The sequence below is a fragment of the Scomber japonicus genome, chromosome 16 (assembly GCF_027409825.1).
Source record: "Scomber japonicus isolate fScoJap1 chromosome 16, fScoJap1.pri, whole genome shotgun sequence".
Taxonomy (NCBI): domain Eukaryota; kingdom Metazoa; phylum Chordata; class Actinopteri; order Scombriformes; family Scombridae; genus Scomber; species Scomber japonicus.
Genome location: NC_070593.1, coordinates 6,645,207 through 6,777,413, shown reverse-complemented (window position 1 = coordinate 6,777,413; position 132,207 = coordinate 6,645,207). Strand labels below are relative to the sequence as shown.

The window sequence follows — 132,207 nt, the reverse complement described above, 5'->3', positions numbered from 1 at the left end:
AGGTAGATTACTTATGTGTTAGATTGCATTAAACAGTATTTTATATGTTTCAAGTCATAAAACTAGTCGAACTTGGATAATCACTTCTGCTTTCTTTGTTTAAGAGCTGAAATTTGGATTTTTATGGTTTGTTTGGAACATTTATGAGCCAGTAAAATTTCCTTTGTGTGCTTTGTGGCTGTGTTGCTGTGTCATCACCATTCATGCCTATATACTAAAGCACAAAGTCTTATATAGATATAAGCTCTTCATTTTGCTCTCAGAGTGCATTTGACTTAAAAATGTACTTGTTTTACATCTGCAACAGTTCAGTCACTTCTCACATCTCCCTGAATGTGTTTTTATCTGATAGTGCACCTAATAATGTTCCATACAGCTGTATATTATACTCAACACACGAGTAGAGAGGTGTAATATATATGTTAAGAGCAAGAGAAAAGGAGAAAATCATTGTACAGAGATGGTGGTGTTCACCCACAGTAGCAGGAAATCAACTCAAATGTGTGTCAAGGGTTACGCCTCTCATTTTCACTGTTGAATAACGATGCAAAATAGCGGTTTATGAAAGAAGCTTTTGGATTTTAACTCTGTTAGGCGTTTACTGTTATAACGCTATCTACTGTAGATTCCTGTTTGCTGGAAATTCCCTTTTAAAAGACAAAATAAGTTATCTTGAAAATACTGCCTACAGTGTTCCTTTTTTTATTACTGTTATGTGTCATTTTATAAGAGTTGGTGTAGTTCCCCAAAAGAACAATCAGTTAGTCATCCATTCAATTAAAGGGGAGGGGGGGGACAAAATCTAATGTCTGGGGACGTTGTATAAAGACTCTTGATCAGCTCATTGTTGCACATTCCTCCAAGGAGAAGCCACAATCACTCTGTCTATTGATTAACATTTTAGATATGAGCAAAGACGAGAAATCAATGTGGGGCTGTTCTATTAGCAAAATATGCCCTTAGCTCTTTGTTGTTTGTAATTTGAATGAAGATAAACTCAAGAGCTTAAAGGCAGCAGCCGCAAAATGAGACACTGTTGGTCTGGTCGACCTTCTTCAAGGAGAACAAAAGCGAGCTTAGACGAACTCAAACAAGACCGTGCTGTTGTTTGCTTTCCTTGATAAAAAAAAAACAAAAAACCTCTCGAGATCGTAATGATGGCAGAGTACGCTGAAGACATTTGGGTCTCGTCTGTTGGAAAAGAGAAATGAGTGAGGGCAGCAGCCTGTTATCTGATGTCACACAAAGAGATGAAAGCTCTTCTCAGGTTTGTTTCGCACCTGTTGGGTTGTGCACTGTTTACAAAGGAGGAGGGAGCGGAAAACAAAGATGTCCCGACAGTGTCGTCATCCAGTGGTGCAGAAACATTTGTGCATGCACAGTGAAAAATCTCTTTCTTTCTTTCTTTCTTTCTTCCAAGCAAGGATATGTGCAAAAGATATCGGAGTCATTTTTCTGTGGAGGTCACCAAAAGGTCTGTTTGAACATTATTTGGTCCTCAATCAGAAAACACAAAAAGACCACAGACAAGATCATTAAGGGATAGGTTTGTTGATATTCTGTAGTTCCTCATTGACAGCTAGAGGGGAAGAAAATGTTGTCAACTATTTTGATGATCAAAGAATTATTTTTTGCTGGTTCCAGCTACTCAAATGTGAGAATGAGACACTTTTCTTTGTCATTTATTATAGTAAACTTTGGGTTTTGAACTGTTAATTGGACAAAAAAAGAAAGAAGTTAACTTGGTCTGTCGGAAATTATGACACATTTTCAATATTTACTGACATGTTCAGACAAAACAATTAATTGACAAAATATTTGAAAATCTATAATGAAAACAATCCTCAGTTGTCAATAAATGAGTACTGAGGTAGAAATGACAAAGAGCCCATTTGGACTCTAAACATTGTACTATTTGCTAATGAAATAATGTACAACTTTTAAATTGAGCTTTATCAGTGTTGTTAAATTACTGTCATCAAATCCCACAAAAAGACCAAAACCAGCACTAAGTTTTGTCTGTGTATTCAAAGCCTGATATGTTGTATGCTGTCTGAAAGTGAAACCATGTCAACGAGCTTCAGTGTTCCTTTGTTACAATAAACATGGCCACTGTGGTTAATTCACTATTTTTGGTGAAAAGCTACTTTGACCAGCAATTTAACCTTTTTTTAGACCAAGTATGTATTCATTATCTAGCTTTCAACAATGTACATCTTCAGTAGAAATGAAAGTGCTTGGGTCTGAGAGCCACTGAAAGGCTGAAGAAATCTGAAAGTACCAACAGAAGGACGAACACACTGTTGGTTTTGGCCTTTTCATGGGAAGGAAAGTTATAAAATATTGCCAGCCTTATCCTTGAACATTTTTTTAGAAATACTAAATCGTGTTTTTTTCATTATTTTGATGATTACATCACACAGAAACAAGTGATTTCTGACTTGAACGTCACAGGTTAAGGTTACCAAGTTAAGCAGAACACCTTTCTCAATGAGGCTTTGCAGACTGATTGCTTTTACCTTTTTCAGTCCTCCTCCTCACCAGTGACACCTTAGACCTCACGACACCTGTCCCATTGTGTGGCACTTTTCCATACACGCACACACACACACACACACACACACACACACATTGAAAACCTCTGGGGGTTTCTGCCCAGTCATTTGGCACATTTTTGATGTTGAATCCAGAAAAAAAAAAGACTAAATGAGAGGAGCGAGGAGGGAGCGAGAGGAGGGAGTGGGAGCATTCTAGGCTTTCCACTCCAGTGAAAGACACTCTTTGTTGAGCACTGTGCAACCCCCCCCCCCCTCCAGCACCACCACCTCCCTCCATATCCACCCTTCACCCCCCCCCCCCCCCCCCCCCCCCCCCCACCCCCCTCTTTCCTCCCCTCCACCTCCAAAGCCCGGGCGGATTTTTCATTAAATGCTATCAGAAATGTGACTGGTCCTATTCATGGGCAGATGGAGGGCTGGCTGTGCGGCTGGAGACCAATACCTTCACTGGAGAATGACAGGAATCTGGACTGTAGGTGAAGGTCTGTGCGGATGAAGCAGGCTGTAGGGCTGTAGAGGACCTGAAAGGAAAAGATGAGGGGAAGGGGGTGGGGGGGAGAGAAGGTGCATCACTTATTTGTTTTTTATTACCTCCTCACATTCCTATTTCTAAGGGTATCTTTTATGTCCCAAAACCTGAATATGTTTGATATATTCCTCTGCACCACTTTGTTCTCGCTTCAATTTTCTCCGGTTAGACTTCCTTTGTTTGCAGTGAAAAGAAAAACAACCTCACATTTGTTATGTTCAATGGCAGCTCAGTATTTTCTCTCTTTGTCCTGACGCTCCTCCAAGTAAGAGCTCCTTGTTCTCTCTGTGTCTCTCTTCTTTTTTTTTTTTTTTTTAAAGCTACTTAAAGAGTTAAGAGCACTCTGCCTAAACAAAACAACATATTGTGCCACTGTTTCCTCAGACAAACAAGGTGACCAGATCCATCCGCTGTTCATTTCTCTCTAAAAGGAAGAGATGAACCTCTCATATTGTCAGAGAGCGGTCGATTATGTCACGGGACAATGGGAGGCAGCAGGTTGGAAGAAAACACAAACAATGATTTCCGCAACAGCAATTTAATCCTCTGGCGTTAAAACCTGACACAAAGTGGACAAAGGCGAGGAGGCTGGCACGAATAAACCCCAGAATCTGAAGATTAAGCAAAAAAAAAAAGAGCCAGAGAGAGAGAGAGAGAGAGAGAGAGAAGAAAAAAAAAGAGGATCCTTTGTGTAAAAAGGTCCTTTATCTGCTTTTGAAGTCGGTGAGACCTGCCAGCCGTCCTCAGCCTCTCTTTGTAAGCGGCCCCCATGTCCCACAGCAAAAACCACCACCTCACTTTCATCTGCCCGTCATCTTAGGGGGCAATTAATGCCATTCAGGTCTACCCACTACAGAGAAAGAGAGAGAAAGAGCAAGAGCAAGAGAGAGAGAGAGAGAGAGAGATGGTGGGAAGGCTCATCTACTTGTTGAAGAGGGGGCTTGACAACAGTTTAGTGTAGCCTAATTTGGTGCATATAAGGCAAATGACATTTCTAGATCTGAAATCGACGCTGCTCTGCTCCGCTCTGCTCTCCTGTTATTATTTATATTTGATTGGGTTTCTGTTTACAGGCAGGCACTGTGGAAACCAGCCAGGCTGTTGCTTAATGAATATTTCCCTGCCTCCACCACAATAAACCTCTCATCATGATAGCCTCTTGCAAATTCTGCCGTTATACAGCGGCGTGCAATAACTCCAACTCATACTTGATAAAGCTGCATGTGAGGAGAAGCCCTGGGTTTTATCATTGACCTTTTCGCTCTCTGCTGTAGTTCCTTTACTCTGGGGACTCCCACTGTTTCTCCTTTGCTGTTCTAATACAGTGGGCCCGGGCCCCGGTGTCTGCGAGTGGCAGGGGAAATAAAGCCTCCATTTGCATTACGTAATTTCATGCATTATTCAGAGCTTCGGAGAATCATTTCACCTAGACAACTCCTCAGAGGGCAGCGAGGAGATAACTGTTAGTGACAGGACTGGCTCATGAAATGCAGAGTGACTTAACCACCCAATCTGCAGATATTACCCCAGACTGAATTGGAAATAGACACCGGCACGCTCCCACAGATGCGCTTACAGAGAGAACACACTTGCTGTTATTTTCACTTCACTTACTCGTTTTTTTGTATTATTATTATCATCACTGAGGGGGAACAAGTGATATCAGATGCACATTTTTACGGTATATCTGTTTCATGATGCACTTGATACTTCAAAGGATTTTTTTTTAAAAAGACACGGAAAACTACAGCACAGATGAAGAGTGCTGTATGGGTAGAAGTCGATGTGGCTTTTTCTTTCTCACATAGGCAAAGGCTTACATTTTCAGATACTGTTAGATAATGATGTTCTATTTCTGCTTTCGCTTTGCTTTTGCTTTTCTCAGCTCGATTCTTTTCGCAGCCTGTTATGTTGTCAAAACAGTGTGCAAGTAAAGATTTTATTGTCATAATCTGTCTGTTTTTTTTAATGGGTTGCATTAGCTCGGAAAGGAAAACTCGCAGGAGCAGTGAGTCCATCATGAGGCAAAGAGAGAGCAGACAGGCCAATTAGTGCAATCAAATAGACACTGTAGCACAGACGCTGCATAGCAAGGCTGCTCACAGCAACTGGACAGAGTTTCTTTATTGTCCAAGGCTCACAACAGAAAAGACCTCACAGCTCCAACGGTGGTACATTTGTTTATCGCAGCCAGGGAACATTGGAACACGAGGCTACTGAGAAATAAAGCTTTCTCCTTCTAATCATAGACAATAGAGTGTATTTCATTAAGCCAGATAATGGTGTGTGCATTTCATTACCATAGATAACTAGGAATATTTAGATGAGGGATGAGGTGCTCATAAAGCGCCAGTTGGTAGTCATGGTAACGTGGATCTTGGCAAACAAAAGAGTCGGGGAGAAATGTTTGCTAGGGGATGGAAAGAAATGGGGGAAACAGAGAAAAGAGGGATGGAGGAGGCAGACTGAGAGGAACCGCAGAGCTAAACACAGTCCCAGGCCAAAGCAACTAGCTCGACTGCTTCTGTGTTGTTTTTCTTCTCGCATTCAAGAAAAAAAAGAGAGAGAGAGAGAGAGAGAGAGAGAGAGAGAGAGACTCAGGTGATGGCTGGGATCCTCCTTTGTTCTCACAAGTTAAATATGCTTCCCTCAGTAGGATAACCAGGATAATCACATGCTAATGTAGCTGCAGGCCAAATAATAAACTTAATCACCCAAATGTGGAAATCAATGTGCGGTAAGGAAACCTATCCGTCCATCCTGCTCTGCTCTTATGAATATTACAACCCCCACGTGTCCCGCTCGAGCTGCCAGTCAAACCTTACTTTATGTTATGTGAATTTCAAATGAAGACGCTGCTGACAATAAGAAAGGAGCCTAAATCAGCCCAAACCCTAACCTTGACCTTGGGAGATGGCTCTCATTCATCGTATTTCAGAGCTGTCAGTTTGAGGATATAAACCAGGTCAGGTTGTATTAGTGTGGATGACACCAAGGCAATGAAGATCCATTTCTTTTTGGCAGCAGTGCAGCGTTAAGCCCCCCTTGCTCCTCAGATATAATTCTGTCATTATTAATGTTGAATCATTATTTTGTGGCTGCAAAAATGAAGGGTTGGTTTGAATGACAGCTCAATACGGTTGATTTGGCAGTGGCAAAATATAACATCGACTATGACTGCTCCCATTTCTCATCGTAATTAGCCAGTCAAGTAACAGCGGCGTCATTTAATTCAACTTATTAAAACACAACGCTAAAGACTCAAATTAATGTTTCTCTTCAGATGACAATTTTTTGTTATTGCAGTACTTCACTGTAGAGCTGCAAGGCGAAGTTGATTAATCGATTAGTTGACAGCTATCAAATTAATCTTGATGGCCATTTTGAATCCTTTTTAAAGAAATAAAGTCAAAATTATTTGATTCCAGCCTCTCAAATGTAAATTTTTATGACAGTAAACTGAATATTTTTGGGTTGTGGACTGTTGGTCGGGACAAAAAAAGACATTTGAGGACATCATAGACTTTTTTTCACCATTTTCTGACATTTATAGGACAAACAAATAATCGATGAATCAAGATAAGCCAAAGTTTCATGTCTCTATTGTGTACATTTATTCTTTTCATGCATCATGAGCTTCTATCCTTCTCTTCTCTTTTCTTGGTTGTGAAAACGAACAGAGCATATGATGCAGAAAACAAAAAATAATTGCACATGACCTACAAATGGAGTTCAGCCATTAGGTGAAAGCAGATAGCAGAACATATGGGCGACTGTGTTCTTGTTACGCCTGATACTCCACTTTCACAGGAATGCAGCACTGCTGTCAAGACCTTTGATCTAAATAAAATTCGGCTTTGTAGACTTTTAATTACCTTGGGAACTGTTTTACTGAGCAAACTGACTCGCTGACTTCCAGCCTCACATTTAACAGCGCTTGTTTGTATTTGGGAATCTCAGACTCTTCAATTATAACCTCGATATGAGACGCTCCAGCAGCAACTTTATTTATAGAGCTTTGTTCATTAACATTTTAGGATATGAGGTTGAAACGCTGACTTACATGAACCAGTATTTTGTTCCTTTTTTTTTAATGGATATGAAACAGTTAAGTGGGAATATGACTGATATATTATTGTGATTTTTATTAAATATTAAATATTGGCCAGTGGTGGTCCACAGTTAACAAGATGCAAGGTTCAAACACACCCAAAAACAACATTAAACAAGTCTCAGTACCAAGAGAAAAACAAAATCTCAGTATTGGCCTTCAAAGACCCTGTTGGAAATATGAACTGTACAACTACTCCAGCATTCCCCCGCCCTACGAAACATGAGAGTGCACCATTTCCCTGGGATTAGAATTAAGTTTTTTGTTATCTAAACATGGAAAACCCACATGGAACCTGATTTTTCCAGTCTGAACAGCAATGAAAACATTTGACAGGCCACACAAACCACACAGGTGAAACACACACACACACACACACACACACACACACACACACACACACACACACACACACACACACACACACACAGCAGGGTGAATGCAGCCTGCGACAGTCAGGCATGATAATGTGGATTCCCCTGATGATGTGTGGAACCAGACTCCAGTCTTGGCCCAGAGTAATAAGATCAGCCTGTTTGGGCCTGACAGGCTGAGCCTCTCTCAGGGTGGCCCATCTGGCCACTGCCCAGGCTGGAGCGCCAGCCACCGGCTCCACTGTGCAGGGACCCATCTGTGGTCTTGTGTGGTATCGACCATTACACCGCCAGGCCTGTCCTGACACATGGGTCCACTGGTCTGTGTGTGTTCTGCAGATGGGATAGTGGGTCAACAAATAGCAGCAAATCACTCTTAGCGATGATTTTAACCCGCCCGAGGTGTACAGATGGGCGGGATTTAGAGCAGCAAGATGCTTCAGATGGCGTCAGGTAAAACATCTGATGCAAGAACGAATGCAGATTTCACTTTTTTGTTATTTTCCTAAAGGTAAAATCTTATGAGCCAGTTTTAATTTCATGATTCATGACCAAACACAACTAGGAGCTGCAGCTCTAATAGTCTGTCACTTATCTCCTTGATTAATCGATTAATTGTTTGGTCAATACAATTTCTGAAAAATGTCAATCAGTGTTTCCCAGACCAAGTCCTCTCCCTCTCAAATGTCTTCTTTTGTCCTGATCAACAGTCCTTCACACAAAGATATTCAGTTTTCTGTCAAACAAGACTAAAGAAACCAGGGCATGATTTGGCATCAATGGTCAGTGATCACAAAGGCAGCAAACACATTTCAACACTTATATGGCGTCATATAGGCCAGTTAATAGGTAATGATAATCTTTCCTTTGACTTTTTCAATACTACATTATAGCTACAACACCTGAAGGTAATTTTGGATCAATAATATTCATAATTAAACAGGATATTTATACAAACAGAGGCTTGCTTGGCTGTTGAGCTTTTAGTAATGTTATGTCTGAAAGATAAATCTGTTGCACTGTCAAATCCATCAGGTCCCAAACCTCTACGTCAGCCCTGTGACACCAAACAAAAACAGATGGAACAAACACAATACTGGATTTTGGGGTGAATACACAAAACAATAGAAAAAGGAGAATGGGATTGCAATTCAGACTCGTAAACAACTCACTCTAATATGTTTTATCTCTTGCCTCAAAGTGTGGATTTTCTTTGTAATTTAGTTTTCTGAAACCGAATGGGAAATGCGAGATTGCAGACATGACAATGCCTTTGCAGCTGAAAGATCTTAAGAGACAGCCAAGCATGAGCTGATGTGAGTGAGGACACATCTGCCTGAGAGGTAATGGTCTGTGTGCTACAAGAGCATTGAGTTTATTGCATAGAGCAGAAACAGGGATGTACCAGGTGACGTTAAGTGTTGTACAGAGATGCATGGTTCCCAGAAGATAAAGCCTAGTAACCATCAAGTTACAATTTGAATTAGCCTTATACTTTCATTTATGACCAAATACCTGCAATACCTCTGAGATTGTGAACATGGTAATAAACAATGCCTCAGTAAAGCCTCGCGGAGCCATTAGTGTGACTGGAGACTTCTTTGTTTTGTCTTTTTCATCTCAAACATTTCACAGAGGCAGAAATATTATTAATTTAACTGTCATGGGTTGATTTACACATCAGTAGGCACAGCTAAAGTGTCAGAAGTTAGTCTTTTTTTTTTTTTTTGAGGCTAAGCTAAACTGATATTTGTACTGACGCCTAAAGAGAAAAAGTTATAGCAGGAGAGAAAGCAAAGTATTCCTGAGGGTAGAGTACTCTTGCTGCTGAATTGAAAACATTTACATTATGAATAAGTTGGGTTGCTAATTAGTCAAGCTGGCCTTAATTTATTTTACCACATGGAGAAAAAAAAGAGGGATTCTGTTAAATGCAACATGCTCAATTTATGCAGGCATTTAAAGGCTAAACAAACACAATACAAGACTTGGATTTGCAGCTACTCAGGTTGCAACGCTGTAATTGTTTGGAGCCACTTTGTTTGAGGCTTCATCGAGACGTTCATGCTGACATGTCTTTGTTTGAGAAGCCTACTTTTCTCCAAGTATCTGGGAGGATTCCTGGAGACGAGTACACTACCACACAGCCATCTGTAAGCTGACTAGTATCAAAAAAAAAAAGAAGAATAATAGAGTATATTTGGTGGGTTAGGGTTATTTCCTTTTTACCGAGGTTTGCTGGATAGCCATGCTTCTTTGGCTCGACCCCCTGAGGTTTAGATTAACCAAAAAGATTATTCCCCCAAATGTATTTTTAAGTGAGGGGGGATTTTTCAGCAGACTTCAATCTGCAGCTTACCTAATGTAAAGCTCCAGATCTCACAAGGGGGACTGTGTGTTTGATAATGTGGACAGCCACTAATAAACCTTTTACCTTTCATATACACTTAATAGCACTAATGTCACAACCCATTACCTCCATACTGCATATATTTTAAGCATGGGTGGCCACAGTGGCAATTAAATCCCTTTGTGGTGCTAGTGTTAGCATTACGCTTCAACCATAAAGAAAAAAGCACATATCAGCATTGTTTTAGTAGGGGTTATTTCTACCGGGCTTAAATACTACAAGACTTCAAACGCCTCGCAGTCCACTCGCCTGGCTGCACAGTTTAAAAGCTCAACATGGTGTGTGGGACAATGGCGGCTCTCGAAGGCATTGTGGTAATCAGGGCCGATGGAATTTTCCCTGCATCATTAAAAAGGGATTGGTCTGTTCACTGCGTTCATGGGAAGTGCCGTTAGTTAACCCAACAAAGGTGCTCTGGCTGTGGACCCCCAGAGATGAAGGGCATCGCAGGGGCTCGGTGAATCCACCTCTAATCCTCTCTGCCCCATTGTACCGATACACTCTAAGCCCTTTGACCACTTCCCGCTCTAATCTCCGCAGATTTGGGTGAGTTAAACAAGTTTCTGATCCGTGGGCCCGTAACTTCCCTTCTCCTCCACCTCCTCCTCCTTCTCCTTCCTCGTCTCCTTCCTCCTTCTTCTCTGAACTTCTTGTGGAGACATGTTGAGTTACAGCGACTGGATTCAACAAAAAGTTTTTAATTCCTCTAACAGTAAAGATGAATGTTATTTATGAAGCACTTTTTAAAGGAGTATTACAAAGTACTTTTGCAAGCAGAATAGTGAGAATAGGTAAGAACAAATTAAATAAAAGCTGATGTAATATCTGTAAAAATGTGCGTATATATGGGGATAATTAGTATATAAGCCAAAAAAAGTTTGTCTCTACATTTTTTGCACATCTTACACTCTTATTTAGTTGTAACAGGGCAGCAAATGATTCTTCTATCACTGATTAATCTGTGGATTATCTTCTCAAATAAACAATTATTCACTATCTATATCTATAAAATGTTCACCATCTACCCAAAAATGAAGGTTATGTCTTCAAATTGCTTGCTTTGTCCAGCCAAAAGCCCAAAGCACCTGAATACATCCCATTTACGATGATATAAAACTAAGAAAAGCACTGAATCTTCACATTGGAGATTCTGGATCCAGAGGAGAAATGATTGAAATGATTAATCATTCAAATTGTTCCTTATTAACACTCTATCAACTAACCTAATCAACTCATCACTTCAGCTCTGATTTCCAAAGGCTTTTAAAATATTTTTTAGTAGGAAACTGACTAAAAAAAAATTTAAAAAAGTGTCAAAATAGTCAAGAAGATATTGAATATATTAATATTTAAGTGCAGGTTTAGGTTTATGGGGGTCTCTGGATGTTGATTCACATTCCTTTCAGAGCCACAACTTCCACCTTCCACCATGTCAAGAGGATATTGTGTTTACGTGTGTGAATACATGAGTGCCTAGCAGCCAGTTGTTGTGGGTGGAGTTTTGGGGCAAGTCATCGTGGGCCTCATTCAGAGAGCTGGTGGTTGTGACAAAGCACTTGACAGGCCGTAAGACACCCCCTAATTTCAGGTTGACCTTGGCTTGTTTAGCATTCCCTATTGCTGCTGGTGACAGTGACACGTGTCTGGGGCTGGGGCCGGGGCCGACTCTAGTAGCTGCTGGGGTCTGGGGGTAGCAGAGGGTGTGTGTGTATGAGTGTGTGTATGAGTGTGTGTATGTGCAGATGGACGGACCGTTAGGGATGCAGCCCTCTATTCCCAAGAGAGGAGGCAGAGGTCAGGGATCAAAGCCCCAACTGACTCCCCACCTAGCTCTGTGTCTGGGGACGTTCGGGGATCCAGAATGAATTCCTGCTCTGGTCCACTACATTATGCAGTTTATGCAATTAATGCAGCGACAGGAATGGCAGGGGTCTGTAGGAGTGGTGGGCTGTTTATGTATGTGTTTGTGTGTGTGTGTGTGTGTGTACCAGGTATTCGTCATCTTGTGGGGACTTCAATCTGTTCACGCAGTTATGTTGTGGGGTCTCGCTTCTAATATGGGGACAAAAAGCAAGTCCTCTTAATGTAAATGATTCATTTTAAGGTGAAGACTTGATTTAAAGTTCATGTAAGGTTAGGGTCATGTTAAATTTAGGGTAAGCGGTTAAGATTAGGCATGCGGTGGTTATGGTTCAGGTTAGGTTTAAGTCTCCAGTAAATTAATGTAAGTCAATGTAATGTCCCCGGAAGTGATGGAAACATGATTTTGTGTGTCTGTGTATGTGTGTGTTTGTGTGTTTGCTTGGATAAGAGTGTTGTGTTGTGTTGTGTTGTGTTGTGTGTGTGTGTGTGTGTGTGTGTGTGTGTGTGTTTGCTTGGATAGGAGTGTTGTGTTGTGTTGTGTGTGTGTGTGTGTTCTGCCAGGCCTCTGTGATTTGCACAATGTAGCAGTGCAGCTGGCACGTGCAACACACACACACACACACACACACACACACACACACACACACACACACACACACACACACACACACACACACACACACACACACACACACCAGAGTCTAGAGGGGTCTTTTAATTAAGGGATTTGTTAATTTTCTATTCAACTTGACAGTGATGAATGGGGGAGCGGTGCATGCCCATCTCAGCCTCGGCTGTTCGGCAGGCAGATCCGCCTAGGAGGCCTCTGGGTGCGATCATCACACTCTGAAACCGTATTTACACATGAAAATTTTTAACCCTTTGGAAGCCAGACTCGTTGTATTAACTACAGCTGGTGAAAAAAAAAAAGCCCTACTAGATGTGGCGCTCAGTCTGTTGCAGCATGTGTGAAAGGCTGATAGAGCTGAGAAGTAAACACACATCGTATGAACAAAGAAGGATTTGTGACTGCTGTTTGGCGACGACGGAAATAACACTTGGACTCTTTATTGTTGTGTTGGCCAACTGGAGGTTTTGAGCTCAGCATGCAGTCGTTTTGGGTGTCTGAGCTTGAAACATCAGCTAAATGCCTGAAATGTAAATTATTGCATGTATTCTTTGGAGAAAGAAAAATCAAACATTTCTCAAACATTGATAATTATATTGTAAAATACAAACCATGTATCTTTCATATACTGCTAATCTGCAACACTATGTAAATATGCCTGAGTTCATTTTATTTACATTATAATTAAGAAACATTCTTGATGAAGCTACAATACAATACCAACTCACAGGAAATAATGTGCAATATGTGTTTCTATAATTAGATTTAGCACTTGTTAAGGTTCGAAATGGATCATTGTGCTTAAATATTGAAAAGTCAAAAGTGACTTTAAGCACGAGGCAAGTTTCCTTTTTAAAATGTTACTATTAATATATAACTTGAACCACAATTTTCTTCTTATGTCCTACATCTGTACACAAATTACAACTATTTGCAAGAAATGTAATGTTTGTTTTGTTATGTTTGTGTTACAGCTTTTACTTTTGATCTGACACTGCAGTAAAACTTAAAATATGAACACGTATGTATTATAAAGACAATAAGACAACTGATGAGGGCACATTACTGCTCTTATTACAGCTTAATACTGACTTTTAATTAGTTATATAGTAGATTTTAAAGTACTGCTGCTAAATCACTTAACAACTTATGATCTAAATACTACTTGATATACCTAAAATACACATATATATATATATATATATCGAGTATTGCAGGTCTCTTTGATCTTTAGGAAGCTATCAGCTAATAGTACCTTGAGTCATACTTTCAAATGTACTGTAGTGCCAGCATGGTCTCATTTCCCAGTTTCTATTGTTTCTTTGATGTATTTATTTCTCTACTGCACTTTGGTTTCCTTTATTAAATTAATATGATTCATGACTTCACTGCGACTGAAACAGTACTCCCTGTTTATTTAATTTTTGGGTGATTTTTATTCTATTAAAACACACTTTTAAAACACTTATAATAGTCTATATAAAACAAACTGCTACTTTCATGCCAGAAATCCTTCTGTTATATCAGCTGCCACCTTCTTTTTTTTTCAGTGGGACTCTAAATCAAGCTCTTCAAATGTGAACAGTGAATGTATTTCATATTCATTACCAATACTTTCTTTGTTGCTGCCAAATACGTTTTGCATTAAGGGCAATATAGGCACCCTGAAGCAGCAGAGCCACATGTCATATTGGACCCCATGCAATTTATCTATTGTGATATGGCAACCATTCATCTTTTAAATGCTCTCTCATGATTTCCTTTGTGCACGCAGAGGCGGAGGTGACCTTGAAAATGGACCATGTGGTGTATTCTGATGATAATTTATTCTCGCATGCAAGAAACTATCTCACTAACATGATTTTCTTCATGCTTTGTGCCGTCTACACTCGCAGGAAACTTTTATAGCTGCAGCCAAATGTATTCTCTTCACAAAGAATCCATTTTGGGATTTATAGGCCGTGCATGCAAATTTTGAGACACATATGTTTTCGTGAGGATTTTAGCATGATTCAAAGTGAGGCTTTTTCAACTTCAGGCCCTTTGTGTCACTAAATACAGAGCTGGAAGTGGCTCAAAACGCACTCACAAAGAAAACAACACTGAATCCAGAAGAACATCAAGAGTCATGCTTTAATTATAGATTGAAGTCTTTATAAATGTCTCTGTGACACCAAATCACAGGGTCATTTTTCAGAGACTCACTCAAAGTCTGCAGCGGACCCGATATTGATTATTTCATGAATGAAAACCCCCCCACAATGGCAGTAAACGGGATCTTGGCTCCAATTTCTAAAATATTAGACGTGCAAATGACTTTTGTCTCAACTTTGAGTGCCTTTAATATTTCACTTGAGTGGGTGACAAAAATAGTAACATAGTCATTGTCCCAGCAGTCAAGTCAGTTATCAAGCTCTTTTTGTGTGTGTGTGTGTGTGTGTGAGCCTGCTTTACTGGGCTTTGACTGACACACACACATATGCGGCACACTCCGGTTTAATGCATATTAATGAAGTTAAACGGCCTGCTGTAGAGAGGAGACAATGGAGCAGAGGAGGGCTGGTTGTGAGCACAAAGCCGTGGACTCAGGGGAAGCAGAACAGGTGCATGGAGGACATTACAGCTCCATGTGGAACGACTCTCTATAGGTTCATCAGTGCAGGAAGGGATCTGTTAAAGTAGTCATACGTACAATGCTGATTTTTCTGTCTTCATCTTTAGTGCCGCAAGGTCATTTTTGTGGTTTTACTGCACCATGTGTCCAAGATATATCTCCTACAAATGAAACAGAGAAGGAGCAGTACCATATATAACATCTATTTCCCTTAACTTTTTTGTTGATGCTTCTGTAGGTGGCAGTCTTTTCTTTGTCTCTGCAGAAATGGATGTTGTTATGAAGCATTTACTTGGTGCAGGATACAGGATATTACTGTAGTATAGTCCATTTTTTTAATAATGAAAAAAGCATGATAAAAAACTATTGTTCCCTTACTGATGTGTTTTTGTGATTCATGCACTCTGATCTATGAGCAGCAGGCAGCACATGCTTGTTTATTGTCTGTAATGTGAATAAAAATGCACTTTAGTCATAAATTCTGCCTCTCGCGTTATTTTGCCAAGTTATCAAAGATCTTTTAAAGAGAAACTCCAATGATTTTACATGTGATGATCAGTTTACCGATTATGAAAAGAGTTGCATAAGGTCTTCTGTGGCCTTAGAGGAGCTTTATCTAATCTGAGAAAATAACCCTAATGATGTAACCAGGGATATTTAATTCCAGCTTGGCCTGGACCAACATCTGACCCTAGACCATATTCAGACCCTATGGGAAGTGATTTTAGAGAGTGACCCCATGAGGAACAAAAGGTCAAGGTGTCTGGACTTCTGCTGAATTGATTTTTAGCAATAAAAAAAAACAAAAAAGAACACAAATCTGTCTCCTTCTTTTGCATAAAGCCTCTCAACTTTATACAAAATCAGTGAAGTTTCCCTTTAACCAAACTGATGGGAGCAAACAAAGCATCACACATACTGAGAGTTTAGAAACGGTAAATTAAAAAGCATTTATTATCCTGGCTGTAAATGTAATAAATGCTACAAAAAAACAAGATATTTTTGCTCCTTCCTCAAGCTCTCTCTCCAACCTAACACATAATTATGAGAACAAATAGAGCAGTCACTCTCTTGTTGCCCAAAAAGATACTCTTTCAATGATAAAAAGAAATCATATGCTTTGAGGGGAAATGATTTTCCCAGCTCAATAACTCCCTGCCCTGACTGTGTAGACCCTCCAATGGGGCCAGCTAGATAATCAACTTGAACCAAACCACGCCCCCCTGTTTTATTCCGGGGGAACTTATCAGCGCCTACATGTTGAGTGCTCAGCATACGAGACCCAGCAAGAAGAGAGACAAGATCACCTCCACAGGCTCCCCATGCTGACAGACACGCCGTCCGAAACACCTATTCACTTGTGTGGAAATTAGAGTCTCCAGCTCTGACAGGATGGATTTTTTGGACCGCGGCTACTTGGAGGCGCGGTCTCCTTATGATTACACCTTTAATTTCTGGAACGACTACCTCGGCCTGTCGACACTTGTCGCCAAAAACAAGATCAACAGCCCGTCCTGTAGTCCCAACTCTATCACCGAGTCTCTTAAAGCGACCCTGGGCTTGGATGATTCTCCGGTTTGCTCCTGCGTAATTGGGCAGGGCAGGGACAGCGATGGACACTTGGACTGCTGCTGCGCGGCCCCGGGCTCCCCGCCGATCTCCATCTATGATCTCAAGGAGCGCATCTCACTTCTCAGGCCGTATGAGCAGCTCGCAGGTGATTCGCCTCTCGCAGACAGAGATTCACCCTCCTACAGAGGAAGTTTCCCCGGCCTGGACCTGCTCTCTATGGACAGAAGGCGTAAACAGACTCAGAGGTGCAAGCCGGAGCCGAAGGTGTGCGTCTTCTGTAGGAATAACGGCGCACCGGAGGAGGTTTACGGCACACACATCCTGAAGACAGCGGATGGCAGAGTCCTGTGCCCCATCCTGCGGGCATACACCTGTCCCCTCTGCAGTGCCAACGGCGACAATGCGCACACCATCAAGTACTGCCCGCTTTCTAAAGATCAGCCGAGCCAGAGATTGGCAAAGGGGGGCAGAGTGATTGGCAAGAGGCTGAAAATCTTCTAAAAAAAAGAAGAAAAGAAAAGAAAAAACTAAAAAAAACGGAGGATATGAATGAAGTTTGAGCTGCACTGTCTGAAATGATTTGTTTGTATGACAGTATTTGCCCCATTTAATGCACAAGACAAGTCTGAAGAGAAAGATTTTTAAGAAAATTAGATTTTTATTGATTTTCTGTATTTGTCACAGCTTCATTTGTAATGTTTTCGTCTATCTTGTAACTCTATGGGCACATAGTTTACCCTCCCCTCACACACACACACACACACACACACACACACACACACACACACACACACACACCTCCCCTCCCTCCCCCAGCACTCTTTAAGACTTGGTGATCAAAAAATGAACCAAAGTACTGTACAGATCGACCTGTGAATGACCACCTTCATGCTGTAATGAGGAGTTACTGTGTTTGATGAAGCGCAGTGCCAGTGAAAACAGCCCTGTGCATGTCAGCGGGCTTGCTTTGGGCTTATGAGATGTCAACGTGAATGAATATGCAGCACTCCTGATATGAGATGAATGTTTAGTCCCATAATTCATTGGCCCCTTGGATGTATGAGGTCTGACAGGCCAAGCAAGATGCAAGATATACTACTACTTTACATCGAGCACACTTTTTTCCTGAGATAAATGTTTTGTACCAAAGGAATACACTTTTTGTATTTAGCCTAAAGGTAACTTCGGTATTGTTTATATGTTGGATGTCTTATATTCTTTATGTGATTTTATGTGAATAGTATTTTACATATTTCGACTGAATGTAAAAACAGTGGAAGGTAGATCTGACATGAAGTTCACCTAAATGCTTCTTAAGTAGCTCCAGGCTCTATTAATTTCAGTTTCCTGTCACAAGTTCAATAACAAAGATGCTGAACTGATTTTTATTTTTATTTTTTAGGGGAGGAAATGTTCCTGAAATTCTTGTAAATGTATAAAAAAAAAGGGTGAACAACTTGAGCAATGAAAAGCCTGACATTCCAAAGTCTTTATCTGTCAATAGAAATGTTTTATGTACTTATTTTTACCTTATGTATCATTGGGAAATATATTCACTGTAAATGAATAAACATGTACTTTGCATTTTTGCTTTGACTATATTAGACTACAACTGACTTTTAATGTCATGTCATGAATCACACACACACGAAAACAGAACCGAAATATGACATTTTGGATTGAGATTATAAGTGAATAAGCATTTTTACACAACTGTATTGCATCTGAAAACATCTCTGCAATAGTCACACTGACAGGCAACGCAAATACGCCATCTAGTGATCAAATCTGTCAATGACCATATCCCTCAGCAGAATCTGCTTCAGGGTTTCTATACTGCACAGATAAGCACTGGATTGTTTAATGAATCTACTGTAATGGAGTTTTAATGATTTATAATTTGTCTTTTCCATGTGAGACTAAATCAGGAACATATTTTCAAGTCAGCTGTAATTAGAAACAATTAGAAACTACTTGAAACTTTTTAAATTGTTCAGGTGTATTGAACTTCACCTATTTGGGACTGACAACAAATATTTAAAACTGCTCAGATGTCTTGTGCTTCAAAACCTGAATGTTTGCTTGCAGATAAGCTTTCATCTTCTTCTTCTTATTATTATTAATGTAGTTTATACATATAAATCTATTCATTTTAATTATTATACATTGCTTGCACAGTGAAATCCAGTTGTAGACCCCTGAATGCTACATTTACAATTTATTTACAAATGTACCATATTTCTAATTAGAATAAAATAAAATGATCAATTTGGCCATTAAATGTCAAGTATATAAAAGTTGTACTAAATAAATGAACAAAAATACACTATTATATACAAGGAATATACTGTCACATAAACAAATAGTATACCCATAGGTTTTTACTACATAAATTGCAAAATAAATGTAATATTTACACCTCAACAGTATATATAACACATTTGAGTCCAGCCCAAAACATTATAAAACCTTTTCCCTTTTATGTTTATAGGATTCATTGCAGAGTTTAATCTTTAAATGCAGTGATCATATTTTGGTAGGAAGTTGTTCTAGTTTAAGCATCACTGGCACTGTGGTTTGAGTCTTTAGACACAATTGTTTTGGCTCAGTGAGACCACAAATTAAATGCCTCAGGGACAAAGTGCATGCGAGTGAAATACAGCTGATAACTCAGATAATCAGGAAATGACACTAAAACTATTGGATAGAAAGATCACACTCCAGCCAAAATAAGTGGAAAAGTTTATGTCCCTTTAAAAATATGAAGCAAACAATGAGCTTCATTGACCCCTATTGGCAACTGCTGAAAATTGCAACAGTTTAAATATAACTTGGAGCATCCCACTCTGCAAAATCCTCTGGATATAACTGACATACATAAAGTCACATCCTTGTCACCTAAAATAGAAAACGAGCTAATTAGAGCAGAGACCTAATAAAACTTTAAATCTGACACATATAAAGAATTATATTTGTGGACGAAAACTAAGTGATGGTAATAATCGGTCTCTGTACCTGAAAGGTGGTTTGTAATTGCTGCAACTTGGATGAAACTCCACTAGATGACAAGGTTTTGCTTCAAAGACTCTTCTCTAACATACCATGAATAAATCATTGGGGTTCAATCCCCCAAACATTTGACTATCTTTCCTACATCAGAGTGGTGATTTAATGAGCTTGTATTGAAGCTCTGTGCACTGGTACCTTACTGTGTGTCAGAGTTAGAAAAGGTTATGTTGGTTGTGCTAAAATCAGATTTAATGTCCTATTACATTGTTTTTAATCCCTCTGAGGTTGATATCTGCAGGTGCATATGAGTGTTAAGGGTCAAGTGCTAGGTGCTTGTAGTGCAGAAGGTTATCAGATGTTGGAAGCTCGAGCAGAATAATGCTCTACATCTTTAAAGCAACTTACAACTGCACCAGTCTGAACGTGTCTGTCATGAGTCTGTGTCCTGGAGCAGGAATATGAATCGCTTCTTGTATAAGAGCATCAGCTTGATGCCACAATTTCTTTTAAATCAAATAGTGAGAATTATTTGTAGCGACCCTCTGACTCATCCTTGGATGTTACACAGCAGGAGTGTTTCTCTGTGTCAGCAGATACAGATAGCGCTTCCCTCCTCAGTGGTGTCTCCCACACATATTGTCAGGGCGGCTCAAGAACATCAGTGACTCATCAATTTGAAATAGATGAACATCTAAAGATACTCTGGGAACAATTGTAATATGCAGGACTCTGTAAAGGGATATCGACCAGCTAAAGGATGATCATAGCAGCAAAGACATCAATGAAAAGAGGAGATGATCAAAAGTAAAAGTACATAAAACATTTTATGTGATTAAATAAATTGTGTTCAGTTCACATTTACCTGTGGTATGTGGGTTAATGAAGAATGCCCAGTCATCTTTCACATTATTCAAGATAGTGGGCCTGTATTAACAGCATTAATGTATTTCCATGCTTTATGTATGGTAATTAATTCATTATTTTGTAGAGCATTAAAACAGTTAAGTGCCTGGCTGTTAAAGTATATTCCCCCTCACTCTTTCTTCATGCAGTATGTATTGATTCTCTCACAGATTTGTGGAAAAGACTTTGTTTCCAGTCATTTTTCCCAAAGATTGCTCCAGTTTTTCTCAGTTTATCAACGTGGTTGTGTTCATTGCTTCAGAAATCCACCTTATCCTGTATTGAGGGTTTTAAGTGGAGTAAAATATGCTCATACTATTGCATAGAGTAATTGCTTCCAATGGTATTTTCAGGGCAGATTAAATAAATCTGCTCTACCGCATCTACTCTGCTGGGCATGGCTGAGAGAGAGTCAGAAAACCAACCTCCCCTCTCTTCACTGCAGCAGTCTGCTATTGGCCTGCTGGATGCTGACAGCACTGATGTTACTCTGTGGTGGAGGGGGGGCAGCCTCACTCTATAAAAGCCGGGGATCTGCAGCATCACTGAGCTGGTGCAGTGCAAAAACGCTTGCTCATCCTCACCGATGGTGTGCAGAACAAGGGGGACATAAAAAAAACCTTCTGAAACTGAAACATCCATATCCTTTTCTTAAACAAACAAAAAATCCACAACAAAAAATTCATCATGACCTCCGAATCCTACTTCTCCTACCGCCGCCCTTGGGACAGCTACAGAGGCTCCCGATCCATCACTAAATCATCCATGTCTTCCTCCCTCTACTCTACTCCTCGAGCTCCTCCGTCCGGGAAGAGGATCCTGAGGCTGGCCTCCTCTTCCCTGCCAGATGGGTCTGAGAGGATGGACCTGGCTCAGGCCAGCTCCGTCAACACAGAGTTGCTGGGTCTGCGTTCCCAGGAGAGGGAGCAACTTGTGGACCTCAACGACCGCTTTGCCACCTACATCGAGAAGGTGAGGCACCTGGAGCTGCAGAACCGAGCCCTACTGGCAGAGTTGGACGCGCTGAGGAGACGACAGAATGATCCATCCCGTCTGCAGAGTCTCTATGAGGGGGAGGCGCGGAGTTTGAGGGCCATGATTGACTCGGAAAACGGGGACAAGATGCGGATGGAGGCGGAAAGGGAGCACCTGCGTGATGTCTATGAGCAGATGAAGGAGCGCTATGAAGAGGAGGCGAGGCGGCGTATGGATGCAGAGGAGGCCTTGCAGAGGGCCAAGGAGGAGGCCAGCAGGGCCGTGCTCTACAACTGTGATGCTGAGGCCAATGTGGTCTCTCTGTGTGACGAGATGGCGTTCCTGAAGAAAGTCTTTGCAGAGGAGCAAGCTGAGCTTCAAGCCCAGCTGCAGGTGGCTAACATCAGCGTGGATGTGGAGGTGTCCCGGCCTGACCTCTCCATCGCCCTGCGAGACATCCGGGCGCAGTACGAGCGGCTGGCAAACAAGAACATGCAAGCTGCCGAGGACTGGTATAAGAACAAGTTTGCGAGCGTGGCAGAGATGGCCAGCAAAAACAACGAGGCCGTGCACGCCATCCGGGAGGAGACCTTGGAGTACCGGAGACTGCTTCAGTCCCGCTCCTCGGAGATTGAGGCTCTCCGAAACGTCATCGACTCCCTAAATAAGCAGCTGGAAGAGTTGGAGGAGACACAGGCAAAAGAGGTGGCAAAGTACCAGGTGAATGAGGGACATTTGATTCCCAGTCGGAGTGAATATTCAGCCAATAGGAGAATTTGTACTAATATATGGCACACAAACTTCTTTTGATGCCTATTGTAGAGGCCTTTTCTAGAATAGTGGAAAGTGAAAGTCTCAAGAGGGACAGATAAATGAAAAGATGGTGTAAAAAACTGTCTTTGCCTAAAGGTTTAAAACGGACAGCTGAGAATTGATTTCAGTGAAGGCATGAGGAAATGTGAGCAGTTACCACACAGAACACAATCTACATGAATAAAGTAGAGAAAAAGCAGCTGGAAATTGTCTCTGAAGCCAACATGGATCTTTTGGCTAAAAAAATGACATGTAAATATATTCTGTGCTGCAGCTACACCCTCCCCGTGCTGTAGTACTCAGCAGGAAATGATGGCAGACTCACAGCAGAGGTGAAAATCTGCAAGGTTACGGTCTGACTAAACCAGAGGAGCACATTACAGCGACACACCAAAAAAAGATCAGGGGTTTTAAACTTCTTGTGTCCAGCATCAGTAAGTGTGATATATTCTTCTTCTTTTTTTACATTTATAGGTGAGGATAAGTGAACTGGAGCAGGATATCACTGAAGCCAAGCAGGAGATGGCGCGTTACCTGAGAGAGTACCAAGACCTTCTCAATGTGAAGATGGCTCTTGACATTGAAATAGCTGCGTACAGGTGAGACCTCCACCGACACAATACATAAAATATATACTAATATACACTTTTATTGTGAAAATATGTAAGCTCAAGCTCTATTTTTTTCTTTTTAGGAAACTTCTGGAGGGGGAGGAGATTCGAATGTCCTACCCTGCCCTTCCTGCAATAAATTAAATCCTAAATGCCACCAGCCTGGCATCAACCTGAATTCTTCATGTCCCTTCTCTCCTGTCCTGACCTTAACATCTCCCCCCACCCCTCCATTTTTTTACATTACTCCCTCTATCATCTTGCCCCGCCCCTTCTAACATCCCCCTTTCTTTACTCCTCCCAAGACCAAACCGCAAACCAAAAGCTCATTTCTTCTCAAGACAGATGCGCCCTTGTATTAAACAAGAGGTCCACCAGAAGTCCCCCTTCTTCTACACACGTTCTGACACCACACATCAAGAAGATGGCAAACTGTAAAATGCAGAGTGGCTGTACTGCAGTAGTTACATAGCTATGTCGGACGGCAATATCGTTTTGGTTGAGCTCCTCTTTGTCGTACGTGCTAAGGTCCAAGCAGCAGAGTTACCATTTGACTCCACAAGCGCCTCATTGTGCAAACATTTGACCAATTGTTTGTGAAGGAGGACAGAAATTCCTTTTACCATCTTGATGCTTGGACTTTATCTCTGTTTGAAACTGATGCATGATAACTGCAGCGTTATTGACCGGGAACTCTACCAATCGATTATGCAATGTCCTGCACCCCTGGTTCTATAGTAGTAGTCAGTGAACCAGTAACCTTAACATTTATTTTCAATATATTAGAGACCCATGTTTGTTCGTTTTTAGTTCTTCTTCCTTTGCATTTACATCTGCACACAAATACTGCAAGCTTTGGTTGGTTTAAAATCAAGACTGAGTTTGGGGTCTTTCTATTTGGCCGGATATTTAAACTTCTAATTTCCAATAAAACTGTGTCTTGTCTTGCATAAATCTTTTGGACATGTAAATGCTGTGGAAGACTAATTGTTACTGGTTTCTCCTTAGAATCATGCAGTGTGTCTCTCAGCCGTTCTGCATTAGACCTTTTTTTTTTTGTTGGTGTTTTTTTTTTTTATGTTCTGTTAGTTCATTTTAAGCTAAACAATGAAACTGAAGATAACTGCAGGAACTCCTTGTTGTTTGTCTGCTTATCTTATATCTAATTGGTGCTTTACATCTGTGAAACTAATACAAAGTCCGCACCATTACGCTTGGTGTACCTGTAAGAGCCGGCAACAAGCTGAATAAACATATAACTGACCTGCAAACTGGTTCACATCTTGTGTTTTCATTTGACACTTTTCAGGATTTTCAGGACAAATTACAAACTGGTTAAACATCTTGTGTCTCCATGCTATGTATTGCCTAGTTTTAGACCAAGCAGCAGATTATTGATTACATATTTAAAGCATGTAAACTGTTGCAAACATTAAAAATAAGCAGAGATGTCTGTATGCACAACACAATCACACAACATGTATCCTGAGAGAAGACAGAGACATCTACTGCAGCCTAATTTTAGTCGTGAGTGCCTCAAACTAATAATTACGGCCCAGACGGCAGCTCAGCGAGATACAAAACAGACACTGATTTCAGGCTCTTTGTTAAACCTGCTGTGTGTTTTGAACGCATTTTCATAAGATCTTACACTTTGAGCTTTTGTTCTAATTGCAGCCAAGGCAAACTTACCTTAAATCTAATTACAAGGCTCTTCATGTCACACTAATTATCTACATACCTGCACATTTGTTAATAAAGACCTATTGTCATATAAATGAATCAGCGATGCAAACTGCAGGCTGATGAGCATAAAAGTAATAATGGTGCAATGGAAATATATGAATTATTGTGGTAATTATTCATCGTAAGGGATGAAAAGGAATATATATAGTGTCAATTTGTGAGCGGACTGGTGTAAATTAATATTTTTATGTGTGATTTGAGAATTAGCTATAAATTCAAGGACGGCTATTAACATTTTCCATCTGAAATACAACGTTAAGAAGGAAGGCATCTTGTAATTTCATAAGATATAGATAGATATATTGCTTAAATTTCTCCTTACTCAAAGTCACGGCTCTCAATGTGACATGGACACACAGCAGCACTGCACCATTTCCCATCATTCCAAGTTCCTGGCAAGCGGGCTGTAGCTGTAAGTTGTTGGTGGTGCATTTCCTCAGCAGGATCATCAATCAGCAGGCTGACACCAGGCGTCCCACTGAACCCTGAAAATAATACAACCGGCCTACAATATTAGGACCCAACCCGAAAGAGGGATCACTTGTTTGAGAGTGCAAAAAAATACTTAAAATCGGAGGCTGAAAGTTAATTTAATTTTCTGGATCATTTAATCACATCAAACAAACATGATGGATGGAGTTAGTCAAGTTGTCATGCAATTGTAGATATTCACATTTCTAATTTTATGAGCACTTTAAAGTGAATTTAAAGTTATTTCATGACCTCTAAAGCAAAAGTTCAGGATACAATCAAAACCGATTGTGCATCTTTCTCAAATGACTGCAAAGACAAGGACCCTGTTTCTCATACAATGGGTTTGTCTCTTCTACATGCAGTACTTCAACCTTTAACCTGCTGCTACCTACTTTTGTAAATTAAAACTGTATATTCTCCAATAGAGCTTGACTAATACATACTGAACAGGCTGATATTAGCTCACTGCAGGTATATTGGTATTCATGTTATTCAATAAAGTACAAGAAATTGAAGTACAGAAATGTGACAGGTTAACCTACTGTACTACTACTCTGCAGCTCACCTCGACTTTACAGAGGTTTAAAGAAAGTTTTAGCTAATTATTTAACTGCAACTTTTCTGTCCTGGTTCACTCTCAGTGCTTTCATAGTGTGGTTTTTGGCGACAACAGGCAGCAGTTTTCGTACAAATATCTGTAAAAAGCCACTTTATTGTACATGCTCAGCACCAAACAGCAAACACACCCAGCTAGCTGCTGACTAGCAGGTTAACATGGTGGAGCTTTTAACAGCTGATTAGCCATTTATTTCTCTTAGGAGTTGGTAGAAAGCAAAAACAGAGATAAAAGAGTGTGAATATTGGATTTACATTCAGCAGGTGGACCAAAACACAGCTCCAAACTGAATTAATGTTGCTCCTTTATTGCTGGATGTGGAAATAACTTAATCAAATGTTTGCTAACAAGCTAAAGAGCCAGATTTTCCTTCAGAGGTTGATAGAGAGCAAAAGATAAAAGAGTGAATATTGGACTTACATTCAGCAGGTGGACAGAAATGAATGAATGTTGCCCCTTTATTGCTGGGTGTAGAAATAACTTAATCACCAGCACCAACTTAAAAGGTAAAACTATGTCAGTGCCGTGTTAGCTTGTTTCTGCTGCCTCCAAGTGGCCTAAAAAACAAATGTAATGCTTGATTCTTCAGTATTAATCTAATGATGACACATATACCAGTCAAAAAGGAAACAAACCACCAACCTATTACTTACATTTTACTGCTAATTATGTACTTTTAATTAAGTATGAGCTTTGATACAGGGTTTTTTACTTGTAATAAAGTAGTGCTTTATTGGTACTTTTTACTTCTGCTGACTGTTCCGAATTTGTCAAATGTTACGCTTAGTAACTGTTGCTATGTTACTCCTGCTAGTTAACGATTTCTACAGGGAGGACTCCAACTATCCAAAGTATAAAGTTGTTAAAATAAAACCATTTGAACATGTAGCATTAAGTGTCTGTCCCATCTCTAACAGACAGGCTCACAAAAACAATTAAAGTTGTATAAAATATTTTTTAGGCCGCGGCAGGGAGGGAATCAAATTTGAGTTTTAGCTTATTATTTAACTGTTAAACTCGCCACTGCCCTTGAAGAGCACAAACCTCTTTTAAAAACGTGTTTCCTACCACCTACAGATGGCGATAAAGGCTAAACATCATCTTATTTAACTATTACTTCCTTCGGTCAGAGGACACCAACATGGCTGCTGCCTGACAACCATCATTCCCAATGTTACACTGCTAAACCCTCATGTGTTTCCAGTAACTATCTATTTTACCTACTTGATCATCACAGTCTTTTTCCGATGCAGACCATGTTGCAGGTGATCAACGCGAGGACCGTCCCAGCTGCCCGGCTCCTTGCACCCAGGGGCGCCGTGCTCGTGGAGGCGGTGCGCGGCCGTAAGTCTCGCACTGACCCGGTGGCCAAATCCAAGCAGGGTCGCATCAAAATGCCTCCTCCGATCGACCCGGTGGAGATGGTCGCCCTCAAGGAGAGATACACCGAGTACCAGATGATGATGAGGGCGCTTCGGTGGGTTAACATCTATCTAATGTTGTATGGGCAATCAGTGACAGTGACATAAGTTAAAGTTAAATAATCAATTGAGCTTCAAGTATTTAGTTTTTTTACTGCAAACATATCCAAAACCCCAAGTTCCAGCTTCTCAGATGGGCATGTTTCTGTTCTAAACTGAGTATTTTGTACCACTAACTAATAAAAGTATTTCATCTTCAGCTCAGGGAATTATAATGGGAGTTTTGGACTATTTTCTGACATGATTGTAGACCAAATTATGAATTAGAAAATGATCAACAGACTGAATGATAATGAAAAGAAACCATTACACTCAAACTCAAACAGAAGAATAAAAAACAACAATAAAATACTTCAATATTGTGTATTTTATTGTGACAGAGCATTAGCTACTCATGATAAAATATAGCTTCAAATTTTCTACTTGCTTGAAGGTAAAATACAAAGGTCTGGACTCCAGATAAAATTTTATGGGCAGGTGTGTCAGATCAGAAACTGTGAAAGCACCAAAAAAATCCTGCACATTGTCAATCACTTGTACTCTTATTAGCACATTTAAGTCCTCAGACCTTAACACTGATTTTTTAAAAAAAAAAAAAAGCAATGTATGTAGTTTCTTTGTAAAGATCAAGAAGCGCACAGTTGTCCTTATGAAACAACAAGTATCCACTGATTTTACAGGAAAATATAATTTCATGTTGAAGTGTATTTACATTCTGGAGTAACTTAGTTGAAATGAGTGAATTGACCGAGATCTTTCTTCCATGTGTCAGTATGGAGTTTAAGGAGGAGGTGCTCCGGAGGAAGTATGAGGAGGAGACGGGCTCCATGGCGGAGGAGAAGGCGCAGCAGGAGGCGGAGGAGCATCGTGCCCTCATGGCCTGGAACAAGGAGGAGAATCTGCGTCTGCTCGCACTCCGGTGAGAAGAAATACGAAACTACAGCATGATGAAGAATATGAAACACATTTAAAGATATGGAGTGAATGTCTTTTTTAAAATTTGCAGTCTCTTGATGGCTCTTGCACTTGGTAGAAACTCACTCAGCTTCTCTTTTGTGTCTGTCAGAGTTGAGAGGGTCCAGAAGGAAACGGAAGAAGCTGAACGCAAGAAAGTAGAAGCTGTTCTTCAGCGTGAGCAAAAACAGCAAGAACTCCTCAAGGAAAAAGAGAGGGAAATTTTGCAGTTGCAGGTATGATTTCATTCGATCCTTTTTTTTAACCTTCTTTTGTCCCATTTGCCTGAAAACTGAAATTTGAAATTAAACATGTGCTATACAAGATTTTACAGCTCTGTTTTTTTTCTACTCATACAGGAGGATGCAAAACACTTCATCACCTTGGAGAATTTGGATCAGCGTATCGAGGAGGCTCTGGACAATCCAAAGAATTACAACTTTGCCATTGACAAAGAAGGGAGAGTTGTTAAACAGACGGTGCTGCAGTGAAAACGGCAGACGGACCCGTGTGTATCTGTCTCTGAAGATAAACAAAGACTGATGACAAATGAACATTTTTTTCTAACTCACACTGGAGGCGGATTTTCTTCAAACTCTGAAAAACATTCGGCGTGAGAGAGGCTTACATACCTGTAAACTGAGCGATATTAGAGATCCTGCAAGTGATTTAAAGGAATTGTTATTGATGGAAGCCACCATGTCACATTTAGTAGCAGCTCAGTGTTTAATGGAAACCTACATCCTCATATTATCAGTTTAGTATGAGCTTGAAGTTTGGCTTTTGACAGAAAGGCCATTTTTCTGTCTGTACGCTAGACAACCTGCCTTTTATTTTTCATGTTTGTGCATCATAATGTTTTGATCATTACTGTCTTCTCATGATGTGTAATGTATGTAAATTAAACTACCGGTAATGTATATCAACGTTTCCACTACATTAGTCTGAATCTTTTCTTTAACCATATTTTAAGTGTGAGTTTTTAAAATGTGGTGTGCAGCACAGTTCCTTATTTCCACAGGTAGAGTATTACAAAGATTCAATTTTCTCACTGAAAGAGCTGATCGTCCAAGTTTGCTTCATCTGTCGCCTCTGTCCATTGCTCTGCTTTTCCTTGAGATGCTCTTCATATATAGCATTCATACTCAGCAAAGAGGAGGCGCTGATCCATGCAGAATCTTAAATATAAGACACAAGACTTCCATACTGAATACATTTGATCTCTTAGAGACAGCGGTGATAATATTTAGTCGTGGAGTTCTTTAAGTGTTTGTTCATAAATTGAGTTTATCAGCTCTGATGTGGAAACTCACCACTTGTGTGTGTGTGTGTGTGATAAACTAAATGAATGCATTTACAATTTTGCAGCATCTAGTGAGTGATAAGCTCCAATAGGTCTGAAGTTTGTCATGGAGAACTTAACCATTTTATCAACTTTTAAAAACTTCTTAAGTCAAATTTTGATCAACAATTTACTGTAGATACACTCGGGCTGAGAGGAGTCACTCTTAGAGGTCATTTAATTAAACTGCTATGTTTAGTTTTAGGTGTGCACTGTATCTGTGTGCTTTAAGTATACATGTGCACAAGATACAGATGGAAATTTAACACTAAGCATGGTCCCAATAAACAAATTACTACTACTACTACTACATGCGCAGAGAATGAGGAATGTGGGGTCAAGTTTTTGTTTTTGTGTATCATTTCCAAAACTCTAGCAAAGGAGCTAAAAAATTTAGTTAAATTTTAAAGGAACATTTTATGTGGAAGTCTAATGAGTTTACACAGGAGAAAAAAAAGTTGTCACATCCCAGCTGCAGTATAAATCCTTGGTTGCTGCCCTCTAGGAGGCGCTGTGCACAACCCTTCACATTGTTGTGTGTTTACTGTTTAACAGGTATTAACTAGCTCGTGCATGCCAACATGCTGCTGAACAAGTGTAATCCTCTTCTGTCAGGTGAGGCGTGCAGGATGATGATGATGATGATGATGATCAGAGGTGAAGATCTTTAGAGCAACTCACAGGCGACCTGCAGCAGCATTAGTGAGGAGGAGGTGAGGAAACGGCAGGTGATGCTGTGTTTATGCTGACTTTGTGAAATACTAGGTTTTTGTTCCTTGATAGAGAATAATATCTGCTGTTTAGTCGGTAAGGATAAAATAACAAACATTTTTCTTTTGGATTGACTTGCATTTAAATCTTTCACCTCCACATGAGCAGGGATGGTGCAAAACATTATATAAAACATTAGGAGTAACAGTCAGTTAACAACATACACTGTATCTCAATTGTTTCTTCTTTATAATCCTTCAATCCTAAAATGTCACCTGCATCTCTTCCTAAATATAATCATAAATATATATTTAAATTGAGGTTTAAAAAAAGGAGACAATAGTTTTCATTTGTCCAAATAATAGTATAAAAGTTTGTGTCCTGGTAGATGAACTTATTCTTAATGGTTAATAAGAAGTAAAGTGATCAAATGAATTAAAATAATATTAAATAGTAATAGGTTTATACTTTGCAATCATCACTGTCTGATTTTATTACAAAATATAGGACATTAACTCTGCTGCTGCTTTAGTGATGTGCATCCTGATGTTAGCTGGTGTAATGCAGTGCACACGGTTAATGTGATTGGAAACTGGGGTTAATGGGATTGTTCGACCGTGGCAGGAAAGACTGAGATTAGCAGTAAAACGCCTGAGTAGATTGACACGACCCTGCAAGCTCATCACCAGCACACAAAACTGGCATCTGTTCTCACAACTCAGTGTCACAGTCAGTAAATCAGATTTTCTCATTTAAGCTAAACTCAAAAATTGGCTGTTTCTCAACCATATATTTAAAAGAAGTCATCCCGAAACTAGAATCCAGTCACTTTATATTTACCTGGTAAATACTGTTCAGTGAGTCAGTGAAGACACATAAAGGCTACAATAAGGTCAGTGTTGGACTAATGCTGACAACAAGTGACACAGTTTCAGAAATAAGGACAACAGTAAGAAGAAAAATGCATTATTCCAGTTCTGTTATTAGAGCAGTGGGGGCCCTTAATCAAATCCATAAAGTAGGGTAGCTGGATTATTAACTGGACAGGAAAGCAGAAAGTTTATGAGAGATTTGCCCTAATTTTTGTTTTTTTGTCTTGTGAATAACAGGATAATTTTAGACACTGTTCAGGCCTTTTGAAACTTATTTAAAGGTGCATTTAGTGACATCTAGTGGAACGGACTTGGCAGAAATGGGATATAGTAGCAGGGTAAAGTATGTTTTAATTAGTAAATAATCACCTGAAAATACTTATTGTTGTGTTGTCATTACTTTAGAACGAGCCCTTTATATCTACAGTACATGAGGAGTGGGTCCTCTTCCACGGAGCCTGCCATGTTTCTACAGTAGCCAGGAATGGACAAACCAAACACCGCCTACAGAGTTAACGTTTTAATATTTTTCATGAGTTTTGCAGCCCTGCACGTTCTCCTACATCAGGGGTGTCAAACTCATTTTCATTCAAGGGCCACATACAGCCCAATTTGATCTCATGCGGGCCAGATCACTAAAAAGATGGAAGGACGGAAGGAAAAGAGGGATGAGAAGGAGGAGAATACAGGAAGGAAAGGAAAGATGGAAGGACAGATGGAAGGAAGAGAAGAGAAGACAGATGGAAGGAAAGAAGGGAAGATAGATGGAAGGGAAGGAAGGAATGAAAAGAAGGGAGGAAGAAAGGTAGGAAGGACAGGCGGAAGGAAGGAAAAAAGGAAGAAGGAAACTGGGCCGGATTGGACCTCTTGGCCCACGGGCCGCATGTTTGACACCCCTGTCCTACATGCTTGGAGGTGCAGGGAAGGGAAGGTTAGGTGTATTCAGTTGGTTGCAATCTGAAGCCTCACCACTAGATGCCACTAAATCCTACACACATGACCTGAAAGCACAACAAGAAGGAAAAAATCAGATTTGGCCACATGTGGTAGATTTAAGCAACTTTACTTTTAGCCTAACTTTACATTTAATGTTAACAAACGATGAGAAATGTCCATGCTTTGTTCTAGTTTCAATATGGGAGGATGTTCTTGTTTTATAATGAAGCCGAACACAAGTTGAAGCAGCTGCTGTGTCTGTGTTTGACCAACTAGTGACAGTCATCTCTGTAAAATCACACCCCTAAAGTTCCTGTATCTTTGGAAAGTTAAGCATCATCTGGATCTGGGACTTTTTTAGCCCATCAGACTTTCCTACAGGAACTAAATCTAGTCCCATAGTTGCAGTGGAAATCCCCTCTTAGCTTTTTTGTGACAGAGGGAAACACTGCTTTAGACCTTCAAGAATATGACTTAATACAGTACAAGTGTTTCCAATCAAATAAGTCACAGAAAAGTTAATATTCCTCTCATCTTTATTTGGTGCAGCGAGTGTGATTACATCAGCAGACATACAGTACAGCAATTCTTGAGGGTGACTGTAGTTTGTTTGTCTTTGCCCAATATTATCTATGTCTTGACCCTAAAAGACTATTAAAATACATACAGACTAAAGCTACAGGTGGCTTCCAACTGGTTCTGACAATTATACTAATGAACAATCATTCTGACAGTTATTGTTCTGGAGCACCTTGGTATTGGTAATAAATACATTCACAAAATAAGTGTGGAGGCAGGCACGTAAAGACTTGACCAAGTGGTCCGAAACCATTTCTGTGAACGAGGCAGAAAACTGAACAGGAATTGATTTTTTTTGTTTTTTAACAACCTTCCTGAAACGTTTCTTGTGAGCAACATCCAACTTCAGCAAACACTCGTTATCCAGTTAAGGGTTTAATGTTCCTTTTTATCTTTCTTTTTTTTTGCCCACAATACCTTCAAAGACCAGTAATACTTTCACAGAGCTGCATCAGTTTCCATTCATGAATCTGACTTTTTCTTTCTAGTTTTTAAAAAAATGTGTTACCAAACTTCGGACACACACTTCAGGTAGTTTTGAACCTGCTTGCTCCAAGAAAAATAAAAACTATTTATAAAAAATAATAAAAAATAACACCTCATTCATGTCTAAGAACAATAACATTCAGTACTGTACATCTGTCGTACACTGTACTGTACGACTGACTTTATAAAATCCTATTTTATGATTTTTTTAAAAAGTAGCATAAGCTCACATTAGACTTCGGTAACAAATAAAAAAAACATTAGCACTTGAATATTCAAGTATAATAACTCAGGCATACAACACATTCACCAGAGGAAAATACTGTTGGCTCCTTCTGTGACCAATGCAGAATATATGTGGGGATCCAGTTCGGTACCTGAAGAAAAGGGGTATGTGTCTTACTTTTTGAGCAGATGATGCGTGTTTTTTAATCATATAACCCCGACTTTGATTCTCATGTTGTTGAGAAGTTATTGTCGATTAAGAAATCTGGTTATTCTGTCCGGGGTATTTCTCAAACCTCCTCTCTGCCTCCTCGCTGAAAGCATCACCTGAAGATATTAAAAGAAAAGAATAAAGCAGTTAGGGAAACATATAAATAAATGCTGACGTTTATACACTTTGAACTGTTTTTACGAACTCACCAATGTGGCAGTTATGGAACCAGATTCGATTTCCATCGTATTTGCAGTTGCATTTCATGGCGTTGTTGGTGAAGTCGCTCTCAGCCACTTCGTAATTTGGATTAATCACAATCTGAAGAGGTGAGAAAAGAAACATAACTATGACATTTCTTTCACTAAATATCATCTGAGTAAAAACATTACCATGAATAACTAATGACTCTCATTTTTACTAATAACGTACTGATTCTGAAATTTTTAATAAACTAAATGCACAACAGGCACTTTTGGGCATTTTTATCATGTTGCTCTGTGGAAATGAGTCAGTGACTTAAGACAGGTATACACTGAAAAGAAAAGATGACCAACGTGGCGATATCTTTTTGTTGTGGCTCCAAAGCAGTGAACTTACGTTGCCATTCAAAGATGGCCGTTGTCATGGTCTTACGTAGCCTGGGACTAAATTCTGACAGTGTCCCATATATAGGATAACTATCTCACAATGTGACTGCTGATCAGTAGGTATGATCATCGTACAGTCTAAATACATCAAACCTGATCTTTATTATTTCCATGTTGCACTTTGTGACTTGCATTTGCTTTAACTTTAGAGCTGCAACAAGAAGGTGCTTAGTCGATTGACAGAAAAATAACCGACCGCTATGTTGACAATAGAATAATCTTTTCCTTAATTAGAAATGCTGAATATTTGCCTGTTGTAGCTTCTCAAATGTGAGGAGTTTCATTCATGACACTAAACTATCTCTAGATCTTTCACTGTTGATTGAAAAATATAGTCACCAGAAATTATAACAATATTTCCACTATTTTGTAATATTTTATTTACAAAACTATAAAATCGATAATGAAAAAAATCATTAGTTGCAGTTTAGCCTCTAAATTTGTTTTTATGCTAGTGGGTCTGACTGTCAATGAAGTGATCTGTGAATCTGCATCTACAGGTTCCAGTGGTGGGATTAGGAAGTCTCCAAGGGTTTCCAAGTTTCTAAGAAGTATTTTTCCTGCAGTAGCCTATTTCTTGTAGTCTTACTTCACATGGGTGCAGAACAAGTTTCATGTGGTTCACAGTATTTCATCCATTATTTCATTGTTCAACCTCCTAACCAGCCAGTATTTGCAGTGTTATGGAGCTTCACCTGCATGATGTAGTTTCCAGGTCTGACGTCTGTGATATCGATCCACTGGCAGTCAATGTCGTGACGGTACAAATCCCAGCAGCCCACGGTGATGCCCTGCTCACCAAAGTTAGCACACTCGTACCGTTTAGAAGAACCTAAGTGTGTGGCACAAATGAAAAGATAAATTAAGAGCATCATTGAATCTATATTGATAATTTTAATTAGAATTTACAATCTAATTACAACTTTAAATCTACTTTAATACAGATATAAAGACATGTTTTGCTCTATTGGACTAGATTCATATATAATAAATAACTAAACAATCAATATGCCGATTAGATTAATACCCACATCATTATAATATTGGCATTATACTCACCTTCTTGGCAATCTGAGTCCTCCAAGCAGAAACTGGCCTTGTGTCCCTCTGCCACTTTGGTGCCGTTGGCGTTCAGCAGATCATAATGGGTGAAAATATCCATGCTGTGGTAGTGGCTGTAAAACACAGAGAAAGAGCTGTTGTGAAATATAATCTAATACGTGAAACTGCACCAAACCAGTTATAGCTCTTTTACACCATTTGACAATAATGTGTTTATGATTTAAATGATTTATAGACAGAAGATTTAAAGACCCCAGCATATGAGATTATAATATTCTTGAGTTGTTTGACAATGAAATATGATGGTAGGAGGGTCTTGATATTAGAGATTTGACTGAGACTTGATTGACGAGGGGTTCACTGGCTGGCTGGTCCTAAAATAACATAAAAGGCACCAGTTAAAGGTGCATTGTGTGGAATTTAGTTGCATCTAGCAGAACGGACTTGGCAGAAATGGAAAATAATATTCATAAATATGCTTTAATGAGTTTATAATCACAAGAAAATAACCACCATAAATTCTCCTACATGCTTAAAGGGGAGAGATTTGTAACTTCACTGAATTCACTAAATCCCACACACTGGTACTTTAAATGATACATCAACACTTAAACTATAAAAGTAGCAGGGTAGATAATGGAGGGTGTTTTATTAATTGCAGTGTTTTACAATACAACAACATTTAAAAATGTATAGCCTGCGAATGTTTAACAGCCACATTTCTCTTGCAGGCATGCTGTAAAAAGTCTGTTCATGCCAGAGGAGCTGTAATATAAATAAATTATTCTCTACTATTAGTTTCTCCCCCACTAATCTTTGTGCCTTCTTTATCATCTGAGTCAGAGAAGAAAAAATAGAAGGGAGGCGATGAGCTGAACAAATGTGTAGGAGGAGAATTAGCTGATGTTGGGATTTGAGATATGTTATTACACTAAAGTAAGACAGAAAGCATTTGAACTGTTACTCTGGAGGACTGCAAATTTGTAAATCTATCATCAGTGTGTTTCCCAGAAGAACTATCTCGTAATCAGAGATCCTGTAACCAGGTATCAAAGTTATGTTTTATGTATTAATTCAATAGTTTCATCCACATATATTTTCTGCAATCACCTGATTTGTTTTAATTAGTGTAGAAACTGTTGTGCCCCAGTGGCCTATAACTATAACTGCAGCACCCTTGTTTCTCATCTCTCTTTCTCCTCACATATACTCTCATATCTCTCTTAGTGTTTGGATAATGTATAAAAGTTAACCTTACATTATGAATAAAACAGAAACACATGAGCATGCATGTTTAAATGTTTGCATCTTCATTTCAAAAATAATTTACTTACTTCATCCTTTTCTTTATTAGAACTGCTCTCCAGAAACTGTGTGAAAAATCTAATAAACTCAACATTACCCATGACAAGCGTGCCAGACCCACGAGTGCCGCCCAGCCTTTGGCTTGAAGTCAGCCCGGCCGATGTTGTGGATCTGGGAGGAGAAGCGGAGCAGGCGTCGGTGTCCGTATGGCCAGTTGGCCTGAGCTGCACTTTTTGACAGGCAGTCCTCCTCGGCGGCGCAGTAGAGCATGTGCAGAGGCCGATCCTCGATATAAACCGTCTGCTGCACCAGAGGGGCGTTCAGGACGAGGTCAGAGGCCGCTGGGCAAAGACACAGAAATTAAGCTTTAGCAAAACTTCAGTCAGGAAGACTTAAAAATTTAGTAACACGAACACTCAATCATTTTTCTGCCTCTGATCCAGATCCAAATGGGTCTGAGTCCAATCTGATACTTTGATTTAATATGTATCTGACCCATTGAAATAACAGCTGTAGTCTTCTGACTTTGGCCCACATTTTTCACAACCTACTTAATCCAAATATCGAATAGTTTGTCATTTTGAATTATTGATATGATATGAAATGGAGCAGGAAGAATGTCTTTTACATGCCCAGGTCTGTAGTTTTAGTCCATAAACCATCTGTCATTGTCATCCCTCACATATTATCCTTGCTGTCATTGCACAGGGCCATGGACTCAAACATCAGCTGTTCACAACTTTCATGCTGCTTTGATGCTGCTGTTATGTCACCTCACCACCTCCCACCTCCCCATCACTACCCAGTCGTTGCAGATTCAGCACTACAAAACCTCATCAGCCTCATCAGTCTCAGCAGAAGTAACCAGCCAATAGTGTCTGGACCCTATGATTTAACTTGCGGCTGATCAGTACTGATGTCTCACAATTGTTTTTGCTTAACTTGTCTCTCTCTCACAAAACAACCTGATACGAGTCATTTTCCTTGCAAGTATGAAGAAGAAGAAATGAATTCTTGTTGGCACTCACTCTCAGAGCAGATGACTCCTGCGGCAAACTTTGCAGCTGCTTTCTGACAGCTGACAGTTTTGTGTTGCTGGCACTGTTGCAGAGACATCTCGCTTCCCGTACACTTCACACCGCTCATCACCATCTCTGTCACATTACTGCTGTCCCAGTACCAGGTTTCCTTAGAGGAGGGGAGGGGGTTCGATGACAGCAAACAAAGAAACATACAAAGAAAAACAAACATCGATCAGGAGATAATCGTTAACGAATGGAGCGTTTGCTCAGTGTGATGCTGCTGTTCTAAATAAATAAATAAATAAAAAAACAGATGTTCATGACTCATTTCTGGCTTCTCACTGAGGAAACAATGAAGTTTAGAGTTTATGATCACTGGATCAACAATAACTTGCCCAGATACCGTGAGATACATGATTCAATAACCATAATACTTACTGCAAATGCTTTTCAATTCAAAGACACTAGAAACCTAATCACATACTTGCTATAACTCTATCAGCTGTAAATCACAGTTCATTATATTTTCACATAATAAAAGCATCTTACAATTTTTGCAATCATTTTAAGATATCAACTAATATTTAACGTCAAATATTTGAAGAGTTTGTTTCCAAAATGCTAAATATTCTTTTTTTTTTAAAACTGCAATATTAACTAAACCCTTTCAAGCTACTTGTGTCCTTTAAAATAAATAATCTATCATTGTTTGTGATATTCAGGGAATTATATTGTGGTAAGATTTTATATCCACTTATTTTTGCTACAGTCACCCATTTACTTCATTTCACAGAAGCCACAGAATAATAATGCCCTATAAATGTTACACTGTAATTTGCTTCATTCTTGTGCTGAGAGCTATTTAAAGCAAAAAACCTCATCAAACAGTGTGTCACATTTTCAAAAAGTATATATCTCATTTTGGAACAAAGCTCTTCATTTCTGTCTTCGGTCCTACTTACAGTGATGGCATGCATGGAGTAGCCAAGCCCTAGCTGCCTGCAAACCACCATGGCCTCCTTTGTGGTCCAGCCTGTACTGCACACTGTGCCCCACTTGGACCCAACCTGAACCTCCACCCGGCCCTCATAAGTGCTTCGGCCGCCCACTATCCGGATCTGCAGAAACGCCCTGCTGGGAGTCAGTGAGGGGACAAACTTCCTGTCCTGTCTCTGAACCATCTAGGCTCAATCTACCGGTGCTCATTTACAGTCCTCAGGCATGGGGGACAATTTGTTGTTTTGTGAAGCAGCAGTTTGGTTAGTCTTTTCTAGGCGAGAGGAACGTTACCGTGGTTTCCAGATGAGGTCACCACTTGGCTTTCGGTAGTGAGTGGGTTTGAGTTTGATTAGAAACCTCATGTGTGGCTGTTTTGGTCTGACCACATGGAACAGACCAAAATAGTGTCTGGTTACTTCATGATGGAAAAGAAAACTCTGCTGCATATGAAAATCATAATATACTGTCACACATTAGAACATGCATGAATGTTCAAGTATACTTCAAAAACAAAGCATCATAGTTGTGTTTGAGGAAGATACTACTTTAACCTTTGTGTTGTCCTCCCGGGTCAAATTGACCCCATCTGTTTTCTTTGTTTCCTTCCTTCCTTCCTTCCTTCCTTCCTTCCTTCCTTCCTTCCTTCCGTCTGTCCTTGCTCCCTTCCTCCATCCCCCTTTCTTCCTTCCTTCCTTCCTTCCTTCCTCCCTCTTTCCTTCCTCCCTTCCTTTGTCCTTCCTTCTTCCCTCTCTCTTTCCTTCCTTCCTCTCTTCTTTTGTCCTTCCTTCCTCCCTCCCTCCCTCCCTCCCACCTTCCTTCCTTCTTTCCTTATTCTTCCTTCCTTCTTTCCTGGCCTCTCTTCATTCCTCCCTCCTTTCCTTCCTTCCTTCCTTCCTTCCCTTCCTTCTTTCCTCTGTCCTTCCTTCCCCCCCCCCCTTTCCTTCCTTCTTCCTCCTTTCCTTCCTTCTTCCTCCCTTCCATCCTTCCTTTCTCCCTCCTTTCCTTCCTTGACTCAGGGACAACAGGAGGGTTAAATAACAAGTCTGTATTAGAGTATATAATTATTAAACCTGCACATATTAAATAATATGTGTGTAATAACTGAATATAATTGAACATACATGCATTGAATTAAAAAAAAACAACTGTATTCACTCAGTGGCCACTTTATAAGCTTCACCTCTCCATTTTCACAGACAGCTCAGCGCCTCTGTTGGCTTTTCTGAGTACATGACTTGAACCAGATCCAGTACCTCAAGAAACAGACGACCACTTGGAAACTTCAATAAATAAATTACAGTGTCTCAAGTTTTACTTGGCTGCAGTCTTGAGGAGGACAATGTCTTGTTGATGAGACAGATTAAAGGAGAATAGACAGACTCTTTTAAGATAACTGGAAGGATGTGGATGTGAGGCGAGAACAAGAGGATGTTGAGATAAGATGTATAATTACAAAACTGGATAATGAAAGTATGGGGAAATGTTATCTGATCCAATAAATGATCACAAGTTTCTGTTGAAATCTATCATGCCTGGTTTCAGTAAAAGTTGGTTTTGATGATAATAGAGTAGATGTGTTTCTGGGACATATTAGACCCATACAGGGATAATAAAAGGCCACCATCATAAGATGCGTCAAGGACATAAGAATGACTTTCTTTAGCTCTTGGATGAAATTAAGACAATCTGTTGCTGCAGACTCAATGACTCAATAAGGTCTCAGGGGGCGACTATGAAACATTTCTGACTCCTTTTAGTCCTCACAAACAGGGATCGAGCCTCTTAATATTTTACCCTAACAAAAAAGCTCCATCTTATCATGTCTATAATCAAGTCAAGTCCTCACTTTCTTTTTCTTAAAACAAGTGTGGAACCTCCTTCCAACACAAATCAACTTGTTGTTGTTTTTTAAATTAGTTTCTATATAAGTTATTGCTGCATTACAATCAACTTATTATTAGAAAGTACTCGTAACAAGTTGATTTCAGGTAGAAAAAGGCTTAAATATTATACTGCACTGCATATTAAATGTTAGGAAAGAGATTTTTTTGCAGTGTAGAGAAGAAACCTGCCACTGAGTGTAAATGACAGTATATTATATTTGCATATGTTATATACCAGACGACAACCTCCAGGTTAAAGCTCTGCTCTGCTGCAGGAAATTTCCCCCTCAGTGGTGTTAATAACCTACTTGCAGGCCCTGGTTAGCGTAGCCCAAGCCCAGCTGCCTGCAGGCCACCATAGCTTCCTTAGTGGTCCAGTTCTGTCCACAGATCAGGCCCCAGCCCTCCGTCCCGTTAGAGTCTAAGCTCAGCACCTCCACGCGACCCTCGTAGCGGGTTCGTCCACCTGTGAGTCGGATCTGTGTGGGGCCGAAGGGGTTAGGGACCACAGAGCAGAGCAGAGATACACAAAGGCCAGGTAGGATAAAAACTTTAGTTTAGACATGTACCTTTGATTATTTATAGTGAGTTTTTATCCCACTTATTCTGGCCTTTGTGAGCAACTACAGGAGACACAGGGGCGAGTATGATCTGGTAAAATACAAACTGTACAACCAGAAACACCCGATGTTAAAGGGAAATCACTGCTGTCAAGAAAAAAGTATCTGCAAAAAATGTTTTCTCAGAAAGTATCAAAATAATAATTTTCTCTTTGACATATTTTGCAAACAATCAAATTGGATCTGAGCTGGTTTTAATCAACTCAATTTAAACTGATGAAAAGACTAAATGCAGTGACTGTTTTTCATGACACCAGTGAAGAAGAAATATTGGTTATATTGGTCATTGATTAATAGAAATCTTGGAGTGAAGATGTGAGATTTCTGTATAAACAACTACTGTTAATGTTAGACTTAAATCTCACATCCTCAAGACTGTTAGAGCTGCGAGGAACTGAATGAATACACAGATGATAGCACAATAAACAGAATTAAACAACACTTTTTCAAGTTTTTTCTACAGTATGCAACACTTAAAGCATGAAATCATAAATAATTAATATAGTGCATAAATCTATAATTTAATGTGCTACCTGCTGCAATAAACTCAGGATAAACAATCTTAACTTAAACTATTTCTTCACTAAAACAATTTAGCTCTGACCGAGTTCTCCAGCCCCATGTAGGGAATGTTGCAGCGGACAGCAGCGTCCTCCGTGTGTTGACAGTCCTCTGATGTGATGTTTTTAAAGGGGCAGTTCCAGATTGACCTCTCCGTACCGAGACACTTCACCTCATTCATGTAGATTGGACCCATTCCTGAACAGACAGGATGAAAGACAGACCTAGAGGTTAGAGACGGTGGAGCTGTTTATGGAAAGGAATCACTGTCAGCTAAGACAACGTGAAGGTTTTTGATGGTTTTGAGACTAAAAAATAAAGATTCGAGCAACTTCTGTGTATATTTACAACTATTTTAGCAACCAATACAATAATATGTGCAAACCCAACATCTACTATTAGCAGAAGGCTATTTATTAAATTAACCAGGTCATTTGAGAAGATTTTAAATACCAAGTTTGGGGTTGTATAAAAATGTGTGTGCCAATAGGGCTCATTTAATGCAGCATGTAATGAGCCTGAGCACATTTAATGAGTTGCTCGGATCAGATTAGAACAAGCTCAGTCAGTTCAATTCTGCTTTTTGGACCTTGACAAAAATCTAGCTTTAATTCTCAGGCTGGCTGAGAAAATCTGGGTCAAGGGAAGTGCATAAGTACTCCAAACAACTACAAACTCAAATGTTAAAATGACGAAGGGCTAATTCATTGTGGACTGCTCTCTCCATATTTTTATTATAGATTTTATTTATGTCTTAAATTGTTTTTAATTGTCTTAAATCTTATCTTATGGCTCAAGGAGTGCTTTTTAAATTTCATTATGTTGTTGTCTGACCCTCAATATAATGACAATACAGCAACAACCATTACTACTATTCTGACTTTGTAAAGTTATGTGAAAGCTTTAATGAACTGGACACAGGTTGAATGATTGACTGATGAGATACTGGTTTATATAAAAAATGCTACAGGTAATGTTTCATCATAATACCATAAAGGACTTCCCAAAAACACACAGAGAAACATTTTAATGCCGAGGACAGTTTATCTACTGTAGAAAAAAGCTGTGATAGTTGGATGATAGTTGTTATATCTTGTGTGTCTTTTAAGCTACACATACACTTCCTCTCACCCAGCTCACTTTATATCCTGAGGTGTGTTTGCTCACCATGCATGCTCTCAGTCAGCGACACCCTGCCCCCCCCCGCCCCCCTAAACTCTCACTCCATCGATACTAGCCGCCACGCCATGAAATGATGTCTCATGCAATTTTCTGTGAAAGGAATTCCTTCAGCGCTGCTAGTTTCCGACTTCAGTGACGTGTAGGAATGTTTCTTGGCCTGAAGCAGCCAGGTGGTGGTCTGACATCCATCTGAGCACAGAGCCGGTATGTTGCTCCCTCAAAGAGATTTTGTGATTAGACTCCTCGCAAACTTCCTCTGCTGTAGAAATCATAATGTGCACACATGAGAGCAAACATCCCCCCACCCAGCATCTCTCAAAAGGCTGCTTGTTTTCTGCTTTGGTGGAATCTCAGGGCAGTTCACCTAAATGAGGAAACTGCATGGGATAATTAATTTAAGGAATGCAGTTGGGGGAAAAGTTCTCGTATTCATATTTATTAAAAAAAAAACCTCTAAAATGACTTGGTCAGAAAATGTGTATTTGTTTTTATATTTTACATAATTCAGTCTTTTCATGTCTTTCCTTTAATGTTTGTTTCCTTCTTTCTGCACAGCATTCCTTTACTTATTAAAAAAAGCTCCAAAATGAGGAATCTGTGCAGGAATGTGGACTCGTTGAAGACAGATTGTCAGTTCTCTGAGGGTGCAGAGATGACCTTAGAGATTAGACATGACACTGTTAAGTTTTTTAGACATCCTGCCTCTGAAGATGGGTTTAGAGGGATTTATTGCAAAGCAGGGTTTTCTTCATAAACAATAATCAGATTTTTAAAAAAGGACTACTGAGCCTAAAGTCAACATTGCTATCAAACAGATCATGTTATCAAGTTTTAACATACAGTTTGTCATGTTGTACAGAGGTGTAGAACGTCTCATTAGAGCTCAAAGACTTTAATTTTACTCCTACAAACATTTCTCAGGATGCAGACATTACGTCACTGGTTGAGTTTAACCTCTGTTGGTGGAGCCATAGTCCTGTTTCTGAAGAATTTAGCTAAATGAACCCTCCTGTTGTCCTCAAGTCAAGGAAGGAAGGGAGGAAGAAGGAAGGAAGGATGGAAGGAAGGAAGGAAAGGAGGAAGAAAGGAAGAAAGGATGGAGGAAAGAAGGAAGGAAGGTAGGAGGGAGGGAGAAAGGAAAAGAGGAAGGAAGGAAAGAAGGACAGAGAAAAGAAGGAAGGAAGGGAGGAAGGTAGGGGGGAGGAAAGAAAGAGACGGAGGGAGGGAGGAAGGGAGGAAGGAAAGGAATGAGGGAAGGAAAGAAGGAGGGAGAGAGGAAGGAAAGGAAGGAAAGAATGAGGGAGGGAGGAAGGAAGGGAGAAAGAAGGAACAGTCAAAACAGACGGGGACAATTTGACCCGGGAGGACGACATGAGGGTTAAAGACTTATCTGTGACTGTAAGGGTCTTGTCCTTCACTAGTTAATCTTCAATATTTGACTCTCTCTGTCTTCTATGTACAGCAAAGCAACACCTTTCCTAATTCATTAACTCCTATATTCTAGATGTGTGTCTTCTGGCTTGTCCCCACTTTAAAAATGTGGATGCAGATGTAATGTCTCTACTACACCTGGATAAAAAAAAATGAGATACACGCTGCAAGGATCAGTCAGCAAATATATCTTAATACATGGATCTCATTTATTAAGCAACTGAAGCAACAAACTGGCTGATGCATAAAATAACTTGAACCTCGATCCAAGTTTTGAGAGTGATGATGGACTTCTGCCCAGAGTGCTCTTAGTTGCCTGCAGCTGTGGATATGTGTGTATTTCTTTCCTGTGTTTTGTTTTGTTTTGCTTCATATAATGTGAATATTGCATCTCTTGGTTTGTAATTGATAGATTGGGTTTAGAGATATTGTGTACATGGTGTAAATTAAAGTTAAAAAGTGATAGATGAATACAGCAGCAACCATTAGGCAGCTGTTTAGTCGACTGTACAGGATGGAGCGCTGCCTCTGCAGGTAGACATAATGAGGCCGCTTCACAAAGTGAGCCAATTTAGTCTAGAGCCAAATATCTTCACTGCAGCCAAAGTTTTTTTGGCCTCTACTCTAATAGGAGGGAGGGGTTGACTACTTCCTCTCTCCGTTTTCACTGACTTCGGTCTAAATTTAGTAAGCTAGAAAAATAAGTTCTTTAAATCCAATCAAAATGTAGGATGTACATTTTGGATGATAAAATCCAGATCAGCATTTAAATTAGTTTCTCAATTAAAGCAGAATGGTTTGTATTACAGAGTATAACAACCTTTAACCCTCCTGTTGTCCTCGAGTCAAGGAAGGAAGGGAGGAAGAAGGAAGGAAGGATGGAAGGGAGGAAGAAGGAAGGAAGGATGGAAGGGAGGAAGAAGGAAGGAAAGGAGGAAGGAAGGAAAGAAGGACAGAGGAAAGAAGGAAGGGAGGAAGGAAGGAAAGAAGGAAGGAAGGGAGGAAAGAGAGGAAGGGAGGAAGGTAGGGGGGAGGAAAGAAAGAGAGAAGGAGGGAGGGAGGAAGGAAAGGAAGGAGGGAAGGAAAGAAGGAGGGAGGAAGGAAGGAAAGAAGGAAGGGAGGAAAGAGAGAGGAAGGAAAGAAAGAGAGAAGGAGGGAGAAAGGACAGATGGAAGGAAGGAAGGAAGGAAGGAAGGAAGGGGGGAAAGAAGGAACAGTCAAAACAGACGGGGTCAATTTGACCCGGGAGGACGACATGAGGGTTGATTACCAACCTTTTTAGCTTCTTTTTGGACTGACACCAACATCATTTTTCTTTGTCACTGTATGACTTTTTCCTAACCTTGTCCCATACGAGCTCCGGTAAGAGCTTCCTTGGCACTGCCGAATCCGAGCTCCCTGCAGACGACGCTGGCTGATAGCAGGCTCCAGCGGTCATCACAAATCGTCCCCCACTCGCTGCCTCTCAGCACCTCCACACGGCCCTCGCCCAGCCTGGCGCCTCCCTTCAGCCTCACGTTCTTCTAAACAATAAACAGACACATAAAGGGACATTTTAACCCACAGCTGGCATGTTAAGGTCCTGAACTCTCACCAGACCGACACTATAGGCTGATACATTTCAATATTTCCATCAAAGTGAGATTTGAAAGATCCTGCTTTGGGGAGGTTATAGGATCTTTAGTTTAGACGATGTGAATTCCTAAAAATGACAAATATTTCAGTAAAAACAGCAATTTGATCATTATGGGACACTAAAATGCTAGTTAACCAAGACAAGTTTGAATGAATGTCCACTGGAGCTTTCAACTAAAAATTTGAACTACATCTGTCATGTTTTTTTTAATGTCATACCAAATTACAAACAGGATCACGTTATTTAAAACTGAGTTTCAGGAATAAATGTCATTGAGGAAGACTGTAAGTTGTGTGAAACCTCATAACATCATTTTTTGGTGAAACTATTGTTTTCCATGTCGAGAAAGATCATTTAAGGTGTAATACATGACTTTCAGCCACTAGATGTCACACTATAGCACCAACAGCTGAATGTTATTTATTGCACCTTTAAGTTTTTAAAAAGGTTAAGTTGTACAGGGACTTTAACCTTCGTGTCGTCCTCCCGGGTCAAATTGACCCCGTCTGTTTTGACTGTTCCTTCTTTCCTCGCTTCCTTCTTTCCGTTTGTCCTTCCTCCCTCCTTCCTTTCCTTCCTTCCTCCCTTCCTTCCTCCCTCCTGTCCTTCCTTCCTTCCTTCCTTCCTTCCTTCCTTCCTCCCTCCCTCCTGTCTTTCCTTCCTTCCTCCCTCCTCCCTCCCTCCCTCCCTCTCGCCCTCCCTCCTTTCCTCCCTCCTTCCTTCCTTCCTTCCTTCTCCCTTCCTTCCTTGACTCGAGGACAACAGGAGGGTTAAATGACAAAAAATCCTAAAATCTTAAATGTAAACCTTTTAGTGGTGGATAACATGAGTAGCTGATCCAGTGATGTGAAATATGTAGCATGTAGCTAACAAAAGTACTTGACTGAGGCTAAATGATCATATTCTGTTAATATTTAACAAACATTATTAACTTTTGATTGTTCCTAAAAATTCAACATCAGCCTCTTGTCGAGAGAGTGCCGAGTAGTTTACCGAAGTTTTGGCTTTCTTCTTTAAGCCGCTGTTTTGCATGAAGAGCGGCCCTGGCATGCAGCTGACGACGGCTGGCATGCCGCCCGCGCAGGACGCCGTGCTGTTTGGCTTGTTGAACTCCAGCGGGCAGGCGGCCAGGTGGATCTCTGTGCCCGTACACGCCACAGAGTGGATGTGGAAGTTGTTCTTCTGACGCTCCAAATAGTGCCTGAAGGGAAGACAGACAGAGACAGTAAAGACTTTGAGCTTTACCATCTTTAAGTGGAATAAAAGGATGAAAGAATTATTGAATGAATACCTTATTTTTATTTATAATATAGAGTGAAAAGTAAAGATCTCAAAATATGCTATGTTTTTAAAGTAAATGACCACATTGGACCACATATATGAATAAACAAATGAAAACAGGAATGAATGAAACCTCCTTATCGTCAAAGGAAAACTGAGGTAATTACAACACACAGCTCACAGAAACCTTCAAAATAACCAAAACATTCTGGACAAAAGGACAAATTAACAGTAATTAGGGGCCTGAGTTTGATCCTGGTTGACAACAGTAAAAGGAAAAGCATCCAGTAAAGCCAAATATTAAATTAAATGATAAGTTGGCAAACCATTTATTAAAGAGATAGTGCCACATTATGGGAAACACGCTCTGCCAATGCTGCTACTGCTCTTAATTAATTAATTTGTGAGATTTTGAGAGTGCTAGCATGTTCACCCTCTTTCCACTTCAACTATGCTAAGCTAACTAGCCTCAGGTTTAACTGTACCAACATGAGAGGAGCATCAATCTTTTCATCTGGCTTTTGAAATATATTCCCCAAAGTGTAGAGCAATTATAATTTAACTTTTCTACAACAAATGACTCTTTATAATCAAACATCCTCGTTGCTTAACCCTCCTGTCGTCTTCTCGGGTCAAATTGACCCCAGCTCGTCTTTCCTTCCTTCCTCCTCCTTTCTTTAATTTTTCCTTCGTTCTTCCCCTCCTTCCCTCTTTCTTGCTCCCTCCTCCTTCCATACTTCTTTCCTCACTTCCTTCCATCCGTCCTTGCTTCCTTACTCCTTTCCTTCCTTCCTTCCTTCCTTCCTTCCTCCCTCCCTCCTTACTCCTTTCCTTCCTTCCTTCTTTCCTTTCCTTCCTTCCTCCTTTCCTCCCTCCCTTCCTTCTCTCCTTAATTCCTTCCTCCTTTCGTCCTTACTCCTTTCCTTCCTCCTTCCTTCTCTCGTTAATTCCTTCCTCCTTTCTTTCCTCCCTTCCTTCTCTCCTTAATTCCTTCCTCCTTTCTTTCCTCCCTTCCTTCTCTCCTTAATTCCTTCCTCCTTTCTTTCCTCCCTTCCTCCCTTCCTTCCTCCCTTCCGTCCTTCCTTCTCTCCTTACTTCCTTCCTTCCTCCTGTCTTTCCTTGACCCGAGGACAACAGGAGAGTTAATACAGGCACAGACATTCAGAGATTTAAAGACTGCTCTGCTCGTACATTACATGACTTATGATCAGTTTAAATGTTGTTGTGGAAGCAGCATGTGTGTGGGTCTTTTCAGACACCTTGAATTTACCCACTGACTTGTTTATCCTCACATTACCTTTTGCCAGGGCTGCTCTGTTTAGACTTAGAGTTAGGTTTAGCTTTGGATGTCTGCCTGCAAGGTAAACACGGGTTAGACTGAACAGTTAGAAAGAGAAACAACGAGGTGGAAAATCATAGTTAACAAAAAAAGAAAAAAGAAAAAGTCACATGTTGCACAATTATGTTTAAAACTGTGGTTAGACTGCTCAAAAAGGATGTGTCACATTCAACATGGCGGTTAAATACAGCTGTTAACACAATATACTGATTCGTTGAAGGTGACACATCCTTCTTAAATGCATGTAAATAAACACAAACATTAAGAATTACATAACACAGATAACATAAAACAGACAATATATGACACGTTTCATCAGAACAGGCTCATAGACACTAAATGGCCAAAAGTATGTGGACAGACAGTGTGGCGGTTTGACTCTTTCTTTGGTTTTTATAGAGGTGTAAGATTGGTCTTTAAAAAAGTTTAAATAGAGTTTAGTCAACCGTCAAGTGACTATATTTGGTAATTTCCGTAAAACATCTGAAATAGCGTCCCCATGCCTCGCTGTGAGGTTGTAGAACCATGTGGAGTTTTTATTTATAGACTTTTTGGTACATTTTTTACCCTATAGGCTGGCGAGGAACCATATATGGTAACTTCATTGACCTTAATTTGCAAAATAAAAAATAACAAAAGCAAAAAAAAGTTAATATCCCAGAATAACTCTCTAGGATTTAACCCTCATGTCGTCCTCCCGGGTCAAATTGACCCCGTCTGTTTTGACTGTTCCTTCCTTCCTTCCGTCTGTCCTTTCTCCCTCCTTCTCTCTTTCTTTCTTTCCTTCCTCCCTTCCTTCTTTCCTTCCTTCCTCCCTCCCTTCCTTCTTTCCTCTGTCATTCTTTCCTTCCTTCCTCTTTTCCTTTCTCCCTCCCTCCCTCCTACCTTCCTTCCTTCCTTCTTTCCTCCATCCTTCCTTCCTCTTTCTTTCCTCCCTCCTACCTCCCCCTACCTTCCTCCCTTCCTCTCTCTTTCCTCCCTCCCTTCCTTCTTTCATCCCTTCCTTCATTCTTTCCTTCCTTCCTTCCTCCCTTCAAAACTGTGCTTCATATTTTGGTTGAAATTTGGTGAAATCTTACCGCTGCAGCAAACACAGATATTTTAGGCAGCGGTGTTCTTCCAACTTTGTGGCAATAGTACCTCTGTGCCGAAAGTCAGATCCATGTAGAAATAGTTTCCCCAGTTTGGTGTGGAAGAATTTAACTGTGAGCCAGGCCTCGTCTCACAACGCCAGTAGCCGAATATACTGGAGTTTAGAATATTTGGAAAAGCCTTCCCAGAGAAAATAGGAGGCTGTTATGGTCGCAGATTAATTCCCACGAATGAATGAATGAATGAAATATTGAACAATCACGTATAATATTATCCACAGGTGTCCACATATCTTTGGCCATGTAGTGTACGACATGTAAAGCACAATCATTAATATGTTAGTTAGTCCAAACTATGTTATTCTTATTACAGTACAACCATTATCATATCAATGCCAACCTCAAGTTACCACACTGGTTTAGTTTGACATTGTATGGCATTGCTTAATTTTTGGATGGGATGTAAATTAAGTCAATTACTAAAGGATAAGGCTCGTGATCTATATTTTTTTGTTATTGTCAAACAAATTCCCCGAAAACCAAAACCAACAATCAAGTTAGTTCATCTCTTCATACTTCTGCTACTTCTTGTTTTTAGCTAATGTTACTCAAACTGGAGTTAATAGTGTGTTTATGGGGGACTATTTTCAGCTGTGGATTGATACACATTCAGTGCTCTATTGTGTATCTCCAGCAGCAGGATGTTGTAAGTGGGATCAATTAAAAATGAACCACAGAGCCCATTTTCATTGTAATTATGGTTTCCAATAGTTTTTGGACAACTATGGAGCTCTATGACACAGATGATTAAGATATATCAGACTTTGACTACACAGTTGGTTCAGTTTCTTGTTAGTTTTGGTCTTTTCATGGGATTTATTGACAATGAGAAAAATGTAGTGTATCACCAGACTTATTCTTTAAAACACAGTGTTACATAAGCACATAATAAATTACACAGTACAGAATATATTGATGGGTTCTTCAACTTCAATAAGACATTTTAGGTACTCATGCTGTGGGAAAAATAAACCTCAAATATTTTGTTAATATTCTGGTAGAGTTCAGGATCAAGTAGAGTCTGCAAATTATATCATGATTTTGTTTTCATAAATCTGGAGCCAAAAAAAGCTGAATTTTAGTATTAAAATCTGATAAAAACCAAACAGTCGAAAGTTAGTGGTTGAGTTTATTCTCTAAAATGTGCATAGTTAGCATTTTATTTGCTCTAGACAATGTTTTCAGGTTTGGACTATAAAAACTAAAATGGCTACATATCTCACTAACTGTACCTCTAATATTAATGTTAACCTACTCAAATTAAAGCTGAGACATGGTACTTTAATCTAGTGTTTGATCTGTATCTTTTTGTACCACAGTCATTTGGTGAGTTTAGTATTCTCCAAGAAATGTATTGTAATTTATTGTTCACTGTATTAACCCTCCTGTTGTCCTCGAGTCAAGGAGGGAAGGGAGGAAGAAAGGAAAGGAGGGAGGAAGGAAGAGAAGGAAGGAGGGAATGCAGGAAGGAAGGAAGGAAAGGAGGGAGGAAGGAAGGAAGGAAAGGAAAGGAAGGAAGGAAAGAGGAAAGAAGGAAGGGAGGAAGGAAGGAGGGAAGGAAGGAAGAAGAGGGAGGAAGGATGGAAGGAAGGAAAGGAAGGGAGAAGAGGGAGGAAGGAAGGAAGGAAGGAAAGGAAGGGAGAAGAGGGAGGAAGGATGGAAGGAAGGAAAGGAAGGGAGAAGAGGGAGGAAGGAAGGAAGGAAGGAAGGAAGGAAGGAAGGAAGGAAGGAAGGAAGGAAGGAAGGAAGGAAGGAAGGAAGGAAGGAAGGAAGGAAGGAAGGAAGGAACAGTCAAAGCAGACAGGGTTAATTTGACCAGAGAAGACGACGGGAAGCTGAATCAATATTTATCTCCTCAAAGTGCTTTTTGGGTGGAATTTCCCAACGTGCACTTTATAGATAAAAACATACAATGATCTAACTTCCTGTCTCATCATCCAACGTGGAAAACTCCGTCCACCTGGCAGTCCGAGCTAAAAAGAACACTGTAAAGTATTTGCAGACTCTACCAGATGCAGGTTGGCTCATGTCATGTCATGCGGACTCGGGGAGACACCAGCTCGAGCCTTGTGACTATATTTCAGTTGAAGAACCCAGCATGAAAAGTGAAAACTGACCTCCTCCGAAAAGCATGCCATAATGGGATTTCCAACTGTTGAATTAGTTTCAAAGGACTAATCTGTGGAAACTTTTAAGCCCCGGTAACTCACATGGCACAGATCGATGACATCTGTCACGTTAAAAAGGAATAATAATAAAAGCCCAACTATTTGAAGGTTAGACTTAAAGCTGCAGTTGGTAAGTCTTATAAGAGTAACTTTTTGTCATATTTGCTCAGACTGTCACTATGTAAAGACAGCATTACATGAAACTAGTAATCTGTAAATTGCTCCTACTGCAAATTGCCAGAATCCACCGCGACCGGAAAAAAGACCCAATCAGAGCCAGGATTGTGTCTGATGGAGTGTCTGACAGCTGTCGATCACTGCTCACGCACACAGGCCCCTCCCCCTTCCTCCTCAACTCTGTCAAGCTCATATCTCTGAGTTTCTAGGTAAGTTATAGCCATGTGAAAGTGACTGTAAAGCGTTTTATATCTAGCTGTGTGGAGTGTAGTTCATGTATTATCGGTCGCGTGCACGTGGTCACGTGCATGTGGTCGCGCGCATGTCAGCCTCCTCTGGGGGAGGGACTTTGGAGGCAGGGCAGGAGTGCAGCGGAGAGGGAGGGGCAGGGATCTGACAGTTGTACTTCTTCAAATTTGATGCTAAGTCCTCTCTCTCCTCAAAGTTACCAACTGCAGCTTTAAAATGGTAAAAGACAATGATTTCAGTCACTTTGTAGGTTTTGTTGCAATATTCAGCATTTACTATTTTGTACATTAGATATAAAAGTTTGAGAAAATGTAAGAAATAATATCCTTGATAAGGTGTGATGCCTGTACAATTTGTGCCATGTGACAGAAATAAATAGAAAACTAAGCCTCCACACAAAGCAACCTTTAGTTTAAGCCCGTTCACAAGCTGCCCATCATAGTAATATGATATTAGAGAGAAGTTAAAGGGGTCAACTAGCTAGAAATGGGATCTAAATGGTTATTGTCTACGCCTATAGGAAACAGGAAACCCACTGTCACAGTAAACAGAGTGTAGACGGAGGTGGACGGTGGGTTTTCCCAGCGACAGTGTACCTTCCACCGGCTGAAACATTAACCTTTGGCCTGGAGACCTTCTCAGCTGCTCGCTTTTTCAGATGTCTGTAACAGTGAGACAGCCAGATTCATCACATACAGGAGAGAGACTGCACGCAAACACACACACACACACACACACACACTTAAACAAAACAGCCTGCCTATATTTCTCACACTGTCTCCAGGCTCCACGTACACAAACACACACACACAAACACACACACACACATACATACACACTAACATACAAACACACAGAAATCAGGCCATGGTCACTTTTGGGGACATTACCTAGACTTAAAATTCATTTCCTGGAAAGTTACCCTAACCTTAATCACTGACCCAACAAACTGTTTCTTCCCATTTGGTCTGAAATTTGTTCCCAAAAGTAGCCTATGACGGACAATACACACACATAAATCAGACCATGGTCACTTTTGGGAACATTAAATAGACTTACATTCATTTCCTAGAGACTTACCCCAGCCCTAACCTTAACCACTGACCCAAAAAATCTACTTTTTCCGAAATGTGGACACAGCTTTTGTTCCCAAAAGTAGCCTATGACAAAGAGTACAGACACTGTGGTCATTTTCAGGGACATTACATAGACTTATATTCACATACTGGAGACTTACTCTGGCCATAACCATCACCATTATTGGCCTAACCCTAACCTAACCCTAACTTTAACCATTAGCCCAAAACTCAGCTTTTTCCCAATTGGGGACTGGCTTCTATCCCCAATTGGACAAGCTGTCCCTAATTAACTGGTCCTACGGCTGAAATTTGTCCCCAAAAGTAGCATATGATAGAGAGTAAAGACACTATGGTCACTTTTGGGGTCATTACATAGACTTACATTGATTTCCTGGAGACTTACTCTCACCCTAACATAACAACTACTTGCCTAACCCTTACTTTAACCACTGACCTAAAAATCAGCCTTTTCCCAATCGGGGACATTTAAATACAATTAGTCCTAAGTCTGAAATTTGTCCCCAAAAGTAGCCTATGAAAGACCACACACACACACACACACACACACACACACACACACACACACACACACACAGGTACTGAAGGGGTCAGCATTGAATAACATTTTTGACATTCCTCAGGTCTCCAGTATATCATGTTACAGACGTACGGTGACAAACACAATTACACAACTATTCCAACTACTCGACTCTCATTCAGCAGCTTTAATTCTTTATCAGTACAGTATCTACAGTGTCTGTTACTGGCTGGAGATACAATACAAGTCCAGTCAGTAACTATGCTGTGAATTTCAAGCGATTTAAACCAGTCAGATACTGATTTAAATTACTTTTTTGGCCACTTGGGGGCAGCAGACAACATCGACATATACAGTTTGTGCCTCATCTTTTAAGTTGATATATTGAACTTGTTGGCAAATAGTTGATTATTTCCACATCCAGCAGTCATGGAACAATGTTATCATTCATTTAGAGTTGTGTTTCTATCCACCTGCTGAATGTAAGTCAAATATTCACTGTTTTTTTAGCTGTTTTTGCTCTCTATCAACTCTTCAGGGACTCAAATTCTTCAGTTTTAACTAATACTTGAAAGTCAGAGATTTTTTGTCAGTCACAACAATACCAGCTTTTATACCAGAAATAAGATTTAAAACAGTCTAACATAGGACTCAGACACGCTCACTCTTTTGCACAGAGTCTTTTGACAATCTAACATATAGTACCAAACATTATGATGACAGTGGATTCACCAAAAACACATAAAAGTTAAAAGCATGAAGCTCATACCAGAAAAAAAAGAAAAAAAAGAAACTGTGTCAAACTGATTTCCAATCTTAAATTCAATTGCCTGTAACGGATAATTACAACAATCTGACTTTATGTTTCCCAGGTTGGTTTAAATATTGGTCCAGTATGACAAACATAACATTTTAATGGAGCCAAGACTCAGTTTTTTTTTTGTTTTTTGTTTTTTGTTTTTTGTTTTTTGGCATGAAAACGGTTAAAATCCCTTTATGACCAAATTCTGCTTTGAGAAAATATTTGTTGGACTAAAAAAAAAAAGCTGGATTGAATTATTGAGGAGAAAAGCAGATTTTTACTGTCTTCAAGTATAACTATCAAAAAAACTGAGGAAGGATTTGACTGCTGCTGTATACAGTTTGGCTTCACTCCAGTCGTTGTTGTCTGTGCATTATGTGAACAACCCCCCCTCCTCTTCCTCCTCCATCCCTCCTTCTCCTGACCCTGGAGTATTCCCCAGAGCCACAGCTTTCACACACGGCTGAGAGAAAACACACATTTCCCCTCGTACTACTGTGAACTATCTGCAGGGATGAATAAAACGCCTTCGACTGGAGCGTACCCAGGAATGTGTGCAGTCATACTGAGAAAAGGAAAGTGGAGGTTTCGACAGTCCATAGGCTCCACACACATCTGGCTCCACACAGTGTTATAACATCTGTTCAATCTAGACTCCACAATTAGAATTAGTAAAGAAAACACTGAATAAGTCTTAACTGTGTAATTGGGTCATTAATCGTTTAATTTTATCCAATTATCCAATAAGATTAGATATTTTTAACCTTCTACTTTTATTAAAATATACTGAACTCAAGTTTCAGAGATTCGGTAACCACAGACTGTATCATAGTTGTCATCTGCAAATAACCTCTTGATAATTAAGATCCTGTTTATTCACACTAATTAGGGTGCAGATGTCGTCACCCTGTGTAGACACAGAGAGGGGGAGAAGAGGGGGGGGGGCACTGCTTCATACTTTTATATCTCTGCAAGCAGTTAATAATCTCCAACTTCCCCTGCACAGTAATGAACAGAGACTGAAAAACATGAACTACAGTACAGTACGTGACCCGGCCAGAGTTTAAACAAAAAAGAAAAGAAAAAAAAAATTGAGGCTTGTCTGTCTGTCCAGAAGAAAAACAAAAACATCCTCAGAGGAAGAAATGAGAAGCAGAACAAAATAATTAGAAGTTTCCTTCATGTGTGCTTTGTTAAAAAAGCTGCCGTTCTGCTGGCAGACTGTAGAGAAAGTTCATTTACACAATACACAGGAGTTATAATGTTCACCTAACACCTAATAAACATTAAGATCCTGCCTGTGGTGCTTTTGGTTAAAGTGTTGCCATCTTGCTTTTCAAATTAAAAGCATGGGAACATCAAACAGTCTGCAGCAAATCAACCCTAATCTAACCCTGAGAGAATGAGAATGACTGTCAAAACTATTGAGTTTTATGATATGATCTCTGTAAATCACATTATATTCAGTAGTATCACATTTTTCATCATTAGTCTTTTTAGAGCCAAATTACATCTTTTTGTTACTATACTTCCACCACAGCTCAACAGGGAAACACAAAGAGGGAATTTGATGCTAAAAAGACTGTAAATGTGTCAGATATCTACTTGATGTGATTAACTCAGACTGTTGAAGCCTCATATAAGCTTCACATCTACTATTAAATCCATTTTTCTATAAACTCATGGATTGTATCATCTCATGACAGCTGTGGATTTTCGCATCATTTAGATTGAAAGCACATTGGGAGAGGATCTTTTAATAGTCAGTATGAACAGGAGGAAAGATTACAGAAAGGAAAACCTCTTTCACTGTTCATATAGACACCTGACTGAAAATAGAGAACCTGTCCTTTAATTAGATAAACTGAGGTCATTTAATTATTTACTGTTGGTGTAAAAAGTTGTCAAATGCAGCTTTAACCTGCATGAACCCTCACCAGAATCATCTTTTACCAGGTTAAGGATGTGAGATTTACTTACCTATAGAAGTTCTTGTTGACCTTCCTCTCATGTGGGAATCCCAGCATGCCACAGACAACACGTGTGTTTTTAATCGACCATCCCACGTCGCAGATCTGCACCCAGCTGTCCTTATATTTCACCTCCACCACACCCTCCGTGATTGGCACCTTCTTTCTGGTCATGGCAACCACGGGCCGGAGACGCACCTCCTCCACCTTGTTCTCATCCACTTGAGCCTGGAGGGAGAAAATTGGTTGTTTTCAATTCAAATAATGCCAGATCTAGATTTACTTCATGAGAGAATAAGTTGTTGATTAGCTGCATTTTTCTTTTATTTATGCTCAGTAGAGTAGAGTATAAATCTATTTTTCTTTATATTTTTGAGATTTCCTCTTGATTTTAAACCTTTTTCTTACATTCATTTGTAGCACACACTGATGCTTAATGATGTCAAGTAAGGATATGAGGCTTTTATTAGCTGAAAATCATAAAACTGTCAGTCAATATTACTTTAAAATGAAATGAACAGACTACAAAGTGAGTCCTTTTAAATCTAATCTCCTCACTCACAGCTTGTAAACTGTAAACGTGACTATCTCAGATTGCCTGCTTTGCAATGAGTCACTTCCACTGTGGTTTATCTGAAAAAAATCACTGGCTGCAGTCACAGATTATAGTCTAGTCTGGACGCCACATTTGACCGAGCCTGAATCACAGCAGAAAGGCAGAAAGAGGGAGCAGTTGTGCAAGTGAAAGTCCGCCCACTTAACTCTTATGAAACTTTTTTTTTTTTGCGTAACACCCCTTTTGAATCATTCGAGTCATTTCCAGTCATCTGTACGGAGTCCCCAGTCCGACCTTGTTCACCTCGGACCAGTGTAGATTAAACATAAGGAGGAATCTGTGAATTCAGCAGTGTTCAAATCTTCCTGTCAGTTATTAACCTTTATTTGTCCAGGGAGGGCTTACTGAGCACATTTGATCCTTTTTAGAGTATTACCCCTTTAAGATTTGCCCATATTATAACCATCTCTAACATACTGTAGCTGATGAAGGAGAATACTACATCACTCATCCAGTTCCTGAGTACAAAATGTCCCAGGCAGCTCGAAGATTTGACCCCAAGATCATAGGAGTTGATGCTGCACTTCATAAGATTTAGTGAGCAACCTTTCCATTCACTCCCTCAGCTCAGGATATACATTAGGAGAAGCTGGTGGTGTTAACAGGTCCAGACACATGGTAGCCTATGGAGCAGGGCTAATCAGCACCATGTGTATGGTGGCAGCTACAGGTGGAGTTTCACTGAAGCAATAAATGTCTCCCATGTGGGTTAAATCTTATAGACTGTTTAGGCTGTGGAGCAGTAGGCCTGTAAACACAAAAGCAGCGTTTATGGGTTAATAATAATAAAAAATCTCTGTGTGTGTATGTGTGTGTGTGTTTTTTTGGTTTTTTTGGTAACTTACGTCAATAACATTTGGGTCCACAAAGCCTGGAATCCTTTCGTCTTTGCACACGACTCCGGCGTCTTCGTCGTGAGTGCAGTCACTGTTGCCCCAGCCGCGAGACTTGCAGAATTCAATGCTCTTCTCACCTCCGTTACACAGCACGTTGTCCAGCCAGATTTTCCCTGTGAAGGTGGCAGACTGTCAGCGTGGCTCCAGAAAACTGGCTTTTAGAAATCATGCGGTCCAAGGCCGGGGGAAGTAACACTTGGTTGCTTGTTGAACTGGTGCTCCGATGACTATGGAGGCTTAGATGTAGGCTAGTTATAGTGGAACAAGGACCTGAATAACAGATTTATCTAAGTGTCTAGTGTTAATGAAGTTTTAGCTTAAAAACTTGTTATTAAACCTAAATTAACCCTCCTGTTGTCCTCAAGTCGAGGAAGGAAAGGAGGGAGGAAGAAGGAAGGAAAGGAAGGAGGGAGAAAGGAAGGAAGGAAGGGAGGAAGAAGGAAGGAAAGGAGGGAGGGAGGAAGGACGGAGGGAGGAAGAAGGAAGGCAAGGAGGGAGGAAGGAAGGAAGGGAGGAAGAAGGAAGGAAAGGAGGGAGGGAGGAAGAAGGAAGGAAAGGAGGGAGTGAGAGAGGAAAGGAAGGAAAGGAGGGAGGGAGAAAGGAAAAGAGGAAGGAAGGAAAGAAGGAAGGGTGGAGGAAAGAAAGAAGGAAGGAAGGACGGAAGGAAGGAAGGAAGGAAGGAAGGAGGGAAGGAAAGAAGGAAGGAAGGAAGGACGGAAGGAAGGAACAGTCAAAACAGATGGGTCAATTTGACCAGGGAGGACAATACAAAGGTTAACAGTTTTTTAAAAATAGCTAAACAATGAGATGATTTGATTGATTGATGATTATATCTGCTTTAATAAACACAACCTTTTCTTATATAAAAACTAAAGAATAAACTCTCTGTGCCCTCTGAAAGCTTCATCAAGGATAAATCATGTTTATCTGTGACTGCTGAAGTCTTTATGAATGATTTGTGGTGCAGAAGTTTGGTCTGGAGACTAATTATGTGAGGAAATACTTTGACAGCTGAGATAATATGAACAGTATGTGAGGCTTAGATTTGATGTGACACACATTCCTGCAGTCTGCTACATAATTGAGACGTCTGAATATCCCTAAAAATGTGTGTGTGGTCCAACAAGTGTAAATATCTGACACTGTGTTGAACCACAAACTGAACCTCAGGAGGTCTTGGAGGTCACTCTCACCAAGGCCCTTCCCGTATTTGGCACTGTGGGTCCATCCTGTGGCTGAGACGAAGCCCAGTTGGCGGCAGAGCACGTTGGCGTTGGCTATGGAGAAGTCGTCATCACAGATTGTGCCCCACTCTCCCTTGTAGAAAAGCTCTACGCGGCCCTCGTTGTGTTTTCGTGGGTATCCGGTCAGTCGGACCTTTAGCCTCTCTGTTTGGGGCTGAGGGGACAGGGATGGTGTCGGTGTTGGGGTTGGCTTTGGTGTTGGCGTGGCTGCGTTTGATGGTGTCGTCTGAGTTAAACAGAAAGGCAACCACAACCCAAACAGGAGGCTGAAGGCTAATTGCTGCCTGCGACTTGACTTCTCCATTACGTCAACTGCACATAAAGAAAAAGGAAAAGGCAACGTCAACACCAGTGAAACATCTTATTGTCCAGTTTAAAAAGGGTTGTCAAGATTATTTTGCAAATGTAATAGATTACAGATTAATAGTTGCCCTGTTTAAACTTTAATAAGTAGGCTAATGTAACTATTTCAATTACTTAATCAAAGTAATGTAACTTATTACATTTGATTAGTTTTCCAATTTTCTAACCAATGTTTTCAGCTGTTAGGGTAAGTGTTCCCATTAACCCACCAAAATCTAAATTCAGGTGTTTTTCATGGATACTGACATGATTTATAAGGGAGATCATTTCTTATAAAGCAACATTTACATCTCATTTTAAATGTATTCATTGGTTCATGTAGATTTTATAATATAAAATAAAGATATTTGATGAAAAAAGTCACAGTCTGGCATTAGCTTAATTGGTACTGTGACACCATTTAAGTCCATGTGTGCTCCAAATAAGGTCGATGTCATGATTTAGTTACAAAATATTAAAAAAAATTGATTTCAAAGGATTAAAAACAGAAATATATGTATTCAGTAACATGTTAAATATTAAAGAATTAGGAAAAAACCCTCCTGAGCAAAATCTTAAAGGTCTGACTTCAGATGTAACCTCCTTTGTAATCATCAACATTTCCATCAGAAACTGTAACAGATTACAATTACATTTATTTTGTATTAATTAAATAGCGTAATGCTGCTACATGTAACCTAGCTAGTTCCTCCTCAACACTGAGTTTAAATGTGAATGAACACCTAACTTTACTATGAAGACAGTCCAGGTGGATCAAAGTAAAGTCAGCTTTTAAATAATTCACTGAGTCTATTATAGTGGAGACGATACAGAGCCCTTTACATAACATAACCATAAAATACCTCATGGACATGACAAACTATCTTTCATGCACCTGAAAGTTTCTCGTGTGCACAAGAAACTCTTTGCAAAACCATTTCATTTATATAATCACACACATGAGCAGCAGACCTGTATGTACTCCTATACCTTCATGAGAATGTGAAATATAGCAGAAAATCAACGACATTCAAAAGATAATAAGGCAGATTGAAAACTCTGCAGAGAAATCCCATGATGACCTTTTTCCTACTCCCACACAAGATAGTTTTTGGTGCTGTAATCCTTCAGATCAGGGATGTCAAACATGCGGCCCGTGGGCCAGATCCGGCCCGCCGAGGTGTCTAATCCGGCCCACTTTCCTTATTCCTCCCTTCCTTCCTTTTTGTCTTCTTTTCTTTCCTTCCTTCCTTCCTTCCTTCTTTCCTTCCTTCCTTCCTTCCTTCCTTCCTTCCTGTCTACTCTTCCTTCTCCTCCTTCTTTTCCTTACTTTCTTCCTTCTATCTGGCCTCCCTCCCTTTCTTCCTTCCATCTCTCCGTCCTTCCTTCCTTCCTTCCGTCCTTCCATCTTTTTAATGATCCGGCCCACGTGAGATTAAATTGGGCATTATGTGGCCCTTGAATGAAAATGAGTTTGACAGCCATGCTTCAGATGGTTCAAACATCACATCTAAACAGTTTCTAAGCACACAAGCGAGATGCAACATGTTCAACCTCGCTGTTGGTTCTCTTTTGGGACTGACATAAGACCTGTTTTGTATTTACATCACAGTAAAAGGACACTTGAGCAGCACACCTTCCAACTATCACTCTAGTCGAAATGATTGATTGGCCTAAGTGCCTCTCATTAACCTTAAAGCCCCGTAAATAATCCCTTTAATTGTCCAAATCACCTCAAAGTGCTCTCCTGTTCAGCTCAAATGTCTCTGTGTTTGACCCAGGTGACCCTCAGTTAGTTTAAGTCCCAATCTGGTGTGATTAAAGGGCAAAAATTAACCTTAGCATGCACAGATAAGCATGTGAGGGATTGAGATGCCGAATCATCATCATCATATTTGACACAAATTGGGTTGCAATCATTATTTTTTATTATCAATTAATCTGATGTGTCATTTTTTATATTGAAAATGCCTGTGATATTTTGCACAGCTAATTCTCCCATGATAGTTTCCCACACTGAATATATTTATCACATCATACAAGAATCCTAAAATTCGACTCAGTGCATTTTTGTTTTTCTTACTCGCTGAGCAGCTGAAGTCAAGTGGACTAACAGAGGAGAGCTGAAGATAGGCTCAGCATATGGAAGTAGGTTTGGTGTAAGAGTGTAGTGTTGCTCCAGCAGTTTGATTCAAACCATCTGTTCAGTGTTTACTTAAGTCTGATGCGGAGAGGAATAACAGGCCGTATTAAAAAACCGAGTATCCATCACAAAGCTTACATGAATGTTTATATTTATCAAGTTAACAGCTGCACTTTGCTTCTTTTTTATGCAGTATTTTTTGCAATGCTGGTGTGTTAATTTTCACACAGCATCTTTTTCCCCTAAATAAAATGCTCTCTCTGCTCTCTTAAAGCTTCCTGTACAGCTCTGGTAATGTATTGAATGCTGCATAGACCTGCTATTGATAACTTGACAGCTACACTCTTTCTTAAAGAGTCAAGCTTTTAGTGAGTTTGGGGGGGTTGGGTGTGTGTGTGTGTGTGTGTGTGTGAGAGAGAGAGAGAGAGACACAAATACAGTAGTGTGGTGTGTTTGTACAGCGACCACAGACCGAAGGCACTCTTTCCAAAACATGTATGAGACTGACTGCGTCGTCTGGGTCCAATTTCACAGTGTATGGAAGGACACACACGCTCATGCTAAGCTTCGGTCGACAGGAGCAGAGACTCGGTCTGCACTTACAGCCACATGGTGCTAAAGTGTGCAGCAGGTATTCTCTATGTTATATCTTAATTTTAAAAAAGATTGTTATATGTCTTTAGGGACAGGGGAAGCCAAGAATACCCAGCAAGAATCAATCTGCACGTGGACAAACTGATCACTTTCAAATTTAACCCGCCAATAAAATGGTTTAGATAATCTGCCTAAACTTAACTTTTGCTTTATTTAACCCTTAAACAGGCAGAAGTGGAAAATAAGATAATTTGGTGTCACTATTAATCTCATTTGCACCTGTAAAGTAAAAAAATTACAAGGTGTTAAAGGATAATTACCGTTTTTTACAACCTGGACCTTATTTCTAGCATAAAATACGATCATTTACTCACCCAGACAACTTTGGTGTCATTTGGAGTCGTTTGGACGAAATTAGCTCCAGTGTTGCTGCGTATATCCGTATAGGCCTAATACGAGTACACGGGGCACCGAAGCGCAGCCTCTATATAACACATTATCTGCCGCGAAACTAGTTCATTTTAGCAATATTTAGTTATGATACGTTAGTGCTATTCCCCTCCGAGCCCGTGGTGGCACGTTATCAACATCCGGGGTCTGTAAATTGACCTACTAACCTCTCATAGATAACCTCTGATCTGACATCATCCAGATCAGAGGTTAGTACCAAAGTTGTCTGGGTGAGTAAATGATGGTATTTTATGCTAGAAATAAGGTCCAGGTTGTAGAAAACAGTAATTATCCTTTAAAGAGTCTCTATCTCCTGGTGCTCGATCTCTGTTTAAGGTATAAAACTTCTCTGATTGTGTGACTACTTGTGTTTCGATGCTGCCATGTTCCCACAAGATAGACAGCAAGGCCACAAAATTACACAAAATTATACCAAAGCTGATTTTGTCTGGTAGAAGCTTTTAAAAGACCAATGTGTCAGACTCAGTGAGATCAAGTAATAAGGTAACACCTCTCCCACTTCCCTTTCCTGTTTGTAGGAGAATCTACTGCGGCTATGAAAGTCATAAAAAATCACGATGAGCCCTCTCTAAAGCCAGCGTTTTGTTTGTCCGTTCTGGGCTACTGTAGAAACATGGCGGACCTAGGGAGCACCCTATATAGATATAAACAGTTCACTCTAAGATAACAAAAACACAATGATTCTTATTATTAATGGGATTATACCAATTATGGATATTACATTATTACATTGCTGCCAAGTCCGTTCCACTAGATGGCGCTAAATTCTTCACACTGCACCTTTAATTATAATTTAAAAAAAACATAATACAGAAAAGATGAGTGAGTGAATGTAAAGAATATAAAATAATAAGACAAAAAAACCTTCTAGGTGACACTGATGGAGCGGAAATTTATAATACAATAAAAGTCAGACACTTTCTTTCTCTCTCGCTCTCTCTCTTCTACATTTAGCTACATCTCTTCCTCTCTCGCCCCTCTCCATACCAATGTGCTCATGGATCAGGTCTTGTGAAAGGCTCAAATCAACCAGGCAGCAGTTCTCTGGATCAGCTCGACATAGAGAACCGTTCCAACACTTTAGTCCCTGTAAAGTCTTATCCTGAGTCACTGCGATCACACTTTCCCACCACCACACACACACACACACACACACACACACACACACACACACACACACACACACACACACACACACACACACACACACACACACACACACACACACACACACACACACAAACACACACACATCCCTCTTAATCTGTTTGCTAATCAGTACCAGAAGTCTGTACCTCTGTTTGTCCCGAGGCAACAGAAAAAGACTTTCCTGCCGTGTTCCTGCCTGTTTTTCACCTCAGAGGAACTTTGGTGAAACTTTATCCCTCGTCACCGGGGGCGACGGGGGGACAGACTCAATATTTTTTTTTAACCCTCACATACATATCCACAGTATCCTTTCATAATGAGTCTCTAAAATTATTAATGGATGCCTCATCAGACGTAGGTAAATGTGTGATTATTAATCCTTAAGGAAGCTTTCAGAGAGCAGAGATGCTTTTATTCTTCAGTTTTTATGCTTTTAGTTTGTCGCTAATTAAATATTTACAATCAGACCTCATAACATAAAACAGAGGAATGTAACGAGGTCAATGAATTATATTAAATGTGAAGAATGCAGCAGTGATTTATGAATGTTTTAACCCTCCTCTTGTCCTCGGGTCAAGGAAGGACAGGAGGAAGGAAGGAAGTAAGGAGAGAAGGAATGGAGGAAGGAAAGGAAGAAGGAAGGATGTAAGGAGAGAAGGAAGGAAGGAAGGAGAGAAGGAAGGAAGGAAGCAGGGAAGGGACGAAGGAAAGGAGGAAGGAAGGAAGGAAGGAAGGAAGGATTGAAAGGAGTAAGGAGGGAGGGAAGGAGGAAGGGAGGAAGGGAGGGAAAGAGAGGAAGTAAGGAGAGAAGGAAGGGAGGAAGGAAGGAAGGAAGGAAAGGAGTAAGGAGGAAGGAAGGAAGGAAGGATGGAAGGAAGTGAGGAAAGAAGTATGGAGGGAAGGAAAGAAGAGATGGGGTCAATTTGACCCGGGAGGACGACAGGAGGGTTAATTCAATTTTTGACAAAAATATAAATCAGCTGCATACAAATGTTCATAAGAAGTTGAAATATTTCAATTTTTGTTGATTCTGGGTCACATTAGGAAGAAGTTATTAAATTTAAAGCTAAAACAAAACAATATTTAAGGTCTTTTTACTGCTTTCAAATGTCAAAATGGGTGAAATGTGACCCTGAGCAGCATGTAAGGGTTTAGATCGGGTGGTTAAATCTTTCCTAGAAATACTGAGAAAGTACAGTTTGGGTTTTATTGGATTTCATGGTCTTAGATGCAAATCTCAAATCCTAAACACAAGAATGGAATATCTCCCACACACACAACCACTGTCTAATAAAACATCCTTTATAAGTTATAAATAAGAACTAATTTGGAGTTGCCAGTTGTCCCATTAGCTGGTGTTTATCCTTGTCCAGCATGACATCAGCATTTTAGTTCATCAGGAAAGCCTCTAAAGGATCAATTTACAACTTTTTGTACTATATCTTTACTACTATTGTTTGTTTGTTTTATTGTTTTATTCTACTGTTGCTCTTCTATCTTTGCTATCCACTTGCTGCTTCAATAATGTAAATTTCCCCACTGTGGGACTTATAAAGTATAATTTTATCTCATCTCTTATCATCAGGACATTAGCTGCAGGTATCTGGACCAACATCTCTTAATGAACATGTTATTAACATTTATAACTGCGGGATTGATGATTTCATTCGTAACTGTATTACTGTCAATGAGACTTCTCACAACCTGGCAACCCAAATGTTGTCCTTATTAAAGTTGGTAGTAACTTTTAGGAAGCACATCTTATTATATACCAAATTTAACATATGATGATGGTTCTTGTCCTGTACTGAAGTACTTGAGTTAAATTACTAATGCAACCATGTAAAATACTTCATTACAAGCAAAAGTGCTGCATTCAAAATTCAGTTTAAGTAAAAATACACAAGTATTGTCAGCAAAACGTATCAGAAGTAAAAGTTCATGTTCTGCAGAAAAACACCCTCTGATCAGATTATTAATACTGATGCACCAGTGCATAAGCAACATTTTACTGTTGTAACAAGTGATTTAACAACTTTATACAGTTAATTGAGTCGAGTGGTTTCCCAATCTGAAGGTTGAGTCCCCTCATAGGAACGCAAGATAAATCTGGAGGGTTGTGAGATTATTAGAGGATGAGGTATTCTGTCTTTTAAGAGCATTCATGACTCATTTTACTGTTTCTACTTTTATTGATTTGTTTGAATGTCAAATCTTTACTTTTTTTGTGTGTTAAATATTTCATCATTTGACCACTTTGGGCTTTAAGCTGTTACTACTTCGAGACCATTTGAGGTTTGAAGGGGAAACGTCTTTGTGGGTAAACAGCCAACAGCTCATAAACATCTGAAATATGACAAGGGACACCAACTAGATACTGATTATTGTTGTTTCAAACCAAAAAACCTGGTGAACCACTGGTTTAATCTTCAACAAAGCATTATATTTTACAAGTTTATCATATTTTCAAAGTAAAATCTTAATCTGAAAAGTAACTACAGATGTAAAAAAGTACATTTCCCTCTAAACTGCATCAAATGGAAATACTTAAGTACTTCCAAATCGTACTTAAGTATAGAAGTGAGTGTATTTTCCACCACTGTAGATATGGCAACAGGGATTCCTTTGAAAACACTGTATACTCTTCTTTTCCGAGACATTATTTGGCTTCTGTTTCCTGTCTCAACATTCTTCACATTTTTTTAAAAAATCTGCAAGATTCAGTATCCGAAAAGTGAAAGTCTGTTTTCAGCAGTCTGGATAAAGTGCTGCAGATTAAAGCTGATTTAGTCTGAAAAGGCTGATTTTACAGCACCGTGTTGTTATGGAGTTATCATAGTGTGAATATAAAGTAATCTGGAGCGTGTGTTTTTAATAGTCACACTATAATTATCTTTAGTTTGCTGCTTTTCTGACACAAATTAGGAAGTTTTAATGTTGAACTACAGTGAAATTACTTTTTAAATCTACTTTTTGCAGCTTAATCACAATCCCTCCCTACAGTTCTTTTTTATTACTATCCATAAAAACTCACATTATTAACACAGTATGAGTCTTACCTTGTATTTCCCACTCTGAGGAGGTTATAACGGTTCCAGTGGAGAAAAAAAAGGAGGGAGGTGTGTTATTTAAAAATGATTGATTATCCAGAAGTTCATAAACTGAACCTCTAAAGAGAAAAAGATGAATAAATAGTCCAACACAGCTTGAGCTAATTCATCTCCTCCATTAAACAGGCGTCCAGTTTGCGGCACAGTGGTCCACCCAGCAGCTCTCACTCCTTCCTTCAGCCTTACAGTCTGTGAATTGCCAGCTGTGCAGCCTCACCGAGGAGGAGGAGGAGGAGGAGGAGGAGGAGGAGGCTGAAGTGGGCTGGATTTATTCCCTGGAAAGACACACTAACTCTTTCATGGATGGATCAGTTACAGGTTGTCCTCTTGCATAACGCCAAAAAACGTGAGTTTTAATTCATTTCACACGCAGACTACGTGTCTGTCGAAGCGTCCGACGTGGCCGCAAAACATTTACAACCCAAAAAAAAGTGCAAATGAGTTTTCTGTAAAAATATTTTGTATGTAAATTTGAGTAAATGTCTTAATACTGACATGCTGCGAAGTTCAGCCACACTCACAACTGATCTGGGGTTCTCAAAGTGGGGTCCCGGGACCCCCAGGGGTCCTTGAGGGGGCTCCAGGGGTCACCAGCAAGATGGGGAGTAATTGATTTTCACTATAACTCCTTCCTTAAGTAACACAATGACAGGAAGTAGAAAGTATTTTAGTCACTAATTCACACATTTTCTATAATAAAACATCTAAAAGCAAAACTCTGATCAGATGGGGGTCTGTGGTCTAATTTGTGTCCGTTTTAAGGGTTCTGAAACGTTTTGAGAACCACGGAGCTAAACAATGCTACAGGAAGGTGTGAAGGGGTGGACAAAATAACAGGAACACTACAACATAATCAACCTCCAAACTACTAAAATTACTGAGTTTAATAAACAAAAATCATCAAGAGGTCCTAGTGATGTCATTCTATTGTATTATAATTATATTTTTTAATGTATTTTATTCTTTTAGGGAGATTAAAATGACACAATATAATTAGTCATATGAATAAAAGGCTCCAGAGAAGAAAAGTAACTACAAACCACATGGTGTATTTAGTTTGAGGAAGACATTATAGTTTAGCTCTTTTCCTTCAATGCCCTAAATTTTAAAATAATCCTTTAACCCCCCCCCATAATAAAAAATGCCACATGTAGTCAAAAAGATATGAAATATTTGCGTTTAATCAGGAAACTTCAGTAAGAAATGACACTTACAAAAAAAAAAAAAAAAAAAAAAGTAATGCAATGTACAAGCAACCAATCAGTGTCTCATTTTAAAATCACATGACTGAAAACGTTACTTATTCTATTTTATAAAAAAAAAAAAAACACGACGACAGGCACTTCAGTTAAAATCAACTCCTGAACTGGTAGATACTTCATCTAGTGTAGCTGACAGACAGTGTGAATTTTTGGGAGTCAAGATAAGTTTCCATGGTCCCTGTGATGTGATGTCATTTGATGAGTAACTGAAAACAAACATTTAAAATGGGACGGATGTGCATTAAAATGAAATAATGGGACCAATCACAACCCTGGTGAGACATCAGAGACACAAGAGGTTCCTACTTGACTAAATGTCTCCGTAAAAAAAACCCCAAAAGCTTGAAGACTGACCGACCTACTGACCGAGACGAACATTAAATTAAAAACACAGACACAGTTCACTACATTCGACGCTCTTGAACGTACCACTAACCTTTGATTTTTGGGAGAAATTCAGCCCTATAACTTCTACACAGACGTTTGGGGCTCACTGATATACGACACTGATTGTACTGATTTCCTTGATAAAGCTCAGGAGAAGAGTTTAGTTAATACAACTTTATAAATATGAACATCTTAAGTGAAATAAAAGGACTGTAACAGTACATTATGTGTCCTTTACAGAGGCAGAAACAATCCACAGTCTCCATAAGTAACAAGTCATTTCTCCTTTTAAAGCATTTAATAAGACTGATGTAACTGTGATGATTCAAATTCAGACAGATTGAGTTTAAATTAAAAAAAAAAAAATCCAGTGTGGAAAACTTGTCTGCTTTTTTGCATCGACTGTTTAAAGTAAAGTAGTGACCATGACGATAATGGCTCAAGTATAATAAACAGACAGAGAAGAAAAAGCAGTGGTAAATGTTTGTTAATAGTCTTGTTTTAACTTACCAGGAGTAGCAGGTGGATGGGAGGAGCACCACACACTCACAAAGCTAAAATTATCAGATACAATCTTTGGTAGTTTTTTTTTCTTTTTTAAAAAGGGCAAATATTAAATTTCTTGGTTCCAGTCTCTCAAATGAGAAGATTTGTTGTATTTGATAGTAAACTCAAAATCTTTGGGTTTCAAATAGGTGAGTTTTGGCTTTGGAGATGTTGCGTTGATGCATTTTTGGCTTATTTCTTACATCATAAAAGTATAGAAATGTGCAAACTAATTAATAATGGAAACAATAGATTTAACTTCATTGTCTGTGCTCTTTTCTCGTGACTCACTCGTGCTGCTCTTCTTGTTAAAACATTTACTTCCTAGCACCTGAAATGTAAACACTCATAGCAGAACTGTTGAGTTACAGGATGCGAGGTTCGCTCTGTGACTCAAACAGTTACTGATAAAATACTTCAGTAATCCTCTAACTCCTGACCCAGGTGTGGAACAATAAGTCTATAGCGTTGGTTTTTAGCAGTGCACCACTAAGGATTAGCATGCTCATATATGTATGTATGATAGCAGGTTTGGTCCCTCTGATGCATGTTACTGTTGTAGCTGCTGGAGCTGAATTCAACTATTTTATAGACACTTAAGACTATAAATCAACACAAATCTGCAGAGACAGAGAGACAGAGAGACAGAGAGAGAGAGAGAGAGAGAGAGAGAGAGAGAGAGAGAGAGAGAGAGAGAGAGAGAGAGAGAGAGAGAGAGAGATTAATTCTTAAAACTAAAAACTGACCTGTTTCAATGACATTTACATCCAATGAGTCACCGTAGGAGGTTTATATTTATCTAAATGAAGATCAATGGTATTTATCTTTCTTTCTTTTTCTACTGGTACCGAATCATGACCCCAAAACCTGAGGTACATACTGAACCGTTAACAGTATCATTCGATTTAAAAAACACACTCCCATCCATCTGGTACCTAAGTAAAGTCAAATAAACCATATAAAAAAAAGAAAAAAAACACTTTCCAATATTTGGACCAGGACCTGATATCCACTGAGGGCTAAGTGCAGTCTACAAGTCAAAACTATGACGACGGGTACGTTCAAAGTACTTTTTATATATCTTCAGTATTTCAGGCAACCGTGGTGAATTTCCTTGAGAAGCGTTTTAAGTCCTGCAGACGACGATGATGGCTTCTGCCTAAAGACTTTTGGTACGAGCAGGAAACCGGTTTTTAAACCACTGACCACAACAGCTGGTGTGTGTCAAAAATTCAGAAGCCACTTTCACCATTTTTTTACAAATCAACTTGATTTCTTGAGAGCGTAATAATTAGGACCTCAAAAATGTTGTGTGTGACAGTTTTGGTGGCCGCAAAACCGAAATTTCGCAGTAACTGGGGAGGTGGCAGGGGCGTAAAAAAAATATCCCACCGTGGAAATGACTCTGAGCGGTCTAAAGTGCGAATGGTCTTTGCAGCAGATTGACAAGTGCTTCTTTGGGTGAAGTTGGACGGATTAAGAAGGATGTAGGAGCTCGAGGAGGGCTCCGACTGCTCCGAAGTAACCCTGAAAAACAAAAAACAAGATCGAGTTGAGTTAGTAATCACTGAGGAAGATCTGCCTCTGAACTTTAGACAGGTCCGTTTTTAAATCTCTTCTCCTTGACCTTTGACACCTTTGACACTGTAAGACGCTGACTTTATTTTATTTGATGTTATTTGATTGTTTTTATTGTATGGCTGTTATTTTTACTCATGTTTTATGTCTTTTAATTTATTTTCTGCCCCGCGTGAGCTGTTATAATACACTTTATTTATATAGCACCTTTCAAAAACAAAGTTCACAAAGTGCTTTGACAGACAAAGCAAGCAAAAGCATTACAATAAAAAACAAGACACACAACATAGAGAGAGGTAACAAGACTGGCATTGACAGGATGAGAATAAGAATGTAAAAATATATAAAATAAATAAGACAAAGTAAAATAAGAGACAGTAAATTAGTAAAAAGTTTTTTAAATAAAAGACAGTAGCAATAAGCAAAATGAACAGACAAGCAGATGACATCACATAAAAGCTAGTCTGTAAAAGTGAGTTTTGAGAAGTGATTTAAAATAAGATACTGAACGTGCGAGCCGTATTTCCTCGGGCAGGTTGTTCCAAAGCCGAGGGACCCTGATGGCAAAAGCATGGACCCCTCTAGATTTCAGCCTTGACTTTGGAACAACCAGAAAGGCCCCACCCGAGGATCTAAGGCTGCGGGCCGGCTCATAGGAAGTCAATATGTCAGTTATGTAGCCTGCTTTGCAGGTAAAGTTGGATTGGATCATTGGAGGTATGAAACTATATTTTTGAGTGGTAGTGTTACTCACCTCGTGCCGTAGGAAGAGGGCTTTGAGTTGACCTTTGGACCAGTAGTCCATAGCGTAGGCCAGCAGCTTCATAGAGAGGGTGTTCACTCTCAGGAAGTTGCCCACAAACACCACTCTCTCAATGTTCTTAGTAAATTAAAGAGATAAATAAGAGAATAAAGTCAAATTAACTCAAAACTGTATAAACACAAATGATAATACCGACCATGTGGGGATTAAACTGGCTACTTTCATCCATGTGACATTTTTAAAGATGATACTGTTATTACCATGAAGCTCAGCTAGTTGTATTAAAAAGCACAATGAATCTGGTTTGCCGGCTCTTACAGTAAACACAAACCCGCTAAGTTATCTTTGCTACTTGACATGAATACTAAAGTGAAGCTGTGTAATTGAACACGCCACCATTTTATCTGAACAAAGCCGTAAAAGAACCCGATCATCAGTTTTATTATCAATGTCTCAAATCTGTGTTTTTAATGCTACAATCAATTTCTTAAGATAGTGATTAAATATATACATTATTTGTTAATTGGCGACTTTTTATTCAATTTATCACTTCTTGATAAAACATGTTGGTCTTCATTTTCTGTTTTAAAGCTCATTCTATCAGTACATAAATGAACCTGACTACTAACAAAGGTTGTGTATTTCCAATGTGTTACTGTAACTACTGAATCAAATCATCATATTCATCATTTAATTGATAGTTTTTCTATTTTTTTGTATTAACACTTCCTGTTTTTTTGGGCAGTGAAACATGCACGGAGGAACGTAGTTTACCTCCTCTACGCCTTCATAGCCCTGTACAATGCTGCTTGATCAAGACGCCACAAGGCAGCACCGTAAAGAGGCTGAACGCAAAGAGGAAACAAGCTGCAGGTACGATGGAGGAGGAGGAGGAGGAGGAAGGGGGGGGGGGGTTGATTACTCCACGGGACTGGTTCATTTTTATCTCTGTCAACTTTTTTCAAATAATCTTATGATAAAACAGCTGACCTGATCAGATAATTGTAACCTTGATAGAAACTAGGACTGAGCAATATATCAGTATTATATCGACACTAGATAGATTCCTGGTTTTAAAAGCTGCTTTACAGTAAAATGTTTTAATTTTCTGAACTGAAACTGTTTTAGCTGTTCTATTATTTACCTTTAACCCACATAATTATTATATTTATCAACACTCTTATTATTTAAATGTTTTGTGCAAGCACCAATAGTCATCCCTGCATTATTGTTGAGATATCAAAGCATTAGGTTAAAAATATTATGATATAGCTCTAATATGAACGCTATGCAAACAAAATATTATCAGTTATAATCTAAATTAATTAGTTGCATATTTTCTTCCACTTCAGAGGTTCAGATTAGGACTTTGTTTCTTTATCAGCTGTTTTGGCTTCTGCAGTTCACTGACAAAAAAACAATAAAAAATACTCCTCAGCAAATCTGGTGATTTTTTACAATCTCTCTTCCTCCTCTTACTAACCTCGTTGAGAGCGCACATTCGAGTGATGGAGCCGATGTTATTAGTGATGGTGACCAGTGTTGCTCTGGCCAGGTCCTCTTTGGACACGGACTCCCTCTTCTCTTTAGACATCATGTTGCCAAAACTAAGAAATAAAAAAAAAACACATTGACATTGAAGGAGAATGCTCTTAAAATTTAAAAACAACCAGAATTCAGACTAAATTGAAGCTCTAAACTATAAAAAGAAACAGAAATATAATCAAAGGCTTCTTATTTTCACCCTGGAATGGGAAACAGAGTAAATTTAGCACGTTCCTGGATTGTTAAAGCCGACTGTGTTTAGATTGAATTCCACCACAAACAAGCTTGTGACTCTCAGTTTTTAAATAAAGTTGTCATAAAGCTCGTACCTTGAGGCCACAGCCCAGCCTGGCAGTCCAAACCTCTCGTAGTCTCCTCCGTAGATGTCCCGAACCAGCTTATCCACACGGGTGCTCTCCCCTTCTGAAGCCATTTGTAGGGCCTCCTCGAAAGTAGAGCAGCCGGTCAGCAGGCAGCAAAGGCCCAGGAAGGTCCCACCACCGAGGCTGCGAACACAAAAAAAAAAAAGACAAGAAAATTAAAAATACAGTCAGAAATCAGCCTGGAGTATTTTCTGCCTTGCTTGGCTTGGTTTGGCAGCGATAGTAAAGTCTCATTTAAGAGTCTAAAATTAAAAAAGGCGAAAAGAAATGTCTGCCAAGAAGTAAAAGAAGAAAAAAAAAATCTAAAGTTTATGCACAAATTCCTCAGCCTCTCTATTCAAATACACCCGTCTTGTGTTTCTTCCTCAGAACAAATGACAGAGGGCCATTGTGTTGAATGAAAACTAAGCATTCATGAATCCCCTTTCAAAGCCGCCAGACAGAGAAACCACCCGTGAAAACAAACCAGCGGAGAGTGTAGGAGGAGGAGGAGGAGGAGGGACAGTCAAAAATGTCCTGTTAAACTAACTGGATTCAACATTTTTAAAAAACTGGACCCAAAAAAATTCAAAAAAGTATCAATAGAAAAAATGTTTGCTTCGACTCAAGAGGAAATGGTTGGTGAAAAAAATTAATTAAAAAAATATCTGAATGGACGCTTAAAAAATGCTGTGACTTTTCACACCGAGGCACGAGGGAGACACAGAGGGGCGGACGTCACCGACAGCCGGCACCCTCCTACACATCCCTGAATCACTTCAGACAAAAATGTGTACAAAATGACAAAATGATATGACTTCTGAATGCTGAAGTCAAATATAAACTGTTAAAATGGCATTAAAGGCTACTTACTACTATTATTTTTTTATTGCTTTTTGTACGTATTTATTGTTTTTATTCTTTTTATTGGCGCTATTCTATTTTTACTGTCCACTTTGCTGCTGTAATAATGCAAATTCCCTCATTGTGGGAGTAATAAAGGAATATCTTATCTTAAATGAGGATTTAAATACATTATGCTGCACTGGATAAAGAACGCATACATGTTTCACTCACTCACTCATCATTATCTGGTCTCTGAACGGCATCTTTAATCTGTTACTGGTGTCAGATGTAGACCTGACTCATGGAAATAAATGTAACTCTAAATGTAATGTAATATTTTTATAGTTTGGCTCATGAGTGAACGTCTTTTTATGATGTCATTTGTACTATCTTCGTAACAACCCACTAATACTACCTTTAGTTGTCTTTGTGCAGTTGTAAAGCATATATAAGAAATCTGTTATTTGTATCTCTTGTCAAATCTTAATTTCTCTTTTTAATATTAAGTTTTCTCTTTTTTCTTAGATTAATGTAACTCTCACACTGGAGAGTTACTTACATCACATCTTATGCTGCTTAAATGTATATATAATAAAAATCTAAATCTACATGATCATGAAATGTTTACTGTTTACATTACGAGGCAGCAACAGGGGTAAAAACACGTGACATGTCAGACAGCACTTTCTTCATATACATTATGTCTCACGAGTATCTGTGAGTTTTACAGTCAGGGCAGAGGTCTGAGTCTTTGACAGCGATGTTAGGACCACAATTTACTATGTGTGAGGTCACCACTACTGACACACTACATAAATCAGATTTTAAAGGACCAGTGTGTAAAGATTTAGGAGGATCCAACTGGCAGGAATGGAATATAATATTCATAAGTGTGTTTTAATTAGTGTATAATCACCTGAAAATGAGAATTACCTAAGAACGAGCCTTTTATATCTAAATAGAGAGCGGGTCCTCTATTACTGAGCACACCACTTTGCACTGCTGTGTTTCTACAGTAGCCCAGAATGGACAAACGACACAAAGGGGAGGTGGAGGGGTATTCAGTGGGTTACAATCTGCTGCCTCACTGCTATATATAAACAAATATAAAATAACTCTCATCACAATCTCAATCCAATCTTAATTAGGAAAATGTACAATACATAAATATTTAATAAATGCAGTTAATGGTGATACTTTGCCATTGATTTCAACCTATTTAAAGCTCACCAGCCATCATGGCCAGACCACAGGAAGCCTCTCTCACGGATCATTACCTGGTCCCAGTAACTCGTTTGTAGTTGTTCTCAGAGTAGACGGCCAGGATGCTGACCCCGGACCCTATGTTGACCAGCAGCAGGGGATAGGGGTTCTCCAGTGTGTAGGGTCTCTGAATGCAGCGGTCTGGGTCCGTGGGGTTTTCAAAGTAGTAGCACTCCGAGGGGCCGCTGGACACCACCGAGTCGATGTACAACACCCCTCGGACCAAACAGTCCAACTCGTCGAGCTTGTGAAGCTGCAGGTCGGCCATCTGTATTTGTTGAGAGAGAAAAAAGAAAGAAAACATGGATAACATCAGTCAGGAGGGAGGGAGGGGGTGTGGTCAGGCGAGCACAGAAGCAGGAAACAAGGGGAGGAGGGAAAAGCAGGGAGTAAGAAAACAGGAACCTACTTTACAAATCAACAGGAGTGTGTTTAAATATACATTTTTAAAAAACCCTAAATAATTAAAACTGCATCTTTTTATGATGGAAATGTATTTTGACAATCAGCTTTTTCTTTTGCAAGTGTACACCCCATAATTCTTAAACAGGCAGGAGTGGAAAATGAGATGTGAAAATTATTCTTTTTATTTACTATGATATTACTAGTTAACTAATTTGCACCTAAATATAACATTTCCACAACAATTTTAAAAATATTTTGTATTTTATGAGTTGTATTTCCACCAGGATACATTGCCCCTATTAAGGTATTAAAAAAAAGTATATATGTATCTCCTGGTGTATGTGATCTCAATTGAACATTTACATTTACCGATATTATCTATTAGGATGCACTCTACTAAAAAGAATCTGATTAGATTTCTTTATTATTACACAAGTATCTTTTTAAACCTAAGAAGGCAGTGTTCTTTTTTGTCTTGATATCTACAGACAGTGCTGCTACATCTTCAAAGTGTCTTTCTAGTGTTTCTACACAATAGGCTGTTATGATGTGATTACACGCGTTCCCAAAAGACGCTATAAATGTGTTAGGACTTCACATCTCTCTCCCTCCTTTCCTTCCTGTCTGAATTCACTATCCAGCGTGTGAAAGCGAACAAAAGGGAGTGCGACCACCGGGACCCACCGTGCGGAAATCAGACTCAAACTTGTACGCCCCCCCTCCAGTGGCACAGAGGGTGGTGTGGAGGCTGGAGAAGTGCTTGTTGCGGCCCATCTGCAGGAAGGCCGGAAGGTCATGCGTTGGGAAGCGGATGAAGTGCAGGTTGCCCGTCCTGCCGCACAGCGTCAGGTCCTGCAGCTCCAGGTGCACGTCCCTGATGCCTGTTTTGCCATAAGCGGTGTTAGAGGTCAGGTAGCGCCGGATGCTCTTCAGGTTCTCCACCTCTTCCTGCTCCTCCTCGGCTGTGATGTCTTTGGGCTCGAAGTACACCAGCTTCACCAGAGTGCCTCCTATGTCCATCCCAAACCAGGGAAATGCTGCAGTATATGAAACAATATATGCAAAAAATATGTTCATCATCCAACATTTCGCACAAAAAATAATTTATTACCTTGCACTGCATGATTATTGTTATCATCAATGGCAATATTTTGATGCTTAGTGACAGTGAGGACATATAGGGCAGTGTTGGTCCACATAAAGGGAAGCAGCTTCATCCACAGAAGCTGTACAGTGTGTACCACGAACGCCATCTTGTTGCAAAACAGGTCCTGACTATTTACTGCCGCCACAGCTCACCAATATTACCATGCAATACCACCGTCAAAATGACTTTACTTCAGTTTTGCATCACCCCAGTACATTATTACGCCAGTATATATTTATCTAGAGGGATATATGTGCACAATTGCTGCATTTTCTTTTAAAATTCTGTATTTTTTTTACTGCTTGTCTTTTGTGGGGGGAACGCCTTTTGATTTGTGTGGCTCCATTCCCAGTAAATACACTAAACCCCCCACACACAAGCCTAGCAACGAGAACACCTTACGCGGCCTTGTTTTCTTCACCGAGTCGCTCCGAATCCTCGCCGTTGAGTTGGAAGTTCGGCGGTCGAATGTGGCTCGTTCGGCGGCCGCTGCTGCCTCATTGTTGGGGTCGCTCCTGAAACAACCGGGCATCTCTTTGGCGGAGCGCGGATGCTTCGTGGGCGTTTCGTCTTCGTCGGTGGTTTCATCGTCGCGTTGGTGGCCATTAAACGCCATTGAAATGACAATATTATCTTTTTTATAACATTTATGCTATAGTTTGTGATAAATAAAATCAGTAAATGTCAATGAATTATGTGGATAATGAAGTCCAACGCACAACGGGCCAGCTAATTAGCTAGCTAAGTAGCTGTGTTGTCACTAACGGCCAGAAACTGGACGTTTTCTTTTATACTCCCTGTCAGCTAGAGGTGGGCGGGGCTAGCAGGTGATCGAAGGCTGTTACCACCAATCCGAATGCGAGTCTGCCACTTGGTAAACATCTCCAAAAAGGAGGCTGTCACACTCTTCTTGATTTTTTTCTAACATAAAAATATAATATATGTATGAATAGCAAAAAAGAAACAAGCAGAAATATATACAACCCCAGAAAAGTACACTAAAGTCATACATAATTAAGATACAGTATATATATAATTTACTGTATCTCAAAATACTATATAATTAAATTGTTATAATATAATTGTATTTTATGTAGCTGTGTCACTGTATCTTTTCCATTAATGTACACAGTATCAGTCTATAGTTTGGACACACATCCTACTCATTATTATTTTTTGGTTTATTTTACTAGTTTCTACATGTTTAACAATAATGAAGACATTGCAACTATGTAAACGAATGACTATCTAAAAATGAAGATGGTTAAGATATTGCCAATACCTATAGGCAAACAGTGGCTATTTTGAGGAGTCTAAAATATGAAAAATATTTTGGTTTAACACTTTTTTCGTTTACTGCATAAGTCCATGTGTTCATAGTTGTGATGTCTTAATTACTGTTCTACAATATAGAAACTAGTAAAAATGGAGAAAGGTGGTATGGTGCATCCAAACCTCATACATATATGTATGTATGTATGTATGTATGTGTGTGTGTGTGTGTATAGTATTTTATTCTAACTGTAAATTGTGTGTATATTACAGAAATTATACACAATACTACGTAAAGTGCTTTAATACGTTATTATGTATAGTGTATTTAACATACATAGAGTTTAACTTTTTTTAATCATTTCAGGTTTATTGATCTGGTTGCCAAGTGCATAACTAGAGACTGTGCATACAAATTGAGATCAAACTGAAATTGGGCTTACAATTTACATGTGTATGATACATTTCTTCAACGAAGCATCTCTGCAGCTCAAATATCACCAGCAATGTGCAAAACACTTTCATCTTTATTTTCTCCAGACATTTTGTCTATTGACTATTTACAATAAAATCTCTCACCCAACAGCGTACACTTGTTTTCTATTTGCTGGAGAAAAAAACCGATGAAAAAACTAAACTTTTCAAACATTTATACCAGGTGATAGCCCAGTAAGCAGCTGGGCTGTCTAGACCAGCTGTTCCCAAAGTTTTATTGTACATCTTTAACAATATTTCATTACATTTTCATTCATTCATGAAAAGAAAAATCACTTCCAAGAGATGACATGGTTTTTTAAATGTCTGGGAAACACTGGTCTAGACTATGAACCAGATACATTTGCAAAATATGAAATCAAATTATAAGCGGACTGGTTCTTGTTGAATATTTGGTTTAAAACACCATGAGGGCTTTGGAATGTTTCTGACAGACCTATGTTTTCTTAAAATACATAATTAAGATAAAATAAAGTGTATATATATGTACAAATAAATACACAGTGCACTAGCTGTGACTTACAGCCCTATTCCAACTATCCACAGGAAAAGAACAATGACAGTGTGACACAGGGGCTTTTCCCACCACATTCTAGTAAAATCCAGGATCCTGATATATTAATTCTCAATGCATGACAGCCAACAGCCTTATCTGGAAAGTGCTTACCAGACAAGTGTACATAAAACATTTTTTTCATTGACATACAGCCTCAGAGCACCTTTACATTTGCAGCGAGTGCATAGATGACCTGAGATCTCAACCCAGTTCCACAGAGTTCCCACATAACTAGAATAAAATGGGAGGGTTTTTTTTTCATTCAACATTAAAATGATAAAACATAGTCCAACTTAACTACACACTTGTAATTAATGACATAACCAAAGCTCTGGCAAGTCTGCTATTACTGTGGGTAATAATTAAACAGCTGGCTCACGCCATCCCAGTCCAGTGACTACAATAAGGCACCATACCCATAAGATCCTCTTTCAAAAGCTTTAAAGCCTAATCTTCTCTTCCTTTAAAAAGGTATTAAATCCTTTTAATTCTTAAACTTCCACGCCATCAGCAGTGCACAGGCGCCCACTCCTGCAGCGGTCAGAATGTACTTTGTATTATCTGGCAGGGCGCAAGGGGCCTTCTTCTCCTCTGGATCCTGCAGTGTTTTGTGCTCTGGTGCAGTATCAGCTGACACAGGTGCAGAGGGGTGGTAGTTTTCACCGGAAGGCCTGTTTAAACTCGATACAGTATCAGCAGTGGTGGTTGGTGGTGCGGAGTTGATCTCTTTGGCTGCTTGACCGTTGATTTGTGGTGTTGAGCTTTGGCCGTCTAGGTTAAGGATAGACGGCTCCTCAGCCACATGCCCCACGTTCACCTGCACATCCTGCATGTCCAAGCTCTGGCAGGGAGAGTCGTACTGGTTTTCCTCCGGTTCGTTGTGGTCCAGAGCGATGCCGTTCTCCTCGCATGGCAGCGCAGAGACCGCTTCCATGTTGTTGACAGCAGAGCATGCAGGAATGTGGGCAGGGGTCACAGTGTCTGGGGCAGGTTCGCTGAATTGCAGGCGCTGACTGTCGCCTGAGTAGGGCTCCGCTGGGGAGATGGGTGCAGAGATGGTAGCGTTGGCATGGTTTTGGGGGTGGACGCTCATAAGTTGGCCAGGCTTGCTCAGACACAGAGAGTTTTCATCATGGATTAAGGCGTCGATCCCAGCAGCACCAGGAAAATTGGAGGTTGTAGCTGTAGATTCTCTCTTCGGGCTGTTTTGAATAACCTGTGGGTAAAATTAACATCATATGTCGAGTTTATTTTTGACAAAAGAAGCCAGTATGGATTCCTAAAGTCCCCCCTCTTATGGAGGTGAATGTGGCTGGAGAAGAGACGCCTTTAACATACTGAAGTGTAATACAACACTGCTTCTAACTATAACCTCAAAAGTTACTATGGGGTTGCATCAACTTCTCTCCAATAGTGTTCAATACAAACTGAACATTATAAGGTTCATAAAGAGAGTAATGATTGTAGGGTTGAGTTACATGTTATATATTACTTGTGTTAAAAGGGAAAAATCAACCTGAATCATTTTAGTGCTATAAATGAAAAAAGGAATCAGTAATGCTCCTTTCTTGTTTGGGACCATTTTGTAGTGTAGTTTCTAGTTCCCATAGTTACATTAAAGTTGGATTTATACTTGACATGAGGGTTAATGGGAGTCCTGCCGTAAATACATACAGCATAACTTTCGATTTCACCTGTTTATAGGTCAACCACCATGTTTTGTGTGTGATCAAGCCGTCTCCTGCTATAATTATATTACTCACAGTAACAAAATGTTCTGTGAGGTGCATGACCAAGCGGGAACACACTGGCTTAACGCCATTACATTCTTTCAATAGTAGTGGACCATTGATTTAGAGCAATAACCAGACTTACATCCCAATACAGTCACTTTAAAAACTACTGCTGGGCATTCATTCACTGTGATACGAAGCAGTGAGCAAGAGGTTTGTAGTGAAGATGGCTTCTAATAGAGAAGGAGACTATTTCTGAGTCTGTAGCCACCATATCCCTGACATGTACTTATATTTCTGAGGAGGCACATTTCAGCTAAGGTGTAGCAAAACTATATATCTAACTGTCTCAATGTAAGCAACTAGTTTTATGGTAGAATAAACCCATAACAGAGGAGGGAAACATACCAATTAGATGGCAAGAATACATCAGAATGCTTTTTAGTGTTTTGAATATATAGATTATTCTGGGAATTGTATGAAAATTGATAAATGAAACTTTATTTTTGTTTTTACCTGTGTAGTAGGAGGTTCAGACACTTCTTCAGGCTGCAGGACAGTGGCAGGTGCTTTGACCACAGGAGGCATGGTGTCCTGGACTGGAGGCTTCTCTGGGGTCAGTGTGGAGTAAGAAGATCCATCGGTCGCATCTGAGTTTAGAGACGGAGAGGGGCTCTGTGGTGGCCTGACAGCATTGGTCAATGTAGTCTGGAGACGATCTGGGTGGGATGGAGCATCTGTTTTACATGTTTCAACAGTATGGGAAGGTTCAGGAGTCACCGCAGATTTGACTGAAACCTTGTTATTTTCTGAGCTCACTTGATCAGGAATCACAATCTTACCATCAGAAGCATTCTGGATGTCTGATTCAGAGTTCTCCTCTGGCTCCTGGTGAGTGTTAAGCTCCCTCTCAGGTGACGCCGGTGCAGCTGCTTGAGGGTGGTCGGTGTCGGGTGAAGGAGGAGGTGTTGATGGAGCGGGTGCCACTGCAGCTTCGGTGGACTGTGGAGGCTCGGGGACAGGCTCAGGCTGGGGAGCAGCCTTGGGAACTTGGGCTGCTGGACTCTGGGGTGCTTGTGGCTGTGCAGGGGTTTCCAGACTTGCTGCAGCCTGAGCAGGTGGCTCTGGTGGAGCTGCTGCTGCTGGCGGAGCAACAGCAGTCTGACTGTCGCCATCACTTCCTGGAGCGGATGGTCCACTGGCAGATGGTGCTGGATGGACGTGTGCCCTGACAACATTCGGTGGAGAAGGGCTGGCGTTGGTATCTAGGGCAAAGCAAACAATGTCGTTATTCAAATGTGTTTTGAAGGCAGATGACTAACACCTGCAGCTAACCCTGAAAATAAACAGTGACTGCTTTGTCAGAGGACACAAAGGAATATAAAAACACCATGATTGTGTGAAATCTTCCCTTAACGAAGACAAGTATTTGCTGTGATGATTTGTTAATCTTTGCCATCTTATTTGTAAAGTGTGTGTGTGTGTGTGTGTGTGTGTGTGTGTGTGTGTGTGTCCACCTTCTACCTCTAGTAACACACCTTAGTATATAGTATGACTTAAATATGAAACACAAATCCAAAAGTGTATCCATGCAGTAAACCTCCTTCCCTAACAAGTCTAGGATTCTGGCCTTTGGAGCTTCATGCTTTGGTTTGGTTTCCCTCTTCACCAAAATGACACACTCCCACCCACTCATTCTTTCAACTCTGCACAGCTGTTAGTTATCTCTCAAGGTCAGAAAGCTTAAACTGTACAGTATATTCATTCTAACAAAGCTTTGTACAAGACTGAAGCAAAAAATAGAAACTAAAATATTCACATTTTTTTAAAACAAATATTTAGTTTCCAAGTGATTCCCAAATACGGTGTGCCAATATCAACACACTCAACCAAGTACACTAATTACATAATAAAGTAAATATGGGACCTTTTGATACAGAGTACAAATGTTTGGCAACAAACAGACACGGGCAGAAACACCCAACCAACACTGTGACAAGATGCATCTGTTTAGCATTTTAGGAAGGCTAAGTGGGTGTTTTACTATAAATGTCAAGTCAAGTGTCAACTAATATATGACAGGAAACCTTATAGACCCAGTTTGTGACCCTCTTGTGTATTTACAATGTATATCAGCATAGCTCAGCATCCACACTCAGCATAACGACACTTGTTGCTGTTTTGAATTTATCAATTCATCAATAAATAACTGACAGTAAAATACTCACTTCATACAGATTGAGCAATAACACGTCATTTCCATCTTTTTTAAATTTATTAAGAAGCAAAGTCGCAGATTGGTAAACACATTACAACTTTTCCTCTAATAAGCAGCAGACAATATTTTTTTCATTAAGATAGTTTTAAAGAAATTTTGAGGATTCTGGAAATTCCTTGGGAACAGCTGTAAGTGCTGTTTAACGTCCTTCTAGGTTTATCAAAGATCAGCAGGTATTAATTTGACAGACAAACAGACGCTTAGCTGTGTGACTCGGATGTAACGATAACAAATGAGAGGCCTAATCAGGGGCTAGCACATAATCTTCAGTCTGTATACACACTTGAAAATGAACACAAATGAAAATGACTGAACTATTCCCATCTCCTGCATTTAATCCTTATACTATATTATACAGATTTAGGTAATATAGCCTTGTGTACTTACTGTTAACGCCTCTCAGAGAGTCGTATTCTGCTCTGATTTCAGCCGCTATCGTCGTATGCTCACACGCCTCAAGAGCTTGGATGAACTGCTCCGGCCAGTTTTCTCTCCTCTTCAGACACTCCAGGAGAAGCACCATGCCATTAAAATTCCCACAAGTCTCTCTTTTTGCCTCTATAGTTTCCTAAAATGTGGTGAAGAGAAAAAACACACATAAAACTATTGGTTGTGGTGGTAATCCTTGCATAGCACCAATTTAATTTCTGAAGGGGTTAATGTTTAAAATGTATTAGTTACAGTCATCAGTGATAATAAACTTTATTGTTGATTATCTTGATATCCTGCCAAACAATAACCAAATTTGAGGATCCTTGCCAAAAAATACTTATGTGATTATTATACAGCACAGTTATTGTTTGACTCAGTATCAATTTTGGCCTGAAAATGTACTTATTGGGTTCTGCTGCTAACAAACGGCACTCTACTATGCCTGCTTATACCTGGAATTACAGCCTGTCCTTAATCACAGTAAAGTTATTGTCTTTTTGTGGTGTTTTTTTGCCACTGCAGCAGTAATAAAATGGAAATCAAGGCATGATAAAGAGTAAGTATAGTGATAACGGTAAGGTAAAATGAGGTCATCTGTTCTGAAAGCAAATTATTGGCTTCGGAAAAAGAAATTGACCAACGGTAGGCTTTTTACATGATAAGCAGGATATGATACAGCACCAGAACAAACATAAATGTAAATGTAAGAATGCCTTATGTTGAAAACAGTATAATAAATAACCAAATTCTTTAAAAAGGTCCATATAAGGGCTAATTGTCAACCTCATTAGTGACATCAACTATCTTTTCACTTAATCTTTCATGAGATATTTCCAGGTTTAAATCCAAATGATGCCAATTTATGGCTATTTTTATTTAGGTAAGAAGTAAGAAAAAGGTTTTTTTTCTCACTCAGGGATTGTGTTGGCACTAGTATAGAAAAATGAGCTCTGATACATTATATATCCCCAGTATTATTGCAACATCGACACCCAATCTTAGTACTAGTATCAAATAAAAACGTACCCTGTCATGAGCGGTCAAGCAAGGCAGATGGACCATTATCTCTCTCACTTTCACCGTGCTCACAATGGTGGACATTTTTTTCCGCAAGTATCCATTGTACAGTTTGTCACTGGCGAACGACATCTGTGGGGGAAAAAAAAGAAAAGGAGAGTGAAATTTAAGTCTTCACACATGTAGGAAGTTGTACTGCTGATACACCCGCACAAAGTATGATTGTGCAAAACAGCATTTATATAGTTAATACACACTCCTCCTCCTTGGCCAACCCAGATCTCAGTTTCCCGCATGTGAGACCCAGAAATCGAAATTATGAAGCCTGATCTCTGCTAACGGGCAAAGACACAGAGAGGGGGATTTCTTCTTTCAATAAAACAGAAAGTGAAAGTGAAGACCATGCCAGGAAAATACTTTCCCTTTGGTTTTAGTGTCTCCAAGACGCAATTTGCCAGTAAATGCCAACTGCAACTCCTTTTTTCTTATTTACTGGAGGAGAACACTCCTACTAGATTTCAAGGTTGCATATGCAGCTGTGTGAAGCAGGAAGAAGGTGAGCAGGTTTTGGCTAGTCACTGATTAATCACCTCAAGATTAATATCTGAACTTCACCAATGTGCCACATGATAGTTTCAAATGTCTCTCTCCTACAACTTGTCAGGGTCAAATAGAAAACTTTGCCGCTCTTTTTTTATGTTGTATTGAATACACATTAAACCCCTTTCAGCTTGTTTATACCTAAACAGTCAGGTTGAAGTAATCTCCTGTCAGATTCAGTCGAGGAGAACGTTTTCACCACATATCCTGTCTGTCACCACCATCTACGTCAAAAAAACTGAGCAAGCAGCATGTTAAAGTTTAGAGTAAATGCGGGTCAGCTGCAGCAAATTGTGTCTCAAGATGGAATAAAAACGTCAGAGGTAGCAAACCAAAGAGCAAAGTCTTTCCTCATTTTATCATTAGCCCAGCACGGAGGCCATAGTTTACCACACATAGGTAGATACAGTGCTGTGTGTGTGTGTGTGTGTGTGTGGTCAGGCCCTTTTTTGGAGGAATGTGACAGATTGAATGTGAGAGTGTATTACCTTGAAGCATGCATCTCAAGTGTAAAGTGATGAGTGATTGCAGATTAACAAGACAAGGAGGGTGGTGTGTGTGTGTGTGTCTCTCTCTCTCTCACTCACACACAAAAAGCTCCTTGGTGCATGACAAGGACACATTATGCACAGCTGAGCCAAATGAATGACCTCTAAAGTTACAGGTCATTACAGTCTTATTGCTGGTCAGTGTCTTATTTAGCTTTCCTAAAGGACTCTGGATCACACCTCATGCATGGCAAAATCTCACAGCTAACTTCTCCTTCCTTCTTCAGGTCTTATTTTAGTTGCACAAATCTCACAACAGTCGACAAGAAGTGAAAGAAAAAGTAGATATATGTACATTTAAACGCTGGCATGAAAACACAAACAACCCTATTTCTACTAATAACCTATAACGTCGCTTGTTTTTCCAATAAAGAACTACGAAGGTTAAAAAGAAGCAAGACAAAAAAAGGACATAAATTGATACATGCACGTAAATTATTGAGATAAATCGCATTTAAATGAGACATATGTTGCTACTTAATAGCTATTAGCATGTAAAAGTTGAGCAACATACGAGTTAAGGTTGCTTTTCATTAATAAATACGACATATCAAAAGCTAATGTCACCACTGTTTCCTGGTTTGCAGAGCTACTACCAGCTTAAACAGTCAATTAAACACAACTTCTATAAGCTAACAAACACATTAAAGTGTTATTTAACGTAATGCCAAATAAACTAGGGCTCACCTTTCGTGTTTTTAGAGACTCAGCAGTTCGTGACTCTCCCCTCAAATGCTATTCCTGCTCTGACAAAGCTGTCAGACATCTGCGCAGAGGTAGCCCACCCTCAAGATCCCTGTTCTGCATCCTGATTGGACGAGAGAGACGTCAATCAAAATTACAGCCAATTAGAATGGAGTTCAGGCGGCAAAGGAGGCGGGGCGTTCTAAATCTTGACCCTATAACGTGACCTTTCGTCATGGCAGCAGCATGAAGCCTGACCTCTGATTTACATCTGTCTCTAATCTCTGATCCTAATCCGTTCACATGGATAGAGAGAGATACAAAAAAAAGAAAAAAAAAAAGAGGAGGCAAACTGTGCTATTAATGCATCAAAAAACAAAACAAAATATATGACAAATAAGCCAAATATGGAGTTTATCCTATTGTAAATGTGTAATAGTAGAGTGTGAAGTTGGCCCAGTCTTTAATCTTAAATTTTTAGGTTGTATGTTTCATTATAGGAAGGTGAGAGCCACTTGACAAGCCCAGATGGGTTTTATTGGCTCCTCCTGCACATTTCTGTTTTGTTAGTCATTGTTTGGTTTACCTAATCTCAACAAATTGGCATGTATTACTTTTTTTGTATTATGTTTTTTCTTTTCTTTTTATGTGCAAATGAACTAAACTAAACTATATTTCATCCTGAAGTGACATGATATTGGTAGTAGGCCTTGATCACAGAATTGGTTGTGGCTCTATACTCCATTAGTCAGACCCAAAATAGGAAAAATGTCTTTCTCTTATACTGTAACTCACTTTATAAATGGAACAATCTGCAAAAGGCCTTAAAATTAGATTCATTCTTTTACTATAGTTGTTCAAAGGCCCTACCTTATGTTTTTAACTTCACTGTATCTTATGTTTACTTATTCATTTGATTTTTCCTAATATTTGCCTATATTTCTTTATTGTCTTTTTCTTTTCTTATACTTACTGTTTTGCATGGTAAATGCAGTGTATGGATGAGTAAAGTATGTTGTGTGAAGTGTTGAATGCAGGAGGCAGTGATACTTAGTTCCACATGGCAGGTGGAAGCATGAAACCAAGTCTCAGTCTGGAGGCAGCAAGAGAGAGTGAACAAATGGTTAGACAGCCGTTAGAAATCCACAGAAAAATCCCCAGTTCCCCATACACCCACAGGTGAGGCAAATTGGCCCGACGACCTGTCCCAAAGGAAGAGGAATATATCTCTACACTGCAGGAAACAACAAAGTGGTATAATTATCTCTAGCTGTGTGTATAACTGTGTATAACTTTTGTGTGTTATTGTGTTGCTGTTGTTGCTGTTTCTCGACACCATTGTAAATTAGCATTCCTCCTCAATGGTCTTTCGAGGTAAAATAAAGGTAAATAATAATCCCAAGGTTTGTATTTCTTACTCATATCAAGTGGATATCTGCCACACAGTCTTTTTTTAGCATCAAATTGTCTCTTTGTGTTTCCTCATATACAGTGTTTCCTTGTTGAGCTGTGGTGCAAGTTACAAAAGGAGGGACTTTGGCACTAAAATGACTGTGACGTTGAAAGATATCTACTTGATTTGACTCATTTGGATATAAACTTACCCCCCACTCACTTACACTGGAAGCACATTATGAAAGGATCTTCTTATGGTCAGTATGAACAGGAGGGCTGATTACAGCAAGAAAAACCTGTTCCAGTGTTAATCTGAGCACCTGACTTGAAAAATGTTGAACCAATCCTTTAAAAAACAGGGCACTGGTGGTAAGTATGGGGAAGGATTTATGGATGAGGATGAGGGTAAAGATATGAAATATATAAATAGATGTTGCCACTGCAGTTGCTTATACTGTAGTTGTTGCACACAGATTAGTCATGATTAAATGTGGATTAGTAGATCTGAAATCTGCTGAATACAGAAAGAAATCTGTGCATTAATATAATTATTATATATGATGACATGGTAATACAATAATATACAATAACTATAACACTAGCTGCATTCACTCATACATACACTCCCTTCCTTCCTTCCCTCCCTTCCTCCCTCCTTTCCTTCCTTCTTTCCTTTCCTCCCTTCTTCCTTCCTCCCTTCCTTCTTTCATCCCTCCTTCATTCTCTTTTTTTCCTCTGTCCTTCTTTCCTACCTTCCTTCCTCCCTCCTTTCCTTCCTTCTTTCTTCCTTCTTCCGTCCTCCCTTCTTCCTTCCTCCCTTCTTTCCTTTCCTCACTTCCTTCTTTACTTCCTTCCTTCCTTCCTTGACTCAAGGACAACAGGAGGGTTAAGTACATTTTAAGTACAAACTTTTATATGTGACATTTTCAGTTCAGGGCTTTTACTTGTGACCGAGTATTTATAGTGCTTTCACTTCCACTGCTGTATATCAGTATGTAAATGACAGGAAATAGCAAAACATTGATAACACTGACTTTCTGCTTCAATACTCCTGAATGGCCTGTCATTAAATACCAGATTTATTTTTATTACCGGCTCGAGTCCATAACAAAAAAAAGGGAATCACACATGAAAATAACATCTATTATCAATTTAAACTACTGTATAATAATGTCAGTCAGCAAAGTAAGTAATGGATGCACTGTATAGATGGAGTGATATGTGTGGTGTGATATGTGCAAACAAAACAATGAAACTCTAACCCAGTCTCCAACACTTGATTCTAATAATTAACTAATTATCAAGCTTCAGGTGCTTGATAACAAGTTAATTATTAGAATCAGGTGTGTTAGAGTGAGGCAATACCTAAAACATGAAGGGCAGTATAGCTGCAGTATAACCTGTCTTTTTGTCCTGGGAGGGTGGGTGTATGGTTTGTCTATTGTGTTCTTGTTTATTGTAATGTCATTGTACTTGTATCAGATGCACTGAAAACGGCACAGAACAATTTTCCGGAAGGACAAATAAACAATCTATCTATCTATCTATCTATCTATCTATCTATCTAAGGGTTGGACACCACTACTGTAACCCATCTGGTTGGTGGAGGTCTGGAGATTGAATAACACAAACCAGGCCAGTGTATGGATGAGTGAAGTATGTTGTGTGAAGTGTTGAATGCAGGAAGGTAGTGATACTTAGGTCCATATGGCAGGTGGAAGCCTGAACTCAAGTCTCAGTCTGGAGGCAGCCAGAGAGAGTGAACAAATGGTTAGACAGCCCTTAAATCCCCAGTTCCCCATACACCCACACAGGTGAGGCAAATTGGCCCGACGACCTGTCCCAACCTCCACCCAGGGAAGTCACACAGCCAATGAACAGACAGAGGGGCAGGCCGTCACACAACCTTAAGAGGCTGAGGCTTAACTATGCAGGTGCAGATAGTTTCCTGATGTCCTCTCTAGTCTCGCACACTGGCTCCTGGGTCAGGGAGAGGAAAAGCAAAAGGAAGAGAGGAAAAGGGAAGAGGATTATATTTGCATCTCTTCTACACTGCAGGAAACAACAATGTGCTATAATCATCTCTAGCTGTGTCTATAACTCTAACTCCGCATGGCTCATGTATTAAGTGTATATAATATCTTTTTACTAACTTGCAGCTGCAGATTTTAACATTTTACCAAGACAGCATCATGATTATCATCTTTTATTCATGTGGTATTGCTTATTGTTGCTCTGCGTGTGTCAAAAATGGTTATAATCAGTGTTGATTGGTTGTGTTTCGTTGCCGTGTCTTGCTTGCATGGTTACATGTACCGAACAGTGTTATATTGTTATATTATTATACTGATGATTTGCTATTTCCTGCTGCTCTGCATGGATTGTGATTGTGAGCTTGTGACCTTCTTGAGGATGCTCATTTGGTTGCTATTGTCTGGATCCTGTCATTTTAATCATTATTTCATTGGTTTCAGAAGTAAAGCAGTGAAGTTCAAAATGAGCCAGCTGGGATGCACAGTACATTAAAAAAACATGAATTATTAATGTGAGTTGTCCTTCTAACCTAATAAATAAAAATAAATAAACACATACTCCTCAGTATTGAATTTTTAAGCTAATTATTATTTTATTCTGCAATCTTATATTTAATGCTCTATTCTAGCATTTTATTTCTCTCTTTCTATTTTTCTCTACTTTGTTTTTATTATTAGTGTGGGGGGGGTGGGGGGGTTAATTGTATGTTTTAATGTTTCTCAAATTACATGTTTTTCTGTTTTATGTAAAGCACATTGAGTTGCCATGATATATAAATATAACTGCCTTGCCTTGTAGAAAACTTTGCTGGTTGAATAAATGAATGAATATTGAATGAGCTTTAACTTGATGCACACTGTGTCAGTTCAACTAATGTATGTGGCTCATTATTGTGCTGTTGCATTATAAGATGTTTCCATTTGCTGCATCTCATGAGCAGCTCTATAAAGGAAACCTCACATACTCCACCCTCATAAATTATTATATGGTTGACTTAAACCTCTTCTCATACAGACTGGAAACATAAAAAAGGTTGCATAACCATATCACCATATCTTCAGGCTGTGTTTGCTTTAGATTTGATTTATCGTACATTTAATGATATCATTTCATTTGCTGTTTAAATGTTTGTTTTACGTTCTTGTCTCATTAATAAAAACTTTATGTAGTAGTCATTATTTTATAAACTGTAGCATTCTTACTGTCGGACATTTGAAGCATGAATACTTTCCAATGGAAACAAGATAAGATAAACTTTATTGAGCCCATGCAGGGGAATTAAAGTGTGTCAAAGAGTCAAATGATAAACATGAGGCAGCAAATAGATCTCTGTTAGTCCAGATACTCTATTAGTTTGTGGGTAAACTTGTAGACTCAGTACTTTAACTGAACATGGAGAAGCAGCAATCAGTTTTTAATGCTCCACATAGCTGGAACAAACTGCAGGTCTGTTCTTTTAAATTAAGGCTGAAGAAGACTTTTCTGTTTGGCTTTTAACTAATATCTTACATTACACTGTACATTTAGTCTTTTCTTTAGCTTATTTTTTACTTTTTTTATATTGCCTTATGTTGCTTTTACATTCTGTCTTTATGCTTTTTATGTTTTGAAATGCTGAAATGTATTATAAAAATAAGCTTCTGACATCCTTGTTTGGTCTGGCTTGTGAGAGCTGTTTGTTTGTGTTCCCGTTTTGTTTAATTCATGATTATTTGTTGTATTGTCTGTTCATTTTTATGTTTATTTTATTTTTGTGTTTGTTTTTTGTGTTGGAGGATTCCCTCGGAAACAAGATGGTGCATCTCAGCGTGCTTATCCTCGGCTTAAACTCCAAATAAATAAATAAATCTTCTCCTCAAAGATTCATATCTGCTGAATAATACAAACATATTCCTTATATGATTTTAAAATAGGAGTGAAACACATATTTATAGCACCAAATCTGCAAGGGTTGAAGTGAAATCTTTGCCACTGCTCACCTCAAACCAGAAGGTGGAGCTCCCTACTTACTCTCTGAGTCATGTTTCCATCTCTGCTGTGTGAGGAGAGATATACTGTATGCATTTAATCCTGCTGCATGAAATGAGCATGACTCCAGTGATCTGTATGAGAGGAGATCCGTCTTTGCATGACAATTATCTTATTTGATGAGCATCTTTGTTAACTACCTGTAAATTACCAGCAGCTTGAGCAGGATCCCAACGATGTGAATTACTGGAGGGATAATGGGATGGATATAAAAGCATCAGGCAGGAAGCTGGTTCATTACACTGCAGGTCTGTTAAATAGGGATTAAAGATGTTTGAGTAGACTGCTTGAATGTAAAGGTTCTTTTTTTATGATTGTATGCTATTTATCCTTTAACCATCCTGTTGTCCTCGAGTCAAGGAAGGAAAGGAGAAAGGAAGGGAGAAAGGAAGGGAGGAAGAAGTAAGGAAGGGAGAAAGAAGGAAGGAAAGGAGGGAGGGAAGGAAGGAAAGGAGGAAAGGAGGGAGGAAGGAAGGAGGGAAGCAAGGAATGAAGGAAGGAAGGAAGGACGGAAGGAAAGAAGGACAGAAGGAAGGGAGGAAGGAAAGGAAAGAAGGAAGGAAGGAAGGAAAGGAAAGGAAGGAAGGAAGGAAGGAAGGAAGGAAGGAAGGAAGGAAGGAAGGAAGGAATGAAGGAACAGTCAAAACAGATGGGGTCAATTTGACCCGGGAGGACGACAGGAAGGTTAAATATGTGTAAAAACACTTAATGTTTTATATGTTAAATGCATTCCCTTAAGTAAAACCACATCATCACAGATTTTATGAGGCAACAGAGCCTGAGTGAAAATCACTTTTTTATTTTCTTGAGCAGGTTTTAGGCTTCTAGATGCTGTTTGATATTTTGAGAGATTAAACACCTTAAAGAATATGTTTGGCATCATTTTACTGCTCATTTGAATCTGCTTCAGCTCATGTCACAGTTGTAGCATTCATCAGACCTCACCTGTCACTCAAGCTGTGTGGGCGGCACTGCGAAGCCTCCTAAAAGCTGTTGTTGGTGAAGTTTCTGCAAGCAGGTGGCGCTCTTTTCTTTGTCTGTTCAGCCATCGAGGCAAACACTGTTCAAACGCTGTAATTCTTCTGTTTACTTTTGAACAACTCAACTGTAAATGTAAAGCTGGCGACTGCCAGGGGAGTGTTTAGAAGATCAAATGTAAAATGAGAACAGGTTGACTCCTCAGTTGTGTTCTTCTGGCTGCTGCTGAGACACATGTTTGTATAAAAAGGTTCAAGTTTAAATATAATGATGATTACTGCTTTGAATTAAACCTCTGGTCACTTTTGGCCTGCAGTTTTTTGTGCAGCTGATAAACATTTTTTGATATGCAAATACAAATATTGACCAGTGTTTATTAAAACAAATGAAAAAATCACCATTAAAACATGATGTATTCACCATATTCTATAACTCTTATTAATGACTGATGGGGAATTTCTGAATGTGAATTGGTGTAGAGACTAGTTATGACTCAGAATATGAACAGTATGTGAGGGTTAAATGACCATATTTCAGCTGGTCAAATGACAGATACAGTAATCACACAAAAAAAAACCTCACCATGCAGCTCGGCACGAACGCTAAAATCTAACAGCGAGTCCTGCTTGACTCATGTCTTGCAGGGCAAACCCTCCTTTTAACAGGAAGGAGGATACACACAATAAAGAAATAAAGACACAGCGAGAGCCTCGGGCAGCTTCAACAACCCATCACGGTTGAGTGGGGAGAAAAAAAACACAATGTACATCTCAATAAAAGAGCAGGACTGTACTCTATTCAGAGCCCTTTAGCTTTAAAACTACAGCTCACTGATTAAAAATAAGAAAAAAGTAAAAAATAAAGCTTCAACCTTTACATTCTTTATATGCATCGACATGAACTGGAGCTGATGGGATTTATTTCGAGTATATGAAGCCATGTCAGTCATCAAATCACACCTCTATTGCTTTTTTTTTTTTTTTTTTTGCCTTCTGATAATCAAGCCTGACTGCTTTTTTCATTTTCTGCAAGCGTGAGTGCAAGCAGCCGGAGTTCAGAGCTTGGTTAAAGTTCATCAGTTCAGTTTTTAGCAGAGGCGGCCATAACCTATAAACCAGCATAGGATGACTGACTGCATGAATGATGAATGACATGAGCTTTTTATTTATATATTTAACTTAATGTGCACGCTAAATGAAAGCTCTCCCGTGTTCATCTTCTTCAAAGCAGACTGAGTAAAATGGAAATGGGGGGGGGGGGGGGGGGGGTCTTATGGACTGTGTCCCCTAAGGCAATTTGATTTTATGCCAACATTATGTTTATATGGCCAAGTGAAGCAGAATGTATTAAGCGTTGCACAACATTACATAACATGCTTCTTGGTCACTGGGATCATTGATATTACCACATAAAGACCTTTGAAGAGCATCAAGCATCTAATAAAACTGTTCCAACCAATTAGGCCTAGCTTTTTATGATGTAGTGGAGGATGTGTTGGTGTTGGTGGCTATACTATAGGTTAGGGTTTTGCTTCTTGTTGTCATTCACTCAATCAGAGGGGAAGATGAGTCACCGAAGAGACAGCTGACACGTCACACACATCTCTCCTGGGTTATGAGAAATGGTCTAGACCTCGACCTGAACCACCGCTGGGTCCATAAAGGTTGAGTCTGACTGAACTGTAAGTGCTTTTGATAAGTGTGACCTGTATATTTCACACATGCACTGCAACACCACCACCAGGGTTACAGGATGGACCTCTGTTCAAATAACTATAATATGAAGGGAACAAAATAAAGTACAAACAGCAATGATGGAAAGTAAACGTACCCATTTTTTTGTTTTTACATTTTAGAGCTGTAAAAACACCTTATTTGACCCACAGTACACACACATAGCAATAAAATGCATGGTTTTATACATTTTTGTGCAACTGATACACATTTTTATATCTATGCAAATGGACAAATTTAATTAGTATCATTAGCCAGACAAGTTGCCGTATTCTTCATATTCTATAAAATGTTCTCCTAGACCATAAAATAATGATTGTGAATGTATTTTAATCAAATAGAAGGATTAATTAAACATTTATTAATGACTGATGGGGAATTTATGAATGTGAATTGGTGTAGGCATTAATTATGAGTCAGAATATGAAGAGCATGTAAGGGTTAAAGCAATGGCTGCAGAAAAAAAGTATTTCATCAAAGGTGTAGATGCCCCTCTTGAGAATCTTAAATTTTGCCCACAGGAAGCAAATACATAACTATAAATAATCTTTCTGTATTTGTAACATATATAACACACATATCTAAATTTACAGCTATACATTAACTGGGGAGAAAAACTGTAGAGGAGCTTTATAGTCTTATTATTACTATATTATTTCATAGAGTTCTTCATAGAGCTCCAGTGAGATTTTCAATAAACTTTCTGCTTCTATAAAGGTATAACTGGCCTGGAGTCTGTCAGGCCCTCTGGCTCTGTCTTTTAAATCTGCTTTTGAAGAGTTAAATCAAAAGCTGATGAAGCTGCTTCTAACATCCGAGTTGTTGGAATCTGCTATCAGATGACACGAGACCTCATCATCTAATCTCTTTCAAAAACCTTTTCTCTAAAGCTTTTGATTAGATTTTATACTGCGTGTTTGAGTGTTGTTGTGTGTATGTAAGAAGGTGGAGTGGTGAGTGCTCTCTATGTAAAGATATCTTCTCCTTATTAATTGTACTTTTATGCTAGATTTGCAGCACGCATGAGTTAATAAAGATAATGATCATATTGAGCAGATCAGGTGTTAGCTATAACATGAGCTAACAAATAACATCCACTTTAATTACTGTTCTTTAATGTTTCAGCTGTGAGTTACATTCATTAAGTCATGATGGGCTGCACCACAGTAATCCATGCTCTCTCGTTAGCTCATATAAAACATATGAATGATGCCAATGAGTTCCACACAGTGACGGACACAGATGTAAAATATCAGATCAGCACTCAGAATACTTGAGTTGAAGTATTGGGAGAAAAAAAAGGTGCATTGGTGTGTCCTATGGCACGTGACTCATGCTTTTTTTCCTTAGTTTATTTTCATATCCCTCGGAAGGGAGGAAGGAAGGAAGCAAGGAAGGAAGGAAGGAAGGAAAGGAGTAAGGAGGGAGGGAGGAAGGAAGTAGGGACAGAGGGAAGGGAGGAAGGAAAGGAGTAAGAAGGGGGGAAGGAAGGAAGGAAGGAAGGAAAAGGAGTAAGGAGGGAGGGAGGAAGGAAGGAAGGAAAGTAGTAAGGAGGGAGGAAGGAAGGCAGGAAAGCAGTAAGGAGGGAGGGAGGAAGAAAAGTAGTAAGCAAGAAAGAAAGGAAGGAAAGGAGTAAGGAGGGAGGCAGGAAGGAAGGAAGGAAGGAAAGAAGCAAGGAAGGATGGAAGGAAGTGAGGAAAGAAGTATTGAAGGAGGGGAAGAACGAAGGAAAAATTAAAGAAAGAGGGAGGAAGGGAGGAAAGAAGGAAGAGTCAAAAGAGAGACGGGGTCAATTTGACCCGGGAGGACGACAGGAGGGTTAAATAACATGCACAAAAATTCTTTTCATATCCATTTATCAGTTTATCTATAATTCTGTCATCCTGTTTTTCCGTTCTGTATACTAATGCATATCTGTCTGTCAGGATGGATCCTTCCTCTGTTTCTCTTCCAGGTTTCTTCTGTTTTTTCGATGTTAAAGTTTATTTTAAAAATCCCTTATTTGCAGTGAGGGTCTAAGGACAGAGGATGTTGTATTGCCCCCTGAGGCAAATTAGTGATTTCTAATAATAGATGATGTAATAAAAGGTTTATTTGGCACCATTTCACATTACCTTTATTCCTCATTTGTTTATACTATCATTCTTCTGGGACACTTTTATGTAAAATATATTTCAAATAAATGCTATTATAACATTGCATGCAGTTTATCCTCTTATATCACATTAGCATCTATACTTGCTGCTTATTGCACTCTTCAATCCTTTTACATTATGCTGAAGTTATGTAAATATATTATTGATTATGTGTTGCATAGTTGAACCCCTGGGGTGTTTTTTTGCTGTTGATATTACAATATATTTCATGTTCACTTATTTTATATTGTGTATTGTACCATTTATTCTCATATTTCATGCTGTGTTAGTGATTGTGTATTTGGCAGGAGGTCTGTCCCTTCTGTCATAGCAGCCCTAAATAAAACACCTAGCTGAACACTATGTATATATATGTGTGTCTATGTGTGTGTGTGTGGGAGTGTGTGTGTGTGTGTGTGTGTGTGTAAATACATGTGGGGCTATGAATGTACTGTATATGTAGGCCTATAAATAACCTGTCAGCTATATCTATATGGTTCTCTATGGAGACAGATTTATTTTGTTTTGCTTTTCATTTATTTTAATTGTCCTGTGTGGATATATCAATATATCTTATTGTATCTTTATCTTATTGTATTGCATATCATCTTTAGTATATTGTCTCCTACATCAGATCGTACCTTTATCTTAACCCTTAAACAGGCAATGTGCACCAGGCTAAACATACATATATACATTTTTTTTAATACCTTAAAAGGTGCAATGTTTCCTAGTGGAGATTTAATTCAAAGTATACAAAATATTTTTAAAATTATTTGTGGAAATGTGTACTTTTTAGGTGCAAATGAGATAACTAGTAACATCAAAATAAATAAAAAAAGAATAATTTTCATATCTAATTTTCGCACTCCTGGCTGTTTAAGGGTTAACATAACTTATAAAATCTTACTGTATTGTATCTTTATGGTATTATATCTTATTGTATCTCTAACATATTGCATTGCATAGTATCTTTATTATATCATATCCTGTGTCATATCTTTAACATAGCATACTGTATTGTAGCTTTATTGTGTTGTACAGTGTTGTATTGAATCATATCTTACACTGTATTGTATCCTCATTTTACATCATATCACATCTTATTGATCTTTATCGTATCATATCTTATCAAATCTTATTGTATATTTATTGTATTGTATTTTACATTGTGTCTTTTATCTTATTGTATCATATCTTTATTCTATAAAGCTGTAAATAACAAGTCACTGCTCTAAAACATTGAATTTAAGTGAACGTTACATTTGTTTTAGTCAATTAGCATTTTTACATGTTTTACATTATAATTTTGCTCCGTTATGGAGATTATGAGCACATGACATCAGGGCAGTGTTTCTACCTTTAATTAACACAAAAGGCCAAATACTGGAGTGAAATTTAATTTAACTTGCTCATATGGTTTCCTTGATTGGCAGAAAAAGATCATGTGTGTTATTCAATGTTGTATCTCACTATGATGGAAAACTCTAAAAAATACAGTGAATAATAGAATAAGAAAACCAAGTGACCCCAAGGGCAGAAATTTGAAGTAATGGTCTATTGTCAATGAATAAATTATGTGCAGGAGCACAATCATGCTGAAGAGCTTTAGAGGCTTGTGTTTTTTTACCTCTTCAACCTGTAACCTTTCTTTTCACTCAGGCAGACTAAAATGTCAAATCTGCCGGGGCGTCGGAGCCACGGGCGGCCGCTGCTTTACTGGTAAACACACACAGCCATGACTAAAAGCAGGTTTCTTTTCACAAACACTGAAAGGTTAGAGCGGTAACGCAGGTTATGTGGGGCGATTGGTATCTGACCGTCTACGTCAGATACTGTTTTATTACTTACCCCCAAAAAAACTGAATAGAAAAACTAGGTGTGGTTTAAATGTGAGTAATTGGATTATTTAGAGTCATGTTGTCTAATAAAGGCTTTAGTAATGACTCAGAGACTTTAATATTACCTTTTTGCACTTTTATTGACTTTATCTGTCTTTATCATGTTATAAGAAGTAATTGAATATAAACTATGTGACACACGAGACAATGACAGTAACAGATATAAGGACATTTAACTATTAATGAATGTACAGTGTTTTAAACAAGTATAACTTCTTCCATGGAGACATATTCTATATCAGTATAACATTATATTTTCATTCATTATCGGAGAAGTTAAGGTTATTGGCACTTAAAAAAGACACCATATCTGCTTACAACTGCATAATATTGTGTTAAAACCCATTTATGAAACCTTTACATAGTCCATATAATATAAATGCTACATAAAGGAGGTTAAAATAAAGAGTTGAAAAGCACTTCCTGAATGTTCTTTAACATCTTACCTGTGAAAATTATACTATATAATACTATATCCTATACTTTAATAACCCTGACTGGAGCAAAGACTCAGTTTTAAGGTTGTTTTTGAGACCTGAAACTCTGCAGTCATTCACACTAAAGAGAGCTTCCACACAACTACTTCATAAAACTGCCTGAATGCTGCTTTCACTGAATATATGATTAATGACCTGACCTAAAATATGCAGCTGGATTAGTTGAGAATTTAATATGGAGAAATGGTGATCTCTGTCTGCACGGTGCATGCCATCTCATAACCATCTGAATTAAATGGAGAGATTTGATGGTGATTAAGGGTTAGAGTTAGTGTTCCTGAAAAAAAAAATACAGAGCAGTCATTATTTGAGAATGTTTTAATATTCATGTTGTGCATTACATGTAAACAATCACAACAAAGAGTCCCATATTTACATTGGATTTGTACAAAGCTGCTCTTTAATAAAGATGTTCTACTGTAACAGTGCAGAAATACTGCAAGCAAGAACAAATATATTCAAAACAGAAACATCGAAACGTGATAGTGTGCGAGTTGATTTTACATCTAATCAAGTTCACGACAGCAAACAGGCCGATACAGCCTTTCAAAGAGGGTCAACAACAAACAACAAACCAAGATTAATTCTCCTTCTCCTAAAAAAAAAAAAGACACATTCACATCTGATTCTCTACAACATTTTCTCCTCTCTCTCCCACGGAACCGGATCCTGCTCATCCTCGACCTGCGTATTCCTGCGTCCTGTCCAAAAGTGCTCCACATCTGGGAAGGTCTTCTCTTCTTGCGAGACCGAGTTGTCGACGGCGTTGGCTCCGATCTCAGCTCCGTTATCTTCTGATTTTGGACATTTGATGATGGGGAGCTGCGTTGAGCCTCTGCAGGTCGCCATAAACCAGATGGTGATCAGTCCTTGGCGCACATCGTCGTACATGGTCATTAGGATGACCGGAGAGAGGGAGCTGCATGCGTAAAGGAGGACCTGCGCAAAGATGATTAAACCAGCAGGGGGTCTGCTGTACCCGAGTCTGATCCAGGTGAATGTGCCCCACTCTGGAAGCAGCATGAGCCCAAGGGCGCTGCTTAGACAAAATAAAACCAGGATCACCTTGCTCTGATGCTGGGGACTGGGTGCGTGGTTCACCGCAGTGTGCAGCATTTTGGTGTAGTAAGCAACTGTGAAAATAACCGGAACCACAAAAGTCACAGTTGGATAAATCTTGTAGAACATTTTCATGAAGTCAGCTGCGCACACTGGCATTTCAGAGACGCAAATAGTGTCGCTACCGTATGGCAGCAAAGAAGCAAAAAGCATCTGAGGGATAGGAAGCATCATGGACACAATCCAAATAAACGCCAGGGCTCCGTGGATCCACGTCAGGCTGTGGAGGGGTCTCATAGCAGAGCTGGGAACCAAAGTGTGTTTGGCTCTGGTGGTGACAGCAAGGATTAAAGTTTTTGCAACCACGCAGGAGTGCTGGAACCAGTCCGTGGTGCTGCAAACAAAACTCCCCATGGTCCAGGTCTGCTTGTAGTAGGTGACTGCGCGCACCGGGGCGCACAGCAGCAGGATCACCAAGTCCGTGGAGGCGAGAGAGGCGAGGAGAGCCTTCACCTCAGAGCCCTTTCCGTTCCTGAAGTCACGAATGAAAATCAGCAAAACGAGCAAATTCCCAATTGCTCCAGACACGCAGATCCCGATCAAGATGATGGGCATGGCTGTCCTGGTGTCGCTTCCCTGGAGAAGTTGAACTCCTCCAACGTAATCAAAGACAGAGACGTTAGCAGGGCGATCAATATCCATTTCTTTTGAAGTTGAAGCTCCTAAAAGTGAATACAAATTAGAAATCGACTAATTAAAAAAGTCTAATCTTTTGTTTTTTTGGTTCCACTTCTCAGATTTAAAATCCTGCATGGAAGGAAAAAAAAGCGGAGGAGCTGTCCAGGGCGCCGTGGTGCTGAAACACTTCTAATGGGGTCGAGATCGCATCAGCAAGTGGTGGGTGAGCAGGCTGGCAGGTAGGCTATTTCAAGTGCTGCCATTTAGCATCGTCAACCTCTCACGTCATTTTTTATCAGTGTGGCTCGAGGCTAAAGCCAGCCCAAATGTGAGCTCAACGTGATACCATTTACATTTTAAAACCTCAGAGGGATCACAGTGGGGGTGTGGCTGTCAGAAATATGTCGAAGTAAGAAATTATCCGACTCTTCTTGATATATCTCACTCACATAGACATCATAAAACATTTAAAAGCCCCTTTAATGTGTGAAAAACAGGCAACAGAGCTGTGACTTTAGCTGGGATCACTTATAGCTGTTTGTGCATGAAATCATGGTTTAACTAAAAGTCATGCAAAAAGGAGACAAAATCCCTTAAGTACGTTTATAGATTGTCTTAGCCATTACTTAATCTATGCACCCTACCACACATATTACGTAAGGTTCCCTCTAATTGCGTAATTTATATCTCAAGTTCCTTTACTATGAGAAATGTGCTTTACATATGTCACAAGTTCAGTTACTGTCATGTGTTTATTCATTTAGGTTTAAAGCACAAACAACATAAAAAAAGCAATATGTGTTTTGAAGTATAAAGTGTAACTATTGAAAGAGAAAAATAACACAGTCTTATCCTTCCAAATGAAATGTTGAATTCATAAGCAATAAAACACATCTCTACTCTATTTAGATGCACCAGTCCAACTTTTTCTTCATAATATCAATTTCAATACTGCAGCTCAGAGTATCTAACAGCTGACCTTTTTTCACAGCTGACTTTTTGACTTGTCATAGCAGTAAAACAACAGCAGGTGAACGAATAGCTCATTTCCATTTAAGTGCTCAAAGAAGCCCGTACCAGAGGGTCATGAATATAAACAAACAAAAAAGGGATCCAGTCATAATTAATGTATTATTTGCATCCTTTTTTAACCTGCTTACACATGTCAAAATGTGTGTTGTTAAACAGGTCTATACTGATGTAATATGTAATGACCCAAATCTAAAACTTATACAACACGCTGTATGAAACTCGTTGGAATAAGCTCTACGTAAGGTAATATAAGCTCTACGTAAGGTAATATGAGTCCAGGGATTGCAGTGACTGAACTGATGTAACTCATAGTGGATAATAATGATAATGACAAAGAAATTGTACTTAATGTGAATTGTTATATTTCCACATCCTGGTAACCCAAAATCTGGTCTTATTAACGGCTTATCTGTAAAGCATTAGTAAATTATTTAGTAACACTTAATTAAGACTTTAGTTATATCTTCCATAGTCCTTATATAGGTTATCCTATTAGTAGCAGCTGTTTCATGTCTTTATGTATAACCCTGAAACTCCAACACTGACTGAATGACACCTTGACCTCCACTTGCCTTTTCATCTCGAGGACTGAAAGGACTTTGGGCTGGGCTGGAGGACAGGAAATAACAACATTTTAAAAAAAACAAGACTGAAAGAGGCCAGTTAAAGTAATAGAAGAGTAAAAATACATAAAACGAGATTAGAAAAAAGTAAAGGAGCATAAAAAAGGCAACATAAAGGATAAAAAGATATATGAAGGGCAGCTTTAAAATTGTGTCAAAGGTTGTGGGAAACAAATTTAAGATTTAAAAGCAATCAGCATTGTCTCGAGCCTGAGCTTTTCAGGTAGTTTGAAAAAAACAAATCAATAAAATGAGGTTTTTAAAATAAGGAAATCATGACTACAAAATGATGAATTGAGTCGTTTAGCTCATTCAAATAAATATGAATGAACTAAATCATGTTTCACTTCATGTGCGTAGTAGAAATAGTGGAAATCGTGACTCTGGTGAAGCAAACTGCAGAATGTGAGGTTTGTTTACTTGGCTTGAAGAGCAGCCGGATGATGATGGGGAGGGAGGGTGAGGCTCAGTGGGGGAAGAGAGGGTGAGGTGATGGAGGGGTGGGAGTTGTGTGGAGAGGTGAGGGTGCCCACTCAAATGCTGTCACCTCCTCTAAGAGGGATGGTTGCTAGGAGACCGCAGCCACCATCACAGTATGGGGTTAGGAAGATGTGAGGCATCATGAAGTAGTGTGAGATACAGACGGATAGAGAGGCTTTAAAAAGACCTCAGATGTAATGAATGAAAAGTTACAACTGTTGATTGCAGAGAGTGGAAGGAAAAAAAAGGCTTCAGTATTTAGAGAGATGACACAAAAGCACATGCAGGGTGCCACGCTCGTTGCATTCAGTAATCACAGATAATTTACATGATATAGACCTAAAAATATGCTGAGAATACAATTCAGTTTCAGCTCTCACTGATTTTGCAAACCTGGATTTCTTTACACAGATATGCAATTTTATTTTCAGATTCGGTCTATGATGAATAATATTTTATTTATTTAGATTGCACATTTTAATACAGAAATGCTGCCAAAAGTGATTCACAAAACAGGATGAGCAGAAAACAAATATAAGCAGCAACAATGATTAAAATGTGTTAATATGCTTTTCATACATAACCAGCTCAGAGAGAATGAGGGAGACTCTCTAAACTTGACTGACAGGACGCCTGCAAGTCAGGACAAAAATACCTAAGGACTGGAGCCTGATCATATTTTGGGAAAGTCACCCTTATGTAACCAAACAGCTATAAAAAACTGTCCCTTTTCAGTCTGTTTGTTGTCTTCATGTCATGCACATGTTGGGATGAACCAAGCTCATATCAAACATGCACTGAAGAAAAATCTTCCACTCATCGTTGGGTACCTCAGAATCAACACAGGAACTGGCATTATCAATATGGATGCCTTATAAAACAATAACAATAAAAAACTACAGAAGCGTGTTGCATTCACTTGAATAAAAATCTCTCGCCAGATTTCGAAGTATCTCGATAATTCAGAGAAAAACAGAAAAGAATACCTTGAAAAACAGACCAAAAAATAAATTACTCCGAAAAAAAAAAGTTTTTTTTTATTCAAGTGAATGCAATACGCCTCCGTAATAGAAAAAAACTGAAAAACTGAAAAAAAACAAATAAAAACTGAAGAGTTGTTAAGGTAGGATTAACTAAAATTAAAAGACAGAACAAAAAGATAGGACTTTTAAAAAACACAGACATAGATATACAGCTGTGTGTCATCTGCATACGTAGAAGTAATGTCGAACCTTTTTGATTCTTATTGGTTTTTGTGAGACGGGAGCAGTGGGAGGGACAATTGTTGAAAGTCTCGAGACATTTGTACTCTAACCCGTAACTTCAGAATAACAATCTAGCATTTATTATTCTTATTGAACTGAATAGGTGCTATTTTTGGTCGAATATCCAGCTCTTAAAATAAATCCATGGCCTAACTCAAGTCTAACCTCATACAGTATAAGTGTGGATCTGGTCTGATAGAGTGAATGAAAAGAATCATTATCCATTCAAAAACTATATTTATCCATGTTAGAGGAAGAACATAACCTACAGAAGCGTTTTGTCTTTATGTGCTGTCATCATTGTGTCAATCATCGCTGCTTTTATGTTTAGAAGTTGTTTAATGTTATGTCATTTCTATAGTGTCATTTAAGCAAAGAGTAGTTTTTTTTTTTTCTTAAATGATGGCAGTCTCATTTTGGCTCTTGGGTTTTTTCTCAGCAGGATCTTTCTTTACAAGGAAAAAGTGAAAGCCATCTTTTTAAATTGTGCATGTGCCTATGTATAGTACAGTGTTTGGTACATTTACTGTAATTGTGGTGCTTTTTCTTGTGTAATAACCCAAACCAGCTGAGATGTAAGACCAAATGACTTCTCTTTTCTTTGTCCCATGTATGCTTCCACCACTCCAGCCTCTGTAAGACTGAATCAGTATTATGTGAGAGTTGGATCCCCCCCCCTTCCTCCCCTCCTCCCCCCTAGGCTTTTTACAGAGCCGGAAAAAGACAGAATAACAAGAGGAAAAAGAAAATGTTGGAGAGGAGGAAGGCGGAGGGGAGCGCTATAGAAAAACCCAGAGCTGAGTAATGAACTCCAGTAATGTTCCCTTTGGAGATATTCCAGAGTAGAAACAAAGAGGAAGTACTTTTTCCACCACGGGGATGTCTACCCTAACAAGCAGACCATGCCATGACAAATTTCTGTCCCAAATCCCCTGATGCAGAAAAGCTTTTACAGCATCAAAGAAAACAAATGCAGGTTTTTGTGATTAGTGTTATTCAGCGAGATCAAAGGTAGAAAGGTTTCCCCAGGTAACCACAGACATAAACCGGTGTTGCTATCAGAGCCTCTCCTTATTGATGTTCAGAAGTGGAGAAGCGATTAGCAATTTGTTGTTGATGTTGCGACCCTTTTTTACATGAAAATTGACTGCTTTCAACCCCCCCCCCCCAACCCTCCCTCCCTTCTCTCTCGCCCCTTCCATCATCCCCTACAACTGAGCTCAAGACAGAGAGTGATGGGTGCTGATGACATCAAGTTACTCCTATATATATGTAAGTGGCAAGACTGACAGTTACCATGACAACTTGTGGATGGATGCCACTTGACTTGCAAACATGCTCGTCACTGTCTTCGTGCCTCAGACAACAGATGAGTTTCACCTCTTTTAACGGTTTTAATTACTCTGCATGTCTGTGTCGGTGACAGATAAGAGTTGGCAAGATGAGCAATTCAAAAATATTTGTTTTAAAAGCAGCATCAGGCATACTAATATGCACATTTTCTATTTTTTTAAATTGTATATCATTTAAAATTACAATTGCAAACTTTCTACCAAAAGTAAGACTGAATGCTCCTGAAAATGTCCAATGGTGTAACCACAAAAGAATGATAAATATTAAATATTTTATCTGCCTACTTTATTTAAGTGTACTTACTGTATACAAATAATTACTGCTACTAGAGTATTTTTACATTTAAATATTAAAGCATTTTGTCAATATTGAGCAGGATATATTCTAAAAACATCATTTTTTTCTAAATAAGTTTTGACAAATTATGCTCTGTTGCTAAAAGTGGATTATATTTATTTCACATTTTAGTTCACATTTATTAACCCTGTATATAATCAGATTTTTATGAAAAAATACTGGTTACACCAATTGACACTGGGTTGCATCTCGTCATTGTGTGCGTTAGATTTGTGACAGACTTCAGGGAACATCTTCATGGTTGTTTGGTTGGTTTGGTTCAGGCATCATGCAAAGAGATAAATGACTGCCTTTAGCAAAAGGGCAGACTCCCGCCTGCAAAACAGCAAATAATTAATGTCAGAGGTTTTTTTTATAGTGTGTGTGGGAGGGGGGAGTGGATGGAGAGGTAGGCTTTTCCTTTTCTTCTTCTTCTTCTTCTTCTTTTTAAACATTTTTTAAACATAAATTGAGTGCAAAATAAATGTAAAAACACATGACACAAAACAGCACCATTAACAAAAGAATACAGAATTAAAATAAATGAATACAATTTGGCCTTAAAATTAGATGCATGTGTGATGTGTTTTAGTTTTTGTGTTGCATATGAGGATAAAAAAGGGGGAGAGAGCAGGAGGGACAAACAAACAAAAAGGAAAGAAAAAAAGAAAAAGAAAGCTGCAGAGGCGTTGGGAGGTATCTCCGGTTGGATGGAAGAGGCAATAGAGTGAAACCAGGATGGGTCAGAACAGAATATTTTCTTCTTTAATCTTAAATACATAACAAGCTAAGACATATATGCAACTGACAGCTTGGACACATGGTGCTAGCAGGTACTATAAGGATTGTAGGATCTGTGATTATTATTGCAATCATCTGCTTTTTAATGATTTATTCTCTCTCTTGTGCAGATGAATGTTAGCTCTATGCTGCTGCCTGCTGGGGCTTCCTGCTGTCTACTGTCACAGCTGATCACGACTCTGACAGTGATCACTTATCAAGTTAAAGCTGATGTTCTTTAAAAAAAAATCCACAGTGATTTATAACAACCAGAGGTGGAAAAGAACATTTACTCAAGCTCAGTACGTTACTTTGTACCAGAGACAAAGACAAAAGTAGAAAACAAAGCGAAACCCTGTTAAATAAGTTACATTTATCCTCATCCTGGGTATGCATATTTAAAAAGATAAAGCTACATCATTTATTTGACTTCCTAGCAACATGAAGAAGACAAAGATCATCATTATAACATAATTATAATTGTGTGTCTGACTCAGAGATAATCTTTTTACAAATGCGTCCACCATATTTCATATTATGTGAGTCAGTTTCTCCATAAGTTGAACTAAAGTACAGTAACGTAAAGTATGAAGTGCTTAGCCGAGTGTTTCATTTCAATACTACTTTGTACTTCACAACATATAGATAGAGAGAGAGAGGGAGAGGGAAAGAGAGAGAGAGAGAGAGAGAGGGAGAGGGAAAGAGAGAGAGAGAGAGAGAGAGGGAGAGGGAAAGAAAGAGAGAGAGAGAGAGAGAGAGAGAGAGAGATAGACAGATAGATAGATAGGTAGAGAGGGAGAGAGAGAGAGAGAGAGAGAGAGAGAGAGAGAGAGAGAGAGAGAGAGAGAGAGAGAGAGAGAGGGGTAGGTAGGTAGGTAGGTAGAGAGAGAGAGATAGAGAGAGAGGTAGGTAGGTAGGTAGATAGGTAGGTAGGTAGGTAGGTAGGTAGGTAGGTAGAGATAGAGAGATAGAGAGAGAGGTAGATAGATAGATAGGTAGGTAGGTAGGTAGGTAGGTAGGTAGAGAGAGAGAGAGAGGTAGGTAGGTAGGTAGAGAGAGAGAGAGAGAGAGATAGAGAGAGAGGTAGGTAGATAGATAGATAGATAGATAGATAGATAGATAGATAGATAGATAGATAGATAGATAGATAGATAGATAGATAACGAAACCATTCATGAGCAGCCCTGTTTTCTCTGGGTTATTTTATTTTATTACTTTTTTGGGGTTTTTTTTTTAATATCAACTTTGGGGATACATGTCCTCAGTAGACAGGGGGGTCTATCTGCTGCAGGATGAGTACTTCTATTTTAGATGCTGTTAGTACATTTTAATAATGCATCTGTACTTTTTTACATAAGTAACATTTTAAATTGATGACTTGTACTGCAAAGTTGTCATATTGTATTATAACTACTTTCAGTTAAGTAAAAGGTCTGAATGCTTCCTCTGCTGCGGAGAAAACAACAACTATGATACACTCTGCTTTGCCAGCAGAGGTGAAAAGTACAGTTTTGATACTTCGACTGAGCATCTTCATTTTCTGTGGAGACATTTGGGCACTTTGGATCTGTTTTTCATAGTTTGGCTTGTTTGAATGTTCATGTAGTTTTATTATTACACAAACGGGTGATTTCAACTTTGTGGCAGTAGGTGTCTTATCAGTCTATATTTCTATTAACCCTCCGGTTGTCCTTCAGTCAAGGAAGGAAGGGAGGGAGGAAGAAGGAAGGAAAGGAGGGAGGAAGGAGGGAAGGAAGGAAAAGAGGCAGGAAGGAGGGAAGGAAGAAGGAAGGAAAGGAGGGAGGGAGGAAGGAGGGAGGGAGGAAGGAAGGAGGGAGGAAAGTAAAAGAGAAGGAGGGAAGGAAGGAAAGGAAAGAAGGGGGGAAGAAGGAAGGAAATGAGGAAGGAAGGAGGGGGGAAAGACAGAGAGAAGGAGGGAAGGAAGGAAAAAGGAAAGGAGGAAAAGGGGGAGGAAGGCAAGGAGGGAGGAAGGAGTGAATGAAGAAGGAAGGAAAGGAGGGAGGAAGGAAAGAGAGAAGGAGGGAAGGAGGAAGGAAAGAAGGAAAGAAGGGAGGAAAGAAGGAACAGTCAAAACTGACGGGGTCAATTTGACCCGGGAGGACGACACATTTAAGTGTTTTGCATGTCTTGTATTATGTGTTTCTGGGTTGTTTTATAGTTAGTAGTATAATATCTTGTATGATATATTTATTTGCTAACTTTATTATTCTGTTCTCTTTTTATTAATGCACTGAACTTCATAACATTGTCATTTTTAATCTTATATTATTTTTTAGGATGGCTTTTAAACATCTGTTCAGGGACTACAGCTGCTTCTTAGCAAACTCTTGTCTCATTTACAGTTAGATTATTAATGTGCTCTGTCTCTGTAATAATGAACCAATAAATAAAAACATTGTGTCCTGTTACGACCCCTCCCTTTCTGCTCGCCATCATGCAGTTGATTACTTCCTGCAGGAGTTGGTAGTCAGGGAGGGTCGTTAGGGCAAGGTGCTGACACCTGGCTAGGCCTCTACCAAGGTGATGAATGCCAGCCTGGTCTCTCTCTCTCTCTCTCTCTCTCTCTCTCTCTCTCTCCCTCTCTCCCTCTCTCCCTCTCTCTCTCTCTCTCTCTCTCTCCCTCTCTCTCCCTCTCTCCCTCTCTCTCTCTCTCTCTCCCTCTCTCTCCCTCTCTCTCTCCCTCTCCTAGGCTCCACGCCGCTACAGGTTCTGGGTTCATTTTGGCGTTTTCCTTTTTACACTCAACAGCCGCACACAAATGTCTCACTCATCCACACACTACATTCACCACTGATGCCACTACTCTCCACACCTCATGCTTTTTGTATAGATGTTGTTTTAGTTACAATAAGACATTTTCATTTGGCACTTCAAATCCTGACTTGTCTCCCCTCCTTGTCACATATGTTGAGCCAGTTTGTGACATTTCCCCGTCTGATATTTCAACATTACCAAAAAAACAACCCTCAATAAATGGGAGAGACATGAGACAGAGACAAGACTTCAACCTCATTTAACACCTTCAAGATGAACTGAAGCACCGACTGCAGGCGAAGACTCATCACCCAGCATCAGTATCGGACGCTTCGCAGACTGGAAATCCCTGCAGCCAGGTTCTCTGAGCTGGGAAGAGGTTCAATAATCACATATGAGTTTAATAATCTAGTGTTCAGATAGCTTTGTGACGGACAGGGATGAGGAAAAGAGTTTAAATTCTGCTGGAAGTGCTGTTAGAAAAGAAAATGCATCCAGAGGCTTGTAGGGATTTACTTTAGCTTTTATGGTTATGAATACAGATGCTGTGCTGTCAGGATGAGGATTTCTGGGTTTTGTGTAAATAATGATGACATATGTTTGATCTGAAGAAATACTGACGGAAGAGTGCCACCATGTGACAGAAGGAGGAAGATCAACACAGTCACCTACGCATGTCACGGACCTTTTTTTTTTATCTCTAAGTGCTCAATTTAAATGGAATATTTTGCATCTTATTGCAAAAAAATCAAGAATAAGGTATTTTATGCCATTTAACATAACTATAAACTCAACTTTCTTTTTCATATAGCTATAATATAAAAAATTAGATTAGTCATTTTATCCTCCCACTTTTATTAGACAGATTTGTAGATGTCTTAATCTTGTTTTAATGTGTTTTTTAACTGTCTGGGAGACAGATTTCATTTTTGTATTTATTTTGTTTGGAGAATAATTTCATCTTTTATTTTGAAAGTTAAGGTCATGGGTCAAGGAGCTAGTGTTTGGGGAGGTGTGTTGCATTATGGGTGAGAAGAGATGCGGACAGAGAACAACAATGTGGCTACAAAGAAGACATACAGCCAGAAAGTGATTTGCATGGTTCAAGAGGCGCACAAGGTAACTGTTTGCTTTGTTTTGTGGTTTCAATTATTGTCATATTTTGTGTGGTATTTGTGGGAATTCTTGGAATAGACATTTAGTGTGCTTTTCATTGCCATGCTTGGGCCTGTGTAGTGGGGGAAACTTGAGACTGTGGATGATAGAGATTACGAGATGTGGCCTTATTCATTGGACCAGTGCATTTATATGTTTTATATATTTTTTAACTTCTTAACGCACGCTGTTCCGTCTACGGGACAGGACGGATGTTAGGAGGTAGCCACACGTTATTCTGAATGTTTTAAACACCAACCCTTAAACATATATATTCATGCCGTACATTGTTGGAAAGCTTAGATTGTCCTGATTCATTCAAGACCACTCACGACTTATATGGTTGCTCACAGCCGTAATAGTATTAGCGATTAGCTCGGCTAGCCCCTGAGCTAAGTAAGAAAAGCTATAATGCTACATACCTTCAAAGTCTTCCCTTTATCCACAACGATCATCTTATGACTCAGGACTTTCTGTACAACTCGCCAAGTATCCATTCTTGTGAAATATGAAATCCGTTTCCATAAAACCGGAATACTTTTCTCAATATGTCAACATGTATGTAGTCCAACACGTAACGTAATAACACAAATAACAAACCACATACGGTCCGTTTACGTCATTTCCTGACCTGCACGTCCATCTCAGAGTACACGTGACTAGATGTTTACGACCGTGAGCCTCTTCTGCTTCTGACGACACCACACACAAGCCAATCGGTGTTTAGGATTAGGCAGTACATAGGCCTGTACTACGAAGCTGGATTTTCTCTTATCGAGATAACTTCAGGGTTAACCCTGGGTTTTCCGTACTACGAAGCTGGTTCACTTCTTACCGGGGTAAATCACCATGGTAACTTATGCTGAACGGCTAACCTGCTCCGGAGCAGGTCATGTTCTGGATAAGAGATCAATGAGTACAAAAGCACCACCTCCTGACCAATCAGCTCTCTTAGAAAATGACCTGCCCATTCTTAAAAGATCCTGGCTGTCAACATTGGTGCGCGGATCGCGAGAGGAGCGCTTAGAAAGAGTTTTTAGGGATAGATGCAATTTTTTAATTCGCCAAAATATATATTTAAAAAATAATCATTGAGGCACGTGGGGGATATTATTCTGTAGGTTTGACATCCTGAGATCAAAGTGTCAGGGAGCATAATAACTGTATTTATTTATTGTAATTGTAAAAAATTGACGAAAATATATATTTGTAAAATAAGCCTTGAGACACATGAGGGATATTATTCTGTATGTTATACAGTTGGTTTGAAATCATTCACTCAAATGGTTGAAGCGCATAATAGGTTTGTATTTTGAATGTTGAATATTAAACTAACTTAATGTCTCTTATGAAAGGAAGGGCACTGAGGAAGCGATCTGCCCCAAACGTCTGTACCGTGATAAAATGACATTGTGTGATCAGAGTGCTGTCCGTTTATATTGTCTGATAAATTAATATTGTATGATCTCGTGAATTTACACATTAACAGAGTCAGCAATTTTCTGCCAGCATTCCTTCCTGGCTTTTGCTGCATCAGTGTTGCTTTTGGCCTGGATGATGTTTGAATTCTTCATATTGTTGAAGAATAATTGTCTGCTCCTCCATGGTAAAGTAGGCTGCGCTGCAGGGTTTCTGCATGTTTGTGATTGGTCAGACGCTGCAAACACCTCCCCTTTATGTGAGCGCGCAGAGATCCAGATTGGAAAACCCTGGGTTGATTTACCGAGTTGATAACCAGCTTCGTAGTACCGCTTATCCTGGACTGCGAGGATCTTGTTAAGTCAACCCAGGTAACGGAGAGAGATCCTGGATAGGTTAATCCAGCTTCGTAGTACAGGCCTCAGGTCTCCAAAGCCAATGAGGACATGTGACCAACAACAATGACGACATGGCTTTGATTGACTGCTGTTCTAGCCTATGGAAATATTCGGTGAAATGAAGTTGATAACCTTTTAGCCAATAGTCAGAGGTTTCCAACGGTGTATGACACTAAGCTATCAGAGGCCTGTACTACGAAGCTGGATTTTCTCTTATCGAGATAAGTTCAGGGTTAACTCTGGGTTTTCCGTACTACGAAGCTGGTTCACTTCTTACCGGGGTAAATCACCATGGTAACTTATGCTGAACGGCTAACCTGCTCCGGAGCAGGTCATGTTCTGGATAAGAGATCAATGAGTACAAAAGCACCACCTCCTGACCAATCAGTTCTCTTAGAAATGACCTGCCCATTCTTAAAAGATCCTGTCAACATTGGTGTGGATCGTGAGAGGAGCGCTTAGGAGAGAATGAGCTTTTAGTGATAGATGCAATTTTTTAATTGGCCAAAATATATATTTAAAAAATAATCATTGAGGCACATGAGGGATATTATTCTGTAGGTTTGACATCCTGACATCAAAGGGTCAGGGAGCATAATAACTGTATTTATTTATTGTAATTGTAAAAAATTTACGAAAATATATATTTGTAAAATAAGCCTTGAGACACATGAGGGATATTATTCTGTATGTTATACAGTTGGTTTGAAATTCACTCAAATGGTTGAAGCGCATAATAGGTTTGTATTTTGAATGTTGAATATTAAACTAACTTAATGTCTCTTATGAGAGGAAGGGCACTGAGGAAGCGATCTGCCCCAAACGTCTGTGCCGTAATAAAGTGACATTGTGTGATCAGAGTGCTGTCCGTTTATATTGTCTGATAAATTAATATTGTATGATCTTGTGAATTTACACATTAACAGAGTCGGCAATTTTCTGCCAGCATTCCTTCCTGGTTTTTGCTGCTGCATCATCAGTGTTGCTTTTGGCCTGGATGATGTGATTGAATTCTTCATATTTTTGAATAATAATTGTCTGCTCCTCCATGGTAAAGTAGTCTGCTCTGCAGGGTTTCTGCATGTTTGTGATTGGTCAGACGCTGCAAACACCTCCCCTTTATGTGAGCGCCAGAGATCCAGATTGGAAAACCCGGGGTTGATTTACCGAGTTGATAACCAGCTTCGTAGTACCGCTGATCCTAGACTGCGAATATCTGGATAAATCAACCCAGGTAACGGAGAGATATCCTGGATAGGTTAATCCAACTTCGTAGTACAGGCCTCCGGTGCGTAAAAGAGTTGAACCATATATCATTACGCACACGGCATTTTGGTACACGGTTGGTTCTTCTTCGACTTGACATATGACTTATAGCAAAATAAACAGATAGATAGATAGATAGATATGGCCAAACAAAAAAATATGGTTATATGTAATAATAATAATAATAATAATAATAATAATAATAATAATAATATGGCGTCAGCTTTCATTAGAGACCAAGATTTTGATTGTAGGCAAAGGGGATGTGAAGTTATAGGTGTTTGATTGCGGTTATACAGCTTTGGTAACCAAGTGTCCATTTGGAGTCTCCAAAAAGCACCTGAGGAAATCGCATGGACATACCTGTTGAAAAATTACTCTGAAAAATTCATCTTTTGGTCTTTTGACTCCAAATTTGGACTGCATGAAGCCAAGACATGTGGCTGTGGCCTCAGTGTGTATATCCCGCTGAGGGGTCCCTGAATGTCTGTACACATGTCATTGTAAAGGCAAACCTATGGGCGAGTAAACAACCCCATCATTGTAACCTCTGCCACTCTTTGTCAGTAAGTCACAGAATCACACAGACACTTTTACAAGAATCCTGAGAGTGTTTCCTTTCCAATGATACCAGACACATCTCTGAGTCTCAAACTATGTGGGATCTGTGCTGCTCACAACTTGGGCATGTCGTTTAGGCTAACAACAGCCTAAAAAATAGGGGCGTATGTTAAGTGGTTAAACTGCATTTCTTTAGCTCATGAAACTATCAGTACCTCGATATCAACAGAAGATGGCAGCAGATGATAGTTTATATAAATGATCCTAAAAGCATTTCACCCTTTCAGCCACTAGATGGAGGGTTTGAGACATCAGAGGTTTAAACATTTGATGGTTGGAGTGAATCTGAATCAGTAATAATCTTTTGTTGGATTGGTAATCTGTTTATCTCTCGTTAAAACAAACACTTCTAAACACCACAGGGAGGGAGTATGAGAAAAGCTCATTAAACTTAAAAGCTGGATCAGTTTTATGATGAAAAATGCTTTATTTAAATGATCACATCAAGTTGGAAAACACCCTCTTAAAAGATTTATATTTGTGTTTTACTAATGAAAACATGAATTTTTGGCCATTATCAAATGATTAAACCGATTAAAAGCTTCCTTTAACAGGAGCAAGGTTGAAATCTATCAGAAATTGCTTAAAAGTACCTTTATTTTCCCTTTATTTGACTTTTTCCATTATACAACAAGGCGAGGGAAGATGGTTTTATACATATAGCACATCTACATCTCCTTACATATAAAGTCAATGTGCTTTATATCAACATACAGTAACAAGTACAGGGGTTATAATAAATGAAAATACAACAACATGCAACAATAAAAAAGTAAAGAAAAAACACAAGAAGAGAAAAAAGTCAAAGAGAATAATAAAGTTGTCTTTTGAGGGACAAATATAGACGATAAACTTTTATAACTTGGTGAAAAATGATTTATGCATAATGTGAAAATCAGTTCATAAAGGCTTTAAACAGCCTGTGAGCATCTGCAGCACTTTTATACTCATTGATGTTGTGTTATAATTGAATCAGTTCATCTGCATCTATAAAATCAATCTGTGTTCACAACTGTATTTCTACCTTATGATAATAAAACTGTCTTCAAGTCCAAAAAATGTTATTTAAAAAAAGTTACTTGTTGCCATGGTTACAGCTCAAGCCATATATCTGCAACAGTTCAACTCCGGCAAGGGGCATTTGTCTTTTTCACACTGTAGTTAAATACAAGCCAATGGCCCTCTGAAAGAAGGACATTAAAAAACCCAGAGGGATTACAGCGAGTTATCAGTAAATATGGTGACTTTACAGAATTTGTGGTAAGTGGGCCTAAAGTATAAGTCTGGTAATTTTCTATATTTTTTTTAATCACCAAATTCAAAGACCAAAACCAGTAATTAATTGATCCTATTAACAAGTACTGTCTGTGTATCCAAAACCTGCTCATTCCTCTGTGCCTCAAAGCCCCACTGTTGTCCAAAAATGATTAAAAATGGCATGACTGGCATGTTCCTGTATTAACACGATGACACACTTTTCATTTAATTTTCATTTAAACCTTTATTTAAGATTATTAGAAAACCATTAAGAGCGACACTTATTCAGAATGGTAACCGAAAAACAACCAAAAAAATGAAACACACATAAACAACATAATAAGTTAAAACAGCTACAAACAGACAGTAAATGGTTATTAATCATATTCCTGAAGTGTCCAAGGAGAATGAGAGTGTTTTATATCACTTTGCAAGAGGCTCCATGAATTAACTGCTCTATAACACTGAAATCAGTCTTTTCATGTTCAGTCCTGAAGAGCCAGACGGTTAGAAGTGGACCAGAGTTCAAGTGTAACACAGATTTGATGTATGATGGTAAATCTTCCAGATACCAGTGATCGTTGCTTCATCACACCCACATAAGCTGTCCTACTGCTGGAAATACTCAGTAGACCACATCCAGGTAAAAAATAGTCTCCAACAAAAGACACATTTACTTCAGTTTGAGTAACGTTTGCCCAGTGAGAGCCTTTTTTTTTGGTGGTTGTTTTTGTAAGTTCTTAATTAATTAACACAGGGTTGGTCTTTTCTTTGATATTCTGTTGTGGTTAAGAAGAGGTTCAGCATATTACAGAAGAAAGAAATTGAAGTTTAAGTCCAATCCTGCCTCTTTTTAAATGTATTTTTCAAACCTCACACATACCTGTACCTCCTCCTCCCTCCTAGCTGGAACATTATTAAGCATACAAACTCTCCCTCACATTATAATAATAATAATAATAATAATAATACATAAAAAGATAAAACAGCAAACACAGACTGAAAGACAAAGACAGAAAGAAAGGTAAGTCTGGTGGTAAAACCTCTAATTCAGGGGTGTCCAACACACGGCTCGCGGGCCAGAACCGTCATGGCTTCTAATATTCATGTAGACGTCTAACTTGACATAATTGTTCTTTAAATCTGAATCACATTGCTTGTCACACTTTTCCTCGGTGGGCTTGGACGCATATTATCAGTATTTCTTGACAGGGTAACCCTAGATGGTTTATTATAGTAAAATTATATTATTTAAAATTATAGTATTTTACTGATCTAGCCCACTTGAGATCAAATTGGGCTGTATGTGGCCCCTGAACTAAAATGAGTTTGACACCCCTGCTCTAATGAGTTTAAAGGGCAAGGTTGGCAATTTTCTATATTGTTCTTATCATCATACAAATCTCATGTTTGGAGCCAAACCAACACTGACCTGATCTACTAACAAGTAGTCTGATATATCTTATTCCCCTGAGCCATAGACCTCTGTCTGTCCAGAGCCTAAAAACACATCAATGAGCCTCACTGCTGCACGAGATGACACCTCAACCTTTACCTCAAAGACGACGACGACACAACTTTCTACTGAATTTATTTGAGAAATTTACAATGTAGTACAAAGAGAAACTAGTGAAGATCCATTAACCTAAATGCTCATTCTCAGTGACGTCTGCTGTATGAAGAACTCTGAGACCAAACAAACTAACATGACCAAACTCTTCATAATAAAGGAACATGTCAGTGCAGCGGTGTGGCTAATTGATTTGTTTTCAATAGTTTTTGGACAACAATGGAGGTCTATGGCACAGAGGAATGAGTTATACTTGTTAGTAGATCAGTTCATTGATGGTTTGTCTCTGATCATGAGATTCGCTGACAGTAAATCTCCAGTCATATCCTCTAAAGTACCTTGATTCTGAAATATTTTGGACATAATCTCTAAATTGTCATGTATAACATCCAGCATTAATAAAACATATGACTTAAACTGCATGAGGAAGCACGACATCCATCCTTGAGAAGTGAACACTTATGAGTTCTTATGAGTCAGACACATGAAGAGCTTGTATGGATCCATAAAAACCTCTGAAAATGTCTATTTCAAGAGATTTACATCTTCAGTGGGATCTAGTGGGCTTGAGACTGAGAAATGCAGACTGAAAGTATTGAGAAATTAAATTACATGTTGTTGATTTTGTATTTGTTGAAAATAACCAAAATATTGAATCCTGCCAGTTTCATTCTGCACTTCTCAGGAATCTGTGAGTTTTATGGATTGCATTTACAATAAGAGTGTAATGAAATAATGTGTAATTTTGGCACAAATGGACCTGAGAGGATTTACGATCCTTCTTTTCTACATATTGATCTTTAGCTTCTTATCAGGCTGATTAAAACCAGTCCAAATGATTTCCTCTCATGATGTTTTCTATGAAATTGGTGAAAGAAAAGCCTGCAGACGTTACTACTGGGACTCTGTGCGTGTTCATGCATGTTAGAAAGACATCAACACACTTACACACATCAGGGTTGCAAACACACACAAACACACATACGGTCAAACTGATTAAAGTTAAAAGTTTTAATGCAGACAATAAGCAACAACATGTTTTTTTGTTTTGTTTTTTAGACCTGTGCTGAGGAAGAGAGAAAAAAAAGCCAGTTTTTATTTAATCTAGATGACTTGTATGTTCTCGCCTTTATGCACACAAGGCCTCGCTAATCTTGTTCTCCATCGGCCCCTGTGCATAATGAAAAGGGGCTTATCATGATGCTGGCCTCAGGGTGACGTCGACTTTCTCCATTTCCGCCGCGAATAAGGTGAATGCCACTTAAACCACGTGACCGGCGGAAATCTCCCAGGACCCATAGGTGCCATTGCTGGCTGGAATGGGAACAATAACTCAGAGAGAATAAAATGAAGAGTTCAATTGGGAAGCGATTAAAATAAATAGAAGCTTTGACTAGATAAGACACATACCATTTCCTCATCTATTTAACATTCATTGAATTGAATAATCCGGTCTTATTATCGTAAATAGTCTGCATATTTACCCTGAATATGCTAATTTATGTTTGCTGCAAGCGCTCTGCGACTTAATAATTTTTTCATCAATATATGCATATCTCTGGCTTTCTCTTATAGCTATTTCTAAAGAGGAGTGGAGAGAGAGAGAGGCCGGGAGACCTAGGGAAAGAGATGAACACAGTTATATAGTGCTCATTGTTTCTGTAACTTTTCTATTCATTTTTTTTTTTGCACTTTGCCCAGGGCCAACCCAGTTACATTTCAATCAAAAGATTCATTGTAAAGTCATTATCCCAAACTAGGCCCCGATAATTGGCTGTCATTTTGCATAGTGGTGGCACTCTGGCTTTAGGGCAAATGACTGTGGTCTTATCTTTCACTTTTAAGGAAAAATAATGGACAATTTATCATTAATCTGCTCTGGGAAATAATAACCAGTTAAATGTCATTCCCTGTGTCGTGCCTTACAAATAAAATTGTGTCGCTCTGGGCCTGAGCTGATCACTGACTGACCTATCCTCTTCACTGCCAAGGTAGAGGAGAAGTTTAACGCAGGCAGCAGGGTGAAAGCCTGTTGGACCACAATACATTAACATAAGTCCGCTGCAGTGCGTAAATATACATGTAATAGGAGTTATAATAACATCTTTTTGTGTGTGTTTTCTTATGTTACTTTCTTTCTCCTGCAGCTATTTTATTTTGAAATCTTTAATCTTTAATAAACAAAAGCTCCACAAAAGCTACTAAATAGACCTGGTAGTGATGTGTTGTTTTTGAGTTTTGCTTGAACTTTGAAACTCAACAAAATGGATAAGAAGTCCTTAAATTGCAATTTGAACACTTACACTTCAGTGAACTGGGCAAACTTCACCTGCTAATGAAGACCGTGTAATGATTGAAAGCGCAAAAAACTGCTGCTAAATGGACCTTGTCGTGAATCTGCTTCATCAAACAATGTCTATGTAGTGTTAGAATTTACTTGAATAGACTTTAAACTTGATTGAGTCACAAACTCTGTCGCAATGATGGTGTAATTAGTGTGCTCTGACATCTGTATTACTGCCTGATAATAATATAACAAAAACGAATCAGTCAACTTAGGTTAGTTGAGTTTCACACAACAAAAGCATTCCTGGAAAACAGAGAAAAAACATTCAGCATTCAAGTGTTTTATTTCATCCGACAGCAAAATGAAGCATTTTATGTCATTCAACATTGATTTTGATAGAGATGAAATGTATTCCCAAAATAAAACCATGCTAGAATTCCAATTTTCAGTGTTTGACTTTTCCTCCTGAGGTTTGCATTGGGATCATTATGAGACTCAATCATGAGGTACAACAAAGTGTTGAGGCTACAAAGCGGGCTAATAAGGCTGATGGGAAAAAACATAAAGTATTAGATGAATTAAACATTTGACCTGCAAGATGAAAAGAGTCAGTAGGATTCATCCTCTGGGGGTCATGAATGTCTGTTTACAGCAATCCATCCAACAAATTTTGAGATATTCCACTAAAAAGCAAACCAAGGAAAAGAAAAATGGGATCACCAAAGTTAGTAGGATTTATCTTCTGGGGATCATGAACATCTGTTCAAAATTTTAACAGCTAACAGCCTCTAAACATGGCTAAACATCTAAACACTCAGCAGTTATATAACATGTTGAATAGTCCTTGAGATACTGAACCCCAAAGTGCTTACAAAGTGACATTGGTGTGTGTGTGTGTGTGTGTGTGTGTGTGTGTGTGTGTGTGTGTGTGTGTGTCTTGATGAGCCAGTTGGCACCTTGCTTGGCAGAAAGTTGACATTTAGTATAAAGTGATTTGAGTGGAATAAGACTAGCAGGCAGTTAATTTACCATTCATCATTTATCACATCAGTCTGTGTTGTTTATGGGTGGCTAGTTTGAATTTTCATTGTGAAACATTAATGCAACCAAATTATTATCTCCATTGTCAGCTGCAACTGTTCCTGTTTGAGTTGTTTTTCTTCTTTTGAGACAAGTAGCCGGCCTCGGTGAGTGACCCCGCTCATTGTTATTGGGCCTCATCAGTAAACAATATGATATAAATGGGAGAGTGAAAGGTTGACATCAGCAGAGGACGACACTCATTCCCATTCGTTTATCGGATTAGGCTGCTGTGAGAGGACGAGGCAGAATGACTCGTTTGGCATTCAAAGGCAACTGTGGCCCAAAGAGAGCCTGTTTGAACAAGGATCAATTATCAATCAGTCTATAGGCGAGGAGGGGAAGATTACCAAAAGCTGTACGAGTTGTGTTGACAAATAACCTCAGAGATCCTTTCAATGAATGCACACGGACAAACGCCTTTGGCTTTGACACTGGCCACTGCTGAAATTCAGATTAGAGTCCATCTCATCAGCAGATTAGTGCTGTTTATGTCTGCTCAATCATCCTGCATCATTTCTGGACCCCGTTGTCATTTCAGCCGCATTAAAGCCTCTGACTGGATCCTGCACGGGCAATTATGTCCTTGTAAGCTCCGCAGGTTGATTTCACTTTGTCAATAAATCACACTTTTTTTTTTAGAAATGCACTGTATGTCCCCCATAAGACCACTCTGTGCATTTACATGTTATAATAGTGTATAATGTGCCATAATTGCACAAATAGAAAGGAAGCAATCACAACAATCAAATGAAAATCACACAGTTTGAGCACATTCATGAAGTAGACACATTGAAATGAACACATCATGAGATACAGGTGCAGCTATGCAAACACAGTGAACCTGCTCTAAAGGCCAGTGATCATCGTGAGAGTGAGTGAGCTTTAAATGAATGATTAAACTATTAAAAGATCATTTGCTGCTGTAATTAGTTCCGGGGGAAAACAACATGTAATGCTGCAAGCTTTGTTTTGATGAATTGGTGTTCTTACTCAGATATGCTGACACATTCTTGTAGAAAAGTAGAAGTTCAGATCTTAAGTCCTTCATTAAATGGTGCTTGTATAAAACAGCATGACATCAGATTTAATGTTTGTGTCAAAGCCATTTTTTAATCAGATCTCTCACATCTGTTTGTATATGCATTATTATCTTATGTATGTATATTATCCAGATGTACGTCATGGGAACCCAACAGTGCAATATTTAAAAGTTCATCTGAAGCTAATATGAAGCTTCAGCTCCAAATTAGTCAAATCAAGTAGATACATTTCAACATTACAGCTTTTTAGTACCAAAGTCTCTCTTTTTGTTACTATACTTCCACCACAGCTCAACAGGGAAACACTAAGAGGGAATTTGATGCTAAAACATAATGTAAATGTGACAGATATCCACTTTATTGGTCTAACTCATACTCCTGAAGGATTATATTACTTTCTGATCAACATTTAAAACGAGGCTTGTGGATTTCACTCACCTTGTAAGTGCATTTGGAGGAGAGCTTTTAATAGCCAGTATGAACAGGAAGAGTTATTACAGTGAGAAACAAAGCCTGTTTCAGAGTTCATATGGGTGCATGTCTGACTGAAGCACATAAACCTCTTTAATGTTTCTCCTAAATCATATTGTATGAGAGACATTTATTGCTTTGAGATTACATAGAATCATAATTGATAGTTATTGATAGTGTTAAGTTGCTGAAATGGTCGGTGAGGTTTTTACCCAGTAGTAACAACAGATGAGTGACGACAGATGTAAAACTTCTCGGCTTTGTGATGAAAAAAAGTGCAACAGATGAGGATGAATCAGACCAAATGCTGCTGTTTGCTGATGCTAATGCGATTAATACATCTCTCTTTATAACAGCGATGAAAGATAAGATGAAGATAGAGAGAAAGAGAGAGCGAGAGAGGAGATCATCTGACAATAGCTAATAAAAAAGGGGGGATTTGACATTGTTCTGCTGTTGTGCTTCAGTCAGTGTGTCAGATTGGAGGAGGGTCAGCTGAGAGGGCAGGTTGAAGGTTACAGAAGGCCTCGGTGAGTAAACAGTCCCATCGTAATCCTGACCTTCCTTTTCTCTGTTGACCGTGACAGTTAAGAACCGCTGTGACTCCGCTGGCACGTCTGGACGGCCTCAAAGTCGAGCAGGTTGGACTCAGACTCAGACAGACTAACATATAGGACATTAGAAATCTGGTTATTCATATTCCTGTTTAATTTGTTTCTAAGATCATCTGTTGTATCTCGATTCCTCAACAGATAAACTCTCCTAATCTCTATCTGATGCTTCCAGTCAGCCTACATCCAGGCTTCTTAAACCAGAATATGATGTTTAAATGTGCAACATATAACCAGGATACGTGTATAGCACAGATAACACAAACAAAATAATATTCCTTTGCAATGTTTTCCTAATTTAGAATAATAGAAGTTAGGATTTTAATGTCCCTGAGGTGAAATGTGTGTTGCATACAGCAGGGAAATGATATATTGGTACATAATCTCCTCATGTATGTGACAACAAACAAACCCCTTACTCTCTGCTCATATCATTTATTCTGACCAAGCATATTAGCACATTAGAAAAAAAATGCACATCCAGTTTTTCTTCTACATGTGAGTTGCAGAAGAGATTCATATTTATATGTATATATATGAAAAAGGAGATTTCTGCACACAAGAAATTCAATAAATGGGTTAAATGCAAAAGCAGTATGCAGAAATCTACTATTGTACAAGTGGCTACATTACAAAAATGCCAATTAAAGTAGTGTATGTTGTAAAGGTTTTGATTATTATTTCTCCTTATGCTTATATGCTGTTGTGCTTGTACTATAAAATCTTCCCTCTTGACTTTTCTGTCCATTAACTTCAATTTCCTGCAAGTTTCTCCTCTTTAATATGTCCCTAACATGCTACTGTTAATGGAAATCTAAGCTGTATGATTTTATATAGATAAAGACTTTACAGCAATAAAGCTTTCAAGCAGTTTCAATTGAATTAACTTGTCATAAAATGTCCCTTAAAATGAAGCAGACATCTAAAAGAATAGCAATGCCGTGTTTGTGAAGTGTTTCCAAGGCATTCATCTCATCATGCATACACACTCTCACACACTCAGTCCCGAGGAGGGTCACACAACGCTTTCCTGCCCTCATGACCTGCAGGGGGTCAACAAGAGCAGCTTTACAAATCCTGACTTTATAAAAACACACTAGGAGAAGGTCCTCATGGGAATTAACCCTACCCGGGCAACCCCAAACAGTAAATTACAGAGGGCTTACATGATTCCTGCGTTCCCTGGGGACATCAAACAGTCAGACAGACTCATCGACAGGCTGCGTTAAACTCGCCCTGCTCGCTCCACTTTAGATCTACGTCTCTCTTTTGTTCCACTGTATTAGTTCAATCCCTTAAAGACCGCAGGGAGGCTGCTCTTCTGTCTCTGCTCTCTTCCCCTTTTCTTTTTTTTTTTTTTTTTTTTTTTTGCTCAGTTCCTTCTCGTTTGGCATTTTTTTGGACAATGACATCTTCTTTGGTAGTTCATGTAAATCAAAGAGTGCATTCAATTTGAACTACAAACAGTTATTTAACCTTCTCGTACTGGACTCATGGGAGGGGTTGGATGTCTTCGATTTAAAGCACAGCGTGGGGTCAAATTCATTTTACTTCAGGGACCCCATGCAGCTCAATTTGATCTCAAGTGGGCTGTAAAAGTAAAACCATTGCATGATAACCTATGAATAATATATGATAGTATATACTTTACTATAATAAACCATCAAAAGCAGATACACAGCCTGAGATGTGTCAAGAAAAATGAGTTTCAACAATATTATGTCTCATTTTTCTACAGATTATTTTGCACAGAAGCTGCTTGATTGATGTTTATTATGTATGATTGTCTTAAATATGATCACAATATGCATGATATGTAACCTGAAACAGCATTTTACATGAAGTAGGCTCCTCACAGTTTAACTTTCTCCTGAAACTTTGCAAAGTTATCTGGTTCTGGCCCACGGACCCTATGTTTGACACCCATTGATTTAAAGGGTTTGCATATGTGCAGAAATCAAAATCCAGCAGCTAATTTCAGCGATGTTAGTAGCATGGCTGTATGGAAGTCAGTTGGCCCAACGCTTTGCTCCACAATGAAATATCTCTACAACTATTGGATGGATTTCCATTACATTTTACACAAGCTTTCATGTTCCCCAGAGGATTAACCCTACTGCTTTGATTTTTGCTTAGCATTAAGAAAAAGCTGATGTAAATGTGCTTTCAGGCAGTTTAGCTTCTCTAAACTGCACAGAATATCAATCTTTCTGCCTTCGTAAAGGATTTTTTGGCATTAAATGGTCAAATCTAGACACATGGTTCTCATGATGCTTTGAATGCCTTCCTTCCTATTAAAAGTGACTACAGATCTGCTTAGAGCACATTTTTGGGTTATTATTAGCATATTTTCAATGCAAATGGTCTGTACTGTATTGTGCAGTAGTTTTGATGTAGAACCACAAACTAGCATAAAAATCTGCATTAGTCCCAAAATATCTCTATATCTTCGTCCTAAAAGGCTTGAACTCATGCATATATGGGATTCTGGGAACTGTGAGGTAAAAAGGTGGCTGGCCTGTATTGACTCAGGGACAATAGCTTGTATGTCTGAGTGTTTTTTTCTCAGCTCTTCATTGGTAGGAGCCCCGCTGGGAGCAGATTAGCCTCTTCATGGGGGATGTGACGCCCAGAGAGGAAGTATCAGAGGAGGACAAACACAAGGACGAATCATGTGGCCGTCACTTAATATTCACCGCAGACAAGCAGACAGCAGGAGAGGGCTTCCTCTGAGCTGACGTGAGATTTCCATTTCTACTCTCGCCTTGTTTTGATCTCTATTAGCTGCTACTGAGAGGATTGTTGGTGCTCTTTGGAGGCAGAAATGTTTAAAATAACAGCAAAGGAGAAGAGGAGAGAATAGGAAACATTCAATTCATGCATCATTAGTATAAATCATAATGTTAAAATTGTTTATAGATCACCACATATGCATTATTTTCAAATTAAATTGATGTTTTTATAGATTTTCATAGGATGTTTTTTATTGTTTCAGGGTTATAAGAGTTGACATTATTACAAGACTACAAGATATTATTACAGTACAGATGTGAAAGACTATAAAATAATAAGAAATCGTGTCACAAAGGAGGTTTTTAGCTGTAGGCTTGTTATCTAAACAGACATAACATAGATCATATTGGTCCAAAAAGATATTTATTTAAAACAGGAGGAGTTTTATCTGTTGAACTACCTTTTTATCTACGGAGCACAGACTCATAAGATGTTATCACTGCCTTTTTATTTACCCGGTCTTTCAAATCTGAGTCTAAGTCATTTCAAAATAAGTCTGAAGGCTGTAAACATTCAAATTATAATAATAATAACAGACAAAGCACATTTTGATATTGTTGATATTTGACATTCATCCCCAAATAACCACAAATCAGCAGTCAAAGGTTTTCTGAAATCCAGATGTTACATAACTTTGACCTATAGTCGCTAATGTACATTCCTATAGACTTCACACTTCCACTACTGCACATCATTTCTATTTAAGATGCTGCCAATATTCTGCTTTCTAATGCTAGAAATCTGAACTTAGAATAAGATGCTTTAATCCAGAATACTTTATCATGGAAAAATATACAGAAATAACCAATATAATGTTGTGTAAGATTGCCAGATGGACAAGAGGGAGGTTATTTGTATATTTTTTTGCAATTTTGAGAGGAAATGGACAGCCAGAATGAAATTTGGTGCAAGATTAACCACTTTGTCAAACATTTAGAAAGGAAAATAAGTAATAATAATAATACACTTTAAAAAAAAAACCCTATCCTTAAATTTTTAAACTCCTCTCTTTCAGTCTGTGAGGAGTTGGATGTTTTGACCAACAGATGGCGTCAGATACAAAGAGATTTAGATTGTACTGATAGTTTCAGCACATGATATCAGATCATCATACTGATCAGCAGGTGTCTGTTAAAAGTTTAAACTCTGTATTTTACTAGAAAATAAATATCTTGTCTGTAGTTGCACCACCTTTAAAGGACCAAATAAGACCTGGATTAATAGCCTACAGCAGTGTTTCTCAAAGAGGGGTCCAGAGACTCCTTCAGGGGGCTCCCAGCTAAAAGAAACCTTCTTATCAGATAGGGGACCCTTTGGACAAACTCTTATCAAGTGGGGGTCTGTGGTTAAATTTGTGCCAGGTTGAGCACAACTAACCTAATATATCTTTGTAATGTGTGTCAATGAAACAGATGCATGAGGCCTATTTTGTGTCCTCCTGGTCCTGCTTGCGGAGTGATTGACAGCAGCGGGGGTCAGGCCTCGGCTCTTTCCCACATGGCCCTCAACCGCAGTTTAGCAGATAATTAAAATATAAATCGGACAAAGACCACTAAGTCGCTGGTTAAGCGTTACAAAGGGAGAGCCCACATCCCCAGAGCTGGTAAACCAACACCGTATTATTGAGGCCACAAAGAAAAACACGCCGCTCGCTGCCAGCTGTTCACCACAAGTGTTGGCGGCCGAAACGTTCACGGTCCGCGGGAAAGGAGCGCTGCGTTCAGGCACTGCTGGAAATATGGGATTTTGGAGCTTGAATGCCATAACAAATAGGTATTGGTTATTATAGCATTACTTTGGGTAAATGTATTGTTTGGAATACTTGCTCTCAGCTTTATCTGATTCACCCAATTTGTATCTGTACTATGGCAGCAACATCTGCACTTATTTACACTTTTATTTTTATTGGACTTTATTGATTTTAGTCCTCTATGGTGCCAGCTATCTCTTTACTTGTATTGCCTATTTTCTAGAGATGCTGTGCTGTCTCGTTGTTCCTGTAGCAAAGACAAATAAAGTACTTTGAACTTGAACTTTTCACCAAATTTAATACTCATCAATCACATTTAAGATAAGATGAGTTTTAATATTATTGTCCCGAATAAAATGTGTCTTGGGCTAAAAGTGCCAAATACAGCTGCACATAAACAACATACATGACAGACACAGTGACAGGATTTTAAAAAATGCTAATTTACACACAGACAGAGATTTATTTTATTTAAATTGAGTGTCTAAGGACAGAGGTTGTATTTCTGTACAGATTGTGAAGACTCCTAAGATTTGTGATATTGGGCTATTCAAATAAAACTGACTTTTGTGAGTAGTTGTGTGATAATTAACAGTAGAGGAAAAAGATAAACCAATGTTTGACCAACGTGAATTTACCTCTAATCTTTGCCTTTGGTGGAAAAGCCAACAACTTATAGACATCTGAAGTTAACAAACCACAAAGGTTGTGAACCACTCATTTAATCATTTACTATTATATAGATGTGTTTTATTGTAAAATCCTAATCTGATAAGTAACTAGAAAGTAATAACTTAAGGTTAAATTATCATCAATATACAAATAAAAATTAACATTGATCTTATTGATACTACACCTGCTGTTTACTGGTCACTTTCTGTCATCAAAACAACTTAAAAAAAATCACCTCCAAGTCTTTCTTCATTGCACCCACCCTCCTCTTGTAAATGTTGCAGCTTTTCCACTCAGCACCTGAACGCAGCATCATACTGCAGGCTGGGAGTTGTCTGCTTTGTGGGTTTCATGGCTTTTGGCTTGAATTAATCTCCTCTGCTGTTTAGACAGGATAACACTCATCTACCTGAATTTGACAGGTCTGTTTTAACATTCAAATAAACTCCTCAAGCGCTTCATCCTGAAAGCAGCAGCAGCCTCATGTTGGATAAAAATGACATATGGTATAAGTATATAGACTCATAAAAGCACTAATGTAGCAGGAAATGTCATTAAGTATGAATTTATTGGCAAGACTTGATACTTTAAGCAAGACAACAGTGAACAGACGAATTAGGCTGAATTATACTTTTACACGAAAGATTGAAAAACATCTGTGCACATTCCTGTCTTCAGAGTAAAAAAAGGATGCTGTATAAGTTTTCCTGGCAGCAGTGATTTCTCTCCATGTGAAGTTTAAACACAAAGTTTTTTTGGAGATTTGTCAAAAATTAGGTTCCTGATTTGGACGCCAAAATCATCCATGTGTGTGTGTGTGTGTGTGTCAGGGTCATCAAATAGCCCATCAACTCTCTCGAATGAGTCATCAGGAAGTGAGTCAGACACAAATGTGAGATCATTTGGAGCAGAGACTCACCACACAGATTGTTAATTGGGACATTTTTTCATGGACACTCTTGGATTAGTGAGGTGAAATCCTGCTTTTGTGTCATCAGTTTTATTTTTATTTCCCCTAAAACAGATCACAGTGTAATACTCATGATGCCCAACGCAAACTGTTAATAATGTACAATGTAGATTTTTTGGTAAAAACCTAAATTAAAAAAATTAAAAAATTTGATATGATTTGATTATTTCATTTCGAATGTGTGAAAGAAGAAAAACTTACACCTATACCTTACACCAACTTACAAAAGTGAACTTACACCTAACAGAAAATATGATGCAATGCACTGTCAACCACATCTGAAAGGGAGTGGGAAGAAGTCAACACTTATTGAACCCACCCCTACTTCTGAAATCAATGCTTGCTAGCTCCTAATTTAATTACTAATTCATAACATTCTACAATTTCTTACTAATATTATATGTAATGTCAATATTTACATCTATATTTACTGTTATCAATATATAAATCATTGCTACATTTTTCCATTTTTTCCATCAAAAATAGCTATATACATATACTGTACATACATACACATATATACATACATATATTCATATATACAAAATTAAGAGCATGCTGTCTGACGAAAAATAACTGCAGTGTGGAGCCTTGTGTCAAATATCACTGCATGCACAGTTACGTTCAGGTACATCAGGTTTAGAAACAGATTTGGATTTATACTGATCTCCCTGAAGAGTAAAGACTGTGTTTGCTCTGTGTTTAGATGAGATCAAAGGTAATTTAATGTTTTATTGTTCATGATATGATGAGAAACGTGAGCTTTGTTTCACCACTGTGACTGTGTGTCTTATACTGTATATCCATATGGGCTGCAAACCTGTATATGCATGATACACTTAATAAATAAATAACTGAACAGCATTATAACAAAATTTAGAAAATGATCTTTATCACTACAGTTTGGTTTAATACATTAGTTTTCTCTATTATGAGCAATGAGAATTTATGTTCACCTATAAAACATCCCACCAAGCACCTGACATATATCCAACCTATATATCAGTATCAGAAGTAAATCTGCATTTAACTGCTGGTATTTCATTGTGAAGCCATTATAAAAAAAGTCTCCACCTGAAATATTTGCTGACTGGACGTTTTTATTCAGAAGCTTTCGGACCAGTTTGGTTTCTCCTGTTTCCAGATAAAATCTCATTATGGGGCCTCGGACCCAGCAGACACCTGATATCACCCACACAGCCTAAATATTTAGATTCACACATAAAGCCCAGTAACACCAGTGTCACGAGTACTCACTACCCGCTGACAGCTGCTGCTCACTCATGGTGTATTTAGACAGGAAGATGTAGAATAGAGAAGATTATCGTAAAAACTGAAGGTAGAAACCCAAACTTTTGTTTAAGTCAGCACCTGCCACATACACTATATACCAGGAAATGGTTTCTTTAAGTTTAAATGACCAATTTCTAAAAATCTGAAGTGATGCCATCTTAGCAGAGACTTAGAGATATAGTTTATTATAATTTATTTTGGTACAATGCTTTTCTAACATAAACCAATGGGCTCTGAAACTGTTTCATAACATAATTGAAGAACTGGAGGATTTTGAAAAAAGCAAAGTTCATCCATCATAAGAAGCTTTGTAGGGAATGAATGATTCACAACATTAGTATCAACACTCTGGATGAACCTGTGCTATTTATTTTCCATTTGGGTATCTGATAAGAACATCATAGAGCAGGGATGTCAAACATGCGGCCCGTGGGCCAAATCCGGCCCGCCGAGGTGTCTTATCCGGCCCATTTCCCTTATTCCTTCCTTCCTTCCTTTCTGTCTTCTTTTTCTTCCTTCCTTCTTTCCTTCCATCTTCCCTTCCTTCCTTTGTGTCTTCTTTTTCTTCCTTCTTTCCTTCTTTCATTCCTTCCTTCCTTCCTTCCTTCCTTCCTTCCTTCCTTCCGGCCCACATGTGATTAAATTGGGCATTATGTGGCCCTTGAATGAAAATGAGTTTGACACCCATGTCATAGAGTATACTGTATTTCAATTAAAGGTATATACTGGGACCAAAACAGGACTAATTAGTAGTGTAACTGTAATTGTGTGACTGTAATGTACATGTAACTCAAAAAAGTGAAAGTTACTCTTTAAACAAATATATATAATTCCAACAAATATCTATACAGGAAGTTAGGTTTTCATTCAGAATATAAACAGTATATGTTTGTATATGTGGATAAAGTCTGTTGAGCATGCGTCACGTCAAAGAGGATTCTCTCAGCAGCATTTTGGTGGATTGATAGATTAAAAAGAAAGACCAGGGTGTGAAAGCAAATGTCCCCCATGGGAATACAGACTATTACCTGCTGCTGCTGCTGTTACTGCTGCTGCTGTGAGTCTAGAAAAATATATATGCAGTCCACTCAAAATATACTTTGAATCAGGATCATTTGACTGATTGAAACATTTATTTATACAGGAGATACTGGCATACAACAATGTTATAAGTGTTATAGTTGCATGAAAAAAAGCCACCAAAACAAAAACAGCAAGAGTGATTGCTGAGGTTTTAATACTGATTCAATTATTCATATAGAAAATAAAACAAAAAGCAACAATAACAGCTACAAAAGACAAATAAATCATAACAATGGCACAAAGTTGTTAATTAAGATATTAAAATTCAGCTGGTGGTAGTGTTTCAATAATAGAAAGAAACTGTGAATGGACAAGGTGCAAAGTATATAAAAGTTTTAAAAATAATTATTAAACATATTCTTGCATATTTTAAGACACTTTTTGTGCAGGTGAA

General features: G+C 39.0%; 7 protein-coding genes across 8 annotated transcripts; 3 read left to right on the top strand and 4 right to left on the bottom strand.

The window, feature by feature from the left end:
• The first annotated feature begins 16,467 nt into the window (after positions 1 to 16,467).
• LOC128375504 (nanos homolog 1-like) lies at positions 16,468 to 17,160 on the top strand. The gene has a single exon (XM_053335867.1). The coding sequence runs from the start codon at positions 16,480 to 16,482 to the stop codon at positions 17,158 to 17,160; it is 681 nt and encodes a 226-aa protein (XP_053191842.1). The 5' UTR covers positions 16,468 to 16,479.
• Positions 17,161 to 21,247: 4,087 nt separating this feature from the next.
• Positions 21,248 to 23,114, top strand: si:dkey-33c12.3 (uncharacterized protein LOC335380 homolog). Its single transcript, XM_053335388.1, has 3 exons — positions 21,248 to 22,266; positions 22,834 to 22,958; positions 23,054 to 23,114. The coding sequence occupies exons 1-3, from the start codon at positions 21,259 to 21,261 to the stop codon at positions 23,112 to 23,114; spliced, it is 1,194 nt and encodes a 397-aa protein (XP_053191363.1). The 5' UTR covers positions 21,248 to 21,258.
• Positions 23,115 to 26,938: 3,824 nt separating this feature from the next.
• Positions 26,939 to 29,223, top strand: mrps26 (mitochondrial ribosomal protein S26). The gene is made up of 4 exons (XM_053335389.1): positions 26,939 to 27,283; positions 28,060 to 28,206; positions 28,354 to 28,477; positions 28,601 to 29,223. The coding sequence occupies exons 1-4, from the start codon at positions 27,054 to 27,056 to the stop codon at positions 28,730 to 28,732; spliced, it is 633 nt and encodes a 210-aa protein (XP_053191364.1). The 5' UTR covers positions 26,939 to 27,053; the 3' UTR covers positions 28,733 to 29,223.
• Positions 29,224 to 32,637: 3,414 nt separating this feature from the next.
• Positions 32,638 to 67,440, bottom strand: loxl3b (lysyl oxidase-like 3b). Its single transcript, XM_053335260.1, has 14 exons — positions 67,223 to 67,440; positions 59,414 to 59,776; positions 58,170 to 58,333; positions 56,719 to 56,936; positions 46,948 to 47,155; positions 45,661 to 45,841; positions 41,749 to 41,903; positions 40,833 to 41,003; positions 37,649 to 37,808; positions 36,718 to 36,961; positions 35,313 to 35,428; positions 34,949 to 35,085; positions 33,813 to 33,924; positions 32,638 to 33,719 (listed from the first exon to the last, which is right to left on the bottom strand). Exons 2-14 carry the CDS (start codon positions 59,766 to 59,768, stop codon positions 33,649 to 33,651), a joined length of 2,292 nt encoding a protein of 763 aa, XP_053191235.1. The 5' UTR covers positions 59,769 to 59,776; positions 67,223 to 67,440; the 3' UTR covers positions 32,638 to 33,648.
• A 2,791-nt stretch (positions 67,441 to 70,231) lies between these two features.
• Positions 70,232 to 78,129, bottom strand: pank2 (pantothenate kinase 2). Its single transcript, XM_053335813.1, has 7 exons — positions 77,780 to 78,129; positions 76,915 to 77,267; positions 75,840 to 76,093; positions 73,684 to 73,860; positions 73,293 to 73,416; positions 71,801 to 71,926; positions 70,232 to 70,995 (listed from the first exon to the last, which is right to left on the bottom strand). Exons 1-7 carry the CDS (start codon positions 77,991 to 77,993, stop codon positions 70,945 to 70,947), a joined length of 1,299 nt encoding a protein of 432 aa, XP_053191788.1. The 5' UTR covers positions 77,994 to 78,129; the 3' UTR covers positions 70,232 to 70,944.
• An 863-nt stretch (positions 78,130 to 78,992) lies between these two features.
• Positions 78,993 to 85,292, bottom strand: mavs (mitochondrial antiviral signaling protein). Of its 2 annotated transcripts, XM_053335812.1 has the most exons (5): positions 85,170 to 85,292; positions 84,099 to 84,279; positions 82,276 to 82,698; positions 81,950 to 82,152; positions 78,993 to 80,916 (listed from the first exon to the last, which is right to left on the bottom strand). In XM_053335812.1, the coding sequence occupies exons 1-5, from the start codon at positions 85,290 to 85,292 to the stop codon at positions 80,185 to 80,187; spliced, it is 1,662 nt and encodes a 553-aa protein (XP_053191787.1). In that variant the 3' UTR covers positions 78,993 to 80,184. The 2 variants fall into 2 exon arrangements, with proteins under 2 accessions (XP_053191787.1, XP_053191786.1); XM_053335811.1 differs by having other exon boundaries at positions 81,950 to 82,698.
• A 15,031-nt stretch (positions 85,293 to 100,323) lies between these two features.
• On the bottom strand, positions 100,324 to 101,454 carry LOC128374879 (G-protein coupled receptor 151). Its single transcript, XM_053335112.1, has one exon. It carries the CDS (start codon positions 101,452 to 101,454, stop codon positions 100,324 to 100,326), a length of 1,131 nt encoding a protein of 376 aa, XP_053191087.1.
• Positions 101,455 to 132,207: the final 30,753 nt, after the last annotated feature.

Bases quoted from the DNA above. Each gene is read 5' to 3' on its own strand.
- LOC128375504 (XM_053335867.1), top strand. From the start codon at position 16,480: ATGGATTTTTTGGACCGCGGCTACTTGGAGGCGCGGTCTCCTTATGAT.
- si:dkey-33c12.3 (XM_053335388.1), top strand. From the start codon at position 21,259: ATGACCTCCGAATCCTACTTCTCCTACCGCCGCCCTTGGGACAGCTAC. The intron at 22,267-22,833 runs GTGAATGAGGGA...TTACATTTATAG, and splicing joins AAGAGGTGGCAAAGTACCAG to GTGAGGATAAGTGAACTGGA. The intron at 22,959-23,053 runs GTGAGACCTCCA...TTTTCTTTTTAG, and splicing joins ATTGAAATAGCTGCGTACAG to GAAACTTCTGGAGGGGGAGG.
- mrps26 (XM_053335389.1), top strand. From the start codon at position 27,054: ATGCAGACCATGTTGCAGGTGATCAACGCGAGGACCGTCCCAGCTGCC. The intron at 27,284-28,059 runs GTGGGTTAACAT...TCCATGTGTCAG, and splicing joins ATGATGATGAGGGCGCTTCG to TATGGAGTTTAAGGAGGAGG. The intron at 28,478-28,600 runs GTATGATTTCAT...CTACTCATACAG, and splicing joins GGGAAATTTTGCAGTTGCAG to GAGGATGCAAAACACTTCAT.
- loxl3b (XM_053335260.1), bottom strand. From the start codon at position 59,768: ATGGAGAAGTCAAGTCGCAGGCAGCAATTAGCCTTCAGCCTCCTGTTT. The intron at 47,156-56,718 runs GTAAGTAAATCT...TCTTCCCTTCAG, and splicing joins GTCAACAAGAACTTCTATAG to GCACTATTTGGAGCGTCAGA. The intron at 37,809-40,832 runs GTAGGTTATTAA...CCCTCCTCTAAG, and splicing joins ACGCTAACCAGGGCCTGCAA to GAAACCTGGTACTGGGACAG.
- pank2 (XM_053335813.1), bottom strand. From the start codon at position 77,993: ATGGCGTTTAATGGCCACCAACGCGACGATGAAACCACCGACGAAGAC. The intron at 73,861-75,839 runs GTAATGATCCGT...TTGTGTTCGCAG, and splicing joins AAACGAGTTACTGGGACCAG to CCTCGGTGGTGGGACCTTCC. The intron at 73,417-73,683 runs GTACGAGCTTTA...TTTATTTCTTAG, and splicing joins GGCTGGGCTGTGGCCTCAAG to TTTTGGCAACATGATGTCTA.
- mavs (XM_053335811.1), bottom strand. From the start codon at position 85,292: ATGTCGTTCGCCAGTGACAAACTGTACAATGGATACTTGCGGAAAAAA. The intron at 84,280-85,169 runs GTACGTTTTTAT...ACCACATTTTAG, and splicing joins GCTTGACCGCTCATGACAGG to GAAACTATAGAGGCAAAAAG. The intron at 80,917-81,949 runs GTAAAAACAAAA...TTTTACCCACAG, and splicing joins CTGAACCTCCTACTACACAG to GTTATTCAAAACAGCCCGAA.
- LOC128374879 (XM_053335112.1), bottom strand. From the start codon at position 101,454: ATGGATATTGATCGCCCTGCTAACGTCTCTGTCTTTGATTACGTTGGA.